General features: G+C 44.0%; 2 protein-coding genes across 3 annotated transcripts; both read left to right on the top strand.

Moving 5' to 3' along the window:
* Positions 1 to 19992: 19992 nt before the first annotated feature.
* RRS1 (ribosome biogenesis regulator 1 homolog) lies at positions 19993 to 22381 on the top strand. Its single transcript, XM_068234803.1, has one exon. The coding sequence runs from the start codon at positions 20035 to 20037 to the stop codon at positions 21076 to 21078; it is 1044 nt and encodes a 347-aa protein (XP_068090904.1). The 5' UTR covers positions 19993 to 20034; the 3' UTR covers positions 21079 to 22381.
* A 10538-nt stretch (positions 22382 to 32919) lies between these two features.
* On the top strand, positions 32920 to 111287 carry ADHFE1 (alcohol dehydrogenase iron containing 1). 2 transcript variants are annotated; one of them, XM_068234804.1, is made up of 15 exons: positions 32920 to 33014; positions 41079 to 41193; positions 43544 to 43581; positions 45737 to 45774; positions 50821 to 50874; positions 52832 to 52986; positions 66005 to 66201; positions 66456 to 66533; positions 70003 to 70108; positions 70187 to 70339; positions 71098 to 71196; positions 85568 to 85646; positions 92314 to 92410; positions 103367 to 103524; positions 111025 to 111287. In XM_068234804.1, the coding sequence occupies exons 2-15, from the start codon at positions 41138 to 41140 to the stop codon at positions 111106 to 111108; spliced, it is 1392 nt and encodes a 463-aa protein (XP_068090905.1). In that variant the 5' UTR covers positions 32920 to 33014; positions 41079 to 41137; the 3' UTR covers positions 111109 to 111287. The 2 variants fall into 2 exon arrangements, with proteins under 2 accessions (XP_068090905.1, XP_068090907.1); XM_068234806.1 differs by lacking the exons at positions 32920 to 33014; positions 45737 to 45774 and having other exon boundaries at positions 41146 to 41193.
* The last annotated feature ends 32892 nt before the right edge of the window (positions 111288 to 144179 follow it).

Below are 144179 nucleotides of genomic sequence, written 5' to 3' on the forward strand. Positions count from 1 at the left end.
GCTGGAACAAGACTGGGGACCCCTCAGACATTCCACCAGGTTCGCGAGCGTCACCTCGCTTTAAGAGGAGGAGGTGACGCTCGCGAACCTGGTGGAATGTCTGAGGGGTCCCCAGTCTTGTTCCAGCTGCCTGTATTCTAAATACCTGGGCTAAGTATCTTCACTTTACTGTTGTTTCTCACACTCTATGCACTTTATCCTTGGGCTGCTCCCATTATCAGTGTTCATTAATTTTCTTGCAGTTCTCCGTTTGCACAATATTGCTCAATTTTTGCACAAAGCACCTTGAATATATGTATATTTGTTTTCACATGTTATATGCACTTCAGGCAATACTGAACCCGGGTTCTACCACTGGTGGGCTCTATATTGTAGCCCACCAAGTTGGTGTATATTCAATTCATATTCAATTGATATTTATCTTTACATTTGTATGTTATTATGTACATGGTGGATATTAATTATTACAGCTGGAACTTTAAGACAATGTGGTCTTTTTTAAGTGTTTTTATACATTAAATTTCCAATGTGTCAATTATCAGATGTTAATTCTTGTTAATAAAATTTATATCTATTTAATACAATTCAGAGTGGTGCTGTATATATGGGCCTTCTTTTCTCTACATGTATAGCTTCTCTTTTGGGCCCAAGCACACTCATATTGTTTGCCAGTGTTTGCGGACAATTACTTTCCCTTGAAGCACAGAGAGCTTCACAGAGAGCTCCTTTTCACTTGTTACACTGTGTTTACACACATGCATCAACATTGGAATGCATACAAAGATACTGTTATCTCCACTTTGGATGTGGATTTGAAGCTGAATAGCAGGACAAAGTGTTTTGTTTAACCATTTCAGTGATGTTCTGCTAAAAAAAAATTCTGGGATAGTAGCTTTCAAGCTGTGAGGAATCTTTTAGAGCAAAATAGAAATGCTGGCTTTCTGACCACTTTAACTTGCATAAAATGGTCCAAAAATGTACAAAACCGACATATGAAGCTACCATTTATCTGCAGCATCTTTTTATTTTTGAGCCCAGGAGGACTCCACTGTTTGTTGAAGAAAAACACACACAAAAAAAACCCCTCATACTATTATTTGATTAAAAAAAAAGCATGCTGACAATCCACAATGCTTCTGTGAGAATATCCTTTGGACAAATGAGCCAAAATTGGAACCTTGTGGCAAGTCACATCAGTTCTATGTCAAAAGATGAGAAACATTGAAGCTTTGAGACCCCTTTCACCTTCCATCTTACACTTCCCGCTGCATCCTCGCCGCAAGGTCCATGCAAGTCTATGGAGACTTGCACACTTTACGAGGTGCGACTCAGTGCATACCCTGACGCAAAGTCTGCCTGCTGCATGAATTATGCAACAATGCATATCAATGGGGAATGCAGGCAGTGTGCACGACAGGAATGCTGTGCTTGCACCCCATCACACAGCTAATCTTAGGTATAAAACCGGCCTCAAAGAAAAGAACACCTACCCACCGTGAAGAATGGGTGAGTCTACTTTTCTGCATTTCCTGTAGAGTTACTTTAAGTCTCTGAAGTAAACAATTAAATCTCAGAGCCCTGAAGACATATTGGAGCAAAACATACTTCACATAGTCAGAAAACTCTGCCTCAGTTGCAGGTCAGGGATCCTCCCACACCATAATTTCCCAGAACCTAAAAGCACCCCAAAATAAAGAAGAAAACTTTGACCTATTCTGCAGCCTTCTGTGAATCTGATTTGAATTCTATCTCACATTTAAAGGACCACTATCATGAAAAAGTAGGCAGTTAAATTCTGACAGAACCAACAGGTTTTGGGCCAGTCCATCTCCTCATGAGGGAGATTTTCCGGGTTTTCTTTATTTTCAACAGCATTTCCTGATCAACAGTTGCAAAGTCTAACTGAAAAAATAGTGTGCAAGTGAGTAGGGAGGCTGGCTGGTATCTTACTATTTTGGCAGTTAAACTGCTGTTCAGAAAATGCTGTTGAAAACAAAGAAAACCCTGAGAATCCTCCATGAGTAGATGGACTGGCCCAAAACCTGTCAGTTCTGTCAGATTTTAACTGCCTACTTTTTTTGCGATAGTGGTCCTTTAAGGAAAACAATCAAAGCTTCTGACATTTGCTGGTTTGAACTTATAACGATAAAGACGGCCTCGGAAGAGAATCATAAGTCAATCCAGCATGTGAATAGCACAACGTCTGCACTGCCTGACATGTTAACAACGGCCGCACAACGTCTGCACTGCACGATCACATCGTTCTCTCCTCTCCCCCGTCAGTGAAGCATTCAGCTAGCAGGGCACAGGGCTGTGCTCATACCTGGCTCTGTGCTCTGTTAAGTTCCCCAGAGCTGCCCCATGCTCTGTACACACACTGCTGCTTCATGCTCTGTACACATGCTGCTGCTTCTTCCAAAGTCAACTGTAGCAGGGAAAGAAAGAGGGCAGTGCTGTGAGCTGCCAGATGCCTGCAGATATTCTGGTGTGTATTCAACTTGTGCCTGTCCCCAGACACGGCAACGGCCCTGGTCTGAGGGGGGATCCTGAGCAGCTGTAATCCCCCCTGCGTTTGCCTATGCGTGTCGCCCAAGGGATCATGTACCGATTCCATCTGGGTGACAGAAATCCACCAGTATGTACGGGGCTTAAAACGTGTAGCCAGGAGAAGAAACCACAATCTACCTGTTGACGGGTATAGAGGTCTCACTGAGAGCTACAGAAACTGCTTGTGTGCAGTGACTGCAATATCTGAATTGTGTTAAATAGGGAACAAGCAATGATGGGTGATGATTACTTTTGAAGTTATTTCAGAAATACCTGTGGATTCTTCTTTATGTATGGAGGGATACCAGCAAATTTGGTCATGGCTGTAAATCTGCCCCATTATTTTTTGTGGGTTTTTCTAATAGCAGTTTGTTTCACTAGAGTCACAATGCACAAAGCCTCTGATGATGTTCTGCATATAAATGACATACAATGTTCTTCATATCTCTGCTTATACCAGTAATTTACATCAAATGTATCCATTCCTGACATGTCTAAGAATACTTTATACAATTCTGACCACACTGCTGACAATATTTATAAAAATAACAGGAAACAGAGCAGTACTATACTATTATGTGGGAGATGGATACATTACAAGCACGTATAATGTAAGCACACAATACACATTGTCGAGAAACATTCTGAGAGCCTCTTGTAATCACTTCTATTTTCATCAGAGATTCCTTCTTAATACTTCAAGTCAGAGAAATCACCAGCCTATTCATGCTGCAGCGTGAGGTGGCAATGAGACAATGGCAGGCATTTCATCATCAGCCTCTCCTTCAGCACAGGAATTCTGCCGCTTCGGGAAAGACTTTGATGTGTTATATAAAGTGGAATAAAACTCTGACATAACATTCAATAAAAATGTGATTTCCTACTTTTTATTACCCATACAGTTATCATATTTGCTTTAGTGCACAAGTATTATTTTGTAATGATTGGTGTAGCACACAGACGTCTGATTATTGTGTGATCTGCAGAATCACCAATAATACAGACTCTATACCGGATTATGTGGTGATCTGCAGTATCACCAATAATGCAAATATAGACGGCTGAGAAACAGAGGTGTAAAGTGTTTGGAGCAACAGTAGATTAATGGATAGATCTCACCAGAGAAGCTGGTGAGTACTATCTGAAACAACAGTGCTAGACCTCACCAGGGGAGCTGGTGGGTACTAGCTGCAATAACAGTGCTAGCCCTCACCAGGGGAGCTGGTGGGTACTAGTTGCAACAACAGTAGTATAAATAATAGGTATTTACCAGAGGAGCTGGTAAAGTACTAATAACAGGAGTGACAACAAAGTTTGGCTAAACCTTACCAGGGGAGCTGGTAAGGTACTATCAGCACAAGCGACTGAATAGTTTAACTAGACCTTACCAGAGGAGCTGGTAAGGTACTATCAGTCACAGGAGCTGTATAACTTAAACTAAACCTCACCAGGTGGGTATTAAATCAAAAGAGCACCTCACCAGTGGCAAGGGCCCACTGGTGAGTAGAGAGGTCAGACAGGCAAGGTTTGGCAACTGAGAGGCGAATACAGTACAGAAACGTGAGGCAGAAGAATAGTGAGTTATCAGGCAGAGGTTCAGCAACTAAGGTCAGATAGGCAGAAGTACAGAATTGATGAGCAATAGCAAGGTCAGAGTATAGCCAGAATCATCAGAATCAGAATCAATTTATTTTCACCAAGTAAGTTTGCACCTACAAGGAATACACAGGTAATCAGTAATACAATATACAATAGTCCTAGTCTTGTGTGAAATCCCTGGTTTCCTCCCAGATCAAAGCACACCGGATACTAGTCTAAGGTCTGAGCGCTAACACTAATGTATTCGTCAACAGCAGACAAGTTGCTAATGACCAGTGAAGGCTTAAGAAGTCGAGGAGAGCTCACAGCCGCGCCCCTTCCCAATCAGCCAATCCGAGCGGCGTGAGTCACCTCTGACGTCAGCCGACCGGCAAGTCAGCTGACGCGCCTTCTTCCAGCATAAAAGTCCTGTCTCCGCACGCGCCCGTGCGATACAGCAACCCTATGAGCACGAGACAGTACCGTTCCCGGCGTGCTAGACGCCGACGGAACGGATGAGGCCTGAGAACAGGGAACAAAGGCGGCTGCGGGTATACCCTGCGTGTCCGCAGCCGCCATAGTTGTAGATGTTACATATTGCCTGTTTATAAATTACATGTTCCCAAAGTAGTTTATCTGCTCTGAAAGCTGCCATTGCATTTTATTCATAGATTATAATATATAAATACAGCAGCTATCTAGTGAAAATGTCTCATCTGTCTCTGCTTGTCAGCTCAGTACAATTCAGTTTCAGCACGTAGTTGGCTGTAACTAATTGCAGCAACGGAAGATATAAACAAAATATAATGTTATCTCCTCTTTCGATGCTGATCGTAAGCTGTGGAGCTTTCCACTGCAGAACAAAGTGCTGTGATCAACTGTTTGAATGCTGTTCTGCTACATTTTTTCTGGTAGTAGGTTTAAAGGGACTCAGAGCTCTTTGAAGCGCTGCAGAAGACTGAGGACGGGGGCGTGGGAGCAATCGGAGCGTATGGGACTGGAGGAAGCCCCAGGTATGTATAACTCTTTTTATTTAAACGAGTTCTGGTACACTTTAAGGCTATAAATAATATTTTAGAGCAAAGAAGAACGGCTGAGTTTCAGAACACTTTAACTACTCAATTCCTGAACCGGTACACAGAGAGTTAAATGCGTGCATTAAACACCAAGTGAACACCTGACATAACTGGCTAAGCAAATTTGGCCTAATTGGCTATTCATGAGGCAATGCTCATGCAAATATGCATTCGCTTTCGCATGCCGACTTATGCAGGGTCGAAAACCAATGCCGCAAAGCGGTTGCCCTGCGGGAATTAGTTCATGCTACAATAGCACTATCCAGGAGCGCCACGGGGAGGCTTCCCAATGCCCCCATACAACCGGGGGACCGCGGGGTCCCAGGCGCTCTCACTGCCTGGGAACCACAGCAGCACCCCGGAGGGGGAGGCTGGGTGGCGCAGGCGACCCCCCAACGCGTAACCAGCGCCGGGGAGGGCCGTCCGCACCCACCTCCCAATATTTAAAAACAGGCATTTACCTTAACGTCCATTGCGTTCTGCTACTGAGCATAGCTTGGGTGCAACCCATTTGAAAAGGTATTCGTTTTTGACCCTGCATAGTTTGGCATGCGAAAGCAAATGCATTTTTGCATGAGCAATGACTCATGATAAGCCAATTTAGCCAGATTTGCAAAGCCAGACTTGTAAGGGTTGAGCTTGGTGTTGAGCACACATAAATTTTCTTGTGGTTAGCATTTTGCAGTTTCTATCCTTTGGAGGCAGGTGGTGGATGGCTTGCTCTAGGTGGTGTGAGCCCTGGAGTGGGCTGTCTGTGCCTGTCCTCCCCCCCTTCTGGAGTGTTGTGTGTGAGCCAGCCCTGAGCCCTAAGCTTGGGGTGACCCACACTTCATTCCTTTCCCATGCAGTGCCCCCAAGTTAATGCGCAGTAGCAGAACGCAATGGACGTTAAGGTAAGTGCCCCTTTTTTAATTTTGGGAGGTGGGTGCGGATGGCCCTCCCCGGCGCTGGCCACGCTTGGGGGGGTCGTCTGCACCACCAAGCCTCCCCCTCCGGGGTGCCGCTGTGGTCCCTAGGCAGTGAGAGCGCTTGGGGCCCCGCGGTCCCCCGGTTGTATGGGGGCATTGGGAAGCCTCCCCGTGGTGCTCCTGGATAGTGCTAATGTAGCATGAACTAATTCCCGCAGGGCAACCGCTTTGCGGTATTCGTTTTTGACCCTGCATAGTTTGGCATGCGAAAGCAAATGCATTTTTGCATGAGCAATGCCTCATGATAAGCCAATTTAGCCAGATTTGCAAAGCCAGACTTGTAAGGGTTAAGCTTGGTGTTGAGCACGCATACATTTTCTTGTGGTTAGCATTTTGCAATTCCTGAACCGGGATGTTCCAGATCTGTTAAATAATAATTTACTGGTCTGCATTACAGATCCTGTCTGCTTATAAGATCAAATATATCTTACAGCAAATCTGAAGCAAAAGTAAACTTATGAGATAATGAATTGTATGTGTAGTATAGCAAATAAATAGAACATTAGTAGCAAAGAAAAGAGTCTTGTATTATTTTCCAGTACAGGAAGAGTTAAAAAAAAACATCAGTTATTATCAATGCAAAAGAGCTTCTCTGAGCTCTCCGACCCAACTTGGGTCGAATACAGTCCTGTTTTCTGAAGCTCTAAGGATGCGCGGTGGTACTTCCTGGTCAGCGGGAACGCTGACAAATCCCACGGCTATGGGATTCGCAGCCTCCCGCACGGAAACTGACGGCAATGTTGGCCGAATCGCGATTGGGCCGGCAGCGCCATTGTGTCCTATGCCTGCGGGGAAACTGCGGATTCGGCCCGGTTTCCGCACTAGTGGAAACGGGCCCTTAAACAGCTAAGAAACAGTGAGAGACAACTTGAGATAAGGTTTTACTGCAGGAAAGTTAAAGGGGTCATTATGTCTGCTTCGTTTAATAGCTTAAAAGACAGAATGTGGTTTTAAAACTGCAACTGTGACAGTATGATGCAATGCTATTAAAAAATAAAGCTATATATAACTGAAAATAAAAATGTGAGACTCTTTTTCTTTGCTGCGAATGTCCAATTAAGTATCTGTACTATGCATACATTTTAATATATAATACTTTTTTTGCTTGCTTTGGTTTGTTTGAAGTGCTACATCAAGCATTTAGTTGCCCTTCTTTGATTGGGTGGGTGGGGGGAGTTGAAATTAAGAATATAAATATAGCAAAATAGAAGACCATTAACTATCCTTGCTTCAGCACAATTCTGAGAAGCTTTTACTTATCTTATGAACTGTCGGTGGAGATGTAAGATCAGTTCCATTGTCTTTTAGTCCTCATAACTGCTAGACAGAACTGATTCATCAAATTCAGTGCAAGGAAAACTGGAGATAAACTGGAGCATATAGCGAAGCAGATGCGCAAACCAAGGATTCTGAATGGTCGCTTTGAGCAGCTGTTCCCCTTTTGCACCAGTTTTGCCGCATTTCCCTCTCCAGAGGACTGACATTTACCTTAGGCAGGGTTCACATTTGCGTTAGCAGTCAGGATTTTCCGGACCGGATCCGGAACGTATACTGTACAAACGGAACGGACGTTTGGCAATCCAATGATAGTCTATGGATGCATACATACTCATTTGTTCCATGCGGACCGGATCCGGACCGGATACGGACTCCAGACACTTTTCCAACTTGCTCTATTTTTCACGTACGTCGGATCCGGCCGCCGCACCCGGACCGGATCCTGACTGCACCATCCGCACAGCTGAAACCAACGAGAAACGGAAAGGAGGCAACACACTGGCTAGCAAATCTGGACGTTCTACCCACTTCCTATGCATTTTCTATGGTCATAGCGGCCATTTTGGATGGTACATGGGCCCAGCGTTTGAGGAGTGGAGCAGCAGTGACTTGTGGCTGGAGATATTTGGCAGCATGTCAGACGAAGAGGTGAGGCCCTACACACCTAAGGACCTGATTCTACAGGTGCAGCAGCGACCTGCCTGGTGCACCCACCATCTCCTGCGAGGAGCACGCCTTCTTCCCACATAGTAATAGGTAAAAATCAAAAAGGAGACAATTCCCAGGTAAAATGAGTACAAAAACACTGGATCCATGGTCCAAACTGCAGTCTCTATATCCAAGGATGGTCTCCACACGTCAGGCTGTCTCCAACAATGACCCCAGGGCTTCTGCAGACCTCCCAGACCCCAAGAATTTATATAGTCTGTATCTCTTTAAAAAACGGATCCGGATATCAACTGGATCACTGACTAATGAAAAAACGGATGCAAACAGAACGGAGTGCAACCGTACGCATCCGGTCCGTTTTTTGCAAAAACGCAAGTGTGAACGGGGCCTTAGGTGTGATTATGTAACATTAACCTACTCTTTTCCCTCTATCTGGATTCAATGACGGATAAAAAGTAAATAATGATTGCCTGCATACAGAGGAGAGACACAAACCTGAGGGCATGGCTGATCTCATATTCTGTTTCACTGCATGAATTTAGTAAACCTCTCTGTAACTAATAAACCTCGACTGAAAAAACAATAATGTCTTTTTTATTGGTTTATTTTTCAAAGAGTACTTAAGAACCCAGAATGGTTATAAAAAGCCAGAGACTGGCTGGAAAGTGAGGGAATTGCTCCAACAAGCCAGTTATTCATTTCTGTAATGTGTACCACAGAGAGGGCAATTTGTGATCTTTGAACCTTCATCTACTGTTCGGTTTATTTTGTACTTTTCTTTGTTATTTGTTTTTTTTTTGGGGGGGGGGGGGGGGGCAGTTTGGTCTGGAAGCTTTATCAAAGCTTCTAATGTAATGCTTTGATAAAAGGAGATTAAGCAGAGATTACGTAATGAGTGATGTAAGGTGCTGTACATGCAGTGTAATAAACAAAGACATTTGCAGGGTTAGTACATTTGACAAATTCTAATTATTTTGTAGTGACTAAGGTAAAAGGTGACAATTTCCTGCCTCACCTTTTGTGATGATGTTGTTTAATTTTGATATTATGTTTTTCGGTGGTGCCTCCATGTTGCTGCAGAGGATGATAAGCAGATCCACACACAGGAAACATTGGTTTCATCCTTCACTACAAGAAAGAGGGAAGAAGGGTCAGTATAAGATACTCTATGGAGAAATGTGAGTTTTTCTTTTTTTTTTTGTGTGTAAATATATTGTGCCATTTGAATACTATAACTATGTTACAAACTATGTTCTGCCATTTCCTACCTGCTGTTGGTGGCATTGACTTTGACTACCCTGGACTTCTATTATCCACCAGCAGGTGGTTGTATTCTGTTTCTGGCAGCCCTGAACTTCCACTATCCACCAGCTGGTGGCCTGTTACTATTGTTACAAAGACTTGCAGTTCCCTGTTTGAACCCAAGTTCCCAAGTGAACTCTCAATACGGTGTTGGGCTATGAATATGGACGCAAGTCCGAAACATGTTAGCCGTTTTATGCTTTACCTGATTGATCAATAAAACCTTTTGGACTTTTCTACTTACTGTATTGTGTGGACTTCCCATTACTACACGTCTTGCTAACTTGGTGATGCGAAGACAGCTGGCTTCATAGTGCGCATGCATGAGTGCGCTCTCTCGTGCACTCACTCTACAGGTGGAAGGTTTGAATGGGGGAGACAGCCCTGGAACAAGGGGTCCGTGAGAGGAACAGAAAGGCTCTATAGAATCCAAAGCCTTCCCCCTCTAGGTAAGTATCTTTTTTTTATTTGAAAGTGGACCTGAACTCTTGCAAAAGTGAGAAGGAAAACATTAAGAAATGCACCCTGTATGTATTAAGAGCATACATGTCAAACTCATGGCCGGATTTCTGGCAAGGCCACATAGGCCATGGCCTAGGGCACCAGATAAACAAGGGGCAGCCTGCAGACAGTGGGCATTATTTGCAGTGTATTATTTGCAAGTGTCCAAACAAATGAAAGGGGTCAGGATAACTGCACTATTAGTACCAACTGGCATCTGCCTGTGCAGTGCTACAGGCAGCTGCAGTCCGTTAATTAAATGTTTGTGAACAGTGTGTGACTAGCAAAAAACCAGACCTTGTCCAATGACATAGCAGCAGCTGCAGGCAGTTACAGAAGGCCGGGTCTCACGCACTTGGTGTGGGGGATGAAAGGACCAGGGGCAGCACCAGCAAATAGTACAGAATACAGAAGGCAGCCTCTCACAGTACCCATTTCTTAATTATTGATTGGCCAGCGCTGTTACCCTGGAGACAGCAGTAGGTACAGGACTCACTTTTACGTGTTGCTGACCCCACCCAATGTCCAATTGTGAGCCACTTTTGACAATGTGTGTGTGGTGGACGGCTCCCACCACGCCCATCACCTGTAGATCGCTTGATTGACCAGTTCCCCCGTGTGACGTGATTGATTCACTTCACGTTGCCATGGAGACCTCGGCACTAGCCACAATATTGGACACCAGCGGCCCAAAATGTTTTGGGTGTGTGTGTGTGTGGAGAGAGGCGGTAGGATACGGTTTCGGTTGGGGCGGCTGGTAATAGTCGGCCTTGGGCGGTAAGAAGTACAAATCCGGCCCTGGTCAAACTCCCGCCCGAGGGCATTTGGCCCTGAGAGCCATTAAATTTGGCACTCAAGGGGTTTCCCCACTTGGCATGATGTTTGGCCCACTCTAGACAACCAGTGAAGCTATATTGGAGGTGAAGCCCTAGAACACCAGGGAAGCCACATGGGGAGGTAGGGGGGTGGCTGGATAGTGTAATAGTTAAGGGCTCTGCCTCTGACACGGGAGATCAGGGTTTGAATCTCGGCTCTGCCTGTTCAGTAAGCCAGCACCTATTCAGCAGGAGACCTTAGGCAAGTCTCCCTAACACTGCTACTGCCTATAGAGCGCGTCCTAGTGGCTGCAGCTCTGGTGCTTTGAGTCTGCCAGGAGAAAAGCGCGATATAAGTGTTTGTCTTTGTCTTTTGTCTTCTTTTAAACACTAGGGAACTGTATGGGGAGGGTGGGGGTCACTAGACACTAGGGAACTGTATAGGGGAGGGAGGACCACCAGACACCAAGGAACTGTAAAGGAGAGGGAGGAGGACCACTAGACACCAGGGAACTGTATAGGAGTTGGGAAGGGGCAATTAGACACTTGGGAACTTTATAGGAGTTGGGAAGTGGCAATTAGACACCAGGGAACTTTATAAGGTGGCCAGTAGACATTGAGGCCCGCAGCTAAGTGTCAGTGTTCAAATTCGGCCCACTTTGTCTTTGAGTTCGACACCCCTGATTTAGAGAGTTTAGCCTGTTTAATTCCCTCTCGTTTGTATCTAATCACAAGTTGTAATTTGATCTCTCCCCTGTGTCACATGACTGCCACAGCAGATATAGCAGATAAGCTCATTTGAAAGCACAGTCTGTTAACAATATGTCTGCTTCCATGAATCAGGAACAGTGCAGATTTATTTTAAGATTTGTTTCAGCTGTAACAAAGAAATGTTTTTTTGTTTAAAGGTTGTTATGCTGTTGTGTGTCTTTTAGAGCAGAGAGGATGATCTGAGTTCAGGTCCACTTTAAATACACTTCAGGGTTGCGTTAAAGGAAGGCTTCTTCCCAACAGAGAAACTTCTGCTTACTGATGTAAGGTTTTTATTCTCACAAACTGGTTGGTGCTGGTTTCTCTTCTAAACTTCAGGAGGCACTGTAGTGACATAGTGAAATTCAGTAAATTATTGAGGATATCCACTTTACAGTAATTTCCTGGTTTCAGCATCAGAGACACTTCCTATATCTACAGTGGGTTGCAAAAATATTCGGCCCCCTTGAAGTTTTCCACATTTTGTCACATTACTGCCACAAACATGCATAAATTTTATTGGAATTCCACGTGAAAGACCAATACAAAGTGGTGTACATGTGAGAAGTGGATCGAAAATCATACATCATTCCAAACATTTTTTACAAATAAATAACTGCAAAGTTGGGTGTGCGTAATTATTCGGCCCCCTGAGTCAATACTTTGTAGAACCACCTTTTGCTGCAATTACAGCTGCCAGTCTTTTAGGGTATGTCTCTACTAGCTTTGCACATCTAGAGACTGAAATCTTTGCCCATTCTTCTTTGCAAAACAGCTCCAGCTCAGTCAGATTAGATGGATAGCGTTTGTGAACAGCAGTTTTCAGATCTTGCCACATATTCTCGATTGGATTTAGATCTGGACTTTGACTGGGCCATTCTAACACATAGATATGTTTTGTTTTAAACCATTCCATTGTTGCCCTTGCTTTATGTTTAGGGTCATTGTCCTGCTGGAAGGTGAACCTCCGCCCCAGTCTCAAGTCTTTTGCAGTCTCTAAGAGGTTTTCTTCCAAGTTTGCCCTGTATTTGGCTCCATCCATCTTCCCATCAACTCTGACCAGCTTCCCTGTCCCTGCTGAAGAGATGCACCCCCCAAGCATGATGCTGCCACCACCATATTTGACAGTGGGGATGGTGTGTTCAGAGTGATGTGCAGTGTTAGTTTTCCGCTACACATAGCCTCATCTGACCAGAGCACCTTCTTCCACATGGTTGCTGTGTCCCCCACATGGCTTGTGGCAAACTGCAAACGGGACTTCTTATGCTTTCTGTTAACAATACCTTTCTTCTTGCCACTCTTCCATAAAGGCCAACTTTGTACAGTGCATGACTAATAGTTGTCCTATGGACAGAGTCTCCCACCTGAGCTGTAGATCTCTGCAGCTCGTCCAGAGTCACCATGGGCCTCTTGACTGCATTTCTGATCAGCGCTCTCCTTGTTCGGCCTGTGAGTTTAGGTGGATGGCCTTGTCTTGGTAGGTTTACAGTTGTGCCATACTCCTTCCATTTCTGAATGATCGCTTGAACAGTGCTCCGTGGGATGTTCAAGGCTTTGGAAATCTTTTTGTAGCCTAAGCCTGCTTTAAATTTCTCAATAACTTGATCCCTGACCTGTCTTGTGTGTTCTTTGGACTTCACGGTGTTGTTGCTCCCAATATTCTCTTAGACAACCTCTGAGGCCCTAACAGAGCAGCTGTATTTGTACTGACATTACATTACACACAGGTGCACTCTATTTAGACATTAGCACTCATCTGGCAATGTCTATGGGCAACTGACTGCACTCAGATCAAAGGGGCCGAATAATTATGCACACACAACTTTGCAGTTATTTATTTGTAAAAAATGTTTGGAATCATGTATGATTTTCGTTCCACTTCTCATGTGTACACCACTTTGTGTTGGTCTTTCATGTGGAATTCCAATAAAATTGATTCATGTTTGTGGCAGTAATGTGACAAAATGTGGAAAACTTCAAGGGGGCCGAATACTTTTGCAACCCACGGTATATATTGCTGTAAATTGAATGTAGTCCTTCCCTCCCAGTGATGTCACAGCCTAGGCTTATTAGCTACATGGAATTCTCCCCCTCTTCTTCATTACATTATTTTCACTACAGTTCCTCTTAACAGCACTTGTCCCTCATCATGATTCAATCTCTGAAGTATGGAAATGTGTCTTCTTCAGAGTATTCTTCATTCGCAGAGACTAAAGCTTCGTACCCACAGTATAAATAATTGAGCAAAACGAACAAGGAATGACAGACCGTTCCAATATCGGTGGGGAGAAACGTAGCAAACTACGTGTTTCGACAAATGATCAACAACCATTCTCCTGCATTTTGCACAACCGCCATGAGGAATCACATCGGCAGATAGTCGTTCATAGTCAGCCAAAACCTCTGCAGTTCCTACAGATCACCAACCACCCCGTCAGGCACTACTTCAACCGCCTCCCCTCAGAGGTGTATCTGGGTAATATAGAGCCTATGGCAAAAACTGAAATTGGACCCCCCCCTTCCCCTATAAAAAACCCATGCTTTCTTGTGTACATGTTATGGTTGCCTGGGTTTTTTGACTCGGGATATTGCTGAAGTTACTTTTTTGGACGTATTTCACACATAAATGAAGTAGCCATTCATACATAAAGGAAGAAGTCATGTTCCCCAGATAAAAGAATTAATCTGATCTGAGGTCTGAGTGATGGGGAGGCATGGGGAAGGCATGGCACGGGTGCAGCACAGAGGCAGTCGGGGTGCAGCACAGGGCCAGCCATGCCTGCACCTTTCTAGATACGCCTCTGCCTCCCCTACCACTGCCTCAGAACCATATACACCAGAGCCACCAGGCACAGAAACTCCTTCATGCTTCAGGCGTCCCATCTCTTGAACTTTAGAACCTATCGTGCAAAATTCCATCGTTTTTCCATTCCTGCCTCCAAGTATCCTCTACGTCCCATCTCTGTCTTGTAAGTCTCCTCTCTGTCTGTAATGTATAAATGCTGTTCTTACATCTGTTAAAGGACATCCAAGGTGAAAATAAACGAATGAGATAAACAATTGTATCTGTCTTCTTCCTTATAAAAATGACTTTTTTGGTTATCCCACAATTTTATTTTATACTTAAATCTTCTTTTTAAGTTTTACTGTTTCATGGACTCTTCTCAATGACACATTCATTGGAGTTTGCCAGAGCTAAAATCTATGAACTGTTGATCCTTTTTATCTCTTTCCTGCACTCAGAAGCCATTTACTGCCAGGAAAATGTTTTATGGCTGCAATTCCTTATGAGTGAGGGTTATCTATAGTCCGACCCAGAAAGAAACTGTCACTCGCATACCTGATTTTTAACTCTTTCAGGCAGAGAAAGAAAAAAAGGAACACAGCCTAGTTATTTGTGTGCTTGGCACTGTACATACACATGTCTATCTCATCATGTCACATGCCACCTCGGTTGTCCTTTAACTGCTCTAATGTCCATGCCATGTGTACCATAAATAATTCTGGGTGCGACTTTGGTTGCACTTGGCGAATAAAGCCAATTCTGATTACCCTGTCTGCGCACTCTGCCACAGGGTTATATAAGTGACATTTTTTAAGTAGTGATGTGATGCGGCAGGAGCATTGCAATGCATCGCAAAGCAAAAACTAAGTGTAAAGCTGGCCTGAAGAAAAAGATGTTAAAATTACGTTGAAAGCCGTATAAAAGCTCTGTGAACTGCACTCTGTCTCACAGAACACTGAAGCAAGCTTGTCACTACACACTTCAGAAATAAAAATGAATATTGTAAAATGATACAATTGATGTGTAGGAATAAGGGCTCTTTCCAGCAACTCTAGACTAGATAAGGAACATTTAAGCTTCCTCAGTGCAGCTCTCCTCACAGCAGGTGTGCCCACAGAATATGAATCATCACTCTCTATCTCTGCTATTGAGATGTAATTCTTTAACGTTCCACACAAGGTACGGTAAGTGGAGCTTAAAAAGCCGAAGGTGAAATGGATTTGTATGTGTAATGCTGTATTTTATGTCTTCCACATGTAATGGCTCTGCAATTTCTTGGAAACAAGCTATTCGTGGCTACAGCTTACACAAATATATGGTATTTACAAATAGGACCCTCACGTGTGCTCTGACTTGCTTTATAGATATAAATCTACAGCTATTAACTCTTCAAGTGTTCCAGTGAGAGCATGTTACATAAACATGTATATATGAGGACAGTAATATGTGAGAAGCATCATGCACAGAACTGTCCAGTTCCAGACATATGTGATTATTACAGTGCAGGAGGTAGGCAGCTGCACCCTCACTGATGTGTACATTTTAAAATGCCGCGCGCTGATTTGGGTGCAGTAGAGATGGGAAGTTCGGATCTTTTCAATGATTCGGATGATTCGAATCGGATCATTGAAAAGATCCGGATCTTTGATCCGAATCTCAGATCATTTTACTAGGGAAGCATTCGGGGGGGGGGGGGGGGGGGGGCGGGTGGACAGATAGAGAAGGGGGGATGGTGGACAGAGAAGTGCAGGGAGTGAACAGAAGGGAGGAGGTGAACGAAGAGGGGTGAGCAGAGAGCAGAAATGTTTTTTTTGCACACAATACCCAATTGCAATCATATGCTTTACATATATTTCACCTATATGTTCATCTGTATACTCTGAATGTAAACGTCTCACAGTGAAAGAAAGCATTCCCCTTTTCTCACCTCGAACACATCATACATTTAGGGAGAAGATAAGTGCAGCTGTTTAGAGCAGTGCAGGAGGATCATATTGCACAGCAATCACAGTGCCTGTCCTGTCATTCATTCAGCCCAGCAGAGTTACTGAGCTGTGCGTCTCAGCCAAAAGTTTCCCATTTGTTCACAACTACAACAGACAGCCTATAATCAGCAGCACATTGCAGCCAGTAGTGTGCTCCACACATATCTGGCAGTGGCACCCATGTCCCCTCTCCCAACTACCTGTCCCTGCAAGGCTGGCTCCCCTCCAACTGAGCAATCCATCTCCGCTCTGCTTCCAGGACCCCGGTGCCCGCTGAGAGAGGGGGGCGTGCCCCTCCTGGCTCCACCCCTTTTGATCCGAATCTGTTTATTTTGATGATCCGGATGATTCGACTCACAAAAGAGATTCGGATCAAAGATCCGAATCGTTCATGATCCGGACAACACTAGGGTGCAGGAGTAATCATTAAAAAAACGGTTAATTGATACGAGGTAAACTTTTACTCATTGCATAATTGTATTCCTTACATATTGTTTATAGGGCATTCCTCAAGCCAAATACTTTTTTTTTGTTTTAATAACCTAATTCCCTATAAACTAAACAAGCCTCGCCCACAGCTCCTCCAGTGCCAAGGCACTCTGAGACTCATGTAGCAAGGGCTTATGGGAGTTTAGTCTGGGGAGGAGTAGGAGGTTACTAGCCAGAGATTTCAGAGGCAGAGGGTAGGGGAGGAGAGGGAAGTGAAGTTTTCACAGGCTGAGAGGTGGAGATACAGAGCAGCTTGCCTGTGTGTAATGATGACAAACAGAACATGGCCGCTCTCATTGTATCACAGGAAAAAGTAATCCTATACTGTTGAAGCTGTTTGCAGCTAGATCTAAACTTTAGATAAGATATATCGACAAGTTACTTGTTATAGTTTTTCATCTTGGATCCGCTTTAAGAGTGCATTTTATAGCAGTAGTAGAAGATTGGTAAATTTACTGAAATTCTACAACCTAAATGATATAGTGAAATATCTATATTATTTGCAGACATTTCACTATGACCTAACCTCTCCCTACTCTCACACAGAACCCTACTTCCCAGACAACATATAACCCCTCCTCCAACTAATAACCCTCCCTCTGGGCACCTAATAACCCCCGGCAACTGATAACCCCCCCGGCAACTAATAACTCCTCACCTAATCTTAACAACCCCCAACAAAAAAAACAGCCGCCTGCTATGGCACTGCGGCTACTAATAGTGGATTTAATCCGCTATTAGTAGCCAGAGTTATAGCCACAGTTCCTGCTATTTAGCGCACGCCCATTTTTGGTCATGCTACAATTAGCTGCTCCGTCACTAATGGCCTACTAAAAACACTCTGCCTTGTGTTCCATATTTTATGTCTCAGAAGTAATATGCTGCTTTTCATAAATCTCTGTAAATACTTCTCCAACCAAAGACATTATTATTATTTAGCATTAATATAGTACTGACATATTCCCAGGCCCGGATTTGCATCACAGGAGCCTAGAGGCACAGAAGTCCTGGAGCCCTCCATGAATCAACAAACCCCAATCGAACTAGTGTTGATCGAACAGTGCTCGACAATGTTCGTTATTCCGCGAACATTAGGGTGTTCGGGTCGAGCACAGCCAAGCACGGCATGGTGCTCGGCCGCGCTGTTCGGTCTCCTCCCCTTGCTTATTGGCGCCTTTCCAGAAAGCCAATAAGCGGCGTCGATGCTTTTTCCACAGCTATAGTCACACAGCCTAGCTGGCTGTCACCATAGCTGTGATTGGCCGAGCGGGTCACGTGTTCAGGTATATAAATACCCGAACGCGAGGCTGGCTCCGCCATTCGCATTGGGGTTTAGCTTGGGGTAGGTAGGAGACAGAGCTAGCGTAGTGGTTAGGTAGGTGCCAGCACTGCCAGCCACAGTGCCCCAGCCTCACCACCACTGCCAGCAGCAGCCACAGTGCCCCAGCCTCACCACTGCCAGCAGCAGCCACAGAGCCACTGCCTCACCACTGCCAGCAGCAGCCACAGAGCCCCTGCCTCACCACTGCCAGGCATTGGCAGCAGCCACAGTGCCCCAGCCTCACCACTGCCAGCAGCAGCCACAGAGCCCCTGCCTCACCACTGCCAGCAGCAGCCACAGAGCCCCTGTCTCACCACTGCCAGGCATTGGCAGCAGCCACAGTGCCCCAGCCTCACCACTGGCAGCAGCCACAGTGCCCCTGCCTCACCACTGCCAGCAGGCTCTGCCAGCCCACTGCCAGCAGGCTCTGTCAGCAGCCACTGTGCTTTCAGTACTTTCAGTGCCAGCTGGGAACAGTTGTGCCCATAAAATAAACACACTTTATTGCATTTTACTCTTGCTTATTGTTGAAAAAAAAACCAGTACTTTCAGTGCCAGCTGGGAACAGCTGTGCCCATAAAAAATCCATTTTGCATAAGTTTCCCTCATTTTGCAAGTTTTTTCAGGCCTGCACAGCAGGCATGCTCGGGTCCCCATTGACTTCAATTAGGCTCGGTGTTCGCCGAATATCCCGAACATCTGGACCATGTTCGGCCAAGCCGAAGTACCTGGGTGTTCAATCAACACTAAACCGAACCACACAGCAAGTGTGCTGGATACCCAAGCTGTCACTTCTCCCTTGTCCGTCACAGGTAGCTACAGGTGCCCCTTGGCATTTTGTAGCCTGAAGTACCCTCAGGTGGGTGAGTAACCTGTCAGTCATTTACACTCTCATCAGTACTCTGTATAGGGAAGGAAGGAGGGAGTCACTAGGGAATGCATATCAAACTCCGGCCCTCAGAGCCAATAAATTTGGCCCTCAAAGGGTTTCCCCACTTTGCATTATGTTTGGCCCACTCTAGACCCCCAGGGAAAGTATTGTGGAGGTGAAGCCCTAGAACACCAGGGAAGCCATATGGGGAGGTAGAGGAAAAGCACTAAACACCAGGGAACTGTATCCCCCAACACTAGACATCAGGGAACTGTATAGGGGAGGGAGGAGGACCACTAGACACCAGGGAACTGTATAGGAGTTGGGTGGAGGGCAATTAGACATCAGGGAACTTTATAAGGTGGCCAGTAGACATTGAGGTCTGTGGCTGAGTGTCAGTGTTCAAATTCGGCCCACTTTATCTTAGAGTTTGACAACTCTGCACTAGGGGAAAGGAGTGAGAGCCTTTCCATCATCAGGCGCCTGTAGGCACATGCCTTTTGGTAAACCTGGCCCTGCATATTCCATAGAGTGCATAAAAAAATTAAAATGGTCTTGTAGTGGGGGGGGGGGGGGGGAGGGGGGGGGATTTGACACTAGAAAATAATTGCAACTTTCTCAGAATGTACAACCTCTGACATTATTTATTATTATTATTATTTTTTATTTATATAGCGCCAACATATTCCGCAGCGCTTTACAAAGCACAATAAGACGACAAGAGGAACATAGATACAACTAACAAATGTACAGCAGAGTTCCAAGCAGCACAAATATTGTTACAAGAACAGTAAACATTAGGAGGATGACCCTGCCCTTGCGGGCTTACAATCTAATGGACATTCCTGCAAATTCTGACAGGTTGCAGAAAAATGCCGGGACACAGAGCCTGATCACGTCTAAACTTGTTTCTGAAAGACACTTTTTTTCCTATAACAAGCACCAGCATGCCAGCCACTTGCCATCCACAACATGTCGTCAGCTAGTCCAGCCTCCGGATAGCCCTTCCTAACCAATACAGAGCAGAGCGGAAGAAGATGCTGGTCAGTCACGTGCTCTTCCCTGTCGGCTACACGTGTTTCCTGTGAGCCCTGGGAAGATGGAGGCGCAGGCGATAGAACATGTGCTGGCCCAGGCAGAGAGAGATGAGGCGGAGAAGCTGAAGCTCATCACGGTGCACAAAGAGCTGGAGCTGCAGTTTGATCTGGGCAACCTGCTCGCTGTAGACCCCAATCCGCCGGACACCAAGACCTTCCGGCAGCAGAACCGGGCGGACTTCCTGCGCTCCCTAGCCCGGGACAACACGCAGCTCCTCGTCAACCAGCTCTGGACGCTGCCCACCCAGAGGATAGACGAGGCGGTGGTGGTGACCCTGCCGGATCCCGTCACCCGCCTGCCCCGGGAGAAGCCGGTCCCCAAGCCCCGGGCGCCCACCCGCTGGGAGGAGTTCGCCAAGCTAAAGGGCATCAAGAAGAAGAAGAAGACCAATCTGGTGTGGGATGAAAACAGCAAGGAGTGGCGGCGGCGCTGGGGCTACAAGCGTGCCAATGACAATACCAAGGACTGGCTCATCGAGGTGCCCCACACCGCCGATCCCAGCGACGATCAGTTCGCTAAGAGGCTGAAAGCCAAGAAAGAGCGAGTAGCCAAGAACGAGCTGAACCGCCTGAGGAATCTCGCCCGAGCCGACAAGGGGAAAGTGCCGGGAGTGGGGCTGACGCCGATCAGCCAGCCGGGCAAAGATGAGCTGACCTCGGCCATGCATGTGGCCAAGCGATCCACAGCTTCCATGGGCAGATTCCAGGACAAGCTGCCCAAGGAGAAGGAGCCCAAGAACAAAGGCAAGAAGAGGAAGTTCCAACCTCTGCTGGGAGACTTCGGGGCAGAGAAGAACAAGCAGCTGGAGATCCTGAAGCTTCTGGGCAATAATAAACCCGTGCTGAATGTCACCAAGGCTGTCAACAAGCAGATGAGGGAAGAGGATGCAGCAGAGGCAGCTGCCAAGAGGAGGAAAACCTTCAAAAAGGGCAGGGGAGGGAAACATCAAGGGGGCAAAAAGGGCAAAGGCAAGGGACCAGCAAGAGGAGGGGGAGGAGGAGGAAAGGGTCGGGGTGGTAAAGGATTTGGTGGCAAAAGAAAATAAAAACTTTAATCCGGTGGAACACATTTAGCTGATACTGCTAACCCTGATTTGACTGTTGTGAGAGTGATACAGTGACAATAAAGGTGACAAGCTGTCATCTATTTCTTTCCCCCAGGTGAATGGATATTTATTCTGTTTGCTGTCAAGATGTTCATAGAAAGCATATTTTTCTATTGTATGAGTTGTTTTTTTTTTCTGAAATGTCAATACAAGTGAATAAACTAAATGGTAACCCTGTCGGCATGTTTGAAGAATCTTGTATGACATTCTTTCAGCTGTATCTCGAAGCTGTTGATGTGAAGTGATTCTCATTTAATACGTTTTGTTACAGACAAAGCATTTTGTTTGATTTATGTCAGGTTATTTAATGCAGCTGCATTGAGGGTGCAGGAATGTGAGGAGCTGCAGTATAATATACAAGCTACTGAGGTTTTGTTTCTTATGAAGAGGAATAGTCTTAAACAAAATTTGAGTTGATGCAGGATTATGCAAGTATTTTCATAATCTTGCAACAACTCAGAATTATCAACAAAAAAGAAAGATGGGTCAGCACTACAATATGCAGCATGCACTGTGTGAGGTGAAAAGTACTTGGTATGGCTGCGTCCTGCTCTATGATGTGGTGGAACAATGATTAGCTGGCGGTGCTGCATGAATTTCACGTTTATTTCAACCAATCGCCATGTGAGTGTGACACAAATGGGGGCACTGTATGAAAAGTCACAGACCCAGTGTGCGGAGACTGGTCAGTTCAATGGGTGTGGCGTCACAGCCTCAGAAGAAGCGCCATTAGGTGCGAATCGGCCATTAGGGCTCCTTGTGACTTTTCCTACAATATACCCACTTGTGTCACACATTTGCATGGCAATTGGTTTGAAATACTTTACACAACTTGTAACTCATGCAGCAGTGCCAGTTGATCTTTCTTCTACCACATCACATGTAACTCAGTTATTAGCAACTTGTGAACATCCATACTTATTCAGTGCTTTACCATGAGGTGAAAGTATGTAACTACTTTTCCAATAGGAGGATGATGGCTCCTTAAAAAATGTAGGGACTTCACCACCCAGTACTAGCTTGGCTTCTAGCTCACCGGTGTGCAGCACTTGAGTTTTGAGCAAATTGTAAGAGTGGTTTCATACTACCAAAACTTTCCGAAGCGTTCCAGTGCTGAATCCGTGGAGGCGAGGGGGATAGATTATAAGAGGCTTCCCTCCACCGAGGTAACTACCCAGTCAGGGCACTTTTTTCCCTGCTGATACTCTTTAAAGAGTAACTGTTAGCCCCCAAATTGAAATTTAAAACACTATTGCAATGTTTTATTTATTATATAAGTGAGCCAAAAAGCCAATGTACAAGTTAAAAATCAATCTAATTTTGTTACTATCTAACCTTTTCCCCCAGCTCCGGACGCAAGCCGCATATCAGATACTGTAGCATGCAGAGCATGCCTATGTCTGGCCGACCCCCCTCTCCCCCCCAGGACCAGGTGCCAATGTATTCTCCCCACCGCAGCTGACCGCTCTGACACGGAGAGAGAGCGGCAGCACCGCAGAGCAGCCAGCGCCGTGCATCTCTCTCACATGTGACTCGGCGGCGGCTGCTCTGCGGTGCTGCTCTGGAAGTGCTGCCGCTCTCTCTCCGTGTCAGAGCGGTCAGCTGCGGTGGGGAGAATATATTGGCACCTGGTCCTGGGGGGGAGAGGGGGGTCGGCCAGACATAGGCATGCTCTTCATGCTACAGTATCTGATATGCGGCTTGCGTCCGGAGCTGGGGGAAAAGGTTAGATAGTGACAAAATTAGATTGATTTTTAACTTGTACATTGGCTTTTTGGCTCACTTATATAATAAATAAAACATTGCAATAGTGTTTTAAATTTCAATTTGGGGGCTAACAGTTACTCTTTAAAGCAGGGCTGTGGATTTGGAGTCGCAGCAATGTTTGGGTATGAGGAGTCGGGGAAAAAATGCTCCGACTCCTAATGAATTTAAACTGTAATTAAAACAGAAAATATAAAATGTTCTTTTTCTCAGATAATAGTCATCACTAATAATTTATATATACAGTAATAGCTCTGCTTACTCCACAAAAATGAAATAAACCAATCAAAAAATAGTTACTTGTGCATCTTCAATAAAGCAGTCCCCGTATTTTTAAAGTCAGATATACATATGATTGTGACTGTATATATGATGTGTACACAGGAATCTCTTATATATACTAAATAACATCTATGCTGTAAGAATAAAGCCTGATGTGTAGCTGTGTCACTAATAGAGATGGTCAATGAGATGGAAATAATTCTGCGTTGATGCTGATTTATGCAAATGTACGCACTCTTTGCTCATGAAATCAAATAATTTGATATGTTAAAATTTGGTTTGGTGACTACGAATTAAAGGGTACCTGAGACGGATGAAAATAAGTTTTATACATACACGGGGCTTGCTCCAGCACCCTTCAGGCTAATCCAGTCGCTGTCCTCCTCCGCCACCTGGATCTTCTGCTATGAGTCCCGGTAATTCAGCCAGTCAGTGCAGTCTGGCCACGTGCCGCTCTTACAGCCAGGAACATTCTGCTCCTGTGCAATAGTGCTGTGCAGGTGTAGTACGCTCCCAACGTCGGAGTGTATGCATGCGCACTACGCCCGACTGGCTCAAGTACCTGGTCCTATAGCAGAAGATCCAGGTGGCGGAGGTGGACAGCAAGGGACTGATTAACCTGAAGGGGCTGGAGGGAGCCCCATGTACTGTATGTATAAAACTTTAATTTCATCTGTCTCCGGTTTACTTTGTTACACAGTAGTACTGTACTCTACATATGCACTCTCCACAGAGCTGCAGGGAATCCACTGAGAATGTTGTGCACATTGAACACAGAGGTGTTGCCTATCACCCATAAACCTGGTTCAGATTGTACAGGAAGAATGTGTAATAGAGGAAGAATAGCCTCATTCTCCTGCAGATTAACTGCACATCACTCTTACATGTACCCACAGTCACATTGCCTAGGGCCTGATGTTCTTTGCTCCTGTCTTCAAGTACTCTTACCAAGGTCTAGTTTTAGTGTATGACTAAAAGTATTAGAGGCAGAAGATCATCTGGCTAGCCAGGTAACTGGTATTGTTTAAAAAGGAATAAATATGGCAGCCTCCATATACCTCTCACTTCAGTTGTATTTTAAAATTCCTAAACGTTAGCAATTAAGAGATGCATTTCATGTTACATACTTTTAATCAACAAAATTGTAATATGCAAATTAGAGGAGTCAGGAGAATCCTATCCTGAGGTGTTGGTGGATTTTTGTACTGAATCCACAGCCCTGAAAAGCGCTATCGCTAATCGCTAGCATTTTTAATGAGCATATTGTAAGCGATTTCATGAGCGTTTTCTAGTGATTTTAAAAAGTGTAAGTGTTTTGCCAGCGATTGTGTAGCGATTAGTGGTTTTAATTCTGATTGGTCCTTTCAATTAATTTTTTTTTTTTACACTGTGCAGTAATTTAAAAACTAGCAAAATTGCTCTGTGTTAAAGAGAATCTGTACTCTTAAATTTTTACAGCAAAAAGCATACCATTCTATTCATTATGTTCTTCTGGGCCCCTCTGTGCTGTTTCTGCCACTGCTGCAATCCTGGCTTGTAATTAACAGTTTTAGGCAGTGTTTACAAACAAACTAACCAGCTTGTGATAGGCTCACTAAAGCAGAGTGTGTGAGTCATACAGAGTGTGCAGCAGGCCTGCAGAGGGTGTTTATCGCTTCTATCCAATCACAAGCAGCCCTGCACATTCCACACATTCAAGCCTTCGCTTAGGAAACATTAGATCATATAAAAGAGATAACACAGCCACTGTGCAATTAGGAAAGGCTGCAGTAAGCCAGAGCACATTAGAACAGGCATAGGAACTTATAGGATAGAAGAACTAAGGCTGAAAATTTTGTTAGTCTCTTTAACGCTAAAAATGCTGCATGTCCTGCGTCTGCGATTTTGGTGATCGCAATTGCTCCATTGGAATTTGGCCCATCCATTAACATTAGCTGAGCGTTTAGGGAAATCACTAGCGTTTTGAAAATCTCCCTAAACGCTCACAAAATCATTCTAGTGGGTTCCAGCCCTCAAAGTTCACCTGAACTGGGAAGAATATGGAGGTATTTACAATACAAATGGACTTGGCTGCCTTACTGATCCTCTGTCTCTTAATACTTTTAGCCATAGACCCTAAACGAGTATGCAGATTGGTTACTCAGACTGAAAGGACAACTGAAGAGAGAGGTATATGGAGGCTGCCATGTTTATTTCTTTTTAAGCAATACCAGTTGCCTGGCAGCCCTGCTGATCCTCTGCCTCTAATACTATTAGCCATAGCCCCTGAACAAGCATGCAGCAGATCAGGTGTTTCAGACTTTAAAGTCAGATCTGACAAGACTAGCTGCATGCTTGTTTCTGGTGTTATTCAGATACTACTGCAGAGAAATAGACCAGCAGGACTGCCAGGCAATTGGTATTGATTAAAAGGAAATAAATATGACAGCCTCCGTATAGCTCTTACTTCAGTTCCCCTTGAAGTCTTATTGGATTAGCCACATGCTTGAATCAGGTGTGTGATTCAGACACTATTGCAGCCAAGGAGATCAGTAGAATTGCCAGGCTGGTATTGTTTAAAGTCCTTGAACTGCTTTATAAAAAAAAATAAACCAGATACTTAAAGGGAACCTGTACTGAGTAAACTTATTTAAAATAAACACATGAGGTAACTTCAAATGAACATTACATGGTTACTGTGCCATCAGTTCCTCTCAGAAGCGCATTATTTTCTTCTGACAATGATCTCTTCCAGTTCTGACAAAATTTTGTCAGAACTGAAATATATCAGTTGCTGTCAGTTATTTATCAGTTGCTGTCAGTTATAGCTGATAGGACAACTGATGTGCCAAGTAATGTCTATGTTTCCCTATGGCTCAAGTGGGCGATGTTACAGTTTAACAGTGTGCTGACCAGAAAGCTGTTATGGGGTAATGGCCATTTTCAAAATGGAGGATGGAAAATTCCCTTGATCACAGTGAACAAACAGGATGCGGGACAGGAGAAAGACACTGAGGAGTAGACTACATGGAAGGTAAGTATGACTTGTGTATGCTTATTTTTACTTTTAATTTTCAGTTCAGGTTTTCTTTAAGGAGAGGGAAGGCTCTGGGTCCTAATGAGCCTTTACTCTCCCGGTGCCCACGGTGCGGCGCTGTCCCCGGGATTCGTATTTGACTAAATTGGTCAAATACTGCTCCTTCCACCAGCAAACGTGACTTTGGAAAGTCTTCAGGAGCCTGAGTATTCCCGAAGACGGGCCGCTTCATACTGCACATGCGCGAGCGCCCTCTATCGCCCATGCGCAGTATGGAGCTGCCTCCGCAGCGGGGGATTTGAACGGGGGAGCCAGCGCCTGCACGGAGGGCACCGGCAGAGGAGAGGGAAGGCTCATTAGGACCCAGAGCCTTGCCTCTCCTTTGGTAAATAACTGGTTTCTTTTTTTATAAAGCGGTTCCCAATGACTTTTAAAGGGAAATAAATATGGCAGCTTCCATATCCCTTTCCGTTTAGGTGTACTTTAACTTGGCTGTGAACAAGAGTTTCGGAACCTGTGCATGACCAGTAAAAGAAAGTAGTTCTGCACGTATTCTTTCTTGCATCATTCCTTTTACTGGGCATGTGTGGTTCAGGAGTCACGCATGTCCAGTTAAATTGAGCTCGTGCATGGCCATGGTGCTTCCTGGAAAGAGAATATGAATTAAAAGGGCCGTCGGCCAGTTGAATATTAAAAAATGGGAATGGGAGGGACCCTAAAGACCAAGAGCAGCAGGAATGGTTTCAGGAGTAAGTGGTTTAACCCATCGTGTACTTGAGAGGAAAGGAGGGAAATGTTTTATACATACCTGGGGCTTCCTCTAGCCCCCTTCATGCAGATCGCTCCCTCGCAGCCGTCCAAAGCCTCCTGGATCCTCCGGTAGATGCTCTGTTATCTTCGGCACAGTCAGCCCACGCGCATTCCCGTGGCTGGGAGTGTTCTGCGCCTGCGTAGTAGTACTGCGCAGAACGCTGACAGGGCAGCCAAGCTGAAGAAAACGGGACTCCTACCGGAAGATTTAGGAGGCTTTGGACGGCTGCGAGGGAGCAGTCTGTGTGGAGGGGGCTGGAGGAAGCCCCAGGTATGTATAAAACTTTTCCCTCCTTTCATTTCAGGTCTACTTTAATTTAAAAAAATTAGGTTTTACTTCAGATGTATTTAATGCTTGCATGAGTAGTACAGCTTTTTTTATGTTCTTCTTGAAAGCATTACTAAAAATCAATGCTTAAACGTTCATTAAAACAACATTTGTGTCAAATTTGTTTGTTTTGCACGGATGTACTGCAAAATAATGGCGACCCGTCTGTTATCCAGATGTTTTCTGCTTGCAAATATTAATCTAAGTGGCAGTTCAGTGTGGACCCTAAGACCAAGAGTAAAGCTCTGCACGTCAGGACTAAAAACTCATACTGCATTTAGAAAAGGGTTACAGTGCACTTGAAGACAGGAAAAAAAGTAACATACCTCAGCAGATTGTCCTACAGCTCAATGTTCCAGCACAGGATCCCTCTAAAATTGTTCAGCAAAAGATTGTCTATTATATTTCTTTTGGCTATGCTCCCAGCCGTGGACTGGGCATGTGTGAGTAGGGTTTTTGTGACTGTCCAGTAGAACAACGCTGTGCTCAAAGGGCTGCATTCCACTGGGCATGCCCAATCTGGGTGTGCTTGTCCATGTCTGGGAGCTCATTCATACATAACATGAAGAGGGATCCTCTGTTGCAACAGCAGGCTCTATTGGAAGCCTCTGGACTACATAGGAAATATTCACAGTGGTCCCTGTAACAGCAAGAATGTAATCGACTGGGATAGCTGCACCTCATCGCATACAGTCAATGAAAACTGCGTCACTGTTAAGGTGTGCGTCTTGCAGTTATACTGCAACCTACCTGCCGCACTGTCAACATTGCATAGGTGGTGCATTGCAGTGCTGTAAACCACGTCACAAGGCTGTTATGATGCAATGCACCACTGTAAATGTAGCCTGCAGGAAAGTACACCTACACTAAACACGTTTACTTTAAATTGGATGAATCCAGAATGACAAAGAATCTGGGTGCCCTGGTAAATTGTTGATGACATAATGGATACGACCCATGAGATGCAAATAAATCTGACTTGCATGCAGACTGGATTTGGACCATTTGAAGTTGGTAGGTAGTACATTTCATTGGCCCAATTTTGAACTGCATACAATCTGCATCTTATTGAGTATCTGTACTTAAAGAGAACCTGAGGCAGAAGATTTATATCTTAATAGGACACAGAGGCATGTCGTGCACAATAACATGCCTCTGTGTCTCTCTATTGCCACTGCTAGCCCCCCCCCCCCTGTCTGCTGTGCCCTCCTGAAAATATTGCCATGGTTGCGACAACCTGCTTGTTGCTAGCCATCTGTTTACCTGAGGCTTGTCAACCGACCTCCGTATTGCCGCCTCCATGACAGGCTCCCCCCGCCTCTGCTAGCTTCCTCCAATCGGAAGCCAAGCCGTGACCCATGAAGTACTCCTCCGCATTTCTGCCTCCATGACAGGCTCCCCGCATCTGCTAGCTTCCTCCTATCGGAAGCCAAGCCGCGACCCAGGGGAACTTTCCTGGGTCATGGCTTGGCTTCCAATTGGAGGAATCTAGCAGCAGTGGGGGGAACCTGTCATGGAGGAGGCTGATTGACAAGCCTCAGGTAAACAGACGGCTAGCGACAAGCAGATTGTCAATAGCCTGGCGATATTTTCAGGGGGCACAACAGACCCGGGGGGACTGGCGGCGGCAATAGAAAGATAGAGGTATGTCATTGTGCAGATGACATGCCTCTGGGTCCTATTGAGATTTAAATATTCCCCCTCTGGTAGCAGATATTGAGAGTCTGTAGCTTCTAAAGCTAGCGTGATCATCTTGATTTCCCAACAGATAATGGGTTAACTTGGGTCTCTGGGCAGATTTGAGTGCCACTTGTTGACAGAGTTTGGGGTGAGTGGTTGTTGTAGATGACTGTTGGGGTCGGTGGTGCCTGCTTATGGAGATCTTGGGCCTGCAGTGGCTGTTGTCAGAGATGGGGACCCAAGCTGCTTGCTGACAGTAATATGGGGCCAGCTACTGATTGCCTGTATGCTTAAAGTGTGTCCCAAACGGTGTTTTGATCTTGCTGGTAGAGATGGAGGGTACAGTGACTGCTGGCAGAAGTAGGTCAGTTGGGGGTCCTGATGGAGATGAGTTTAAAGCGGTTTTAAACTCTTGGCAAAATATTCAATAAAAATGTGTTTTCCTACTTTTTATAACCCATACAATTATCATATTTGCATTTGTGCACAAGTATTATTATTCATTTAGAAATTATAAGTTCCCAAAGTTCTGTTTATTTGCACTGAAAGCTGCTGGTGCATTGTATTCATAACTGTTGTTTCTATTGTAAATGTACCCAGTAATGATTTCTGAGCAATGTTTCAGTTCAGGACTCATTAGCAAAAGTTTCTGCACGGTCAGAGAATGTTTACTTAATTGTATCAAGTGAAGAATGTATATGTTACGGCCAGAACCCGAAGTCCGGACACTTTTTGTTCTGGCCGGTCAAAACGCAAAGTGGCCGTGCACCTGCGGGCAATGTTAGAAATAAAAAGATTCCTAGCCGCATAAATGCATTTGGTGGCCGTCTCGCTGCAGCCAAATGTATCCGATGGGGGTAATTGAATTAATTCCTTTGGTGGCAATGTGAGATGAAGCCACCGGTACGAAAGACTCTGGTGACACCCGTGTCCCCGGCTGCCAGAGGGGCAGGGGAGGAGGCAGAGCCAAATAGGCAGCTTCCTCTGATCACATTGCCGCCAGAGGGAATTAATTATAACATAAATATGACATATGAGACTAATCATTTATGTTGAAAGCCTGGAAAGGCCATAACACTGCATGCCCCATTGTGCTGGATTTAAAACTTTTGATATGTTGTGCGTTTGCATCTTTTATCTTTTCCTAAAGTATATCTAAATCATGTGCATAAAGTTGTGGTAGACAAAAACCCCAATCCCCTCTGAGCATTGAAGTATAACAGATACAAATGAGATACCCTTCTTGATCAGGGCTGGGTTACCGACCAAGCAATTGAGTCCACCGGTGTATAGCCCCTGCGGTCGTGCTGGGGGGGTGGGGGAGCGGGGGAATAGGTGAGGGGCTGGGAGCTGGGGGGGGGGGGGGGGGTGGCAGTACTATATACAATTAATGCAGAGCAGCGGAGCATTACACATACCTGCTCCCCGGGTGATACATGTCTCCTTCACTTGCTGTTCAGTTTGCAAGTACCATGCAGCCAGCCAATCACCTTGCGGCTTCGGTTCCTTCATGGTGATTGGCTGGCTGCACAGCACTTACGTACTAAACAGGAAGTGGAGTAGACGTGTATCATACCAGGAGCAGGTATGTATAATGCTCTGCTGCACTGTATGCTCTGCATGAACCATTTCAGCCCACGGGTTGTTTTCACCTTATGGACGAGAGGAATTTTCACATTTCAGCGCTCCTCCCCTTCATTCCCCAATAACTTTATAACTACTTATCACAACAAAATGATCTATACCTTGTTTTTTCCGCCAACAATTAGGCTTTCTTTGGGTGGTACATTATGCTAAGAATTATTTTATTTTAAATGCATTTTTACAGGAATAAGGAGAAAAAAATGGAAAAAAAATCATTTCCAGTTTTCGGCCATTATAGTTTTAAAATTAAACTTTCTTCTATGGATAAAAGCCACACATTTTATTTGCCCATTTGTCCCAGTTATTGCAACATTTAAATTATATCTCTATTATAATGTATGTTGACAATATTTTATTTGGAAATGAAGATGCATTTTTTCACTTTTACATCCATCCCTATTTACAAGCCCATAATTAAAACATTATATGCCCTCTTGACATGCATATTACAATAAAATTCAGTCCCTAATGCCTGTAGGTGTAATTTTACTATTTGGCCACACGATGTCCTCGCGCATTATTTTCTATTAGCGTGCAATAAGTATGCTACATAGGAAATAATGAGTTACTATGTCACTAAGGAAGTGACGCAGGCATCCAATGATCACGGTGGCCTGGAGGGGAAATGAATGAATGGGAACTTTGTTCCCATTCATTAATCTAACGATCACTGCGGAAGCGGTGGAAATGAGTGGGAGGCATTGCGGCGGCACCAATTGAGAATGATCACCAAAATGGTGATTATTCTTGGCGAACATGTTTGGATTGGCTCAGGGGACTTTTGGTTGGATATGAATTGCAGGAATGTGACTATCGCATGCCTGTGGCTGTAGCAGCTGCCGCTACGGACGTGAGGCTCTCGTCCCAGCAGCAGAATTGGTTAATTAATTACAGGATTGCAATAAGCCCTAGTTTTATCACTCGAGTTAGGCAAAAAATATCTAAAGCTGGTCATACACGCATTGATTTTGATCACTGATTGAATCTGCCAGTAATCTATTGCTAATTCATATCCAAGCAATTGACTTTCCATTGATTTTGTGCTGTTTATTGATTGAAAGTCTGACATTGGACAAAATCGGACATGTTGGAAAATCTCTGTGGAATAGGGACAGGGGAGGTGGGGGATAAATGGCCCATAGCTTTGTGCTACATCAAGCTTGCAGTTTGATTCAGGCTGAATAGATTTATGGTGAAACCTAGTAGTACAAAACTATGGAGCCTCAAACTCCAACATCCCCTGATCTCACAGAGAACAGTCTTCAATGCAATGTTCAGCTGACAAGATTGATTGGGGGTGCCTTAGGGCCGGTTCAAACGGGTGTTAAACGACGGCCATTGCGATTGTCGTTAAAATGCTGCCCATTCAAGCGAACACTGCGTTCCGATCCCGATTTTTCCCCTGGTTTCAGCCAACCCTGGAAGCTGTTTCCAGGGTAGCTTACTGTCACATCTCCAAATCCCCCTGCGGGGGTGAAAAGGCTGTAAGCCGCCGGAAGATGTCAAATGCTTTGTGGGAAAGCATCTGAACAATGCGGCGTCAGAAGCCCATATGAACTGGCCCTTAATAGAAATCTAAAGGCAAAGGAAAAAAACCCAGTTTAACTTATTTTGTTTCGTGCAGCCCCCCGCAGTCATTCTGTGCCCACGCCGTCCTACCGAGACCCTCCAGCCAAAGCTGGTCGCCACACGCCTCCTCACCGCCTCCCTTTTGCTGGGATGCGTAGTACATGAAAATCGCTGCTGCGCATGCAATCACGGTGTGCGTGCGGCTGGGGGCTGCACATGCATAGTAGCCTGCGACTGTCCAGCTTTGAGGAGGGTCGACGCTGCTGGCTGAAGGGTCTCGGGAGGGCGGCGTGGCCAAAGGATGACTCCGGGGAGGGCTACAAGAAACCCCAGGTTAGATGAACTGATTTGTATTATTTTTTTATTTTTTTTTGCCTTTAGTAACCCTTTTATTCCTAATAGCTTTGACATTTATATTGAATCAAATCTCCAGTCTGTGAAAATGTCTATGGGAAGATTACACAAGGTATTCTGGTAAATATAAACTGTTTCTGTATGAGGGCTAAACTCAAGTTTAAAGGTCTCTGCACTTAGTTTTACATTTTAGTTTTGCAACTATGATTCCTTGAGAGCTTATTATATAAGCAGCTGCTTACAGAGAGAGGGAGATGGGAGGGGCTTTTTCCTTCAGTCTTGGAGTGATCGCTTTACCGCCTATCAGAACGCTCCACTGAATGCTGGGAAAGTACATTCCTAAGCAGACCTGCAGTGGCTGACCCAGAGAAGTGACAAACAGGATTTCAGCATTCTGACTCAACTGTGCACATTATAACTTACTTCCAGGTATTCTATGTTCTATCAGCTCTCTGCCTGCTTTCTGATTGACAACATGCACTGTATAGTGTGGAGGCACAGCAGTACACTACTAGCAGATGGCAGGGACAGTTCTGATTGAATGAGGGTGTTTACAGACCACAAAATGTTGTACAGTATATGTATGTCATAGGTTACAAACACAAGGATCTCGCTACGTATGTTGAAGCTGAGATTGCAGAGATCCCTTCTTTTAAAAAATAACATAAGTGTTTTCTGTAAAGATGGCAAACTACATATTGTTATGCAATTTCTCTGTTCATATGCAATATATCGCACATAGAAAGCAGTTTTTGGTATAGTAGAATCTCGTTATAGTAAACCTCTGGATATAGTAAACTCAGTCCTCAGGTCCCAGCAACTGCGTCTGTAAAAATATACAATGTATGACCAATTCTGATATAGTAAACTACTTTTCCTGGTCCCTTGGAGTTTACTATAAAGGGATTATACTGTATAATTAATCTCATTAAATTAATTAAAACCCAAGCAAGAGGTAGACATTGTCGCTGGATACTAATTCTGCCCTTATGACTGGTCAAGAAGTGATTGGAAAATCAATCAGAAAAACGATCAGATCGGATTTGTTGGAAATAATCAATTCCACCTGTCTATCTGACAGGAAATTGCATGGTGTATACAGTACCAGGCATTAAACATAAAATAATCACTGCATTGCTTTGAATACATGGAAGAAGTTTTGAATCAGGATGATATCGTTTATTGGCCATTTAGCAAATAAATGGTATCATCCAGATTCAAAACTTCTTGCTTTTGATCATAGCTAACACGGTACAATACCATACTGCTACTGCTTGATTAAATGGGCCATTGAGTTGCCACAAACTAGTCACAGCAACCAGTCACTGATCATAATCCATAAGGTGTACCTACTTATTCACATGCCGGTATTGTGGTATTTCAGTTCCCCCTACCCTAACCGTATTTATATGAACTTGTCGTTATTGAGGTAAGCAGGGCCGGATTTCTGGCAAGGCCATAAAGACCATGGCCTAGGGCGATAAAAATCAGCAGGGGGGCAGGACTTGGAGAGGTAAGAGGTCACATGTCACAGTAAATCCTCTCTCCTGCTTTGCTCTGGTCTGCCTGAATTCCAGAGATCCCTGCATCTCTCTCACTTGTGTAGAGTGTGTGTGATGACAGTCAGCATCTGCTGTCACCTGATGATCATGTCCTCTTTATGATGAGAGGGGACAAACAAGCTGCTTTGAGAAGAAAAATATATGGGCTCAAGTAGCAGAACTTTTGAGTTTGGATTAGTTTCTTCATGCAAGCATTCATGGACAGGAATTATTAGTTCTCCTCTCCCCAGACTAATTTCAGATTTATTACTGAGACTTGTTAAATATATGGTTTGTTTGTTTTTTCCCTATGGAATGACAGCAACATTCCTTGTGCTAAAGTTTAACTCTTTCCTGACTTTTTTTTGTAGCAGCAAAACATTGTACTGTGTTAGCCATCAGTGAAAGCAGGATGTTTTGAAACAGAATGACAACTTTATTACATTTACAGTATTTATATTTACAAAACAATCTATTCATCTCCTGCTGACTATATATAGCTGTGTGGTCTAACATCTTGTATACAGAAACAAAGTCTGTAGACGGCTCAAAAGCCAAAGGCTCACTGTTTTACTTTTTGGTTATCCAATAAATAGTATCATTCTGTTACAACACCTCAAATTTCCTGCTGACTGATTTTAAGATCTGTCTTAGCTTACCCTAAGTGCTAAATTGTTACTGTGTAAATGTGTAAATTACACCTGAGCTTATACTAGGTACACACAATGCAATTTTCTAACAGATTTACTGTCAGATCGACTATTTCCAACATGTCTGATCTGCTTTCCAATCGATTTTCTAAATGATTACTTAATTGTATCAAGTGAGGAATGTAAACATTCTCTGACTGTGCAGACACTCCAGAAAACAGACAGATACACAGAAAGCCTTTCTGCTTACACTACAATATGAATAAACCAGTTATGAATAAAATGCAACGGCAGCCCTGAGAGCAAAAAAAATTGTACTTTGGGAACTTGTAATTTCTAAATGAATAATAGTACTTATGCACAAAAGCAAATATGATAACTGTATGGGATATAAAAAGTAGGAAAGCATGTTTTCTTGAATATTATGTCAGGGTTTTATACCGCTTTAAAAGGCATTTTATGACAGGGTCCCATATGCAATTATCTTTCTCTCCTGACTTTTAGCTAGGAGATCATTTTTCATCGTCTATTTAGAATAATTTTTCAGCACTTAACAATTGAGAAAGTACCAAAATGTAGGTGGAAAAGTACTATCAAAACTATTTTAAGTATTTTATTGCTTTCTGTTAAGGTAAAAGGCATTTTATTGACAAATTTTAAAATATCACGCGGGAGAAAACTCAGGAGAAAAAGTAAATTGCATATGGGCCATAGTGTGAAAGAGCCATTAAATTGGTGCATGCTTTCTGCACACGGCAACTTTACTGAATTTTGTGAATATGGCCCTTTGACAGTGTAAAAGGAACTAGTGTACCCTGCCACCTTTAGGGCCCGTTCACACCTATAATCGCAAACCGTTTTGCGGGAGTGATTTTCCCGCGATTAACGCGGAAAAATCACTGGACACTGCGGCAGTTTTGGAGAGATCGCGATTAGCGTGCTTTGCACGCTAATCACGATCGCAAATCGCCGCCAAACCACTGCATGACTCTCACCTTAGGTTCACTTTAAATCACAGTCGCGCGATTCCCGCTCATGGCAAACCGGTAGTGGTTTTGCAAAAACTGCTACACATTGTAGCAAGTGGCAGTGTTCTCACTGCCGCGTTTGCGGTTAGCGATAACCGCAAATTTGGCAGTGAGAACACTGCCACTTGCTACAATGTGTAGCAGTTTTTGCAAAACCGCTAGCGGTTTGCCATGGAAGGAGGACCGGCACCGCTCTAATGTATCAATAGCTCTTTATTGAAATTTAAAAAGGCAGCAGGACAGACCGCTGTTTTGGGATAAACCCTTCTTCAACTGCTCAATGCCAGCAGTTGAAGAAGGGTTTATCCCGAAACAGCGGTCTGTCCTGCTGCCTTTTTAAATTTCAATAAAGAGCTATTGATACATTAGAGCGGTGCCGGTCCTCCTTCCTGTGTTTCTACTTGGCACTCCCCAGGAGGCACTGGGGTGTTTTGGACCAGGGCACGCTCCGACTGTTGGCATATCGGTGCTGCCTTCCTTCTACAAGCGGTTTGCCATGAGCGGGAATCGCGCGACTGTGATTTAAAGTGAACCTAAGGTGAGAGTCATATGGAAACTACCATATTTATTTCCTTTTAAACACTACCAGTTGCCTGGCAGCCCTGCCGATCTATTTGGCTGCAGTAGTGTCTGAATCACACCAGAAACAAGCATGCAGCTAATCTTGTCAGTTCTGCAAATATATTCAGAAACACCTGATCTGCTGCATGCTTGTTCAGGGTCTATGGCTGAAAGTATTAGATGCAGAGGATCAGCAGGCTAGCCAGGTTCACTTTTACTTCAAAAAGTTGTTAGGACTTTTTAAAGTCAGTAAACAGCACTCAGGCCTAGTGCACACCGGGCGGATCCGCCGGCCGAATCTGCCTGAAAATCCGCGTGGCTAATGTATCTCTATGGGCTGGTGCACACCGGCGGTTTGAGGTTTTTAGCAAGCCGCAAACGTGCCTCCTGCTGCACGTTTGCGGTTTGCTTAAAACCTCAAACCGCCGGTGTGCACCAGCCCATAGAGATACATTAGCCACGCTGATGCGGATGCGGCCGGTGGATCACATACAAAATCTGCTCGATGTGCACCCAGCAAATATCGGCTCTCTGCTCCCAAAACTGCTAGCGTTTTGACGATCTGCTAGCGGTTTTGGTGTGCACTGGGCCTCACTTAGCAGGTTGGCAAGCATGTACACTGTGAAAGACATGGAATGTCAGCATCACCGTAACAAAAGTAATCGATCGAAAAATTGATTGGAAATCAGATCAGACATGATGGAAATAATCGATCTGACAGTAAATCTGTCAGAAAATTGCATCATGTGTACCTAGCATTACACTACATCTATGCAGGGGTCGAGTGGGGCGTGGACGCGGGGGGACGGCGTCCACTTACTATTTCCCGAGGGTGGACGCCGTCCCCCCTGGCATTTGTGGAGGGGAGCAGCGGAGTGGAAGGAGAGCTGTGAGCAGCGGTGGGGAAGTGCGAACATCCCCCCCCCCCCCTCCTTCCCTCACCTTGGGGCTCTCCTTCCCTCGCTCTCCCCTCCAGAAGTAATGTGCGGGCAGCCGGCAGCGGGCGGGACTTACCTCTCCTCGTTCCAGCGCCGGATCTGCGTTCCGCTGCTCTGGTCTGGACCAGACCAGACTTGCGGCACGCGGATCCGGTGTTCCGACGAGGAGGAGGTGAGTCCCGCCGGCTGCCGGCTGCCCGCACATTACTTCTGGAGGGGAGAGCGAGGGAAGGAGAGCCCCAAGGTGAGGGGGGGGGGAGATGTCCGCCCTTCCCCACCGCTGCTCACAGCTCTCCTTCCACTCCGCTGCTCCCCTCATGCTGGGGGGGGACACATGATTACTTATTCTGGGGACATATACCCCCTGGCTACATATACGGGGCACATATACCCCCTGGCTACATATACTGGGCACATATACCCCCTGACTACATATACAGGGAGTGCAGAATTATTAGGCAAGTGGTATTTTTGAGGAATCATTTTATTATTGAACAACAACCATGTTCTCAATGAACCCAAAAAACTCATTAATATCAAAGCTGAATATTTTTGAAAGTAGTTTTTAGTTTGTTTTTAGTTTTAGCTATTTTATGGGGATATCTGTGTGTGCAGGTGACTATTACTGTGCATAATTATTAGGCAACTTAACAAAAAACAAATATATACCCATTTCAATTATTTATTTTTACCAGTGAAACCAATATAACATCTCAACATTCACAAATATACATTTCTGACATTCAAAAACAAAACAAAAACAAATCAGTGACCAATATAGCCACCTTTCTTTGCAAGGACACTCAAAAGCCCGCCATCCATGGATTCTGTCAGTGTTTTGATCTGTTCACCATCAACATTGCGTGCAGCAGCAACCACAGCCTCCCAGACACTGTTCAGAGAGGTGTACTGTTTTCCCTCCTTGTAAATCTCACATTTTATGATGGACCACAGGTTCTCAATGGGGTTCAGATCAGGTGAACAAGGAGGCCATGTCATTAGTTTTTCTTCTTTTACACCCTTTTTTGCCAGCCACGCTGTGGAGTACTTGGACGCGTGTGATGGAGCATTGTCCTGCATGAAAATCATGTTTTTCTTGAAGGATGCAGACTTCTTCCTGTACCACTGCTTGAAGAAGGTGTCTTCCAGAAACTGGCAGTAGGACTGGGAGTTGAGCTTGACTCCATCCTCAACCCGAAAAGGCCCCACAAGCTCATCTTTGATGATACCAGCCCAAACCAGTACTCCACCTCCACCTTGCTGGCGTCTGAGTCGGACTGGAGCTCTCTTCCCTTTACCAATCCAGCCACGGGCCCATCCATCTGGCCCATCAAGACTCACTCTCATTTCATCAGTCCATAAAACCTTAGAAAAATCAGTCTTGAGATATCTCTTGGCCCAGTCTTGACGTTGCATAAAGAAGATGATGTGGTCAAAATACTCATTTGCCTAATAATTCTGCACTCCCTGTACTGGGCACATATACCCCCTGGCTACATATACTGGGCACATATACCCCCTGACTACATATACTGGGCACATATACCCCCTGGCTACATATACTGGGCACATGTACCCCCTGGCTACATATACTGGGCACATATACCCCCTGGCTACATATACTGGGCACATATACCCCCTGGCTACATATACTGGGCACATATACCCCCTGGCTACATATACTGGGCACAAATACCCCCTGGCTACATATACTGGGCACGAATACCCCCTGGCTACATATACTGGGCACATATACCCCCTGGCTACATATACTGGGCACATATACCCCCTGGCTACATATACTGGGCACATATACCCCCTGACTACATATACTAGGCACATATACCCCTGGCTACATATACTGGGGACATATACCCCTGCCTACATATACTGGGGACATATACACCTGCCCTGCCTACATATACTGGGCACATATACTGGGCACATATACCCCTGACTACATATACTGGGCACATATACCCCCTGACTACATAAACTGGGCACATATACATCTGCCTACATATACTGGGGCACATATACCCTTGGCTACATATACTGGGGCACATATACCCCTGGCTACATATACTGGGGACACATACCCCCTGGCTACATATACTGGGGACACATTCCCCTGGCTACATATACTGGGCACATATACCCCTGGCTACATATACTGGGACATATACCCCTGACTACATATACTGGCACATATACCCCTGGCTACATATACTGGGCACGTATACCCCTGGCTACATATACTGGGGACATATCCCTTTGGCTACATATACTAGGCACATATACCTCTGGCTACATATACTGGGACTACTATACTCATGGCTACTTATACTGGGGACACCTATAGACCTGGCTACCTATGCTGGGGGTACCTATTTTGGGGGAACTGCTGTCAGATTATCTGCATTTTTGTGGAACCACTGTTATGTATTTTGGGGAACAGCTGCCAGATTATGTGTATGTTAGGGAACGTCTGCTGCCAGATTACGCATATTTTGGGGAACTGCTGCCAGATTGTGTATGTTTGGGGGACCACTGCTGCCAGATTATATGTATGTTGGGTGTTACGTGTATTTTGGGTGATCCGCTGCCAGGTTTCACGTATTTTGGGGAACTGCTTCCAAATTATGTGTATGTTGGGGGAACTGCTGCTGCCACATTGTCTATTTTGGGGGAACCACTGCCATATTATCTGTATTTTGGAGGAACTTCTACCAGATTTTGTGTCTTTTTGGTGAAATGCTGTCAGATTGCATCTATTTTGGGGGAATACACTACGGCAGAGCTAAAACTTCCCTGGCAGACCTTTTACATCACTGCTAAGGTCATGTATATTTGGCCCCACCCGTGACCACGCCCACATTGTGCTTGACCGCGCCTATTTTTGGCGCAGGGTTTTTTGAGGTGAGTCCACTCACTTCTTTTCCCAGGACTAGACCCCTGCATCTATGCCAGCATGTGTAGTTTAGGATCCTTCTACTTACCTATTCTCTGTTTTGGATGGGCTTCTCTCCATTGCGCTGCACTGTCCCCTGTTTGTGGCTCTGACTGCAGCAAGTCGCACAGAGGTCAAAGAAGCAGCACTGTCTACTCGGGCTCCTTGTAATTTGGCGCTCCTGTATGGATGTACTGGGAGTGTTGTGGGTATGCGTACTTGACAAGTGCTACTCATACATGAGCATCATTTCTGAAGTACGCAAGCTGCTGTGCATCCAGGCAGCAGTGCAAAATTACATGGAGTGGACAGAGCATGCACTGCTTCTTTGTTGAACAGGGGGCAAAGCAGCATTTCAAATTAATGATCACTAGTCAGAGTTGGACAGAATTGGGGGGGGGGGCAGTTGGTGACAGCAGGCCTAGGGGGCTGTAAAGTACATATCCGTCCTTTTTTTTAATTCTTAGTTATTTTTAACCCAGTTTTATCTAATATTAGGCGCCTCTTAATACCTTTTGTGCTTATCGTCCTCCTTTCGAGGGGTGGAACTTGGTACCTAGTGATGTGCTGCCAATGGGACCTTTGTTGCCACATAAAACCACCACCTAATCATACCAGTTTCATTTATGTGTGCAGTTGTAGGGGAGGCCGGGTGATATCATCTGGCAAAAAAAGATTTCTATTTTCTTCAAAAAAAAAGCAGCACAAGTGTAGCTCCAACCAAACGTGATGGAATTTTTATTTGTGCTGATTGGGGAGGGGGGGGGGGGGGTCTTCACAGACCACATTATCTATCCATATTAACCATTGTATTATTATTCACAGCTCAATATCTTCAGACTCAAGTTGAGAGTTACTTGTTCTAATATTTCCTGTTACGTCAGATGGCTGCTGGACGGGATAAAGTGATCCACCTCCTGCGGCAGCTGCAGAAAGCATCGTAAGGTTTTTATTATTTTCTTAAAGGGAGCCTGAGATGGGCTCATAAAAAATAAAAAAAATATGCTACCTGATCCGGAGGGCTGGGCGGATCAGGTAACCACCAAAAACACGCTCTCTGCCACTCGCGTTGGCCGCACTGGCCCACTTTCACTTACGTGACCTCTGAGTCACGACACTGGAAGAAGAGAGATCTCTCTCTCACAGCAGCATGCAGGGAGGCGTAGGAGCGGCAGGGGGCGCGGCCAGGAAGAGAGAGCTGCCCTGGTGGTTCTGGAAAGCCTGCAGGAATGCCCCTAGTGGGTGTTTGAGCAGGGAATCCCTCTCCTCTATTTACCCACTGAGATAGTGAAAAATATTGTCACTAATTTCGGGGGCTATAGCTCAGCGGTGAAGGGGGGGGGGGGGCAGAGAGCGGAGGTGAGGGACACAGAGGCATGTCAAGAGGCAGAAAACATCATGCCCCGTGTCCCATCTGCCAATCCTCCCCCCCCCCCCCCCCAAGGAACTGCTTCGGGTTCTCTTTGAGTGTCCTCCTTCCCATTGTACACATTCTCCTTGGTAGTGAGCTCATCCATTCTAACATAAAACTTCCTGCTGGCTGCACCACCACATTTTATTTTACCCGTATTGGAGAGGGGATGAGTGGTAAGGCATCCTTTTCGAGAGGCCGTTTGGCAACACCTCCCTCCCCCAAGCGAAAAGGGCAAACAAGAATTTGAAATGTGCAGCGTTCAGAGGTGATCATGAGACTGTCACTGGACATATCTCAGCTAAGGTAATTATAGTATTGTTAAAAAATTATATTACATTACCAATACCAAAGTGGGAGGGGGAGGAAGGCATAGGGGTTTTAAAATGTTTCACTTTATTAATTTCTTTTATAATAGAAATTGGAGAAATTTCAGTTCACCCACCTTTTATGGATATAAAATTAATTTAATTTTGTACTGATATATGTTAATGGAATTTACAGGGGTATTTTTATACCACTATGGCGGTCCAAAGCTGCCCCTTTGCTGTGATAATCTTTAGTGACCCAGCCTCACTAATAGTTGCCGGCCGGTTCAGATTGAAGGCTGCCCGCAACCGTCCATGGCAGGGGCGTAACTAGACTTAATAGGGCCCCCCTACAATAATGACAGCATGGGGCCCTTTTGCTCCCTGAACCCCATAAGGGTCACATGATTGGGAGCCAGCGAATGGCAGCAGAGAGTGTTCTGCTGTGAAACAGTGTCTGGAAGCAGGAAAAACACTACACCCATGGTCCCTGGCGTTTTTTGCTTAAGATCCATCGTGTCACATATTGAGATGAATGGGACTGTTCATCTTACATTGTTTATGGTCGATTGCCATAGTTTAGTTAAACATGAGGAATCAATCGCAAATGAAGTAAAAACACTTTTCTGCACGGTAGCCATGGGGAAACGAGTAAACAGACCCTTGAAAAGTTAGTGACACTGATTTAAAGTGGCAGGAAGAGCGGGAGAGGGCTTAGAGACTTTCAACACTGGATTTTATCTACGTCAGTAAACACTACCGTAGTACTATTGAAACTTATTTCGTTAGCCAATAAAAGTGTCATTTTTAAATGTAGGGGTTTTTTTTTTTCCTGATACCTGTAAGAGGACACATATTTACTCTTCACACTGTTGACAGTGAGAAGCAAGAGCATCCGATGTCTGCAGCAGTGAATAGCTTTAGTTTTTAGCTGTAGTAAGGAAGATGTACTTAATCACTTAATGTTATGGAGTGATTTGTAGCGGGCATATGACGTGAATTTAAAGAGACGCTGAAGCGAAAAAAAAATTACGATATAATGAATTTGTTGTGTAATACAGCTAAGAAATAAAGCATTAGGAGCAGAGACATAAGTCTAATATTTGTTTCCAGTACAGGAAGAGTTAAGAAACTCAAGTTGTTATCTTTGCAAAAGAGCCACTGAGCTCTGCGACTTTGAAAGTTGCAGAGAGCTCTGACTTCTGATTAGGTTATCCCAGCTGTATTGTGTTTTTCTTTTGCAGAGAACAGTTCAGGACAGGTCAAAAGTTCACTGCCTGTTCTGTAAAAACTTTTAGGGCGTGTTGAATGCTGAGTAATGTGTAAACTGCAAATATTAGAGAATGATGCAATGTTATTTAAAAAAAAAGCTGTATAACTGAAAATAAAAATATGAGAATATTTTTTTTACTACCAATGTTCTAGTAATTACCCCTACTACACAACCAATTCATGATATTATAATTTTTTTTTCGCTTCAGTGTCTCTTTAAGTGATGCATTTTATGTGTTTACCTTTCCTTCAACCTGGCCAGTGTAATGCAACAATCTAACTTTTTCCTTTCTTTTTAGATGCAGATGCCCAGCTCATTCCCACACATATTGCCAAGGTAGGAATTACTGTTAAGCGCGAATGAATGATGAGAAATTACCTAAACATTTGTTCTTCCAGAAGTTAGCGTGATCTGGCAGACCTCAATATTTACAGTTTAATTTTAGTGAGCAGCAGGGTGGTGTAATGGATAGCACTCCCCGTGTCTGCGTGGGTTTCCTCCGGGCACTCCGGTTTCCTCCCACATCCCAAAAACATATAGATAAGCTAATTGGCTTCCTACTAAAATTGGCCCTAGACTATGACAGACACATGAATATTGTAGGGATTACATTAGGAAGCCCCCTGAGGGACAGACTAGACTATATACTCTGTACAGCACTGCAGAAGATGACTGTGTTATATAAATATTAAATAATAATAGTTTCATTATTTACAGAAGTTTTCAGGTTAGCACCCTTCCCCCACCTCCCCAACACCCCTCCCTCTTCTTTCCTCTATGGCACTTATAAAGTCTTGTATGTGTTGTGTGTATTGGTTGTATTACCCTTTTGAAGCACATACATTATACTGCCAAAAGTATTAGGACGCCTGCCTTTACATACACATTCACATCAACTAGCAATGCCTGAATGACCCCAGCTCATGCAACTGGAAAAAGAAGTATCTGTGGAAAGATCCACACAGTACATGGCCTGGCTAATGGTAGGCAGTACAATGGATTGTATTTGACCTCAAATATACCTGTAGTACACAAGATTTAATTTAAAGGTGAACAGAGTTGCCAAAAGGATAAACGATTATAAAAAAGTTTAAAACATGGAAGTGGTGGAGGTGGACTCTTACCCACTCCAAAGGATACGACAAAAGGAACGTGTTAACGTATAACAAAAGTTTTATTCATATGTGTGGCTTGATCGTGTAATGTGTGGCTGGATGGTGTAATGGTTAAGGGCTCTGCCTCTGACACAGGAGACCAGGGTTCGAATCTCGGCTCTGCCTGTTCAGTAAGCCAGCACCTATTCAGTAGGAGACCTTAGGCAAGTCTCCCTAACACTGCTACTGCCTATAGAGCGCGTCCTAGTGGCTGCAGCTCTGGCGCTTTGAGTCCGCCAGGAGAAAAGCGCAATATAAATGTTATTTGTCTTGTCTTGTCTTGTCTTCATATACTTCAGGCGCTTAGTATAGACCTGGACAGCATTATCTGTATACTCCTGTCTGACTGCCTGATGAAACGCCCATAAAACGCGTTGCAAAAATTGTGGAGTGTATGAATAAAACTTTTGTTATACGTTAACACGTTCCTTTTGTCGTGTCCTTTCGAGTGGGTAAGAGTCCACCTCCACCACTTCCATGTTTTAAACTTTTTATAATCTTTTATCCTTTTGGCGCCTCTGTTCACCTTTATTTGATACCAGTCCACTCTTGGTGGAAGGGCGGAAATCTTCACGTTTCTTCCTATCTACAGAGAGCGACTTCTTAATCCTGAGTGGGGACAGGTTTGTTTTCCCCACCTGCCATTACAGTGGTTGCCTATGAGGTAACCCTGGTTTGTGAGTATTACTATACTTACTTTTATACTTTCCCTAATTTCCAATACATAGTACACCATATTGGGCTCTCGGTGTCCTTGTGTTTCTTTGTTTCTACAAGATTACATTTATACTTTTCGCCCTGGGGTTAGCTTTCTATTTGCTCCCTTTCCATGTGCAGCCGCCTCTTCTATGTGTAACATCTGTGTACATCAGTTCTCCTCTTTCATGTACAGCTTCCTCGAGCAGTAGCTGTCCTCTTTCATGTCCTGCTTGCATTGGCAGCCTTCTGTTCCATATGCATCAGTTCCTCTTCCTTGTCCAGTCACACCGTTGTGCAGCAACCATCCTAGGTCTGGGCCTTTGTGGCCTTCTAAGAAATCTGGGCCTGGTACTAGTGTACCAACATCATTTCCAAACAGCACACAGTTTCTTCCAGGAAGCTTAAGTTTTACTAATAGAAAATCATATAAAAACAAAGTCTGGACAAAGTTCTTTATCTGAATGGCTGGAGGATTGGTATACTGGTAGCATTCAGAACGTACTATACATAGAATGGTGGGACAAAAACAAGTTATTTCAGTAGCTGGCATTGTCATTTTAATACATAACCTCTACAAGCAGACAGCAACATTTTTTTTATAAATGTTATAAATTGATCTGTCCTTAAATCTTTTTCAGCTCCATTATCTCAGATTACTACAGATTATGCATTTGAGGTAAATGTGTGAATAATATAACTTTTGAAATAAAGATACATTTTATTTAACACACGCCCGAAGTGAGAGGGATATGGAGGGTGCCATATCCATTTAATTAATTAAAACAATTCAAATTGCCTGGCTGTCCTGCTGATCCTCTGCTTCTAATACTTGTAGCCATAGACCCTGAACAGGTATGCAGGTCAGATGTTTAGTGCGACTGCATTTGCCGCATGTTTGTTTCAGACATGTGATTTAGACATTACTAATGCATGAAAGATCAGCAGGATGCCAAGCATGGGCGTCCGCAGAAAATTTTCCAGGGGGGGCAAAAAGGGGGGAGCAAAAAGAGGGGCGGCGCGCGTAGCAAATCTGGGGTGGTGATGTGTGGCGAGCGTGTAGCGCGCCAAAAAATGGGGCTACGTCATGCCCAAAAATGGGTGTGGTCATGAACCAGAATGTGGGTGTGGTCGTGGGTGGAGACAAGTTTACATGAACTAAGCAATGGTGGGACATTAGATTAGGACAGTGGTGGCGAACCTTTTGGAGGTCGGGTGTCCAAACTGCAAAGTCACTTTAAGCCTCATCTACACGGGTAGATGAGGCTGCGATCCGGCGGCTCGATTAGCCGCCGGATCGCCTCTTCCGCGTCCCCCGCTTGCCGCGCGTGAGCCGCATTCGATTCCCCGCTCGTCCCCGCCGGCGCCGCTTATCTTCCGCTCGATTCCCTGCCATTGTCCCCTCGCGGGGAGCAAGCAGGGAATCGGCAGAAACAAGATCCGTCCTGTCGGATCTTATCAATCGAGCCGCATCAGCGGCTCGATTGATAAGGAACATCACGGCCGCATCTACGCGTGTAGGTGCGGCTTTACTATCACAAAGTGCCAACAGCAATTTAAACTAAATACAAACATTTTAACTCATACATGAACATTATGTAAAATCCAAGTTGAAAATAAACTGTGAAGATAAACAATTTCATCCATCCTACTCCTGAAAAATGTATTCATTTTTTTTTAGAACCTCCCAGTTTCATTTTCTGTTTTAAAAAGCGGAAAAAGTAGGTTTAATGCTATTGTCTCATATTATGATGATTCAGCTTTTTCCATAGTCTCGCAGTTAGCAATCATGTGACCCCCAACAAGACAAATTCAGCAATCATGAGGCCCCCCCATCAAGACAAATTCAGCAATCATGAGGCCCCCAACATGACCAACTCAGCAATCATGAGGCCCCCAACAAGACAAATTCAGCAATCATGAGGCCCCCAACAAGACAAATTCAGCAATCATGAGGCCCCCAACAAGACAAATTCAGCAATCTTGAGGCCCCCAACAAATCATGAGGCCCCCAACAAGACAAAGTCAGTAACCATGAGGCCCGCAACAAGACAAATTCAGCAGTCATGAGGCACATAAATAGACAGCTTTTCACATGAATAGGCAGAATGCCCCCTTAATATGTAGACACCTCTCACCTGGCAGCAGTTCCCCAAAATACACTCAATCTGACAGCAGTGGTTCCCCAAAAATAGGTAGCCCCAGGTCTATAGGTGTCCCCAGAATAGGTGGCCAGCGGTATAGATGTCCCCAGAACTGGTAGCCAGGGGTAGAGATGTCCCCAGAACAGGTAGCCAGGGGTATATGTGCCCAGTATATGTAGTCAGGGGTATATGTGCCCAGTATATGTAGCCAGGGGTATATGTGCCCAGTATATGTAGGCAGGGGTATATGTGCCCAGTATATGTAGGCAGCGGTATATGTGCCCAGTATATGTAGGCAGGGGTATATGTGCCCAGTATATGTAGGCAGGGGTATATGTGCCCAGTATATATAGCCAGGGGTATATGTGCCCAGTATATATAGCCAGGGGTATGTGTGCCCAGTATATGTAGGCAGGGATATATGTCCCCAGAAAAAGTAGCCAGGGGGATATGTCCCAGTATATGTAGGCAGGGGTATATGTCCCCAGAAAAAGTAGCCAGGGGGATATGTCCCAGTATATGTAGGCAGGGGTATATGTCCCAGTATATGTAGCCAGGGGTATATGTCCCAGTATATGTAGGCAGGGGTATATGTCCCAGTATATGTAGGCAGGGGTATATGTCCCAGTATATGTAGCCAGGGGGATATGTCCCAGTATATGTAGGCAGGGGTATATGTCCCAGTATATGTAGCCAGGGGTATATGTCCCAGTATATGTAGGCAGGGGTATATGTCCCAGTATATGTAGCCAGGGGTATATGTCCCAGTATATGTAGCCAGGGGTATATGTCCCAGTATATGTAGGCAGGGGTATATGTCCCAGTATATATAGCCAGGGGGATATGTGCCCAGTATATATAGCCAGGGGTATATGTGCCCACTGCCCAGTATATGTAGGCAGGGGTATATGTCCCCAGAAAAAGTGGCCAGGTGTGCCCCAGCAGGAGGGGAGCAGCGCAGAGAAGAGGGAGAGCTATGGGCACTCACCTTAGGGGGCTCTCCCTCCCTCGCCCCATTCAGAACGAAGTGTGCAGCGGCTGGGCAGCGGGCGGAACTTACCACGTCTCGTCGCGCGCGCCGGATGGATTAGCCGCTACTCTGGTCTGATCCAGACCAGAGTGCGGCACCAGAACTTCCGGCGCAGGAGCGAGACGAGGTAAGTTCCGCCCGCTGCCCAGCCGCTGCACACTTCGTTCCGGAGGGGACAGCGAGGGAGAGAGAGCCCCCTAAGGTGAGGGAAGGGGGGGGAGACGTCCGCCCTTCCCCACTGTGCCCATAGCTCTCTCTCTTCTCTGCGCTGCTCCCCTCCTGCTGGCCGCACGGGCACGCGGCCAGGGGGGGGGGGGGGGGCAGCGGGCGGCCAGGGTCGGGCAGATGCCCGGTTTTGCCGCATGTGTGGACGCCCATGATGCCAAGCAACGTGTATTGCTTAACCACCTGCCGACCACGTCATGCCGATGGGCGTGGACGCGGCGGCGGCCCCAGGACCGCCTAACGCAGATCGGCTTAAGGTCCTTGGGGAGTGGTTTGCAGGAGATCACGCGCGCGCATCTCTGCTTGGATGGCGGAGCTCTGCTCCGCCTTCAGTCTCCCAGCGGCGATCGCAGCTAGGAGACTGTTAGATGGCAAAACCGCTGTCTATTTACTAGGTACAGCGCGTGTCACTTGGCTGTCCGCACCAGAGTCACAAAAGTGATCCGCTGTGATAGGCTGAAGCTTATCACAGTCGATCGTGCTGATACGCTGACGGGGGGGAGGGAGGGGGATAAAAATTTTAAAAATAATTTTAAAAATAAATAAGAAAATGTTTGTAAAAAAATAAATAAATAAACATTGGGGCAGCGATCAGACCCCACCAACAGAAGGCTCTGTTGGTGGGGAGAAAAAGGGGGTAGGAATCATTTGTGTGCGGAGTTGTGCGGCCCTGCAGCAAGGCCTTAAAGCTGCAGTGGCCAATTTAGTGAAAAATGGCCTGGTCTTTAGGGGGGCTTAACACTGCGGTCCTCAAGAGGTTAAAAGCCTTAATATGTCTTTCACTTCATGTGTCCAATAATGTGTTGTCAGAACAGGTACAGTATATCTACACCCCTTGATACCTCATCTTAGCTCCAGGGGTGTAAATATATCTACCTTGATGGGATCACCCGCCGCACGCCCTTGTGTGCTCTCGCGTGTGTGTTCTCGTCGCCACCCTTTAGTTCACTGATCGGTGAATGGGCACAAATGTTCCCATTCACCGATCAAAGTGCATGTGGTCAATGACCACCAGTATCAGTGAGATGCCGGTGGTCATTGACAAAGTGAAAGTAAAAACATACACACAACATTTTCCGTGTGCTGTTCTCAGTACACAGGAATAAAGTGGGGGAACATCTAGTGGGCAAACAGTAAAATTACACCTGTATACATAAAATTAGATAAAATAAATAAAATCCCCCATTAATTAACCCCTTACCTCTCCCCTGCAATAGTTACCTAAATAAAACACTTGTATTAAAAAAAAGTAAAATTTCAAAAAAATACAGAAATAGTTACCTTAGGGACTTTCATTTAATATATATGTCATGAGGGTATACTACTGTTATTTTTAATAAGGCTTGTAATTAGTGATATCATTTAAACAGATGCAAAAATGAAAAAAATGCACCTTTATTTCCAAATAAAATAAAAATGATAGATAAAATAAAATAAAAAAAAATAAAATGTGTGGGCTTTATCCACAGAAGCACATTTTATTTTAAAACTATAATGGCTGAAAACTGAGAAATAATGATTTTTTTTTCTATCTTATTTTTATTATTCGCATTAAAATGTATTTAGTATAGAGTAATTCTTAGCAAAAAGTGCCACCCAAAGTAAGCCTAATTGGTGGTGGCAAAAACAAGATATAGATAATTTCTGTGTGATAAGTAATGATAAAGTTATTGGCAAATTAATGGGAGGAGCGCTGAAAGGTGAAAATTGCTCTGGTCCATAAGGGGAACACAACCTGTAGTGGTCAAGTGGTTAAAGGCCATCATCATACACTATGCAATTTTCTTGAAATGAAAATCCATTTAAAAAAGCCCACTGAATCAATCCTTAGTGTTCAGTTGATAAAATGATTTAGTATTATTTTTATTGCTTTATACAGTGTCATCTTCTGTGGCACTGTACATACAGAGTAGAAACAAAAAAGGGAGGGAGAATCCTGTCCCTGTGAGCTTACAATCTAGATTGGGAAAGGTGCTTATTGTTTACCGGATCTAATGGTGCATGATGGCCTTCAGTATTACCAGATTGTGTTCCTATTGGCCTCAGCCACAGGTTTTCTACTGTAATGCAAGGAAATGTAGTTTGGGACAGTTATGCGGCATGCATTGCGCAAATAGTGCAACCTGTTTTACTTGGCTAAAGTGTTTTGCCAGCATAAAAAAAAATGTATTCTGCCCACTATTCTGCAATATATAGCAGTATGTTGGGATATAGTACAGCATAGTATAGTATAGCATACCACTTTCTGCTCTAGTCTCTAATAATACTGATGCACTGACAATATCTATTTATAATCAACTGTACTAAACTATTATTTCCTTTTTAGATGGCAATGTCAACCATAAGATATGGTGAGGGTGTTACTAAGGAAGTGGGCATGGTAAGAAGGACAAAAGCAAATGCAGACTTAGTAGATCTGTACTGAAAATAATATAATAAAATCATTTTTTTTATTCATTTATAAAATATTAGTCAGTGTTTACCTATTGTAAATCTTAGATGGCGACATCTTTACTGATGGCTGCACAATGTTTGTTTATTCAGTGTCCTGAAGTCAGTGGAAATAATACCTGGTCTCCCAGAATGCCCTGGAAAGAGAACTCTGCATATCTTAACAGCCTAGACTGTGACATCACTGGGAGGCAGGGCTACATACCAATATAGACCTTTTATAGACTTACTAGCCGACCCGCAGCGTAGTATACGCCGCATAAGGGGGTAGCGGGCAGGAAGAGGGTATTGGGCACAGTGGTGGGGAGTGGGGTCGGGCCCCCCCCCCCCCCCCCCGCCTCACCTGGGTCCCCCATGTGCGCTCCTCCTCTAGCTTAAGCTCAGCAGCAGCCGCCTCTGATAGTAAGAGGCAGCGGGCGGGGATGACTCACCTCTTCCGCGTTCCAGCGTGCGTTCCACTGTCGTCACTTCCTGCAATGCCGCCCACTGTATTGTAAGTGGATGGCATTGCAGGAAGTGACGACAGTGGAACGCACGCTGGAACGCGGAAGAGGTGAGTCATCCCCGTCCACTGCCTCCTACTAATAGCGGTGGCTGCTGCTGAACTTAAGCTAGAGGGGGAGCGCAGATGGGGGACCCAGGTGAGGGAGGGGGGGGTGTCCGACCCCCCTCCCTGCCGCTGTGCCCAATACCTCCTTCCTGCCTGCTACCCCCTCCAGCTCGGCAGCAAGTCTAGGACCGCCCCTGGGGGCAGGGCGCTACGTCTTCTTCTTGCTTGGACCAGCCCCTTCTTCTTGCTTGGACCGGCCCTGGGGGCAGGGCGCTACTTCTTTTTCTTGCTTGAAGGTTGAGGCACTTACTCTATTATATATATAGATAGATATAGGAAGTGTTTCTGATGCTGAAACCAGGGTAGTTAATGTTCTACCATTTGTCAATACGGTTTCTCTTTACAGCATAGCTGAACTAACATGTGACATGATGAAATAATGTGTACATGTAGTGCTGGTTGTACTTTTAGCTTGTTTAAGGTTACTTTTACACATGTGTAGCAGGAGAGCCGGGGGCAGGATGATTGCACCGCACCATGTTGTCTTGCATGTTACACTGCAGCAGACTGTGCCAAAAGGGATATTATATATGTAGCTCAGCCCCCCACTCAATGATGTACTCCCTGCTGGACAGGAAGCGCAACACTGAAATGTCATCTCTGTGCTCTGTACCACAATCACTCATCTTCACTTACCCTGTCGCATAGACTTGTATTGCTGCATAGGCACAGATTATGTGGCAATGCACTGCAGAGTTTGCAGCAGCCTTTTGGCGATTTCGCTACTTCTGTCACATCGCCATAGTTTGTAAGTCTCCATAAACTTACATTTCCCTTATGACAAGCTGTGGGAAGGGGGGGGGAGTCCCGCAAACTAAAAGTAGCATGAAAGTAGCCTTGAGCACACCTTGGGCTTGATTCACTAAACGGTGATAACTGATACCACGGTCGCGCTAACGATCTGCGTGCGTAATGTTTATCGCGGGCAATCGCAAATTTCCACAAGCAAACACAAATTTTCACAAAAATGTGCGATTGCGCACATAAACCATTACGCACGTTATAAAGCGCGCAAAGCGCTAGTGCGACCGTGATATCAGTTATCACGGTTTAGTGAATCAAGCCCCTTAAGTGAGATGACTATGAAGGCTGACATATTTACTTGTTTCAAGTGTGTGATTTAGAAACTACTAATGCCAAAGAGATCAGCGGGACTGCCAGGAAACTAGTATTGTTTAAATCGAAATAAATATGGCAGCCGCCGTGTGTGTGTGTGTGTGTGTGTGTTCATCGAAGATAGGTGCGTTATGTAATTTCTCTTTTTTTTTCCATTCAGGATTTGAATAATATGGGAGCAAAAAATGTGTGTGTGGTAACAGACCAGAATCTTGCTCAGCTTCCTCCAGTCAAATCTGTGCTGAATTCCTTGACAAAGAGTAATATCACCTTCTGCTTATATGACAATGTCAGAGTGGAGCCCACAGATAAGAGGTAGCTGCCTGTCTTCGGATACTTTGATCATTTCTAGTATTTCCCTGAGCCTTCAACTGTGCTTCATAACTGTTGCCATTCCAACAATAAAGTTGTAGACAGGTTGAACAATTGTAAACCTAACTTCTGTATACGGTACTCAGTACACTTAAGGTGCCTGCTTTGTGCATTTGAGTATTCTCAGTCTCCCCCTATGCTGTTTTGTATTGGGGTATGTCACTAAGACGTTGATTTCAATAGGCTACGTTTCCCCATCCAAATTTGCATGCGGGGAAATGCAGGGAGTTTCCCCTAGTGGAAGCGAGCCCGAAGGGTTTCAGGATTTTACTTTTTCACACTTAAGCCTAGAAAGCGCATTGTAGTTTAACAGTTAGTTACACAGTCAAGGTAGCATGTGATGCGCAATTAGAGCAACCCACATGCATTGCTAAGGATAATGTGCATCGCACTACTTGCATAGCATGCGTTTCTCTAAAAATGTGCACCACCTTGTCAGCATAAGAAACAGTAAAATTCCTATGTTCTCTCTGCGGACAGAAGCTTTACCAAACTTTTTTGACTATGGCGCTGTGTTTTATAAAGTGTTAGAGGGAGCCAGCTAGTCTACAGCAGGGATGGGCAGATATTTTCCGTGATCACGAATTAGCCGTGATTCACGAGCATTTTTCCACTATTCGGCTTCGCTATTCGACGCCGTGATCAATCCTGGATCACCAAAATAGGCCACGGAAATTTCATCATTTCAAATATTCGGAATGCAATCACGGTCGTGATCGCAGGATCATGGTAAAAATTTATTTGTGATTATCTCCCGCCGACTTTAGCAAATGATTTCAAAAAAGACCTTATAGTTTTTGAGAAAATCGATTTTAAAATTTCAAGGGAAAAAAGTATACATTTAAATGCTGCAAATGACAGTTCTTAGTGAAACAATCTCCGCCGACTTTAGCAGTTAATAGCAAAGGCCCCTTACATCCTAGCAACACCAAATTTGAAGGATATGTTAAAAAGATAGTGGGAAACAATATTTAAAAAAAAACAAAAACATTTTTATTTATTTTTTTGTGTTCAGATAGTGGGAAATTAAAAAAAACAAAATGACGTGAGGTCCCCCCTTCCCAAGCCTCTGTAGCCCCTTGTCCCCCATGCAGGCTGGGATAGCCAGAATGCGGAGCCCCGGCCGCGCAACTGCCGCCACACACCGCCGGTCTCTGCGTGCGCACAGCTCTAGCTATGCTTAGCATTAACCCTTTATGTTTTAAATAATTTCTCCTAGAAGGGGGGCGGGCATCTGGGATCCCCTTCTTAAAGGAGATTCCCAGATGCCACCATGAACCCCCCAGGGATTCGTCGCCCCCACCTCCTACTGGTGCACCGGAGGTGGGGAAGAGCCCCTTGTCCATGGATTGGACAAGGGCTCCGGGGGAGACAGGAATGCCTGGCCGCCTCTCTCCCCAGGACAGGAACCCTCCCATACCATGGACCATGCAGGCTGGAATAGCTTAGGGTGCGAAGCCCCAGTCGGCCAGGGCTCTGCATTCTGGCTATCCCAGCCTGCATAGGGGACAAGGGGCTACAGAGGCTCGGGAAAGGGGGACCCCACGCCATTTTTAAAAAAAATTTCCCACTATCTGAACATAAAAAAAATAAAAATGTTTTATTTTCCCATTATCTTTTTAACATATCCTGCAAATTTGATGTTGCTAGGATGTAAGGGGCCTTTGCTATTAACTGCTAAAGTCGGGGGGAATTGTTTCACTAAGAACTGTCATTTGCTGCATTTAAGGCATGTTCACATTATTCCTCATTTTTCCCAGGCTGCTTATTTGTACAGTACTGTATATCCAGCGCTGGTGCCATTCTTCTTGTCTTACAAATGTTATCAGGCATCAACTCACCTGCAACCAGCCTGAAGAGAGAAACCGACCATGGGATTCACACTGACATATGATGCATGCACCACCCACTATTTACTATATCCAGAGTCAGCATAACGTAGGGACCAAAAACATGTTTACTATAACAGAAGTTTTATTATATCAGAGTTTACTATACCAGGCATTGCTCCCATAGACTTATAATGGAGATTGGCCGGGACTCTGAGAGGTAGTTTACTGTACCCAAATGTTTACTATATCAGTTTATTATAACCAGATTATACTGTACTAGCAACGCACTCATTGTGTATATAATGCATGTTGCGCAATGTGCGCTATGGAACTTGCTTTCTGTGCATGGTATTGTACCTCAGCTTTGTGAATATTCCCTTTTGTTAGGTTTTCAGGTATACGTTAAAAAAAAATTAAGGCCAAAACTTCTCTTATTCCACATTATAATAACGGCTAACTATTTATTTAAGTACTACCGGTACTTAGTATTTAGTACTTAGTAGTACTATAGTAGTAGTTAGTACTTATTATAGTAAGTGCTACTTACTATTTAAGTACTATTTAAGTGGTACCTAAAGTAAATGTCAGGATTTAAAATGGCCATGTAGCATGATTAAGTAATCACAGCAGACGTTTACCTTAGTGTCTGCTTTTTTCTAATCTCCCCCTGTGTCCTCTAATCTAGACCGTTAGCTCTGGCGACTGGCCGAGGCAGACCCGGAAGCTGTATTGTCTGCCGTTCTTGTTTTCCCCATGTCCTAGCGCCGACCGTGCTGCACATCAATATTGCGCACGCATCAACTTCTCGTGTGCTTGCATAGCCACGCAAACAATCAGTGCACAAGCACAGGAAGGAAAACTGAGGTTACGGATGGCCGGATGACCCAAAAGTAATAGAGATGCCATCGCCATTTTTGGTGACATTTTGAAAATAACATGTGTTCTGACCGATGCAGCCACAGCGGAGTGGCAAAAATACGAGGCACACAAAGGATAAGCTTCGCAGTGATATATTTCTTTTCTGAGCTATCTGTCACTTTAGGTTCCATTTAAATAGTTACTAAAATATATGTTCACTTTCTGCTGGAGTCTTATGATTCAGTTGAAAACAAGCTGCACCACACACAGGTTTCCTTACTGCAAGGAGATTTTCTTTTATCATATTAGTTATACAGGGAGAAGGAATACGCTTTTGTTTGGTGAGCAAACAAAGCAGGAATCTTCTGTGTAACAGCTTCACTGATTATAAGCAGCAGACTGATTTTCTTTTTCTCTCGTGCACTGCACTCTCTGAGGACCTGTCTCCACTCAACTGTTTTTCTGTGCATCAGTTTTTCTGTGCATCAGTTGTTCTGCATGAGTTGTCTGACAAGTTTTGCATTGCTGTCAATTGTTTTTCTGCATGTGAAAAATACATGCAAGTGCGATTGATTAACATTGGTTGCAGAAAATGCACAGAAAAACTGATGAGTGGAGGCCCTGTGGAGGCCCTGACTAGAATTTGACATTGCCATGCAATATGGCTTTTTACAATACTAACTGTTGGTGGGAAAGATGATCAGATTGTGATTTTTATGTATGATAGATGTATGAACAGTAAGGAGTTGAGGCAGATATTTGTTTTGATTTTTGATTTTATTAATTTTATGCCATACTGTAATTCTGTTTTACTTTTTGTTTTGTTTTGGGTTTTTTTTTCTTCTTTTGTGAAGAGTGAGAGCTGCTGAATGCAGGGCTCTGTCTGCACATGCGTACGCTATGTATTGAACTGGAAAAGTACCTTATAAACTTACGTATAAGCTTACATTGGAGCAAGGAATCTCTCTTCTTAACAGCATGGGCCTGCCGGTGACTCTTGATCAGCTGGAAGCACACCGCAAACAACCTTTGAATAGGCTCCCCCGCACCTGGTGCACTAACTCCTGAAGAGGCTGGGATATAGCTCCCTGCCTAGGTGTTTTCTTTCTGTTCTTTCCCGTAGTGAATTTAACTTTACGGGTATTACCCCCCTCTCAGTGAGGTCCTAATTAAGCCACTGAGAGTATCTGGGCCTTTTTGTTGTGGGACAGTGAGGAGGTTTTTTGCCCAGACAAAATGTTGACATTGATGTCTTTTTCTTCTATTCTTTTTGGTACTATGCACAGTTTTGTTTGTTTGTGTTATTTGCTTTTTTTATTTTTCTCAAGAGTCCTGAATGGTCAAGATCGTGATTCACTGGTATATCTCGAAGTTTTGCTGATTAAGTCCATATTCTTATCATTTTACTCAGGTGGCAAGTGCGCTCCTCGTGCAGCAAGTCCTATATATACAGGATAAGGAAGGGTAAAACAATGCACACCCTACTCAGAGTGAGCAATGACCTCGGGACTGGATCGCTATATGAAAGGTCGATAGCCCAATAACATATAATTTTACACACAAGCGATCAACAGTTATTGCACATACAATGAATCTTATTGACAAATCCAATAAAAATCTCCCACTTCATACAATAAACACCTAACATGAAAGTGGAAGCAACATAAGATTAGGGCATGAGAAGAAACGCTATGGCATGTGATGCAGTCCTGCTGTGTACTCTTTCAACACTATAAAGTTCTGTGCAACTTCCTTGTAGGCGTTATCACTGCACATCAAAGCAACTCCTCCACCGGCTTAGTATAAACAAATGCGCTCACCAAAGTTATTTGCTGACCAACTACAGACAGCAAAAAACGCTCACTTCCATCCACGATCATGGGACATCCTCTTCAACTGTCTCGTATCTCCCAGCGTCCCTTGCCGGTATGTGTAAGGGTAAAAGATATAAACAGCATATAGTGTGATACCGTCAGGGTTCAACACATGAATCACCACTGTGCAACACACCAATACTGTAATCCACCACTGCTGTGCAGATCCCCTTTAATCCCAACAAAGACACACAGTTGCGCTCACCAAATAAAATTGCTGACCCCTCACAGACCAGCCAATGTAGCTTGTATATCCCGTAGGGCTTGGGCTGCCTTGAACAGATGAACCTTAAATAAACTCAGAACAGGGCCCACATAGCGTAAAACCGTTTAATAACTCCAATAGGTAAAAAGTATTGCACTTACAATTATCTTTAAAACATGCGCATGTATCATAAAACTCGTGTTTTAAAGCTCCTGGCGTCTCATCCCTCTCCGGCCGTAGCTCCGCCCTACCGGTTTCGTCATTAATGACTCATCAGGGGCTGTGGCTACAGAGTCAGGGAGACGCCTTAAATACTGTCTTCTAACCTAGCTTGCATAAAACAATAATAGCACAATTCAGATTCCAGATGGGGGTCTGTCAGCTTGTATTATATATCCCCCTGTTACCATGGATCATGTCATCTGCAACTTACAAATGAAAATGCAAGATAAAAACTCACAAGTTAAAAATCACTGCAGATTTCCATATTGCTCACAGTCTCATCCTGTTTATCATAGATTGCAAACTGCGTATACTTACATAAATAAGGTAATATTCCCTCAGGATTCCTCCATTAGATTTCTACATTCATAAGCTCCCAAAAGAGTATTTAATTTCTCCTATAAATCAACCGTAAATCGCATAATCTCTTGTGTACTACATTACCCATAATCCCTGGGGGTTCAACTCTCTAGTGGGCAGGGCTTCCTCCCGTATGAATGAGCTATGTAGCCCGTACATTCTGAGCCTACATATACCACTAAACATCCGAGCAGGAGCGGGCACCACCCCCTTATCCCCACCAGCCAATAGGACACAAGTATATGTCGGCAATGCCACGGACTACATTTCCCACAATGCCTGGACTTACATGTGACATATTCTAACCAATAGGGTACATGTAAATGTCTTTACAACCTGTGGTGAAGTCTCTTCCATATTTATTACAGGATACTAAGCACCTCTTACAAACAATTGATGGATTGAAACTTAATGACGGTAGTATTATGGTTACAGCAGATGTTTCAGCTTTATATACCATCATCCCTCACAGTGAGGCACTGTCATCGGTAAAATCCGCTCTGATGAAAGAAAATAGACTACCACCAGAACAGATCGATTTTTTGATAGAACACAAGAGATTATGGGTAATGTAGTACACAAGAGATTATGCGATTTACGGTTGATTTATAGGAGAAATTAAATACTCTTTTGGGAGCTTATGAATGTAGAAATCTAATGGAGGAATCCTGAGGGAATATTACCTTATTTATGTAAGTATACGCAGTTTGCAATCTATGATAAACAGGATGAGACTGTGAGCAATATGGAAATCTGCAGTGATTTTTAACTTGTGAGTTTTTATCTTGCATTTTCATTTGTAAGTTGCAGATGACATGATCCATGGTAACAGGGGGATATATAATACAAGCTGACAGACCCCCCATCTGGAATCTGAATTGTGCTATTATTGTTTTATGCAAGCTAGGTTAGAAGACAGTATTTAAGGCGTCTCCCTGACTCTGTAGCCACAGCCCCTGATGAGTCATTAATGACGAAACCGGTAGGGCGGAGCTACGGCCGGAGAGGGATGAGACGCCAGGAGCTTTGAAACACGAGTTTTATGATACATGCGCATGTTTTAAAGACAATTGTAAGTGCAATACTTTTACCTATTGGAGTTATTAAACGGTTTTACGCTATGTGGGCCCTGTTCTGAGTTTATTTAAGGTTCATCTGTTCAAGGCAGCCCAAGCCCTACAGGATATACAAGCTACATTGGCTGGTCTGTGAGGGGTCAGCAATTTTATTTGGTGAGCGCAAATGTGTGTCTTTGTTGGGATTAAAGGGGATCTGCACAGCAGTGGTGGATTACAGTATTGGTGTGTTGCACAGTGGTGATTCATGTGTTGAACCCTGACGGTATCACACTATATGCTGTTTATATCTTTTACCCTTACACATACCGGCAAGGGACGCTGGGAGATACGAGACAGTTGAAGAGGATGTCCCATGATCGTGGATGGAAGTGAGCGTTTTTTGCTGTCTGTAGTTGGTCAGCAAATAACTTTGGTGAGCGCATTTGTTTATACTAAGCCGGTGGAGGAGTTGCTTTGATGTGCAGTGATAACGCCTACAAGGAAGTTGCATAGAACTTTATAGTTTTGAAAGAGTACACAGCAGGACTGCATCACATGCCATAGCGTTTCTTCTCATGCCATATTCTTATCATGCCTAGACAGTTTAATTTGATTACGCACAATGTCCAGGGGTTGAATGAACCAGTCAAACGTAGAAAAGCCTTCCAACATTATCAGAGCTTAAAAGCATCAGTTCTGTTTCTACAAGAGACCCATTTTATACAGTCCAAATCACCCACCTTTCTACATAGATCGTATAGCAGGTCCTATTATGCCTCATTCACCAAAAAATCCAGGGGAGTGGCCATAGTATTTCATAACTCTATTTCGTTCTCACTTATAGATTCTTATGCAGACCCCGATGGTAGAATTCTGATCCTTAAGGGTATCCTGGAGGGTAAATCTGTTACGTTGGTCAATTTTTACGCACCCAATGCCTCTAAGACAGCTTTTTTGCAATTATTGGCCTTTCAATTGGAAAGACTATCTTCTACGCATTTGATTATAGCAGGTGACTTCAATGCTGTAGCTAACCCCAGCTTAGATAGATCAGTTCAGTCCCCCTTTGCTCAGACTTTCCCGAGAAGACTCACTAGCCTTTTATCAAGACTTAAGGTTATCGATATATGGAGATCATATAATATTGGCTGCAGACAGTACACCTTCTTTTCTCATCCCCGTCAATCTTATGCCCGCTTGGACTATATTTATTTATCTCCTATAATCGCATCCAACTCCTCCACTTCAGACATTATCACCTGTAGTTGGTCAGACCATCACATGGTTTTATCATCCTTGGTAGGCTTCGGCTTGCCCTTTAGTCCTGGTAATTGGAGGCTTAATGACTCCCTCCTAGCGGAGGAATCAGATAGAATTTTAGTAAGGGGTGAGATGGAGGAATACTTTTTTTTTAATAGTGAAGATAATACTTCTCCCATTCTAAGATGGGCGGCTCATAAGCCAGTCATGAGAGGCATTTTTATTGCAAAGGCTGCTAAGGCTAAAAAACTGAGATCGCAAAAAATTCTTACACTATCGGCTGAGCTGGATCTATAATATAAGCGCCACTTCGGGACTACTTCTAGAGAGATTTTACATGAGATTAATTTGAAACGAACTGAACTGAATTCTACTCTTGATAATTCGCATGCTAGAGCATTGAAGTTTTCTAAAGCTAGATTTTTATTACGTGGAAATAATCCTTCTACCCAGTTTGCTCGCAAGCTTAATCAATATTATAAGCCCCCACATGTTTATAAATTGAAAAGCACTAGAGGCATTGAGGAAGTGTTACCTCCCAAAGTTTTAAAAATCTTTGAGGAATATTATCAAAACCTTCTAGGGACCGAGATAACATCTAATACTACTGAGCTTAAATCATGGTTAGATTCCCTCCAGTTGCCCACATTGACTTCAAAACAACTACAATCCCTCAATGCTCCAATTTCCTCCACAGAAGTAATAGCAACAATAAAATCTCTTAAATCTTCCACTGCCCCCGGCCCAGATGGGTTTTCCCCGCTATACTATAAAAAATTTGCTGACACATTGTCACTCCCCTTGACCTCTATGTTTAACGCTATTCTACAGGGTGAGAAACTTCCTTCGGAAATGCTCCTGGCGAACATGACCCTACTCCCTAAACCAGATGCCGACCACTCTTCCCCTGCGGGTTTTAGACCAATTTCAATTCTGAATAATGATATCAAACTCTTTGCTAAAATTTTGGCATCGCGATTAGGTACCCTGGTGGGTGATTTGGTTACTCCTTCCCAGACTGGTTTTATCCCTGGTAGGCAAGGCTCTGATAATGTGAGATTGGCAATTAATATTTTACAAGATGCAGAGATTAAGAAATCAAAGTTTCTGATGTTGGGTCTTGATATCAGTAAAGCATTTGATTCTGTGGGTTGGCAATATTTGATCACTGCCCTGGAGAGCTTTGGCCTAACCGGTCCCATCATTACAGCAGTCTTAGCCTTGTATGATTCTCCATCTACTATGATTCGCATCCCTGGGGCAACTTCCGCTCCCATTCATCTTAAACGAGGCACCCGTCAGGGGTGTCCTCTCTCCCCATTGCTGTTCGCCCTTGCGTTAGAGCCCTTGGCGGTGGCGATTAGACGACATCCCAATATCTATGGATATGGTATTGATAATATCAAGATTTCTTTGTATGCTGACGATGCTCTCCTATACCTGACTAGACAATTAACCTCTTTACCTAATCTTTTCCAATTATTAGAGACTTTTGCACATTTTTCGGGGCTTAAAGTTAATTCGTCCAAATCCACAGCCCTCCCGATCAATCTATATCCACATACGATTAGATGGTTAGATTCCACTTACAGTTTTAAATGGAGTCACACTAAATTTAAATATTTGGGAATCTTTCTTACACCTTGCTTTGGGGCCCTATATGGAGCCAATTTTTTACATACAACTATTCAAATTACACAACTTTTGAAGATTTGGTCTACATATAAGGTGTCATGGCTGGGCAGAAATGTTGCTTGTAAGATGATTCTCCTTCCCAAATGATTATATCTGTTTCGTATGCTTCCTATAACTATAACCAAAAAATCCATATCCATTATTCAATCACAAATCAATAAATTTATTTGGGACGGTAAGCCAGCTAGAGTCCGGGCACAGATTCTTTATAGATCCCCCATGCAAGGAGGAATTGGCTTGCCGAGCCTATGGCACTATTACCTAGCCTCCAAACTTAGTCAAATGTTAGATTGGAACATAGATTCAAAGCCTCCGGCATGGTATCAGCTGGAATCTACCTCAGTTTTTCCTTTCCACCTAAATTCATTAGCCACGATAGTTTCCAAGAAGGATTTGACAGTCCTTGCTGGCAGGAATAGGATTGTATCGTCATTGGCCAAACTTTGGATTTCTATAGCTTCCACATATAAACTTTTGACTTTTCCCTCCTCCAGGATCTCTATCTTCGGTAATCCTCGGTTTGTTCCTGCTTTTAGGAACCCGCAGGTTTTCTCCTGGTGGAGGGATAAAGATCTCCACACAGCAAATAGGTTTTGGATAAGTGATGTTCCGATTACTTTTAACATGCTCAGATTTAGTAGAGACGCCCCTATGGAAGAAGCATATCGATTTTGCCAAATTAAACACTACTTCTCTTCAATCTTTTCCTCATCTCCAGTATATGACCCTACTATGTTTGAATCATTATTTTTTGGTTTTTCTCGTAGAAAAGGGTTAATTTCAATACTTTATGCTCTACTGCTAGGACGTGATCATGATGATAAAATGTCATATATGAGAGCTTGGGAGCGGGATTTAGGTATCCAATATGATCGCACTGATTGGTCTTATGTCTGGACTGCTGTCTCTGGGGTGATCAAATCAAACATGGTGAAAGACACAGCTTACAAGATCTTGTTTCGTTGGTATTATACACCGTCTAAATTACATAAAATCTATCCTTCGGTCCCATCGGCCTGTTTTCGGGCCTGTGGTATGGAAGGCACATTGTTGCATGTTTTTTGGGATTGCCCCGTTGCACAGCAGTTCTGGGACGCATGGAAATCTATGACTAAGGAGGTGTTTGGCTTTCCGATGTCCTTAACCGCTCCCCAGGCCCTATTGTATACACAGAATAATGATGTCCCAGGTAAATTTAGGCCATTATACAGATACATGTTATTGGCTGCTCAATGGTCCATTGCTTATAAATGGAAATCCACTGACCTTGATTTAGCATTGGTTACCCAACGTCTAGACCTTATGATGTTGATGGATCGAGTGTATTATCATAGTACTGAGAACATGACCAAATTTGATCTTATTTGGGAACTTTGGAGGGCTCATAGACATCTTTAGTCGCCCCTGGACATGTGCGTATACTGCATTTAACTAGTCATACAGGTAACTTATACTTCAGGACTCCTGTTTCTAGAAGATGTATACAGTGGATATATTGTTAAGCTGAGGTTTTTGTTCTGTTCCTTTTCTATGTGCGGTGCTGGAGAGCAATTTAACCACTTAAGCCCGAAGGGTTGAAATTTTTTTACATCCGAACAACTTTCACCCCCCATTCATTTGCCAATAACTTTATCACTACTCATCACAATTAATTGATCTATATCTTGTTTTTTCCGCCACCAATTAGGCTTTCTGTGGGTGGTATATTTTGCTAAGAGCCACTTTACTGTAAATGCATTTTAACAGGGAGAATAAGAAAAAAATGGAAAAAATTCATTATTTCTCAGTTTTCAGCCATTATAGTTTTAAAATAATACACGCCTCCATAATTAAAACTCACGTATTGTATTTGCCCATATGCCCCGGGTATTTCACCGTTAAAATTATGTCCCTATCACAATGTATGGCAACAATATTTTATTTGGAAATAAAGGTGCATTTTTTCCGTTTTGCGTCCATCACTGTTTAGAAGCCCATAATTTATTTAATCATATTGATATACTCCTTTGACATGCATATTTAAAAAGTTCAGACCCTTAGGTAACTATTTATGTTTTTTTGTTTTTTTTTATTATTGTAATTTTTTTTTTTTTTTTTTTAATTTAAACTTGTATGTGGGTATTTTTGGTGTGGGAGGTAAACAGGGTTTTTTTAAATATATTTATATGTTTAATTTGAAATTTTTTTTTTTCAGGTGCAATTTGCTATTTGGCCACAAGATGGCCAGAATCAAAAAGTCCTGGGAGCGATCGATCTCGCTCCCAGGCAGAAGAAAGGAGCCCAGAGCTCAGAAAAGCCGCAGCATCTGAAGAGATGCTGTCGGCTTTTCTCCGGGGGGGTCCGATCAGCGAAAGGGATTGATAATCCCTTTCACTGATCGGTGGGCTAGCGGGCAGCAGCGGGGGCGCGCACGGGGGGGCCCGCGGGCGCGCGCGCGACCCGCGGGAGTGCGCGCAGCCCAACTGGACGAGAAATCTCGTCCAGTTGGGCTTAAGTGGTTAATTGTGTTTGGAGATCTTCGAGAAGGACCGATCCCTGGGATCTCAGCTGGAGGTACCCTGTGCCCCATTTCCCAGGTTGAATGGTCCATTCTTACGGGCCAAGCTCCCCGGCCGCATTTTTATTCTTTCTTTTTGTGTTTGTTTTTTTTATTTTTTTTATTTTTAGTTTATGTTAATTAGACTCTGTATGCAAATCACTTGTATAATTGATGTGCTATTTGACTGGCGTCGGATGTTGTTATAATTGATAATCTGTTCAATAAAGCCTTTAATATTAAAAAAAAAAAACTTACGTATAAGCTAATTTTTCAGCTAAAAAATGTGCTGAAAAGTTACCCCCTCGGCTTATATGCGAGCTAGTGGAGCAGAACAGATGGTGGAGTGGTTTTGTTACTGGCAGAGGAGCGTAAGGATCGTGCACTAGAGATCCTGCTCTTGCCAGCTGGTTCCCTGCTGTGTCTGTGCCCCCCATCCCCTGCAACATGGTGTGCTGGCCAGGTGAGCTACTCAATACTACTGGTGTCTCCAGGCTTGTGGAGCGGTGCGAGCCAACAACCTGTTAGTGCAATGATCAGGGATTCTTCCTGTGTAGCAATTGCTGTGTCTCATATGTATGACACCATCTAGTGGCATCTTGAGATACAGCTGTATCATCCTTGGGGCACATCTGGCTATGGGGAGTGTGGCTGACTTGTACTAGGGGCACATCTGGCTACTGTGAGGCGGGTTATATTGGGGGGGGGGGGGGGGCTTATACGCGAGTCAATCACTTTTTCCTGGTTTCTGAGGGAAAAGTGGGTACATTTGCTTATACACGGGTCAACCTATATGCAAGTATATACGGTAGCTGTTTAAATTCAAAACTGAATGAAAGGTACATACATTTACCAATATTGAATATCATTATTAGGACATAACACATATCAGTAAGAATGGTACCTGAAATAATCAAAACGGTTTCTGTATACAAATGTCTATATTATTTTCTTATGATTACTACTGTGCTATTGTTTTTACTATTGTTATTTTATTATGATTATAATCATTTAGCTCTGATTATGATAATGTTGAATAATGATTTGTTTTATATATTTAGTTTTATGGATGCCATTCAGTTTGCCAGAAGAGGGACATTTGATGCTTATGTTGCTGTTGGCGGAGGCTCTGTGATAGACACCTGTAAGGTTGCCAACCTCTATGCGTCCAGCCCTGATGCTGACTTCCTGGACTTTGTCAATGCTCCCATCGGGAAAGGAAAGCCAGTGACTGTAACGCTTAAGCCACTCATAGCAGGTAACAGAGAACAATTATTAATAATTAAATTCATCAGTTATTAAACCATACTACTGAATTTATCTATCTGTAATATAAATGATCTGCACGTTTGCCCATTCCCTGCAGCTGAACTTGTAATTCTAGGAAGCGTTTTGGGGTGAAGATCAATGCACTTGAAGATGACTAGTTTTTTTTCCATGAACTTATTCTAAATTCAGCACAATTCATGTAATGATTTGCTCATGACTTGCTATGTCCTTGTTTTATAATAGTCCCTACTACATCCGGAACTGGAAGTGAGACCACTGGAATTGCAATATTTGACTATGAAGAAATGAAGGCCAAAACAGGTATTTTCCATGCCCTTTTAAATATCTTGATCACCAAGCATTTTTTACCTGCTTCTCATATTTTCATTTCCTTGCATTGCTTTCCTATGGATCCATTTAGGGATGAGTACCGCCTCACTGAAGTACTAGAAGTCTCATTTTGATAACACAAGAGTTGATATTTTTCAAGTTTTTCCCCTTATGCTCTTATGTTTTTTTATTTTTCCCAAATTGAATGTATTTATTTTCTGGCAGTATTTCTCACCATTTCCATTCTGTTCCATGCTTCAGATTAAAAGTGACTGTTTATGGCAGTTTTGATAAGCTACTAAAAAAAAAAGCAAGTACAAATTTTCCTTCCTAAAACAAGATATTTGGAAATATTTAGCTTCACTCGAGCAAAACATTACTCCCACAATGCAATGATGCCAGACAGTATGGAAATGAGTAAGGTTAGGTTGTCAGTAGTAACATATGGGAAAAGGTAGAGGTCATTTTGGGCAACTTTGCCTATACAAAGCATGCTTCATATCAATAGCACAACAAATGTGAGCAGTAATATAGTTGTCATATTTATATTGTCTGCATAGTTACTCCCATAATGCTTTTGTTCAATCCGATTGCGATCCAATTTTAACTGATCACAAACGTCCTGGATGCTGCATTTCCTCTGCATTTCTCCTTGTGTTCCCTGCTCTACGAATAATCACAAAAAAATATATAAAATTGCATTATAAAATCACATTGCGTTTGTTATTTGCAGTGTAAAACAGCCCTATAAGTATTCCGACTCAATGCTCTCTATCTTTTGATTTACGAAGGGTGCCCATTAACAGTACAATCAGCAGTACAATTTTGAGTGAACAATCATATATTCAATAATTTTATTCAGAGAACAGAGAAGTTGTAACTAGGCTGTGTTCCTTTTTTTCTTTCTCTGCCTGAAAAAGTTAAACATCAGGTATGCAAGTGACAGTTTCTGTCTGGGTCGGGACTGGGTCAGACTATAGCATAATTGCTGTAATTACAGCCACACAATTTTTTCCTGTCATTAAATGGCTTCTGAGAGCAGGAAAGAGATAAAAAGGGTCAATAATTCATAGAATTGAGCTCTGGCATATTTCAATTAAGGTGTCATTGAGCAGAGACAATGAAACAGTAATAACTTAAAAACTAGATTTAAAGAGAACCAGAGACAAAGGACCCTCATGTATTTTACTACATTTATCAGTGGGAACATGACAGTAAACACCTACCCTGCTTTTAGTTTCATTCTTATCTGCTTAATTAGTCTATCAGCTGTGATAAGAATCCCCGACTGAGCCTTCAGTCTAGGTTTGACCTGGAATCATTATAGCTGAGTCACTCTTCTGTGGAGTCTTTTCAAGCCCAAGCCTGCCCCCTCCTGGCTCAGCTTTCCTGCTTTGCATACTGAGAGCTCTGATGACATGGAAGGGGCTGCTGCTGCTGAGAGAGAAGCTCTGAAACAGACAAGTGTGGCTGCAATATGATCTGTGTGCTCTGTGTGCACTCTGCATAGATAATGATGATGACTGCAGTTTTATTCCTATGAGAGAGACTTCCTACAGGCAGCTGCACATCATATCAATATGAAAGCACACAGATGAAAGGCTGCAGCAGCCTTTCTCATATAGCCTAGACAGCACATCCAGAACAACTCATAACCAGGAAGCAGAAGGGATATGAGCCGGCGGCCATATTGGATTTTTCCTGGAGCAATAATGTTATCCACACACCAGAGTGGCAAAATTATCCGGTAGAGCATTTATTCTTTACAAGCTATCGACTGATATGTTTATTTTGTGTGAAATGTTCATCTCTGGTTCCCTTTAAATATAAAATAAAACGGTGGGATATCTAAAGAAGTCATTTTTTGGATAAGGAGGAGGATAGAGACAATTGTTTTTCTCATCAGTTTATTTTCACCTTGGATGTCCTTTAAAGAAATGCTTGATCAGCGGGGCATTTTTTTCATAGATATGATCACAATTGGTTTAGATCTGATTGCAAGTTGGATGCTTTAGTGCTGTTGATCGTTAAATATGATCTTTTCTGTTGAACAAAATAATTACTACTTACTGCACTCGTGGCAGTATTTCTACCCCTGCTGAGACTTCATCTAAAGTCCACAAGCCCATTAGCGCTTCTGCCCCCTCCCACGCCATATACTGTAGATACTACAATAAAACACTTGTTAGGGAAAAAAAAGAGCTAAAGTGACAGAATTTAAAAGAGAATACGTAAATTGTTACCTTAGGAACTTAGCTTTTTATGTATGCCATGAGGGTATATTATTGTTATTTTTGCAAATAAGGGCTTGTAATTGTTTTAGAGTACGATGAGAAAACCAAAAACTATATAAAAATATGCATTTATTTCTAAATAACATATTGTTCCCATACATTGCACTAGAAGCATAATTTCAATGTTGTGATAATCAGGAAAAAAGGCAAATACAATGTGTGGGTTTTTTTCTACAGTAGCATTGTTTATTTTAAAACTATAGTGGTGGAAAATTGAGAAATAGTGTATTTTCCATTTTTTTCTACCAAAAAAAAATCACCTACAAAAAGTCTATTTTTTGACCCACAAAAATGATGTATAGATCATTTAGGTGAGGTCAAGTTATTGTCAAATTAATGGGAGGAGCACTGAAATGTGGAAATTGCTCTGGTCCATAAGGGGGAAACAACCTGTAGTGGTCAAGTTAGTTAGTGCAATATCTATGAAAAGAATCTGCCATGCCAACTATTTCTTTAAGGTGCCCACTAACGACACAATCTTACGAAATCTTCTAGTAGAAGAGTAAACTGAGTGAATATACTTTGCATGGATACGTTTTCCCTCATATTACATAGGAGTGGTAAGACTGTTCAAGATTAGACTGTCTGTATGTAATTCAGTAATCATCTGTTGTAGTTTTTGTCCCATCCAGTGATATTCCAGATTAGACCAGAAATTATGAAACCATAGTACTTTAAGTGTACCTGTAAGGAAAAATATGGCCCGAAGGAGTACTCTGCTCGGGAAGGGAAGACTTTGGATCCTCCAGAAGCTTCCCCAGTCTTCTTTCATCTAGCCCTTTCCAGCGCTGGGACATGCGCACTAGTGCACACACACACACGCTCGGGCTTTGGCAGAAAAAGGTTACAGTAGCACAGATCCAATATTGCTCTGCTTTTTCCACCAAAGCCCGAGCAGGTCTGTGCTACTGTGTGCTACTATTGTGAATGTCATGGTGGAGGAAGACGGGGAATCCAGAGACTACCCACTCTCGAGGTAAGTATCTGTTTATTCTCCCACCATAACTCACAGGTTTACATTAAATGTTGTGTACTGTTAAGATGTCCTGAATATTATACAAAGTAACCCGGATATGCACAATTTGTACAAATACCTACAAGAGTCTCTTTTTTTCAGACTTGCAAATGGCCTTCACAACCTAAACCTAACTTTTGGATATTTCTAGGCATTGCTTCTAGAGCCATTAAGCCAACTCTAGGAATGGTTGATCCAGAACACACATTACACATGCCAGCAAGAGTTGTGGCTAACAGTGGCTTTGATGTTCTGTGGTGGGTAAATATGCCTTGCTGCCATCGTCTCTGTGCACTGTTCAGAGCAGCATAATAATATAATACTCTTTATTACAGTCATTCTTTGGAATCCTACACTGCACTACCGTATAACATGCGAAGCCCCTGCCCACCAAACCCAATCGACCGCCCAGCGTACCAGGGCAGCAACCCCATCAGTGATGTGTGGGCCAAACATGCCCTGGGAATTGTTGCTAAGTATTTAAAACGGTAAGGATTACCTATAAGTTTTCAAAATTATGACTGGTTGATAATTCTGAATAACTATAAAACGATCACCCAAACTTACATAATTGCTTGATTGGTTGGTAAAAGTATTGAGGTACTAGCTTTCTTGCAGGATCTGCAGAAGGGAAATAGATCAAATTCTGTACCTATAAAAAAGCAGCTGCCGGGACCCTCTTCCTCTTTGCAGCTGCAATCTACCCTATGTACGAGCACAGCCACACTGTGCAGGCTCAAAAAATGATTTGTGCCTGTGCAGTAGCACATAGCCACTTGTGCATGTAGAAAAAGGCACGCATAAGTGTCTCTGTGGTACTGTGCATGCGTGGGCTGTACTTTGCACTTGCACGGTGCAGTCACGCTCGTACAAGAAGGAGAACATGGCCGTGAGCAATCCTCGACATTAATGCCTAACAGTTCTTAGAGGGTCCCAATGTATCGCAGAAGGGGCATAGGAAGATCGAGGGGGACTTCAGTACTCTTCAAGTCGCAAACCTGGATCCTATATCGTCCATTTTTTAACTTATTTCATTAGATAATTTCTGTAACAAGCTTGGGAGTTATACTTATGGAGATTATCTCTCCTCCCGGTTTCCTTCAGGTGCAAAAAAACAGTAAGTTGGCTCCTCATAAATTTGCCATTTTTGTTCATGGTACATATCACTGCTAACTATCATGCATGAAGTTACAGAAGGTCCACATGTTGATCATTGTATTTCATACGTGTTTGTGAATATTAACAGAGCTGTGAGGAACCCTGATGATCGCGAGGCTCGTTTCTCTATGCACTTAGCAAGTACATTTGCTGGAATCGGATTTGGAAATGCTGGTGTACATCTCTGGTGAGTTCTGGCATAAACTGTGCTATCTTATCATAGGTAATAGATGTCTAGCCCTATAGCAAAGACCTCAATCTCGAAAATAAAGCAGATTTGTTCTTGGTTCAAAGCCGTCCATGTTTGTGGGTTTTTAGTATCTTTTGTCTAGAATAGTGTTTCTCAGCATTTTATTGGTATGTACCGCTTTTAAAACCCTGTACTCAATAAGTACCCCCAGCATAGTAAACATTATCACAAGTACCCCTTGTTATACATGATAAATGGTTCTAAGCAATGTACAAGCAGTTACTATTGCTTTTAATTAGCTAAATCACTAATTTGGTGTTGTTTAACCACTTCACCCCAAAGCATTTTTTACCCTAACGGACAAGAGTGATTTTCACCTTTCAGTGCTCATCCCTTTCATTTGCCAATAGCTTAATCACTACTTATCACCATGAAATGATCTATATCTTGTTTTTTTTTCACCACCAGTTAGGCTTTTTGGGGTTGATATTTGTTTTCAGTAATTACTTTTATAATTACTTGTTTTGCATTTTAAAGGGAAAAACAAGGAAAAAATGAAAAAAATACACTATTTCTCCAATTTTATCCCCTACTGTACATAAAACCCATACATTTTATCTGCCTATTTGTCCTGGTTATCACAAGATTTTAATTATGTCCCTAGTACAAAGTATAGTGACAATATATTATTTGGAAATAAAGGTGTATTTTTTGTATGTTTTTTTTTCTCACTAATCTCACGTGCACACCCACAGGAACGCACGCGCACAGCGGCAGCAACACTGTTTGACTTATGAAAACGTCCTGGAGCCATTAAGAGGCTCTAGAAGGACGTTTTTATAAGTCTGGTTGCCATTAAGTGGTTAAATAAGATTTATCATTTTCTAAATGTGTAATTCTTGATTAAGTATATCAAGCCCAAGTACCCCCTGGAACCATCAGAAGTACCCCCTGGGGTATGCATACCACACATTGAGAACCTAGGGTCTAAATAATTTGTCTGTATTTCGTTTTTTTTTTCACTAGATCGTTTTATGGATTTGAAAAACTGTCACCACATGCAGCTTGGTTAGACTGAATAGCAGTTTGTGAATTGTCTAAACTCCTGCCCATATCCCATCATCCCCCGCATGAGGTAGTCATGGAGGATCTGGGGCACCAGCTAGCTTTTCAAACCTAAATACCAACAATCAAAAGTGACCGAACCCAATAGTAAATAATGCATAGTTCCCAACTGTCCTGTTTTTGGAGGAAGAGCCCCTGTTTGGGCATACATATGAAATTGCCTCCGGGAGATTTGGGTGCAGGATACAGCCGGTATATGGCTTATCCTGTTGCTGCACAAGTCCCGGCGTTTATTACTATTCCCCCTCTAGGTCCACGTGGATGGTGGGGAATGATGTAATTCGGCTTCCAGCTATTGCTGGAGGCCGAATTACAGCGTTTTAAAAGTAACTTCAGCTCCGTCTTCTGTTGGCGCTGAAGTTACTCACTGTGTGCCGCTATAGCCGTAATTCCTAATTACGGTCTGTGGTGGCGCTAGCTGCACCCAAATCTCCTGCGCTGTTATTGCAGTGATCCCTGCCCCTCTTTCTTCTTCATTTGTCCCTCTTTCATTCTTTTTTATTGAATTGACTCTAAACTGGACATGACTAGGGGTGTGGCAGGGCATGACTAGGGGTGTGGCAGGGCATGACTAGGGGTGTGGCAGTGCATGACTAGGGGTGTGGCAGGGCATGACTAGGGGTGTGGTAGGACGTGACTAGGGGTGTGACAAGGCATGACTAGGGGTGTGGCAGGGCATGACTAGGGGTGTGGCAGGGCATGACTAGGGGTGTGGCAGGGCATGACTAGGGGTGTGGCAGGGCATGACTAGGGGTGTGACAAGGCATGACTAGGGGTGTGGCAGGGCATGACTAGGGGTGTGGCAGGGCATGACTAGGGGTGTGGCAGGGCATGACTAGGGTTGTGACAGGACATGACTAGGGGTGTGGCAGGGCATGACTAGGGGTGTGGCAGAGCATGATTTGAGGTGTGGCTGGGGTGTGTCTTAAAGTGTTCCTCTTTCTTAACTCAAAAAATTGGGATATACAGATCATGACCTATATCCTATTCACTTCCGATTTCCTTTCTTTATTTTATTGATTTTATAGATTTAGCAGATAACAAACACATATGCCAGATTAAAGTATAATGTGTCTTTCACTTGCTGCTTTTCCACTGGCTCATATTCTTGTTACATAATACAATGAACATATTCCATATAGAAGTTGCTCGCTTGTACAGATGAAAAATAAAACATCCGTAGCTTAAAGGGGCACTATGGCGAAACATTGTAAAATTTAAAATATGCGTAAACATAGACAAATTAGAAGTACCTTTTTTCCAGAGTAAAATGAGCTGTAAATTACTTTTCTCCTACGTTGCTGTCACTTACAGTAGGTAGTAGAAAACTGACAGAAGTGACAGGTTTTGGACTAGTCCATCTTCATGGGGGATTCTCAGGGATTTATTTAGTTTCAAAAGCACTTAGTGAATAGCAGTTGCTCTGTCCAACTGCCAAAAAACAGTGTAGCGAGCAGAGAAGCTGGCCAGCATCATTGTTTAGGGAATATCTTTATAAAGAATAAAAACTTGCTGAGAATCCCCTATGAAGAGATGGACTAGTCCAAAACCTGTCGCTTCTGTCAGATTTCTACGACCTACTGTAAGTGACATAGGAGACAAGTAATTTATTTTACTCTGAAAAAAACATACTTCTTATTTGTCTATGTTTGCACGTATTTTACATTTTAATTTTTTTGCCATAGTGCCCCTTTAACTGTTTTCTGTTGTGATTAACAAATTGATTATAATGACAATTACCCCAATGCCCCTCCCCCTTCCAAACAGCACATTTAAAAAAAAAATGTTCCAGGTTGTGTTTAATTTTACATATTCAAAGGATGTGATGACTTATTTTAAAGAATACAATCAGAGCAGACTAAAGATGATCTGCAAATTAGGTAGGCAGATCATGTTCCATCTGTAAATATTTGGCTAATAATGATATTATATCCAATCAATTAATAAATGATGAAAATTTAGATATTATCACCCCTCAATCAGAAAGAGGAATATAGACAATTACCTCCTTCAAAAAGAATTGAGATGTGTCTTAGTACTGAATGCCTACCCCCTGCAAGTTTATATGAAAGCTGCGGTTTGGGACATTACTGAAGAAATGATAATGCATGTCTAAAAATATTTTTTTTCCTTTAAGGCTGGTTTCACAGTAGGACGTTGCGTTTTAGGAGACGTTATGGTCGCATAGCGTGCCCCTAACGCAACGCCTGGTGCTTTCTGATGTGGACGTCAGAGTGAGCCGCGTTGTGCAGCTCACTCTGGCGTCCGTGATGCGTACTCTTGGACGCATGCGGCATCACGTGGTCCCTAGGGATGCTCGGAAAATTCCGCGGAATTATGAATTCCGTGATTCCGGCCGGAATTAGGTTAATTCCGATTCCGGTACTCAAATCGGAATTCCTATACCTCTCAAACGGAATTCCGCGGAAATGTTATAATTCCGCTGGAATTTTCCGGAATAGCACAAAAAAAATCTCTCTCTCTCCTCCTCCTCCTCCTCCTCCTCCTCCCATCTATCATGCAGTGGGGAATTGCAGATTTTCAAAACAGCTTATATACCATAGCTGGGATTTGAACCCAGAACCTAGTGTGTAGTAGGTATGTGTCTTAACCTCTAGACCATGACCCACACTACATGCTAAAGCTGGCGGTAGCATAAACCATACTTCCATTATGATCAATTCAATAGAAAAAGTAGCATGATTAAGGATTTGTACTTTTTGAAAAGCATGCCTATATACCATAGCTGGGATTTGAACCAAGGACCTAGTGTATAGTAGGTATCTGTCTTAACCTCTAGACCATGACCCACACTACATGCTAAAGCTGGCGGTAGCATAAACCATACTTCCATTATGATCAATTCGATAGAAAAAGTAGCATGATTAAGGATTTGTACTTTTTGAAAAGCATGCCTATATACCATAGCTGGGATTTGAACCAAGGACCTAGTGTATAGTAGGTATCTGTCTTAACCTCTAGACCATGACCCACACTACATGCTAAAGCTGGCGGTAGCATAAACCATACTTCCATTATGATCAATTCGATAGAAAAAGTAGCATGATTAAGGATTTGTACTTTCTGGCTTCCATGTGGATGGGGGGTGCTGCACTGCTATTCCATATGTGGACCACCAATATTTAAAGATGTAGCTGACTGCATTTATAAGCAATACATTTTCTGTGTGGGGGGCCGGTAAGAAAGCCTTAGGGGGCCACTTTCGGCCTGCGGGCCTTAGTTTGAGGACCACTGCTCTAGACCATCAACCACACTCAGGGCCAGGCTTTAGCATGTAGTGTGGTCAGAGGTGGGACAAGGTCCTTCAGCACCCAAGGCTGAGACAGCAAAGTGCGCCCCCCCATCCCAGCTGTCACACACTGATTGCTATTACACTAAGAGGTGCCCCAGGGCCCCCCCCCCCCCACCCCCAACACCTTAATCTCTACTTATCTGGCTTGCAGTCGCTGCCATGTATCACCTTTTCTTATTTCTTTCTGCTTCAAACACAATTGGGAATGACAGCTGAATGAATTGTGCACCCCCTCCTACACTGCGCCCTGAGGCTGCAGCCTCTCCCTTACTAGTGGGTAAGACAGGTACCTACTACTATGCAGTGTGGGTCATGGTCTAGAGGTTAAGACAGATACCTACTACACACTAGGTCCTGGGTTCAAATCCCAGCTATGGTATATAAGCATGCTTTTCAAAAAGTACAAATCCTTAATCATGCTACTTTTTCTATCGAATTGATCATAATGGAAGTATGGTTTATGCTACCGCCAGCTTTAGCATGTAGTGTGGGTCATGGTCTAGAGGTTAAGACACATACCTACTACACACTAGGTTCTGGGTTCAAATCCCAGCTATGGTATATAAGCTGTTTTGAAAATCTGCAATTCCCTACTGCATGGGATGCATGGGATGGATGGATGGATGGATGGATGGATGGAGGAGGAGGAGGAGGAGGAGGAGGAGGAGGAGGAGAGAGAGAATGAGAGAATTTTAAATTTTTTCTGGCGGAATTCCGACTTAAACGGAATTCCGCGGAATTACCCCGGTATACCGTCGGAATGGAACGGTAACGGAATTTCTATATGACGGAATGCGGAATTGTGCCGGAAACGGAAATGGGCTATTCCGACCATGCCTGGTGGTCCCGCCCGGCCAATCGCCGCACAGAGCGGCCGCTCCAGGAAGTAATATTAATTAGCCATGTGCCTGGCCGCTCTCCGCTCCTCCCCAACATTACTGAGCATGTGCAAGCAGTCTAACGCGGCTCTGCCGCTTATATAGTACTGCACAGTGGCGTCTCTATAATAGGGCGCAGGGGGGGCGTGGCGCACCGGGTGTCAGACACCCAGGGGGGTGTCGCCACGACCGCCCACAGCAGCACAGCAGGAGGGAGAAGCAGGGCTAGATGGAGGGGCTGTGGAGGCAGCGGTGGGGAGGGGGGAAATATCCCCCCCTCCCTCACCTGGGACTCCTCCTTCTGCCTCTCTCTTCCCCCTCCAGAATAGCGGCGACAAGTGCGGGGCGGCCGGAGGCGCATGGACAATTACTTACCTGATTTCCGCGTTCCAAGCGTGGAGCGCAGCGTCATGACGTTACAGGTCTCCGCCTCCAATGCCGCCTACTGTGCTTCCTGATTAGCGGAAGCACAGTGGGCGGCATTGGAGGCGGAAATCAGGTAAGTAATTGTCCATGCGCCTCCGGCCGCCCCGCACTTGTCGCCGCTATTCTGGAGGGGGAAGAGAGAGGCAGAAGGAGGGGTCCCAGGTGAGGGAGGGGGGGGGATATTTCCCCCCTCCCCACCGCTGCCTCCACAGCCCCTCCATCTAGCCCTGCTTCTCCCTCCTGGGGCACCTACACTGGGGGCAACTATACTAGCCATACTGGGGGCAACTATACTAGCCATACTGGGGGCAACTATACTAGCCATACTGGGGGCAACTATACTAGCCATACTGGGGGCAACTATACTAGCCATACTGGGGGCAACTATACTAGCCATACTGGGGGCAACTATACTAGCCATACTGGGGGCAACTATACTAGCCGGCAACTATACTAGCCATACTGAGGGCAACTATACTAGCCATACTGGGGCAACTATACTAGCTTACTGGGGGCAACTATACCAGCCATACTGGGGGCAACTATACTAGCCATACTGGGGGCAACTATACTAACCATACTGGGGGCAACTATACTAGCTTACTGGGGGCAACTATACTAGCCATACTGGGGGCAACTATACTAGCCATACTGGGGGCAACTATACTAGCTTACTGGGGGCAACTATACCAGCCATACTGGGGGCAACTATACCAGCCATACTGGGGGCAACTATACTAGCCATACTGGGGGCAACTATACTAGCTTACTGGGGGCAACTATACTAGCCATATTGGGGGCAACTATACTAGCCATACTGGGGGCAACTATACTAGCTTACTGGGGGCAACTATACTAGCCTACTGGGGGCAACTATATTAGCTATACTGGGGGCAACTAAACTATACTAGCTATACTGGGGGCAACTATACTGGCTGGGGCAACTATACTAGCTATACTGGCTGGGGCAACTATACCAGCTATACTGGGGGCTGCTATCCTGGCTGGGGGCAACTATACTAGCTATACTGGCTGGGGCAACTATACTAGCTGTACTGGCTGGGGGCAACTATACTAGCTATACTGTCTGGGGGCAACTATACTAGCTATACTGGCTGGGGCGACCATACTAGCTATACTGGGGCAACTATACTAACTATACTGGGGCAACTATACTAACTTCATTGGGGCAACTAGCTTCACTGGGGGCAACTATACTAGCTACACTGGGGGCAACTGTACTAGCTATACTGGGGGCAACTATATTACCTACACTAAGGGCAACTATACTAGCTATATTGGGGGCAACTATACTAGCTATACTGGGGCCGCTATTCTGGAGGGGGAAGAGAGAGGCAGAAGGAGGGGTCCCAGGTGAGGGAGGGGGGGGGGATATGTCCCCCCTCCCCACCGCTGCCTCCACAGCCCCTCCATCTAGCCCTGCTTCCCCCTCCTGGGGGTACAGCCTCCATATCACTCTCATCCCGGGTTCACTTTAAATTAGTTAGCTCCGCCCTCATCTGGTCATGGCCATGCCCATGCCCATTTTTCGCCGCAGGTTATAGCCACGCCCATTTTTTTAATTTATTTATTTTTTTTATTTTTTTTTGGGGGGGGGTCTTTTAATACCCAGCACCGGGTGTCAAATGCCCTAGGTACGCCACTGGTACTGCATGCAGTACGTTGTCTTATGGCGCAGCGTTACTAAGTAACGCAACGTGGGCACTGTGAACAGCCCATTGATTTTTCATTGCTGTTCGGTGGGGTGCGTTACAGGCTGCTCTAACGTGCGCCTGTAACGTCCCACTGTGAAACCAGCCTTAGAGTTCATATTATATTACAACATATGGGTGGATGTTGTTTCAATTCATTAACACAGTAAATTGTTGTTTTGAATCTTATAAATTATGTTTATGTTAAAGCAACCCTGAAGCGAAAAAAACTTATGAGATAATTAATTGTATAGTACGAATAATAATAGAACATTAGTAGCAAAGAAAAGATTCTCTTATGTTTATTGCATCATTCTGTCATATTTTCAGCTTACAAACCTGGCACTGTATTTTAAACTAAATACAGTGGTTTGCAAAAGTATTCACCCCCCTTGAAGTTTTCCACATTTTGTCATATTACAGCCACAAACATGAAGCAATTTTATTGGAATTCCACATGAAAGACCAATACAAAGTGGAGTACACGTGAGAAGTGGAACGAAAATCATACATGATACCAAACATTTTTTACAAATAACTGCAAAGTGGGGTGTGCGTAATTATTCAGCCCCCTTTGGTCTGAGTGCAGTCAGTTGCCCATAGACATTGCCTGATGAGTGCTAATGACTAAATAGAGTGCACCTGTGTGTAATCTTATGTCAGTACAAATACAGCTGCTCTGTGATGGCCTCAGAGGTTGTCTAAGAGAATATTGGGAGCAACAACACCATGAAGTCCAAAGAACACACCAGACAGGTCAGGGATAAAGTTATTGAGAAATTTAAAGCAGGCTTAGACTACAAAAAGATTTCCAAAGCCTTGAACATCCCACAGAGCACTGTTCAAGCGATCATTCAGAAATGAAAGGAGTGTGGCACAACTGTAAACCTACCAAGACAAGGCCATCCACCTAAACTCACAGGCCGAACAAGCAGAGCGCTGATTAGAAATACAGTCAAGAGGCCCATCTTGACTCTGGACAAGCTGCAGAGATCTACAGCTCAGGTAGGGGAATCTGTCCATAGGACAACTATTAGTCGTGCACTGCACAAAGTTGGCATTTATGGAAGAGTGACAAGAAGAACGCCATTGTTAACAGAAAGCATAAGCAGTCCCGTTTGCAGTTTGCCACAAGCCATGTGGGGGACACAGCAAACGTGGAAGAAGGTGCTCTGGTCAGATGAGACCAAAATGGAACTTTTTGGCCAAAATGCAAAATGCTATGTGTGGGGGAAACTAACACTGCACATCACTCTAAACACACCATCCCTACTGTCAAATATGGTAGTTGCAGCATCATGCTCTGGGGGTGCATCTCTTTAGTAGGGACAGGGAAGCTGGTCAGAGTTGATGGGAAGATGGATGGAGCCAAATACAGGGCAATCTTGGAAGAAAACCTCTTGGAGTCTGCAAAAAACTTGAGACTGGGCGGAGGTTCACCTTCTAGCAGAACAATGACCCTAAACATAAAGCCAGGGCAACAATGGAATGGTTTAACCTCCCTGGCGGTAAGCCTGTGCTGAGCACGGGCTATGCCGCGCAGGAGGATTTATTAGGCCCTGCTGGGCCGATTTGCATAATTTTTTTTTGTACACGCAGCTAGCACTTTCCTAGCTGCGTGTGCTTCCCGATCACCGCCGCTCCGCACCGATTCGCCGCTACTCGCCGCGCCGCCCCTCCCCCCCCCCCCCCAGACCCCTTGCGCAGCCTGGCCCATCAGCGTTAGGCAGCGCTAAGGGGTGGATCGGGACTCCCGATGACATCATGGCGACGGGGAAGTCAAACAGGAAATCCCGTTCTGAACGGGATTTCCTGTTTGCGCTGATCGCCGGAGGCGATCGGAGGGGGTGGGGGGATGGCGTTGCACAGCGGCTATCATGTAGCTAGCGCTAGGCTAGCTACATGATTAAAAAAAAAAATTAAAGTGCTGCGCTGCCCCCTGGCGGTTTTAATAGGCCGACAGGGAAGTTAAAACAAAACATATCCATGTGTTAGAATGGCCCAGTCAAAGTCCAGATCTAAATCCAATCGAGAATCTGTGGCAAGATCTGAAAACTGCTGTTCGCAAACGCCGTCCATCTAATCTGACTGAGCTGGAGATGTTTTGCAAAGAATAATGGGCAAGGATTTCAGTCTCTAGATGTGCAAAGCTGGTAGAGACATACCCTAAAAGACTGGCAGCTGTAATTACAATGTATTGACTCAGGGGGCTGAATAATTACACACACGCCACTTTGCAGTTATTTTTCTTTAAAAAATGTTTGGAATCATGTATGATTTTCATTTCACTTCTCACGTGTACACCACTTTGTATTGGTCTTTCACGTGGAATTCCAATACAATTGATTCATGTTTGTGGCAGTAATGTGACAAAATGTGGAAGACTTCAAGGGGGCTGAATACTTTTGCAAGCCACTGTATAAAGCAGAGCAGAGCTAATGATCCTTTGAACTTTCCTGCAGTAAAACCTTATCTCAACCTCTCTCTCATTGTTTCTAGGTTGTTTAAGTGCTTCAGAAAACAGCACTGTCTTCAACCCAGGTTGGGTCAAAAAGTTGAGAGAAGCTCTTTTGCATATATAACAACTGAAGTTTCTTAACTCTTCCTGTACTGGAAAACCATATGAGATTCTTTTATTTGCTACTAATGTTCTATTTCTTAGCTGTGCCACACATACAATTCATTATCTCCAAAGTTTATTTTCACTTCAGGTTTGCTTTAAAATTTCCTCTTCCTTCTGGTAAAAGGCCCCGTTTACACCTAGAATCGCAAAACGCTAGCGATTACCAATAGCGTTTTGTGGGAGTGATTTTTCCGCGTTAAACGCGAAAAAATCACTGGATGAAGTAACGTTTTGGGAACGATCGTGATTAGCAGTTCTATACAATATAATCGCTCCGGAATCACTGGCAAAACGCTGCATGTAACGCATTTGCGGTTAATGCTAACCACAAAATGCAGCAATCGCGGCAGTGAGAACACTGCCATAGGATTACATGGGCTAGCGGTCTGCGGTGAGCGGGAATCGCACGTTTCCTGCTCAAGTGTGAACGAGCCCTAACAGATATTATGGTTCCCAATATTTTTATCCTTGTACATCCGGTGGCGTAGCAATAGGGGTTGCAGAGGTAGCGACCACATCGGGGCCCTTGCGCCAGAGGGGCCCCATGGGTCCCTCCCTCAACCACAGTATTAGCTGTTTATTCGTCCTGTGGTGGTAATAATCACTTCTATAGATGCTTTGAATAGTAGTAATCATTAACAAGCTGTTCCCCATCCCCTTCTTGCACCTCTGATACTGTGGTTGTTTTTGGCAGGTTTTGGTGCGCCGTATCAATTGTTATGTATAGAGTGCTTGGGGGGCCCAATGTAAAACTCACACCGGGGCCCATAGCTCCTTAGCTACGCCACTGTTCGTACCCCTTTAGGGAATTCCCTTTCTTTTCCTGCCACTTACCTCCGGTTGCAATAAATAATGCTCATTGAGCTTTTTTGATGTCTTTTTTATTTAGACTACAGAGTTGTTTGCTATGTCACATACCTATGGGTGGATATTTTTATTGTAGCACTTGTGTAGACCCAAACTTGATATTACGGTCAACATCATGAGAACCCACATTGCAGTTCTCATAATGCTGATCGCAGGTCGATCATAATGTTGATCGCGATGCTGATTGAAAACCTAGTTGCATTGTGTATGGTCAGCTTAAGTTTAGACCAGGGATCCCCAAACATTTTGGGTCGAGGGCCGGGTCAACATAGTTCAGACTGCTGGGGGGGGCAGAGTATACATAGAATGATGTAGAAGTCTTTGCGGGCCAGACAGTGAAGCATACCCAGGTGACAACCTGCAGTCCAGTTGGACAGCAGTGTCACCTGATGTAGAATTTGATTGGAAATTAGCAAATGACTGCTTTCTGGCTTCCATGTGGATGGATGGTGCCAGCACTGCTATTCTATATGCGGACCACCAATATTTAAAGATGGAGCTGACCACATCTATAAGTAATACATTTTGTGTGTGGGTGGCCGGTAAAAAAGCCTCAGGGGGGGCCACATTCGCCCGCAGGCCTTAGTTTGAGGACCACTGGTTTAGACATAGGAAGCATCCATCCTGCTCTGTATTTCATACTGGAATGCAAAAAAGAAAGATACAGATTGAGGCATAGAACGGGGAGTCCTTTGAAAACAAGTTTCGCTGATGAATTCTAACAGTCAATAATGATTCTAAAGCAGTAATAAGAAATGATCAACACGAAGTGTAATGTAATGTTTCCATACTACCTTAACAATATTTTGCATTGTGAAATGTAGGTGGTTCTAATGCAGTTTTGATTTTTACAAGCAAGGTTCTGTTTTGTATGTCACTATTAGTTACACTGGTAGAATTAGCAAGTTGGAAGACTACAGAGGGTCAAGTTTAGGTGTCTGTGCAGGGAGAGGAAGGGTTATGTGATGGGCATACATAGGCTGTGCAGGCAGAGGAAGGGTTATGTGATGGGCATACATAGGCTGTGCAGGCAGATGAAGGGTTATGTGATGGGCATACATAGGCTGTGCAGGCAGAGGAAGGGTTATGTGATGGGCATACATAGGCTGTGCAGGCAGAGGAATGGTTATGTGATGGGCATACATAGGCTGCGCAGGCAGAGGAAGGGTTATGTGATGGGCATACATAGGCTGTGCAGGCAGAGGAAGGGTTATGTGATGGGCATACATAGGCTGTGCAGGCAGAGGAAGGGTTATGTGATGGGAGTACATATGACAGTGAAAAGGCAGAATTGTGGGAATGTGTGTGGCAGTGGCGTACCTAGGGAATGTGACACCCGGTGCTGATTATTTACAGACAACTAATGTCTAGACTGCTAATGTCCCAGCTGCAGCACAGCAATCATTCTCTCTACTCACCCTGCTGCTCTGCACATTGCTCACTGCAGGCTGTGCGTAGAGAGTGAGGAGACACATTGCCCACAGGACAGGAAGTGTGAGAGGTGCTACATCTAGTGCAGGAAGTAGTACAGTCCTATGCGCTGCCTGCTGCTATTTTCCTGAATGTTGCCCAAACTATGAAAAAAGGTCCCAGGTGGAAAAAACAGTGACTGAGCACCACAGTGGCACCCCTAGCCATGGCTACACCCGGTGCTGTGAGCACCTGCAGCCCTATGGTAGGTCCGCCACTGGTGTGTGGACAAATGAATGATTAGTAGCTCTACTTATGTCATTTATACAGTCCTTATCCAATTCACTTTTCCATCTGAGTTTTCTCCTAGGAGATAATTGTCAATCTTCTGTTTAAAATAACTTTTGAGCACTCTGGAATTGATAAAGTAACAAAAAGTAGGTGAAAAGTCATTGTCAGAATTATTCAGAGTATTTCCTTGCTCGCTGGTGGCTTAAAGAGACACTGAAGCGAAAAAAAACCTATGATATTATGATTTGTATGTGTAGTACAGCTAAGAAATAAAACATTAAGATCAGATACATCAGTCTAATTGTTTCCAGTACAGGAAGAGTTGAGAAACTCCAGTTGTTATCTCTATGCAAACAAGCCATTAAGCTCTCCGACTAAAGGTGCCCATACACTCGTCAGATTGGCAGCAGATAGATAAGAAATGCATCTGATGATCTATCTGATGCGTTTTTAGAACATTTTTTACCAGGATAGAATTCCAATAGATTTCAGTTTGAAATCTATTGAAATTCGATCTGATGGCATTTTTTTGCCATCAGATTTCCATTAAGGCCAATGCAAAATGATAAGCAATCTCATCAGATCGACCTAAATTTTCCATCCTGCCAGTTCGATGGAAATCCATCGAAATCGATCGAAATCGGCCATCGATCGGTCGATTGGCCAACCGATTTTCAATCGATCTGGATCGATCGGTCGGCCAGAAAATCGGCTGAGTGTATGGGCCCCTTAAGTTAGTCGTGGAGAGGGCTGTTATCTGACTTTTATTATCTCTACTGTTCCTGGACTATTTACTTTTCCTCTGCCAGAGGAGAGGTCATTACTTCACAGACTGCTCTGAAAGAATAATTTTGAGTGCAGAGTGTTGTGTAATCTGCTCATATTATAGAATGATGCAATGTTAGAAAAAACACTATATACCTGAAAATAAAAATATGAGAATATTTTCTTTGCTGCTAATCTTTAAAAGGCATTTTATTGATAAGATGTGAAAATATCACCTAGGAGAGAACTTGGGAGAAACAGTGAATTGAATTGGGCTGCAAGAATGTAATGTGAACAATTTTATGTGAGAATTTGGGGTGTTTGCACTAAACTGCGTTAAAGGTTCACTATCGCAAAAATTGCATACAAATAAGAAATACATTTCTTCCAGAGTAAAATGAGCCATACATTAATTTTCGCCTATGTTGCTGTCACTTGCAGTTGGTAGTAAAAGTCTGACAGAACTGACAGGTTTTGGACTAGCCCATCTCCCCATGGGTGATTCTCTAGGTTTAATTTATTTTCAAAAGCACTTACTGAATGGCGGTTGCACCAACCAATTGCCAAAAAAAACTGTGCAGCAGACAGGAAGGCTGGCCAGCATCTTTGTATAAATGCTTTTCAGGGAGTGTCTTTATAAAGAATAAAGGCCATGCTGAAAATCCCCCATGAAGAGAAGGACTAATCAAAACCTGTCGCTTCTGTCAGATTTCTACTAACTACTGTAAGTAACAGCAACATAGGAGAAAAGTAATTGCAATAGTGGTCCTGTAAGCAGAATTAGGTGCATAAAGTCTTACCGCCCAATGAATAGAGCGCAATGCATTGCATGTATTGCAATCTGCCCTACTCATTGTGCTGTAAGACTTTATGCACTGTATTCTGCTTAACGCAGTTTAGTGCATATACCTCATTATGTCCAAACCTTTGTGTGAAGCTTGTCTTTTCCTGCTTGTAGCCATGGCATGTCATACCCTATTGCAGGCCTGGTGAAGAAGTACAGAGCAAAGGACTACAATGTCAATCACCCATTGGTGGTAAGTGCCTATAATGGAATGTTACATCATGGCATTACAACTGGCTAAACACTTCATTAGGGTCATATGTTTCCTACGTAACCACAAGGCCAGAGTCAGCAGCATCTCTGTCACCAGCATTGTAGCACAAAGCTCCAACATATGCCAGAGCAGCACTCTGACCTTTACCTCCCACGCCTAAGCAAATAAGGTGGGTCCTGGTGTATATATATATATATATACAAATAATTAAATGTATCCATGTTTTTTATTGAACACACCATGTAAACATTCACAGGGCAGGTGGAAAAGGTATGTGAACCCTTGGATTTAATAACTGGTTGAACCTCCTTTAGCAGCAATAACTTCAACCAAACGTTTCCTGTAGTTGCAGATCAGACATGCACAACGGTCAGGAGTCACTAGACTGGACTGGGCCACTCCAGAAGGCGTATTTTCTTCTGTTTAAGCCATTCTGTTTTTGATTTACTTCTATGCTTTGGGCCGTTGTCCTATTGCAACATCCATCTTCTGTTGAGCTTCTGTTGGTGGACCGATGGTCTTAAGTTCTCCTTCAAAATGTCTTTATAAACTTGGAAATTCATTTTTCCTTTGATTAATCCATCCAGTCCCCGATGCAGCAAAGCAGCCCCAAACCATGATGCCCCCACCACCAAACTTCACAGTTGGGATGAGGTTTTGATGTTGGTGTGCTGTGCCTCGTTTTCTCCATACACAGTGTTGTGTGTTTTTTCCAAACAACTCAACTTTGGTTTCATCTGTCCACAGAATATTTAAACGTGCAGCAATGTTTTTTTTTTTTTGGAAAGCAGTGGCTTCCTTTGTTGTGTCCTCCCATGATCTCCATTCTTGTTTAGTGTTTTACATATCATAGATTCACTAACAGGGATAGGGATGTTAGCATATGCCAGAGACTTTTGTAAGTCTTTAGCTGACACTCTAGGATTCTTCTTCACCTCACTGAGCAATCTGCACTGTGCTCTTGCAGTCATCTTTACATGACTTTTGTGGTAGTGTTCTGTGGACTGATGAAACAAAATTAGAACTGTTTGGGCCCATGGATCAACGCTATGTTTGAAGGAGGAAGAACAAGGCCTATGAAGAAAAGAACACCTTGCCTACTGTGAAGCATGAAAGGGGGTCAATCATGCTTCGCGGCTGTTTTGCTTCTGCAGGTACAGGGAAGATTCAGCGTGTGCAACAGTGCAAGGTACCATGAATTCTCTTCAGTACCAGGAGATATTGGATGAAAATGTGATGCAGTCCGTCACAAACCTGAGGCTTGGGAGACGTTGGACCTTTCAACAGGACAATGATCCCAAGCATACCTCCAAGTCCACTAGAGCGTGGTTGCAGATTAAAGGCTGGAACATTTTGGAGTGGCCATCGCAGTCACCAGACTTAAATCCAATTGAGAACCTCTGGTGGGACTTAAAGAAAGCAGTTGCAGCGTGCAAGGCTAAGAATGTGACTGAACTGGAGGCTTTTGCCCATGATGAATGAGCTAAGATACCCGTAGATCGCTACAAGACACTTGTGTCAAGCTATGCTTCACGTTTAAAAGCTGTTATAACTGGAAAAGGATGTTGTACTAAGTACTAAGAATGAATGTCACTTGGGGGTTGAATAAAACTGATAATGATGTGAGAACAGAAAATACATTTGTGGTTATTTCATTATAAATGTTATGTTATATTTGTCTGACTTACAAGTGCCTCTTTGATTTAATTGTAAACAAGATGACTGAAATGATCAAAATGAATGTCAAACTGGCCAAAACACTCAATTTCAGTGGGGGTTGAATAATTTTGAACACAACTGTGCATGTGTGTGTGTATATATATATATATCATGTTACAGTATACTACAAGTTTTTATTACAAAGTGAATTATCTGCACTCCAGTCAGGGATTCTCACACTTTCTCAGCATGTGACTGGCAGCTCACTCCACCCTCAGCCTCACAAACTGCATCAGCACACAGAGCCTGGAGGGGGCGTGCATAACGTGTATTCATAACAACAGATGCAGCCCATTCCTCTCTGGGTCGACAAAGCTTGACAAAGAAAGGAATATTAGATATATTACAGAGACAGCGCAAGAAAAGACACTTCTAGAAAAGGCTGCAGTAATCCAGACTACATTAGAACAGGTATAGGAACTTATAGGATAGAAGAAATAAGGCTGAAAATTTTGTTACAGAGTCTCTTTAAAGGACTTACGAGGTGAATTGCTTAAAAAAAGGTATGTACCTCATTGCTTAAGCAGAACAGCACCTTCCTTTTCACTATCAGGTGCTTTATCAGCCTAATCCACGTTTCATTGCATCTCCCGACCCTCCACAGGGTCGCCTTATCAGAATCGTCGCTTTAAAAATCTACCTCCTGCGCAGCTCGCATCGCCGTGGCTGCACAGGATTACAGCCCTGCCCGTGGCCGCCCTCACTCCATTCGCTCTGTTATACGTCATGTGGGCGGCTCTACATGACCACCCATGTGACTAACTACACTGCCAGCCAGCCGCGCCCCCTCAGCAGAGAATACATTCGCTGATCGAGTGAGGACTTGCTTGCTGTGGAGGGTCGGGAGCTACAGTGAAACATGGATTAGGCTGATAAAGCACCTGATAGTGAAAAGGAAGGTGCTGTTCGTCTGCCCTGAGGTCTGCTTTAGCAATGAGGTACATAACTTTTTTTAAAGAGACACTGAAGCGGAAAAAAAATTATGATATTATGATTTGTATGTGTAGTACAGCTAAGAAATAAAACATTAAGATCAGATACATCAGTCTAATTGTTTCCAGTACAGGAAGAGTTGAGAAACTCCAGTTGTTATCTCTATGCAAAAAAGCTATTAAGCTCTCCGACTAAGTTAGTCGTGGAGAGGGCTGTTATCTGACTTTTATTATCTCAACTGTAATTGAACTGTTTACTTTTCCTCTGCCAGAGGAGAGGTCATTACTTCACAGACTGCTCTGAAAGACTCATTTTGAATGCTGAGTGTTGTGTAATCTGCTCATAGTATAGAATGATGCAATGTTAGAAAAAACACTATATACCTGAAAATAAAAGTATGAGAATATTTTCTTTGCTGCTAATCTTCTAGTAATTATTCATAGTACACAACCAATTCATTATATCATTTTTTTTTCCGCTTCAGTGTCTCTTTAAGCAATTCACCTCGTAAGTCCTTTAAGCAGACTGGTTTTCTATTGTTGTGACTTGAAGATCACATTTTATGACCAGTTTGTGCAGAAATCTCAGAAATCCATATAATTCCAAAGGGTTCACATACTGTTTACTGCTACTATATACACACACACACACACACACACCACACTGTATATATATTATGAGCGAGAAACAGCCTGTATATGCCATCCAGAAAGTAACTTCCATTTGCTTTTATCTGCCACACAAGGTATTCTTTCAATGTCATTTAATTTGCATCTGTTTCTACTCTCCTTGTGCCACTATTCAGGTGGCTGCAGAACGCTAGTAATTGTTTTCTCAGCAGCATTAACATGACCCTCCCCCATCCCCAGTCCCTCCAACCCATAGGCGAGAAATGTGATGCTACTACAGAAAAAGGATTAAAACTTTGTAAAAGCATATAATAAATGCTTACGGTAAATAAAGGAGGAGATTATATAAAAAAATAATCAAGATACAGTGGACCATATGCAATTCACTTATTCACTATTTCTCCTAGGTGGCATTTTCACACTTTATCAGTAAAATGCCTTTTAAGCCACCAGCAAACTAGAAAATACTCTGAGTAATATTTACATCTTCTTTTTAGTACTCTTTCAATTGCAGAATGCTAAAAAGTTATTTGAAACGGAAGACGTAAAATTATCTCCTAGGAGCAAAAGTGAATTGAATAAGGGCCAGCGTGTCTAAAATAGATAAAATGGTTCCTTATCTGAGCAAGACTCCCTAATGCTGTGGTAGCCTACTGAGTGTGCCCTTAGTGGCTGCAGTGCTCAAACACTATACAAATGTTAACATTATATTTTTATTACTATATTATAAAGTATGCTGTACTATAAGCAGAAGTTCAGACGCTCTTAGTTATTACAACACTTAAAGGGGCACTATGGCGAAAAATTTTAAAATTTAAAATATGTGCAAATAAGTGCATAAACAAATAAGAAGTACGTTTTTTCCATAGTAAAATGAGCCATAAATTACTTTACTCCTATGTTGCTGTCACTTACAGTAGGTAGTAGAAATCTGACAGGTTTTGGACTATTCCATCTCTTCATATGGGATTCTCAGCAAGGCTTTTATTCTTTATAAAGATATCCCCTAAAAAGGATTTAAACAATGATGCTGGCCAGCTTCCCTGCTCGCTACACAGTTTTTTGTCAGTTGGACAGAGCAACTGCCATTCACTAAGTGCTTTTGAAAATAAATACATCCCTGAGAATCTCCTCTGAAGAGATGGACTAGTTCAAAACCTGTTGCTTCTGTGTTTATTTCTACTACCTACTGTAAGTGACAGCAACATAGGAGAAAAGTAATTTATGGCTCATTTTATTCTGGAAAAAATGTACTTACAGTGGCTTGCAAAAGTATTCGCCCCCCTTGAAGTTTTCCACATTTTGTCACATTACTGCCACAAACATGAATCAATTTTATTGGAATTCCACATTAAAGACCAATTCAAAGTGGTGTACATGTGAGAAGTGGAATGAAAATCATACATGATTCCAAACATTTTTTACAAATAAATAACTGCAAAGTGGGGTGTGGGTAATTATTTGGCCCCCTGAGTCAATACTTTGTAGAACCACCTTTTGCTGCAATTACAGCTGCCAGTCTTTTAGGGTATGTCTCTACCAGCTTTGCACATCTAGAGTCTGAAATCCTTGCCCATTCTTCTTTGCAAAACAGCTCCAGCTCAGTCAGATTAGATGGACAGCATTTGTGAACAGCAGTTTTCAGATCTTGCCACAGATTCTCGATTGGATTTAGATCTGGACTTTGACTGGGCCATTCTAACACATGGATATGTTTTGTTTTAAACCATTCCATTGTTGTCCTGACTTTATGCTTAGGGTCGTTGTCCTGTTGGAAGGTGAACCCCGGCCCCAGTCTCAAGTCTTTTGCAGACTCCAAGAGGTTTTCTTCCAAGATTGCCCTGTATTTGGCTCCATCCATCTTCCCGTCAACTCTGACCAGCTTCCCTGTCCCTGCTGAAGAGAAGCACCCCCAGAGCATGATGCTGCCACCACCATATTTGACAGTGGGGATGGTGTGTTCAGAGTGATGTGCAGTGTTAGTTTTCCGTCACACATAGCGTTTTGCATTTTGGCCAAAAAGTTCCATTTTGGTCTCATCTGACCAGAGTACCTTTTTCCACATGTTTGCTGTGTCCCCCACATGGCTTGTGGCAAACTGCAAAGGGGATTTCCTATGCTTTTCTGTTCACAATTGCTTTCTTCCTGCCACTTTTCCATAAAGGCCAACTTTGTGCAGTGCACGACTAATAGTTGTCCTATGGACAGAGTCTCCCACCCGAGCTGTAGATCTCTGCAGCTCATCCAGAGTCACCATGGGCCTCTTGACTGCATTTCTGATCAGCGCTCTCCTTGTTCGGCCTGTGAGTTTAGGTGGACGGCCTTGTCTTGGTAGGTTTACAGTTGTGCCACACTCCTTTCATTTCTGAATGATCGCTTGAACAGTGCTCTGTGGGATTTTCAAGGCTTTGGAAATCTTTTTGTAGCCTAAGCCTGCTTTAAATTTCTCAATAACTTTATCCCTGACTTGTCTGGTGTGTTCTTTGGACTTCATGGTGTTGTTGCTCTCAATATTCTCTTAGACAACCTTTGAGGCCGTCACAGAGTAGCTGTATTTGTACTGACATTAGATTACACACAGGTGCATTCTATTTAGTCATTAGCACTCATCAGGCAATGTCTATGGGCAACTGACTGCACTCAGACCAAAGGGGGCTGAATAATTACGCATGCCCCACTTTGCAGTTATTTATTTGTAAAAAATGTTTGGAATCGTGTATGATTTTCGTTCCACTTCTCACGTGTACACCACTTTGTATTGGTCTTTCATGTGAAATTCCAATAAAATTGACTCATGTTTGTGGCAGTAATATGACAAAATGTGGAAAACTTCATAGGGGCCGAATACTTTTGCAAGCCACTGTATTTCTATATGTTTGCACATATTTAAAAATGTTTGCCATAGTGCCCCTTCAATAATAGGAAAAAAAAAACCTCAGTAACAGATTATGTGAATGTCTGAGTTGCTGCACATGGGCTGGTCTTGATCAACTGCCTACCAGCACAGAATACAGAAAAGTGACCGGACACATCTCTGAATTTTGCTGAAAAATCAGATCAGATCTGGTACCAAAGTAAATGAATGTTGTTATTATAATGCATCAAATCATGGCAATGACTGTAACAATATCAAATATTAAAACCGATGGTGTGATCTCAGCAGTTTCTTAAAGCTTACCCATAAGGCTGTAGCAATCACAAATGTGATTTTTGGGGATATCACACATGCTCTGTTGTGATCCTGTGTTAAACTACTTAAAACTGGGGACAATATTTATTCCACATTAATTTTAAGTGAAGATTGTTACACATGATAAAATGTTTAGGGCTGGCTGAATTCTAACAGCTTATCTTTCTTCTCTCAGCCCCATGGACTGTCAGTAGTGCTTACCTCTCCAGCAGTGTTCTCCTTCACTGCAACCATGTGTCCGGAGCGCCATCTGGAGGCTGCTGAGATACTTGGTAAGAGCTTCTTCTCAAACATATTCAGTAAAGGACTCACCTAAGCAACGATTGTTATTTTGACTAAAAGTACATTTTCAAATCATTCTCACAACTTACTCACCTCACTTGCTCTCAGTCATACATTATTTCAAGTTGCCTTTTGGAGTTGCTTATCGTATTTTTTGGAATATAAGATGTTCTGGACTATAAGACTATAAGTTTATTGGCTTTCCCCTAAATTGGCCCTAGACTATGATACATACACTACATGACACATACATAGACATATAACTATGTTTGTTAGCCGTAAACCAAGGTTTAGAGGACAAAAACCAGGGGAAGAAAATATATTCTAAACTTGGTGCGTCCAGGGGCATGTTGTAGATGTTCTCCCCCCAATTATTTTGTCCCCCTTGTACCTTTCTTGTCCCCAAGTGTCCTCCTGTGTCCCTCAGTTTCCCCCAAAGTTTATGTCCTCTGTCCTCCTTGTGTTCTCTGCCTCCTTGTGTCCTTCGCTCCCCCATGTCCTCCTTCACTCCCCCATGTGTAGATAAAAGCAGTGGCAGCGCGTCTCTCACCTCATCCATTGGCAATCAGAGACATCTCTTTTCCCTTACTGTTCCCCTAGTGCTGGTCGAGTGTAATGATGCAATCAGCAGAAGCCAGCACTAGGGGAGAAGTGAGGGAGAGGAGAGGTCGCTGATCGCTGCGGGCTCCGATGGATGAGGTGAGAAACGCCCTGCCGCTGCTTTTATCTATACACAGGGGAGCCTATCCAATATATTGGTTAAAGTTTGAGAAATAAGATGGGGATCACCTTTAAAAGGCACACAGAGACAAAAGGAGCCCAAATATTGTAATATTGTAGTAAACCATGGAGATGAAACGTGTGGATGATATTCACAAGAGAAGATTGCTTGTCTGGGCAACCAACCAATATCAGCGTGTGAAGACATTTTTTTTTCTCCAATCGTATATCGCAGATTTTTCACAGCTTCATGGTTGCTCTCTCATAAAAAGTAGGGAAGAACAGCCCAATATCACAGACTTGGGCCGCACTCCTCCCGGCAGGACGGTATACAATGCAAGAGGGGTAGAGATGCCCAAATGTGATTAAAAGAATTTAAAACCATAAAAATAAGGGTGAGAGGTGGCTTCCCTCAGAGAAGAAATGATCATTTGATCTGCAAAAACTTTCAACTGTAGAAGACTAGTGACGTGTTTTGTGCGACTGAACGCCCACTTCCTCAGGCCAATAACCGTGCCAATTACTGAAAACAGACGAGTATTTATCGCCTCTCTATACTTGGCTGTTTTCTGTACTTGGCAAGGTTACTGACCTGAGAAAGTGGTAATTCAGTCCCACGAAACGCGACGCCAGCCTTTTACAATTGAAAGTTTTTGCAGATCATATGATAGTGTCTTCTTTGAGGTACAGCACCTTTTATGTTTTTTTTATTCACATCTTGGTGCCTCTTCACCCGTCTTGCAATATATTGGTTAGTCTATTAACTTACCCCCTAAAATACCCTCAACATTTATAACATTAATCTGTGCTCCTCTTATGTACAATGCCATGAGTTATTCAGTGTATTCTGTAAAGTCCAGCAAAAAGTCTGTTAACTCTATGCAGTATAAACTCAATCATTTTTAAAATGATGCACAAGTTTTATTTACTTAGCAGTGTTCCAATAACCACATTCGAATCGCATGATCATATTTTACATCTCTAGAGCCCTATAGGCACAGAAGTTCTGGTGCCCTAATCTCCACCCCTCACCAAGGCCACACCCCAAAGACACACACCCTTTCCTATTCTGAGATAAAACCACACATTTTCAAAGCAGTTCTCAGACCACAGCTACTTGGTGTCAACGAGGAGGACACAAAGCTGCATGGTTCAATAAAGTAGAGTAGCTTGTTTAATGCCCTGTTATGGTGCACATCACTGACACCAGTGCCACTCACAATACTTTATTTCTCCCTTGACCATGGGAGGTCCCCTCAGAAGCCTCCTGTGATAACCCACATGGACAGAGCGGGGGAGGGGGGTGAAGAAAAGGGGGGTTGGAGACTAGAATGGCCACAGACAATCTCCTTTGCAGGGGTCCGGGTTGAAGCAGGAAACAGCAGGGACTGAGAACAGATAGTGACAGCCAGGGAGGTGGGATCTCAGTCTCTCTTCTTGAATTGGCTACTGTAAGTAGTAAAGGTCTGGGGAGGGATGGTGAAGAACTATGGAGCAGCATTATTCCCCCCGCCGCTCCCCCACCCCACCCCTTCAGGGAAACTAGCCAGATCAAACGCAATGCAGGAAGGATGGAGGCGCTATTGCTGTGAATCGTTTCACCAGTTCACCCTAATGTTACGCTCATGTCACACCCTGAATTACCAGCCAATGATATGCCGTTAGAGAATGCCGTCATCGGACCCAACAGTTGTCCACCTCACAGTGCACTGGCTCCTCTAAGCTCGAGCCTAGAGTGCCTAGTGCTAAATTGGGGCCTGCTACAAGTGATTATTGCTTGCAACAAATTATCACTCACAAAACTACTTTGTTGCCTGGTGGCCACCAGGTCATGACCCCAGGACTGCCCTACCAGTGACGGTAAGAAAAGGAGGGCAAACCCCACTATGGGATGACAGATAGTGATTCGTAATTTGATATTTATGATTACGCACGATTTTGCGTAGATGTTCGCAATTCTGGCCATACGTAATTTTGATTTGGACGTTCAATTGATTTTGTGTAATCGATTCATAATTTCGCATAATTTGTGTGTCATTTTGTGCTGAGTTTCGCGGTGAATAGCAAAGCCCTGATACATGCTATTGTCATCAAAATTGCTACATATGTTAAGGAGAATAGTGGGAACGATTAACCTCCTGAGCGTTACGCCGCTCAGGAGGTTTTGTTACTTTTTGCCCGATTTTTAAATAAATGTGCTAAATGGCTATAAACCCTCTAGCTAGCACTAGGCTAGCTAGAAGAAGTCTCCGGCACCCCCCGATCCCCGCCGCTCCCCCGTTTATACATTACCCAGCCTGGATCCAGCGATCGGCGCAGCCTCCCCGGACAGCTCCGGTCTCTCTATGGGGGAGGATCGCAGATGACGTCATGACGTCGCCGACGTCATGCGCAAACCCGATCCCCCCCCATAGAGAGACCGGAGCTGTGCCAGGTGGCTGCGCAATCGCTGGACCCAGGGGGGGGGGGGTAATGTATAAATGGGGGGATCGCGGGGGGTCCAGGGGTGCCGGATACTCTTACTAGCTAGCCTAGTGCTAGCTAGAGGATTTACAGCCATTTGGCACATTTATTTATTTATGGGGGACTCCTGGGGCCACAGAGCGGTATGCCCGACACAGTGCCAGGCATACCGCTAGGGAGGTTAAAAAAAAATAATTTTCAAAAAGACTTTGAAGTTTTTGAGACAATCGATTTTAAAAATGCAAAGGAAAGAAGTTTTAAAAAACATTTTTCTTTTACGTTTTTAAAATCTATTTTCTCAAAAAATAAAAGGTCTTTTAAAAAATAAATAAATAAACATTTGACATGTTCCCACTCTTTTCCTTAATATACGTAGCAAATTTGGTGACAATGTCATGTATGGGGGCTTTGCTATTATCCTGCTAAAATTACGCAAAAACTATGCAAAATGACAGTTCCTGAATACGTTTACAAATAAAATTAATTTAGATTTTTCCCAAAATTTCACATTAGAATTTTGCATCATAGTTGTGAATTGCGATGCAAAATTAGAATTAAGGGAAATTTGCACTCATTACTAACTACAGAAGGGGGTAGGGTTTGGGAAAATGGACAGGAGGTTAGGACTGGCGGGAGAGACGGGTAGATAGGAACGGAGTGATTGGACTGTCAGGAACGGAGTGACTGGACTGTACTAACTAGACTGGAATGGTATAAATGGAGTTGCTGGACTGGCAGAAACAGAGTGACTGTACTGTACTAACAGCACTATACTGACTGGACTGGACTTTCCTCTGAATAAAGGCGCAGTGAGGCTGGAGAGGTTGAACTTGATGGACATGTGTTGTGTTGTTTAATCACATTTTTAGTAGGGAGATACATTTATTTACGCAGATCTTAATAAGTGAAATCTCTAACAGTTGTCCAGCTTTTGGAAGAGAACCCCATCCCCATTTCTGCTTATTATGTTCCCTTTTGCCCTGATTTGACTTTGTGTGAATGTTTTACAGTGACACTGAAGTGAAAAAAAAACTTATGATATGACGAATTGTATGTGTAGTACAGATAATTAATAGAACATCAGTAGCAAAGAAAAGAGTTTCATACTTTTATTTTCAGTTATATGGCTTTTTTTATATATTATTGCTTCATTCTGCCATATTTGCAATTACAAACCACACACTGTATTTTACAGCACCACTAGCGCGAAAAAAGTTGGCAGTTAAAATCTGACAGAACCAACAGGTTTTGGTCCAGTCCATCTCCTCATAGGGGATTCTTAGGGCCTGTTTCCACTAGGAGCGGCGCGATGTGGCTACATAGCCGCATCGCACCGCAGGTGTGCTGAAACACATGCACGGAAATGGAAGGGTTTCTACTGTGTGCATGTTGTGCGGTGCGGAGCATTCCGAAAATCTGCAGCATGCTGCAAATTCTCGCACGGCCGCATGCGCCCGCAGCCGCGTCCCATCTCCTCCATTGACTTCCGCATCAGGAGATGCGGAAGTGATGCGGCTGGCAGCGGAAGCGATGCGGCTAAGTAGCCGCATTCGCATCATTTAGTAGTGGAAACCGGCTCTTAGGGCCCATTTACACTTAATCAGTTGCTCTCAGTTATAACTGAAAGAAAACTGATTTTCAAAGTAATGCCCATGTTTTCCTATGGCACCTTTTACACTTAACGCGTTTTAACTGAAATCTTCTTCCTAATGCACTGCTATGGAAAAAACGTGCACTAACGCATACCAACTGATTAAGTGTAAAAGGGGCCTTAGGGTTTCCTTTGTTTTCAACAGCATTTCCTGAACTGCAGTTTAACTGCCAAAATAGATATCAGCCAGCCTCCTTAATCACTTGCACACTATTATGTCAGTTAGACTTTGCAGCTGCTGTTCAGGAAATGCTGTTAAAAACAAAGAAAACCCTGAGAATCCCCCATGAAGAGATGGACTGGCCCAAAACATGTCGGTTCTGTCAGATTTTAACTGCCTACTTTTCTCAAGCTAGTGGTCCATTAACCACTTGCCGACCGCCCACAGGCGATGGGCGGCGGCAAAGTGGACGCCGAAAGGACTGCAATACGCCCAAGGGCGTTGCGTCCTTTCGGCATGCCGGGGGAGCGATCGCGTCATTGATAACGCGCGCTTCCCCCAGCGACTGGCTCCGCCCACCCGCGACGACAACCCGCCAGCCGTTCGGAAGCGCCGGCGGGTTGTTAACCCCGCGATCGCCGCTACAAAGTGTATAATACACTTTGTTGTATAATACACTTTGTAATGTTTACAAAGTGTATTATACAGGCTGCCTCCTGCCCTGGTGGTCCCAGTGTCCGAGGGACCACCAGGGCAGGCTGCAGCCACCCTAGTCTGCACCCAAACACACTGATCTGCCCCCCCCCCGCCCCCTGATCGCCCACAGCACCCCTCAGACCCCCCCCCTGCCCACCCCCCAGACCACTGTTTGCACCCAATCACCCCCCTAATAACCCATCAATCACTCCCTGTCACTATCTGTCAACGCTATTTTTTTTTTAAATTCCCTAAACTTCCCCCTGGGGACTCCAGATCACCCCCCCACCCCTCAGATTCTCCCCAGACCCCCCCCCCCCAGACCCCACCCCCTGTGTACTGTATGCATCTATCCCCCCTGATCACCTGTCAATCACCTGTCAATCACCCATCAATCACCCCCTGTCACTGCCACCCATCAATCAGCCCCTAACCTGCCCCTTACGGGCGATCTGATCACCCACCCACACCAATAGATCGCCCGCAGATCCGACATCAGATCACCTCCCAAGTGCAGTGTTTACATCTGTTCTCTACTCTAAACACGCACTAATTACCCATCAATCACCCATCAATCACCCCCTATCACCACCTGTCACTGTTACCTATCAGATCAGACCCTAATCTGCCCCTTGCGGGCACCCAATCACCCGCCCACACGCTCAGATTGCCCTCAGACCCCCCCTTATCAATTCGCCAGTGCATTAATTACATCTGTTCTTCCCTGTAATAACCCACTGATCACCTGTCAATCACCTGCCAATCACCTATCACCCATCAATCACCCCCTGTCACCCTCTGTCACTGCCACCCATCAATCAGCCCCTAACCTGCCCCTTGTGGGCAATCTGATCACCCACCCACACCAATAGATCGCCCGCAGATCCGACATCAGATCACCTCCCAAGTGCAGTGTTTACATCTGTTCTCTACTCTAAACACCCACTAATTACCCATCAATCACCCATCAATCACCCCCTATCACCACCTGTCACTGTTACCTGTCAGATCAGACCCTAATCTGCCCCTTGCGGGCACCCAATCACCCGCCCACACGCTCAGATTGCCCTCAGACCCCCCCCCCTTATCAATTCACCAGTGCATTAATTACATCTGTTCTTCCCTGTAATAACCCACTGATCACCTATCAATCACCTGCCAATCACCTATCACCCATCAATCACCCCCTGTCACCCCCTGTCACTGCCACCCATCAATCAGCCCCTAACCTGCCCCTTGCGGGCAATCTGATCACCCACCCACACCAATAGATCGCCCGCAGATCCGACATCAGATCACCTCCCAAGTGCAGTGTTTACATCTGTTCTCTACTCTAAACACCCACTAATTACCCATCAATCACCCATCAATCACCCCCTATCACCACCTGTCACTGTTACCTATCAGATCAGACCCTAATCTGCCCCTTGCGGGCACCCAATCCCCCGCCCACACGCTCAGATTGCCCTCAGACCCCCCCCCCCCTTATCAATTCGCCAGTGCATTAATTACATCTGTTCTTCCCTGTAATAACCCACTGATCACCTGCCAATCACCTGCCAATAACCTATCACCCATCAATCACCCCCTGTCACCCCCTGTCACCCCCTGTCACTGCCACCCATCAATCAGCCCCTAACCTGCCCCTTGCGGGCAATCTGATCACCCACCCACACCATTAGATCGCCCGCAAACCCGCCGTCAGATCACCTCCCAAGTGTATTGTTTACATCTGTTCTCTCCTCTAAACACCCACTAATTACCCATCAATCACCCCCTGTCACCACCTGTCACTGCTACCCATCAGATTAGACCCCTATCTGCCCCTAGGGCACCCAATCACCCGCCCACACCCTCAGACCCCAGCCCTGATCACCTCGCCAGTGCATTGCTTGCATCTATTCCCCCCACTAATCACACCTTGAGACACCCATCAATCACCTCCTGTCACCACCTGTCACCCCCTAGCACACCTACCCATCAGATCAGGCCCTAATTTGCCCCGTGTGGGCTCCTGATCACTCAGCCAAACCCTCAGATCCCCCTCAGACCCCCTTCCGATCACCTCCCCAGTGCATTGATTGCATCTATTTTCCCCTCTAACCACCCCCTGAGACACCCATCAATCACCTCCTGTCACCCCCCTAGCACTCCTATCCATCAGATCAGGCCCAATAAAACCTGTCCTCTAAAAGGCCACCCTGTTTATGACCGGTTCCACAAAATTCGTCCCCTCATAGACCACCTGTCATCAAAATTTGCAGATGCTTATACCCCTGAACAGTCATTTTGAGACATTTGGTTTCCAGACTACTCACGGTTTTGGGCCCGTAAAATGCCAGGGCAGTATAGGAACCCCACAAGTGACCCCTTTTTAGAAAAAATACACCCCAAGGTAGAATACCTTGTTAGGTGTATGACGAGTTCATAGAAGATTTTATTTTTTGTCACAAGTTAGCGGAAATTGATTTTTATTGTTTTTTCACAAAGTGTCATTTTTTACTAACTTGTGACAAAAAATAAAATCTTCTATGAACTCACCATACACCTAACGGAATACCTTGTGGTGTCTTCTTTCTAAAATGGGGTCACTTGTGGGGTTCCTATATTGCCCTGGCATTTTAGGGGCCCTAAACCGTGAGGAGTAGTCTAGAAAACAAATGCTTAAAAATGACCTGTGAATAGGACGTTGGGCCCCTTAGCGCACCTAGGCTGCAAAAAAGTGTCACACATGTGGTATCGCCGTACTCAGGAGAAGTAGTATAATGTGTTTGGGGTGTATTTTTACACATACCCATGCTGGGTGGGAGAAATCTCTCTGTAAATGGACAATTGTGTGTAAAAAAAAATCAAAAATTTGTCATTTACAGAGATATTTCTCCCACCCAGCATGGGTATGTGTAAAAATACACCACAAAACACATTATACTACTTCTCCTGAGTACAGCGGTACCACACGTGTGGCACTTTTTTGCACCCTAAGTGCGCTAAGGGGCCCAAAGTCCAATGAGTACCTTTAGGATTTCACAGGTCATTTTGCGACATTTGGTTTCATGACTACTCCTCACGGTTTAGGGCCCCTAAAATGCCAGGGCAGTATAGGAACCCCACAAATGACCCCATTTTAGAAAGAAGACACCCCAAGGTATTCTGTTAGGAGTATGGTGAGTTCATAGAAGATATTATTTTTTGTCACAAGTTAGCGGAAAATTACACTTTGTGAAAAAAAAAAACAATTAAAATCAATTTCCGCTTACTTGTGACAAAAAATAAAATCTTCTATGAACTCACCATGCTCCTAACGGAATACCTTGGGGTGTCTTCTTTCTAAAATGGGGTCATTTGTGGGGTATCCATGCACCCTTCTATACTTCTATTGTTAAGGTACCACCATCACAATGTTTTTTATATTTTATTTACACTTCACATGTGTAAAAATACACCCCAAAACACATTATACTACTTCTCCTGAGTACGGCAATACCACATGTGTGGCACTTTTTTGCAGCCTAACTGCGCTAAGGGGCCCAAAGTCCAATGAGCATCTTTAGGCTTTACAGGGGTGCTAACAATTTAGCACCCCCCAAAATGCCAGGACAGTAAACACACCCCACAAATGACCCCATTTTAGAAAGTAGACCCTTCAAGGTATTCAGAGAGGAGCATAGTGAGTCCGTGGCAGATTTCATTTTTTTTTGTCGCAAGTTAGAAGAAATGGAAACTTTGTTTTTTGGGGGGGTTTTTTGTCACAAAGTGTCATTTTCCGCTAACTTGTGACAAAAAATAAAATCTTCTATGAACTCACCATGCCTCTCAGTGAATACTTTGGGATGTCTTCTTTCCAAAATGGGGTCATTTGGGGGGTATTTATACTATCCAGGAATTTTAGCACCTCATGAAACATGACAGGTGGTCAGAAAATTCAAAGATACTTCAAAATGGGAAAATTCACTTTTGGCATCATAGTTTGTAAACGCTATAACTTTTACCCAATCCAATAAATATACACTGAATGTTGTTTTTTTTAATCAAAGACATGTAGCAGAATAACTTTCACGCTCAAATGTATAGGAAATTTTACTTTATTTGAAAAATGTCAGCACAGAAAGTTTAAAAAGTAATTTTTTTGACAAAATTCATGTCTTTTTTGATGAATATAATAAAAACTAAAACTCGCAGCAGCAATCAAATAGCACCAAAAGAAAGCTGTATTAGTGACAAGAAAAGGAGGTAAAATTAATTTAGGTGGTAGGTTGTATGACCGAGCAATAAACCGTGAAAGCTGCAGTAGTCTGAATGGAGAAAAAGGCTCTGGTCCTTAAAGCGGAATATAACCCTGCATTTCAACTTTGCTCTAAAACATTATTTACAGCATATTATATGCAAAAAGCATTTTTTTTTTACTAGACCAGCATTGGAAGGGTTAAACACAGAGGTTTTAAGTTCGTGCAGACGTTCAGATAGTTACATTCTACTTAGTTATATGTATATATTTAGAAAATGTTACACACTCTTTGGCTGTCCTCCAACTGAGAGAGATGAGTCACAATAAACACTTAGATACATATTTGTAAACAAAAAGTATCTAACTCAAGTTCGGATGCGTCTGCAGAAATCTCTAGGGACTTTAAAGCCCTGTGTAACCCTTCCAATGCTGGTCTAGTAAAAAAAAAAATGCTGGTTGCATATAATATACTGTAAATAATGTTTTAGAGCAAAGTTGAAATGCAGGGTTATATTCCGCTTTAAGGGGTAGTAAGACTGTATTCCTCAAGTGGTTAAACTATGAAACTGAACAGAGCTAATGACCCTTTGAACTCCACTGCAGGAAAACCTTATCTGAAGCTGCCTCTCACTGTTTCTTTGATGTATAAGTGCTTTAGAAAATAGGACTATCTGTGACCCAAGATGGATCGGAGAGCTCAGAGAAGCTCTTTTGCATAGTTGGGTCGGAGAGCTCAGAGAAGCTCTTTTGCATGACGTTTCTTAATTCTTCCTGTACTGGAAACAATATAAGACTCTTTTCTTTGCTACTAATACTCTATTTCTTAGCTGTACTACAAATACAACTCATTATATCATAATTTTATTTTCGCTTCAGATTCCCTTTAAAAGTTGCTTTCTGCTACTATCGTCTGAAGTCTGCTTTCACCACTAGATGGCAGCATCTACTCATGTTCTTGAGGTACATGAAGACGTTTTTAACCCAGCGATACCTCATGGAAAGAAATCTGATCTCTGACAAAGAATATTCCCTGTGTGCTTTTTATTCAGACTTTCACTTGTGCCTGTTAATACTGTAAATAATAAGCTATGTATTTTACCCTATCAAAAGTAGAAACACCATCTATAAGCAAAGTCTTAATACTTTCATGATGTAACTGTGGTTTGGTATGATGTACACATTGTATATATTATCCAGTTACCTCTCTGCAGCTGACAGTGGTAGCCTTGTGTCCTTTATGTCTTATTCAGGGGCAGATATCCAGAATGCAAAGCTCAAAGACGCAGGAGTTATCTTGGCAGACACTTTACGGAAATTTCTCTTTGACCTGAATGTGGATGATGGTCTGAGTGCGGTGGGATACAGTGCAGCGGATATCCCGGCTTTAGTGAAAGGAACTTTGCCTCAGGTCAGTTTCTCTGTAGAATGTAACAAGTACTATCTTCTCTCTTTTGCAGTACTTGGCCTGCATCCCTCCCTTGTCTTGTGAGCAGCTTAGTGCTGCCTACAGTGTTCTTCACAAGTACTTCATCACCTTACAAACATTACATAAATTTGTTTTAACGTTTTGCGCCTTTTTCTACTGGCCGCGTTTTGAGCTCCTCTGTCCTCTTAAGGGATTAACTAGTGTATATATTACACAATTTTGTATTTCCTAAGCAAAATGGGTAAAAAGGCTGTACGACTAACAGTAAAAAAGCAGGCCCTGGGGCCACCTACTATGCAAACTGCAGCTACAAATAGCAGGCGCAAAGGGTTAGGCATTATACTTACCCGGGGCTTCCTCCAGCCTCTTGCAGCCGACATGTCCCACGCCGCATCTCCGCTGGCAGCCACTGGCTCAGGGTCCCCGCCGGTGCAGAGGCCGACCTCGAGGTATTCCTTACAGCGCCTGTGCGAGTGCCACTGTCAGAACTACTACATCTGCCCTGTACACGGCGGACAACGTGGGCTTGATTGACAGTGGCACTGGTGCAGGCGCACTAGAGGAGGTCGGCCTCTGCAACGGCGTTTACCTCGGGCCGGCGACTGCGAGCGGAGATGCGGCGTGGGACATGTTGACTGCAAGGGGTTGGAGGAAGCCCCAGGTAAGTATATCAGGAGGCAGCATTTTATGGCTGCCAACTCCTTTAAGATTAAAGCGGATCCGAGATGAAAAACTAACTATAACAAGTAACCTGTCTTTATATATATATATTATCTAAAGTTTAGATAGTTAACACAGCAAATCTATCTGCAAACAGCTTCAACAGTGTATGAATATTTATTCCTGTGATACAATGAGGGCAGCCATGTTCTGTTAGTGACATTGTCACAGGCTGGGAGCTGGAGATGCCACAGAGATGCAGCGTTTTAGTTAGGGCGATCATGTTAAAGAGATTTTTAGTATAAAAACATGATTTTTATGAGACTTCAGAGTCTCTTTAAATGATCACAGTGAAGAATTTACAGCCAGGCAAATACATTTTCCTTCAATATTTACATTCCTTGCTCAATTGAGATATGAGAGTAAAGGTGACCATACACTAATCGATTTTTCCATTCGATCACTCTGATCAAATGTGCTAGAATTCTATGCCGCGGGTAACCCAATTGATTGTGCCATTCATTCTTGGATGAAAATTATCGAGTTGGTTGATCGTGCCAGATGGATGATATAGATCCAACGGTGGAGGGTCAGGAGTGGTGGACGATAGATAGCACATAGCTTAGCATGCATCGAATTCTGTAATGCTGCAGTTACATAGATTGTTAGTAGATTTTATGATGAAATCTATGAACAATCTATGTGGTATTAATAGATCTCTCTCAGTTCAGATTTGATCTGACAGGGATCTATCAGATGGTCGATTCTGATGGCCATCTATAAATGTATGGTCACTTTTCGCTCCAAGAGCGGCATATGAGAAAATGTGTTATCAATGTGTTATCTGAGGTCGTCAATGATATCACATCCTTATCAAACTCCCATATATAAAAGGAAGTAGTCTGGAATACATTGAAATAAAACTAAAGGCTTTAAACAAATACAAATAAAAAATTAAGTAGGGGTAGTGCTGAAAGCAACGCTTGATGCACCTTCATTATTTCCATTAAGTAGTGATCTTTTTAGGCTCCTCCCTTCTGACAGGCACCGCCCCCACTCCCCCCTCCCCAGCTAGGACTATGGTTCGACTTACTGTTATTGTTAGGGGGATCGGGTGGGGGGAGGTTAGATTAAATAATCAGTTAGAAGTTTAGGGCTAGGTCTCAGGAAGGGCTGTACATTGTGGAGGGTGGTTAGGATTAGGTATCAGGAGAGTTTTACCTTAAAGCGGTATAAAACCCTGACATAATATTAAATAAAAACATGTTTTTCCACTTTTTATATGCCATACGGTTATCATAGTATTATTATTCATTTAGAAATTGCACGTTCCCAAAGTACATTTTTTTGCTCTGAGAGCTGCCTTTGCATTTTATGCATAACTGGTTTTATTCATCTTGTATTGAAGGCAGAAATGTTTTCTGAGTGTCTGTCTGTGTTCAGGAGAGTCTGCACAGTCAGAGAATGTGTTACATTCCTCACTTGATACAATTAAGTAAACACAAGATAGCATTATCTCCAGTTCGGAAGTGTCCAGCTTTCTCTGCACTGAGCCTGTAAGTCCTGTGTTTAACTAATTGAATATTGTTCTAGTAAAAAAAAATGATGGTAGTATATAATATGCTGTAAATAATCTTTTAGAGCAAAGAAGAAATGCTGGGTTTCATTCCTCTTTAAAGTGGAGTTAACATTGGGCATCAGGACATTCATTACATTGTGGGGAGGTAAGGCATTTGGAAGGAGAAAAGGATCATTAAGGGCCTGAGCCCACTAATGCAGTTGTGCGCATTTGTACGCAGTTGTGTCCGCTTTTCAGCATCTGTAACATTGATGTGTTTCTGAAAAGCAGACACAACTGCGCAAAACTGTATTAGTGGGCTCTGGCCTTAACAGACAGTCGATCCATAGGGAGTAGCAAGGGGAGTAACAATAGTCCCCATGACTCCCACTGTCAGGGGGGCGGGGGAGTTTGGTGGGAACGGGAGCTGGGGTTGTGGTCCTGTAGAATGCAGGATGACGACAGAACTGCGCAAAACTGCATTACTGGGCCTTGGCCCTAAGAGAAAGTCGATCCATAGGGAATAGCAAGGGGAGTAACAATAGTCCCCACGACTCCCACTGTCAAGGGGGTGGGGGAGTTTGGTGGGAACAGGAACTGGGGGTGTGGTCCTGTAGAATGCAGGATGACAGTCACATGACATGGGATTGAAGCCACACGGTGATTGGCTAGCTGCACTGCACAGCACTTGTAAACTGAGGTGGAAGTGAAGATGACCTTTATCGACACCAGAAATATGTTCCGTAGTGGCAAAAACCTGAAGGAAGCAAACAATTAGCCCTTGCTAGTTTAATGTTGGGCAATATGTCTAAACTATGGCTTTAGGAGGCAGAAACAGTCATGTGACCATAACCCAGGAAGAGGGAGTTCAGCTTTGTTAACATAACAGATAAACTGAACCAAAATTAGCTTAGATGGTTGAGTGTTAATAGACATAATTGCACTCAGGTTCATTGGTACACTGACCAGATGTCCCGTTTTACCTGGGACATGTCCCAGGTTCAGGGTCCCTGTCCCAGGCTGCAATGTGTCTCAGGTTGTGTCACACTTTTGGCCGCTGGGTGTCCCAGGCGGGAGACTCTGTGGCCCCATGAGGTAATGTTTGCCTCATTTACCATTTGCGAAGTCGGAGAAATTGTTTTGTGCTGCATTTCATGTGTCAGAGGTAACGGTAGTTGTATTTCATTTGTCGGAGGTAGCGGTTATTGCAATTTATGTGTATTAGAGGTAACGGTTGCTGCAGTTATTATTTGATGAGACTGCATTTGAAACTTTGGGGTTATTGTTGCAACATTTGGCATTTTGGGGGCTCATGATTATTAAATGATTATTAAATGGTATGCTAATACTGTGGCATCTGCAAATTTCGCAGACAATCTAATCCCACCATAGTCATAGTCTAATGCCCTACGAAATTATTACGGTATGTATTTCTATAGCACTGACATCTCCTGCAGCACTTTACAGAAAATGTAGTCATGTCCTTGGCGGGCTTCACAATCTAATCACGGCTATAGTCAAAGTCTAATGTCCCGCCATATCATTATGTATTTATGTAGCACTTGCATATTCTGCAGCACTTTACAGAGTACATAGTCATGTCACTGACTGTCCTCAGAGGAGCTCACACTTTATTCCTACCATAGTCATAGTCTAATGTCCTACCATATTATTAAGTTTTCCGATGGGGCCCCTCAAGCACTCTATACATAACAATTTATACGGTGCACCAAAACCTGCCAATGGCCACTACAGTGTCAGAGGTGCAAGAAGGGGATGGGGAACAGTTTGTTAATGATTACCACTATTCAAAGTATCTATAGAAGTGATTATTATGAGCACAGGGCCAATAGAGTGCTAATACTGTAGTTGAGGGATGGACCTTTGGGCCCCTCTGGCCCAAGGGCCCCGTTGCGGTCACTACCTCTGCACTACCCTATTGCTATGCCCCTGATTATTATTATGTATTTATGTAGCACTTGCATCTTCTGCAGCACTTTACCGAGTACATAGTCATGTCATGGACTGACATTTATGATGCAAATCTCCCATTTCACCACATCATTGTGGGAATACTGCTTTTTTGTGTTTCGGGAACATTGCCTAATTACCTTTAGGGTTACATTGCCTATCTGTGTTTTGGGAGGAAACTCTGGCCCACTGCCTCAGAGTTACATTACAGTTTGCTCCGCCCACACCATGCCATGGACATGCCCCTTTTTCCCACCATGGTCATGTGCACACCCATTTTTTGGTGAGGACCCCCCCCCCCCCCCCCCCCTCCTCCGTCCCAGGTTGAGCCAAGAAAAATCTGGTCACTGTATCATTGGTTCACTTTAACAAAAGAATGAGAAGCAAACATATTCATTTGGCATACAACACAGCAATAGATTGCTGAATACAGTATAATAGTTGGGTGGTCTATACAAAGAAGCAGCATAATAAGTAGCCATTAACACAGCGTATCTACAAGAAATGGATGGTGTAGTGCCTGCCCTGTACATTCTCATAAAAGTAGTATATCCTCATTCAGACCATGAAATCTTTAGACCCCAGCAGGAGGGTTGTGGCAGAACCAGCAAATGCTTTGTATGAACTAGTGTTTCCCTGGGAAGGAAACAGCTGGCTTGTGCTTGTCTGTAGTTCTAATTAGACACACTGTAATTTGCATGTATTAAAGTATGGACAAGCTTTGCAGCACATCTGTTCTAAGCACCTGATTTATGCTGGTTTCCTTTAGCTGCCTGCCTATTACAGTCTGTGGCTAGTGCTGTATGTGCAATACTATTACACATAGGGCACTAACCACAGACTGATATGTAGAAATAAGAATAGATACACAAACAGTACAGCTAGAATGCAAGCCTTTGTTCCTTCAGATGGCTTTAACATCAGAGACTTATGCTGGTAAACAAGTTAAAGGGAGCCTGAAGTGAGTTTTTAAAATAAAAAAAACTGATACTCACCTAGGGGAAGGTGGGCCTGTCGGTCTCCTTGTTCCCCCACAGGCTGCTCCGTTCGAATTTCCCGCTGTGGGTGACTTCGGCAGTCTTCGTAAGCACTCTGGCTCCTGAAGACCGGCGGCTCTGTACTCTGTGAGTACGCCTGAGAGCACGAGCGCTTCCAAAGACTGCCGAAGTCTTCCCAACCCGGAAGAGACGGAGGAGCCTGCGGGAATGCGGAGACCGGCAGGAGAATGGGAAGGCTCTACAGGACCCAGAGCCTTCCCTCTCCTTAGGTGAGTATCTGTTTTCTATTTTAAAATTCACTTCAGTGTCACTTTAAAGTAAGCTGCAGTGAGATGAGTATGGGGGTTGACACTGTTATTGCCTATGAGGCTGTGTTCCTACTTAAGCAGAGAACAAACATTTTATGTCCATTCTCTGCTCATCATAAAACTGACAGTGAATGGCTCCTATTTTATAAATAGGAGACATTCACATTTACCACTCTGCAATGGATCCGTGGGAGCGGTAATCCCGGGCCAGCAGATGTCTTCCCCCATATACAGTGGTGTATTGGGGGAGCGCATCTGCCACGGAAAGACCACAGCGGGCTACAGCCCATGTGTCCCGCTGTGGATCGCTGTGGAAGATGCCTTGGAGGGTGGGTTAGAATGCGAAATAACGGGCCTGATCATTCATGCCAAATACTTCTGTTATTGATTAGACCCAGTCATATCCCCTGCATTATGTACAATATAGGCTGGTACTCTGTGCATATATCGATAAGAAACTAACTAGGGCACATTTCCACTAGTAGCGATTTGGTGCGATTTGCCCCACGTAAATTCGGACAGGGAATCTTAGTCTTCTGAAATCAATAGGCTGCTTCTGAATACGTAAACAACGCTTAGTGACGCACGGCAATAACGACTGTCACAGCGGATCAGATCTTTAAGATCCCTTACAATTCCTGTACAAAGTACCGCAAACGCTTGAAGTCTCCTCTGCGCCCGTCGTATGACGTTGTGCATACCCGCCAACAGGTAGGTGGATCGGGGAGCGCTTGTCATAGTGGGACACCACTGGGATCCATCTTAGTTCCCGGGTCGCGAGGTGAGTATGTAGCTTTAGTGACAAATAGTGATGGTCATGTCTAGGAGACGTGATTTGTTTGATCAGCTGATAGATTTGCAAAGCTCTGATTTGCTGTGATCACATCCTGCTTAAGCACATGATCATGGCTGGCAAACCAGAGACTTGTGTATCCATCACCTGACCAAACTGATCACATCCTTCTACATGAGCTCTCCTACGAATGACCATCACTAGTGGCACTGGCTTGCCAGAATCTTTAACCTTCCTGGCGGTAACTTCCTGGCGGTAACTTTGCTAGCTGCGTGAGCACACCGATCGCCGCCACTCCGCGCTCGATCGCCACTATCCGCCGCGCCGCCACCCCCCCAGACCCCGTGCGCTGCCTGGCCAATCAGTGCCAGACAGCGCTGAGGGGTGGATAGGGACTCCCAATGACGTCACGACGTCGATGACGTCATCCCGCCGGTCGCCATGGCGACGGGGGAAGCCCTCCAGGAAATCCCGTTCTTTGAACGGGATTTCCTGATCGGAGATCGCCGGAGGCGATCGAAGAGGGCGGGGGGATGACGCTGCACAGCGCCTATCATGTAGCGAGCCCTGGGCTCACTACATGATTTAAAAAATTTTTTTTTTAAAAAGACTGCTGTGCTGCCCCCTGACGGATTTTAATAGACCGCCAGGAGGGTTAAACAAGACTAAAATAAGTAACATTGCATTTTAAGTATCAGTATTTGAGATGGTCAATCAGATGCCAATAGGTTCGCCTAAAAATCTAATTTTGTGTGACTTATATAGGCAGCTTAAAATTGGACCAATCAGAAAAAAATTCCTGCCAAATCTTTATTGGTCCAATTTCAAACTGCATATAATTTACATGAAATTTGAATTTTAGAGGAACCTGTTTGAATCTCATTGACCATCTTTAATCAGTATATTTTCACCTCTCCTTTCTGGTACCTACCACAGATAACACACAGAAGCTCCACAGTGGCCACACAGAAAAAAAACGTTTATTTTATTGTACTACTTGCATTCCATTTGTGCATTGAAGTGCCACCTCTGGCAGCATATAAATACATGTATTCATTTTTATTTTTGGGGTGTGACTAAACTACTGGAATATTGTCTCATTTCCTTTCCTGTCTCTGTTTTCTGCCTTTTGCCGCCACGTAACACCAGACACAAATACAGCCCTCAAATCTCCTCAATTCTTGTATATTTCAGGAGCGAGTGACAAAGCTGTCCCCTCGATCACACTCAGAAGATGACTTGGCAGGACTGTTTGAGGCTTCTATGAAGCTGTATTAACTGAATGGATGTGGAAATTATTACTGGCAAATTCGTAATGGATCATCTCTGAATTACACTCATTTCATTGTGTCTTGGGTGGAAAGATATTTACCTTCTCCTGTTTAGTCAATCAGTGGCTGAGCTTGTTTTTATTTCTGTCTTGATTAACCGAGATCAATTATAAAAATGTTAAAATACCTACCTTGTCAGGACCTCTTTCTTCAGCTATCCTGTCTCTTTATGCAGCCACAGTCTTTTTCCTTGTATCCTTGCAAGTCTGAATACCATGATGGTGCCAAGGCAACCAGTAGCCTCAGTATTGATCCTGCCATTGACTCATTCAGCTAGGCTGTTTCAGGTCTCAAACACATTTTTAAATGGAAACTTTATTTACAATAGCCTGGAGTTTGCACTTTCAGCTAATCTGAGTGTATACAACAGCATAGTTATGTTTGTGATAATACAACGATGTACAAGAGGCATTATTGTGGGGGAAAAAAACAGTTCTCAGCTTTTATTTACATTTGAGCAAAACATGTCCAGTCCAAAATTATTCTTACCCTTCACAATAATCAATAGAAAAGCTTTTATTGGCTATTACAGCAATCAAATGCTTCCTATAATTACAGACCAGCTTTGCATGTCTCCACAAGTATTTTTGTCCATTCATCTTTTGCAATGAGCTCCAAATCTTTCAGGTTGGAGGGTCTTCTTACCATCACCCTGATCTTTAGCTCCCTCCGCAGATTCTCAATTGGATTCAAGTCAGGACTCTGACTGGGCCACTCCAAAATGTTAATAATGTTGTCTGCTAACCATTCCTTCACCACTTATGCTGTGTTTTGCAGGGGCGTAACTAGAAATCACTGGGACCCCTGCAAAACTTTGGATGGGGCCCTCCCAGCTGTCGTTGCTGGAGGGGGAAGCGCTGATGGTAGCCCGAGGTGAGGGAGGGGGAATCAGGCCCCCTCCCCACTCCTGTTTGTGCCTGTTGCTCCCCCATCCTGCACGGCATCCCCTCCTTCCCCTAAATATAGCCCCTGAGGGCCACAGAGCCAGGGCCCCCTTCAGGCTTCTCCCCCTAAGGGCCCCCTGTGGCTACATCGCTTGCAGGCACTATTGTTACGCCCCTGGCGTTTTGGGTATTTGTCATGCTGAAATGTCCACTGGTGGCCAAGGCCAGGTTTCTCTGCAGACTGCCTGATGCTGTCGTTGAGAATCCTCATGTATTGCTCTTTTTTCATGGTACTGTTTACTGTGATTAGGCTCCCTGATCCATTGGCTGAAAAACACCCCCAAAGCATTAGGTTCCCACCACTAGGTTTCTCTGCAGACTGCCACCAGGTTTCCCACCACCAGGTTTCTCTGCAGACTGCCTGATGCTGTCGTTGAGAATCCTCATGTATTGCTCTTTTTTCATGGTACTGTTTACTGTGATTAGGCTCCCTGATCCATTGGCTGAAAAACACCCCCAAAGCATTAGGTTCCCACCACCATGTTTGAGAGTGGGGATGGTGTTCTTTGGGTTGAAGGTTTCTCCTTCTTTACGCCAAATGAAGGAAACATCATTGTGACAAAACAATTAAATATTTGTTTCATCTGACCATATCACAGAAGACCACAAGTCTTCTTTTATGTCCAGATGATCATTTGCAAAGGCAAAATGAGCTTTTCTGTGCCTTACCTGGAGAAGTGGCGTCCTCCTTGGTCTGCATCCGTGGAACCCAGCAGTGTGCAGTCTCTGTTGGATTGTCTGCCTTGAGACATTGCCCCCAGCTGAGCCTAGATTCACCAGGATGGCCTTGGTGGTGATCCTTGGATTCTTTTTCACCTCTCTCACTATCCTCCTGGCCAGCACAGGTGTCACGTTTGGCTTCTGACCACATCCTCTGAAATTTACACAGTGTGGAACATCTTGTATTTTTTAATAATACTTTGCACTGAAGCCACTGGAACTTGAAAACATTTAGAAATGGCCTTGTACTGTGTAACTCTCATTTATAACAGATCATAAAACTCTTCTGTGGCTGGGAAAAGCCCTTGTGAGAGGAGGAGATATCTGAAAGGTCTAATTGTTTATATGGAAGCTGAATAAACATTCTCGTATTTGTCATCCACCTAAGGTAGTCAAAACTTCAAGGAAAGTTTTATTCAGAACTAGGAGTACTGATACAATTGTTTAGCTCTTCAGCTTATTTTATAACTTTTTGGTACAAAGGCACTTTTCACACTTTGGGCTTGATTCACTAAGACGCCTTATCAAAGTTAGCACGCCTTATCAAAGTAGCATAGCGAACTTATGCCTGCTAATTGGCAATGACGAGAGCTTCTCTCGTCCTGCCCTGAGCCCATATGGGTTCGTAGTGCTCGCTATGCTACTCTGATAAGGTGTGTTAACTTTGATAAGGCGTGCTAACTTTGATAAGGCATGCTAACTTTGATAAGGCATGCTTTGTGTCTTAGTGAATCAAGCCCTTTGGGGTTGATTTGCTAAAAACCAGTAAAGTGCATTGAGTGGTTAATGCCAGCATTACTACGGTAATGATGCTACTTGCTTCATACGAGTTACAGTGACAACACTGATATGATCACACTACACAGGTAGCGCAGGTTGTGCTATTTGCACAATGCACACTACTCTGCTGCTGTACTGGTAAAATTTCACTGGCTTTTGATGAATCAACCTGTTTGTCCAGGGAATTGCGGTGTAACTAAATGGACATCGGATAAATGTCGTCTGCAGGTCTGCCACTGTACTTTTCCAGACACTGGAGTGCGTTGCCATTATCAAATGACTGGCATGACTTTGCATCAGGCCACAATGGATTGTGCACTGGACACTGGTATGCACTGTGCTGTACACAAGCATGGCTGTCTTTACTACTTTTACTACTTAGTGGGGAGGGGTTGTTGTCACACAAGAAGCACATGGAAAAGGGCTTGTGCACAGTATGGGCTTCATTCACTAAACCGTGATAACTCATATCACTGCTGCGCCAGCGTTTTAGCTCACATTTTTGCGCGCAATCGTGAATTTTCATGCGCACGAATTGCACACAAAAATTCGAAACACAAAAATGCACGCAAAAACGCTAGCGTGGCCATGATATGAGTTATCACAGTTTAGTGAATCAAGCCCTATGTGTGGTGTTGTCAGTTCTGATGCAGCGCACATGGTGTGTGATCTGCATGATAACATGAAATTCCATAGACTTGTACAGTGCACATTTCTATGTGTTGCGATGTAACGAGTCTGGGAACATTTTAGCGGATGAAGCACAGTGTTTCCCATTGACCTGTATTGTATTCTGGCTGCTAACCTCCAGATCACACGGATCTGTTGGAAACACCGTGTGCGAAATCCCATTCATGCACACCTCACGTAGGGGTTGATTCATGAAAGATTTCCACGCTGAGCAGCACAGGTTTAACTAGCAAGCGCACACTACTGTCAGCATAGCGCGCGCTCTTGAGCTACACGTGCTCCTTGAAGCTATGTGCGCTCCTTTGAAGTGTCACGTGATGGTATTGCTAGCGAGGCCGCTACTACAATAATTAACGTACTAGTGGCAGCGCTAGTAAAATATCGCAGTCACACTACATACCATTGCGTGGCATTTCAAAAGAGCGCGCGTAGCTTCAAGGATCATGCGTAGCTTAAGAGCGCACGCTACGCTGACAGTAGCATGCACTCGCTGGTTTGACTTGCGCTGCTTAGTATCTTTTATGAATCAACCCCACAGTGTGAACCGGCCCAAAGATTGTTAACACAACCAGTCATATGCAGAGACATTAATGTTTAGCTTTCTTGAACACAGATTCTTTACTGTACTTTCCATGGAGTAAATGTACACTTAATGGAAGGATGTCTTTTTTTTCCTTTCAACCAGAACTGTGTTACTATGTACATCACCCCTAGTGACCAGTGACCCCAGACAAAGGGGCAGCCAGTGAAGCCTGACAGTCTTGACCTACATGCTTCAAACACGGCAGGCTGGATATGTGTACCACAGCTTTCAGTCAGTGTCTCCCTTATGCCCTGAGGATGCTTTCCATGCCTTTTGTGTGGGACAATGCACCAAATCTGCACTATGTATTGTAGATTTCCTATGCAGAGATAGTTGCTAAGATAATCCTGAGTAAGCACATGCATACATGACGTATTTGTAAAGATGAGGATAACAGTAAACCATAGTCTTAAGTTCAAGTTAGACATGGATGACTGATCTTAGAATGAAGAATTCCAGGAAGCATTGCTTACAAAAATAAATCTTCCAAATGATACCATAGATGAGTGTGGCAATCTTTTGTCTCCTGATGGCAGGTAACTTTATAAAAATGCATTCAAGGATTTGCTGGATCACCTAAGTACACCGGAGTTCATCTCTATTCTTTAACTCAGAAGAATCTTAAAGGGGTTCTGTGGCATGTGTAAAAGAGCATAAACTGACACTTACCTTGGGCTTCTATCGCCCCCCTGCAGCTGTCATGTTCCACGCCGTCCTCCTACGATCCTCCATTCCCCGCCGCCAGTCTAATTTTCGCTGTAACAACACTGCGGCTGCGTGCTCGCTCCCCCGCGTGTCATCGGGAGCTTACTGCGCAGACGCGGTACAAGAAAACTTCGTACTGTGCCTGCGCAGTAAGCTCCCGCGCGTTAAGCTCCCGATGACACGCGCGGGAGCGAGCATTATTTGTCTATTTAGAAGAATATTAGACCGGGACCGGCGGCGTGGAACTGAGGATCGTAGGAGGACGGGCATGGCACATTACAGCTGCAGGGGGCCCATAGAAGCCCCAGGTAAGTGTCAGTTTATGTTCTTTTACACGTGCCACAGAACCCCTTTAAATCAAGAACCACTGACTCATATGCAATTCACTTTTTCACCTGAGTTTTCTCCTGGGAGATAATTTTTCATCTTCAATTTAAAGTAACTTTCCAGCACTTTTCAACTAAAATTGTACAAAAAAAGAGGTGAAAACTAATATCAAAATTATTTTGAGTATTTTCTGGCTTTCTGGTGGCTTAAAAGGCATTTTATTGACAAGTTAAAAATACCACCTAGGTGATACGTCAAGAGAAAAAATGAATTGCATATGGGCCACTGTCTCTTATGTTCTGGGCTCTCAGCCCAGCTACATGTACCTCGGGGGGTTCTTGCAGCGGGGCTTAGGGGGCACGTGAACTTTTCACAGTTAATTTATTATAGTTGAGAGATTTATAAAAGTAATAAATTATATGTAAACAAACAGAAGATTTAAGGCCACTGGATGGGGGGAATGGGGCGGATCATTTCAAATGGGCGCTACAATCGGTGGGCGAATGATAGATGCCTGTGTTCATTTTCGGTAATTAGGTGCCCAGGCGGTCATTTGGACACACGTTCGACACACGTAAAACTATTGTATAAACGCAGTGTTTCTGGGTTAGTTTTAGGCTCTTACTGGGGAACAAGGTTAGGCAATAATTTGAGGGATTAAGGTTAGGCAGTTATGGGGGGAGTTAGGCATTAGGTAGGGGGGGGGGGGGGTCTTCCTTTCAGGCACTTACCAAGAGTGAAATTAGCAATAGGTGGGGGAATTAGGGATAGGCACCTACATGGGCAGTTATGGTGCACAAACATGGTACCATTTTTTCATTTTTTTTTCGATTAGATAATTTTGTTCAATTATTCCGTTAGATCAAATATAAAGATTTTTCCAACATCTCCGATCGGATTTTTATTGAAAAAAAAATGGGATAATCGATTATTTTTTTCTTGATCAAAAAAAAAAAAAGATTATTTTAAACTTTCATTCGATTTGATCATTTTGGTCCAATAAACAGAAAAATTGAACATTTTTACTGTCCCATGTATGGGCACCTTTACGGCTAGGCATGAGGTGGGGGATTAACATTAGGCACAGTGGAGGTTAAGGTTAGAATAAGTGCTGGGTAGTGCATAGTAAAATATTAGTCATTTCAATTACTGATATTTTACTATCACATATATATATATAATTCTTGTGGCGATTGGGGTCTCCACTGCTGCGTGCATGCTTTGCCAAAAAATTGCATTAAAAGTTGGTTTGTGCTGCTCACCCCTTGATATTTGATTATAACTTTCCCCTGTGAGCCTGCATAACCACGCCCACCTCTAGCACAGTTAAGCATATAAATGAGTGCATTGCACATGTCCAGAGCCGGATCATCAACCAGGCACCTCAAGCACCAGCTTGGGGCCCCATCCTGGCAGCAGGTAACTTTTAACTGTACTGAAACTATAAAGCTTCAGTATAGTTTCCCCCACACGCACAGATTTCTATTGCCAAGTACCAGCAGGCAGGTGAGGGGGGACTATTTTGTCACCAGTCTGCTGCTGGCGCAAGAACACTCCCTGGCCAGCCCGACAATTAATCTTTAGTTCCGGCCAGGGAGGAAGAGCAGGAGGTGGCGCTGCTGAGCACAGAGACTCGAGTCTCCTGATGTGAGGACCACAAGAGAAGACGGGAATGCTGCTGCTCAGAGTTAAGTAGAGGGGGGGTTGAAGGGGTTGGGGGGTCCGCTGCTACTGCCATAGTAGAGGGATTGATGAAATAAAGCCCCGACCATGGTCGCTGGAAGCCCTGCCCACAACCTCCGCCTCCCAGGACACCTTGCAACTCCCTCCACTAGCACCAACACTGACCTCTTCCTCTCCCCGCAACTCACACTGACCTCTCCTTCCCCCCCCAACCCACACTGACCTCTCCCTAACCCCCTGCAACCCACACTGACCTCTCCCTGCAACCCACACTGACCTCTCCTTCCCCCCAACCCACACTGACCTCTCCTTCCCCCCAACCCACACTGACCTCTCCCTAACCCCCTGCAACACATACTGATCTCTCCCTAACCCCCTGCAACCCACACTGACCTCTCCCTAACCCCCCTGCAACCCACACTGACCTCTACCTCACCCCCCTGCAACCCACTCTGACCTCTCCCTCACCCCCCTGCAGCCCACACTGACCTCTCCCTCACCCCCCTGCAACCCACACTGACCTCACCCCCCTGCAACCCACACTGACCTCTACCTCACCCCCCTGAAACCCACTCTGACCTCTCCCTCACCCCCCTGCAACCCACTCTGACCTCTCCCTCAACCCCCTGCAACCCACACTGACCTCAACCCCCTGCAACCCACACTGACCTCTCTTCTCCCCCTGCAACCCACACTGTCCTCTCCTTCCCCCAGCAGAGTCCACACTGGTCTCTCCCACAGCAGCGTCCACACTGACCTCTCCCTCCCCCAGCACCGCCCACACTGACCTCCCCCAGCACCGCCCACACTGACCTCCCCCAGCAGCATCCACACTGACCTCCCCCTCCCTCAGCAGCGTCCACCCTGACCTCTCCCTCCCTCAGCAGCATCCATACTGACCTCTCCCTCCCCAGCAGTGCCCACACTGACCTCTCCCTCCCCAGCAGTGCCCATACTGACCTCTCCCTCCCTCAGCAGCATCCACACTGACCTCTCTCTCCCCAGAAGTGCCCACACTGACCTCTCCCTCCATCAGCAGCATCCACACTGACCTCTCCCTCCCCAGCAATGCCCATACTGACCTCTCCCTCCCCAGCAGTGCCCATACTGACCTCTCCCTCCCCAGCAGTGCCCATACTGACCTTTCCCACCCCCATCAGCATCTACACTGACCTCTCCCTCCCCAGCAGCATCCACACTGACCTCTCCCTCCCCTGCAGTGCCCATACTGACCTCTCCCTCCCCAGCAGCATCCACACTGACTTCTCCCTCCCCAGCAGTGCCCATACTGACCTCTCCCTCCCCAGCAGTGCCCATACTGACCTCTCCCTCCCCAGCAGTGCCCATACTGACCTCTCCCTCCCCAGCAGTGCCCATACTGACCTTTCCCTCCCCCAGCAGCATCTACACTGACCTCTCCCTCCCCAGCAGTGCCCATACTGACCTCTCCCTCCCCAGCAGTGCCCATACTGACCTCTCCCTCCCCAGCAGTGCCCATACTGACCTTTCCCTCCCCCAGAAGCATCTACACTGACCTCTCCCTCCCCAGCAGTGCCCATACTGACCTTTCCCTCCCCCAGCAGCATCTACACTGACCTCTCCCTCCCTCAGCAGCATCCATACTGACCTCTTCCTCCCCAGCAGTGCCCCTCCCTACCCCGGTCACCGCTGTCTATTTTAAAATTAATTTCCTACGAGTACATAGCTACTCGGTAAGAGCATAGAAAGCATAGAAATTCATATGGGTGCCAGAAGCCTAAGGTACCCTCAGTTCGTTTATGACATTACTAGTCTACCTAAGCCCATTTAAAAACGGGCTCTAGGTAGTGATACCGCACCACCGCTGCACCCACATGGCCACCCTGCTCCCTGGCCCCTCCTCCTGTCCCAGCGGTTGACTGTACTGCGCATATGCGCAGTACAAAAAAAACAGGGGCACACAACCATTCAGTTGACACAGGGACACTTGCGTTTTATTGTATAGGATGCAGGGGGAGGCAGGGAGGGGGGCCCAAATCTGCTACTTTGCTTGGGGCCCCATTTGGCCTTAATCCGGCTCTGCACATGTCCAGAGAGTTCGTTTGGTAGCTAGTGGAAGGTGAGGTGTTTTTAATTTCCTTTTCTCCCATTTAGTTGACTCTTGAGTTTTTGGATTAGTTCCCACTAGACTGCTGATAAAAACTAGCATTGTATGGTTAGAGTAGGACTCACCAGATCGGGGACACTTTGGAGCAGTTGGTGAGCTTAAGCGCGTTAAAGCGTAACCAAGAGCCCCTGTCACTGTTTTCCTGTTGTGTGCTGCAGCCCCTCTGTATGTTATATATATTTCTTGTGGGGATTGGGGTCTCCACTGCTGCGTGCATGCTTTGCAAAAAAAACTGCATTAAAAGTTTGTTTGTGCTGCTCACCCCTTGATATTTGATATTTTACTATCAGCCATGACACCCAGCCCCCAAGTGATGTGGTACCACAATAGGGTTGATTCATAAAGCATTACCACATTCGGTAATGCATAAAACAGCTGACTTTACTGAGCACTTGGGAAAGTGTCAATTCATAAAAGCTGTTACCGCATGAAAAGCTGAAATTCCCAAGCAGTGAGATAAATTACCGAATTGTGCGGTGAATACCTCAACACATATCAGTAATGTCAATTAAAAAAAAACTAGAACATGCGGTAAAGCATAGGAAAGTTACAGTCAGGTTTGATGTGGTGAAATCAGAGCGAAGTCTGTGCGAGACTGGGCTGGGAGCCGTGACTCTAAAGCAGAAGCTTCAGTGAGCTATGATTGACAGGAGCAAGGAGCCAATAGAAAGAGCCCCTGTCTCCTGCAAGAACACTGTGATCATATCTGATTGGACCCGCAGGCTTCTCTGCCGGGACCAGCATTCCTACCCCCTAGGCAGCGAGCAGAGCTTACGGAACAAGACGTTGCCTCTGCCTCCCTTGGCATTTAACCCCTTACGTTCTGTTTGAAAATGCGGATATGCTACTGGGGAAAACATCTAAGCAGGGCATGTGTAACATCTCCTGGAAGTTCATCTAAGCTGTGGCAACTACATAAATGTTAAGAAAAACTAATGGACAGATTCAGAGCAAGCAGCGGCAGTATAACAAAACACAAATCTAACACACATCACATCTGTAATGCTGTCTCTGCACGGAGTACAGCATATGTAACAACACCGACAACTCACACTCTTCTGCTGTTGCTTCGGTATATTACCGAACTTCTTCCACAACGGTGAATTTTTTTTATGAATTAACACATTAAACTCTAAATTACCGAATGCTGTATTTACCCGGCCAGATTTTTTTCCGTGCAGCCTTTTATGAATCGACTCCAATATGTACTTGAGCAAGGGACACTGGAGGCCAATGACACCCATGGAAAGACGCTTTAAGGTAAATGAATCTACCTCTATGTATGTAACATTTTTTTGCTTCAGGCACCGTATTTAATTCTGACCTTATTTGACTAAACTCTGGATTTATTTTTCCTCATCTACCATAAAGTGCAACACTCTGCTCTAAAAGATTAGCCACAACATGATAACCTTTGTGGGAAGAAACATCTTCATTATAATTTATGGAAATCCTAAAGAAAAAACGAAGATTTATCTTAGATTCACTTTCCAGGGAGCACTCAAATAGTTAGACCTCAGTGTTTACTTATGAGCAGAGAGCTGAGCTGAGGCTCAACTGTAAGGGATATGGAGGCTTCCACGTTCTATTTCCTTATAAGCAATACCAGTTGCCTGGCCATCCTGCTGATCCTGTTCCTCTAATACTTTTAGCCATAGACCCTGAACAAGCATGCAGCAGATCAGGTGTTTCTGACATTTTTGTCAGATCTGACAAGATTAGCTGCATGCTTGTTTCTGGTGTTATTCAGACACTACTGCAGCCAAATAGACCAGCAGGGCTGCCAGGCAACTGGTATTGTCTAAGAGGAAATAAACATGGCAGCCTCCATATTCTTCTCAGTACAGTTATCCTTGAAGGCAGAACTTCTATGCAGTCTGTTCACAGCTACTGATAAGACAGTTTGATCGGGCGAAACATACAAAGAAACACAAGCAGCAATTACATGTGAAATAAAGACTTTTCATTGTGTTCTGTGCAAGAGTTTGGGTCCGCTTTAACTCATGATTTATCTCTCCTTCGGCCATATCAATAAAGTTCCCTGCACTCAGCAATTTTATGATTGTTTACGCTGACAATGTAGCGTGCACAGCAAGTACTGTAATGTTACCGACTACTTAGCATGCATTTAGCATCCTTATGTGGATGCTAAATGCATGCTAAGTAGTCGGTGTAAGTAAGAGTACAATTGCCTGGCGCTGAACCAATATTTAGTGAATACAGCGTTAGCTCTCCTTTCGAATGATTCACTAAACCACGGTAAAATTGCCATGGGCAGGTGGCACACGTCAAGTTTACCAGTACATGTGCATGTAGCAAATAGTGCAACTGGCATTAGGTACACAATGCGTGCATTTCTTGCGTAACACTTGTCACACATAAACATATGCATTGTACACGACACAAGTTGTGCTATGTGCGCAACACGTACTACACTACTTGCATAAATACCAGTATAAGTTTTACTGGGGTTTAGTGAATCAACCCCCATGTTTATCTCAGGAATTAGCACTCCCTATATTGGAGGTGAAAATAACTAAGGTGAGATAATTGAAGAGACGAGCTTTGTTAATCAACCCCTATGATTACAATATATGTATTGTATTTCCTATATGCAGTTGCTGCTATATGTATTGTATTTCCTATACGTAGTTGCTGCTATGTTGCCTTTCGTTCTTCCTTAACTGCTTCCGGACGTTGGTAATTGAAATCAACGCCGTGTTTGGGACCTGTTATCCCTGCCAGGGTGTGGATTTCAATTACCGTACTGCATGCTACCGCCGATCGCGTCACTCTCCCGTCGTTGCAGCCCACTCGCTCTGCCGTTGCTACTACAGCAGAGCTCCGTGATCCAGTCAGGAGCCAATTCTATTGGCTCCTGACCCTGTGATCACTGTGAGCCAATCACATTGGCTCACAGAGTCAGGAGCCAATGAAATCAGCGCCTGATCGGCTAATGAAGGGACGGCAGAGCGAGTGGGCTTTAGTGATGGGAGAGCAGTATGAATTGCAAGAAAGTCAGATCCATGCAGCATGATGCCGTTGAGCCCCGTTTTTATACCAGAAAGATCAGAGATTGCTGCTACTTAAAGAGAAACTCCAGTGAAAATAATAAAAAAAATGCTTAATTTTTACAATAATTATGTATAAATGATTTAGTCAGTGTTTGTCCATTGTAAAAGCGTTCCTCTCCCTAATTTACATTCTGACATTTATCACATGGTGACATTTTTACTGCTGTCAGGTGATGTCAGTGGAAGTAGCTGCTGCTTGCTTTTTTGGCAGTTGGAAACAGCTGTAAAAAGCTATTTCCCACAATGCAACAAGGTTCACAGACAGGAAACTGCCAGGACCATGGTCTTCACAGTTTCCTGTGGGAGGGGTTTCACCGCAATATCAGCCATACAGAGCCCCCTGATGATCCGTTTGTGAAAAGGAATAGATTTATCATGTAAAAGGGGGTATCGGCTACTGAATGGGATGAAGTTCAATTCTTGGTTACTTTTTCTCTTTAAGTGGTTAAAGTGAACCCGAGATGAGAGTGATATGAAGGCTGCCATGCTTATTTTCTTTTAAACAATACCAGTTGCCTGGCAGTCCTGCTGATGTATTTGGCTGCAGGAGTATCTGAATTACACTAGAAACAAGCATGCAGCTATTCTTGTCAATTCTGACAATATTGTCAGAAACACCTGATGATCTGCTGCATGCTTGTTTAGGGCCTTTGGCTGAAAGTATTAGAGGCAGGCGATTAGCAGGACAGCCAGGCAACTGGTATTGCTTAAAGAGAATCTGTACTCTAACATTTTTACATCAAAAAGCATACCATTCTCTTCATTATGTTCTTCTGGGCCCCTCTGTGCTGTTTCTGCCACTCTCTGATGAAATCCTGGCTTGTAATTAACAGTTTTAGGCAGTGTTTACAAACAAACTAACCAGCTTGTGATAGGCTCACATAAGCAGAGTGTGTGAGTCATACAGAGTGTGCAGGGGCAAAAACAGGTAGGAAGGAAAGAAAACGGTGAATGGTACACACCAATAAAGCAATTTACACAAAAATGTTTTGTAAAAGTAATATAAATCTTTATTATATCAAAAAACATTATCTCTTAAAACGTCTAGCCTTGTACCCCAACCTCCACCCTTATAGACCCCGGTAGCTCATACAATAGACTCAACACTCATCCCCATACACACTGCAATGCAAATGGAGCTCCAAATGCAACGACACGTTATTATATCTCTCTAGGTTGCAACCTCATTGATCACATATACAGATCTGGAACGCCAATAGGTAGCAAGATGGTGATTGTGGCCGGCAAACAGAGTAATGTATTGTATATGCAGTCTCTTATGCGGTCTCTCAATTAGGATTCCAAACAACAACAGACAGTCTGTTTATCACAGTACAGGACACAGCTGTAAGCGATGCGTAACTAAGCAGGAATCAATGTAGCATCAGAAGCATTGGTAGCAGTAACATGCAGGAATCAATGTAGCATCAGAAGTATTAGTAGCAGTGGCATACAGCCAAAGTCAGCAGCATGGATTAATAAGCAATAACTCCGCATGTAAGCTTTTCGTCATGATAAGCATAGCATATTAGGGCATCAAAGCAGTGTTCATCAGTGAGAGCCCAGATGAGCAAAACAGTTCAGAAAGACGAGTTTGTACACCTGTAATTCCAGTGTTTGCTGGCAGAAAATGGAATAGGCCGCTCACCATGTTTGTTGTAAATGTCCCTTTGCAAGCTGCCAAATGGACCAAGTGCTTCCTTCTATGCCTGAGAGCAGAGACATGCTCGAAAGGTGCCGGGTCCAGTGAGGTAGGGTGGTCGGGAGGCCAGGTAGACAGACGATGATGCCTTTCATAGCCCCGACATGTTTCACGAGCTACTGCTCGTTTCCTCAGGAGGCGTGGCTCACCGTGATCAGCTGTCAGCTGTTTTTAACAGCTGACCTGCCCTATCAGAAATAACCTGCTGCGGACTCCGCCCCTCCATACATCGCCAGCCTAACGCCGGCCAATGCGAGCCCCCCCACCATGCATCACTTCCGCCCACAGCACTACGGCGGACGGAGGGAGCACCAGGAAGCGCGCATGGCCAAACGTTCCACGCCGGACAAGGCGAGCCGCCCATCGCACGCCACATATCCGCCCACAAACCGCGGCCAGCGGGAGGGAGGGCGACAGGAGCCCCGCGTTATCGGCGTCAGAGGCAACCACGCCCCCAGATCTCCACGGCAACCAAATGCCCAAATGGAGTCAGACAGGGCGGATGCCTCAACGGACGAGCGACAGGAGGTAACAGAGCCACAGCCTCAATTTAAACACATATAGCAGCACACATGCATACATACAAAAAACGGTTCAACAACTTACTATAGTCTTATTTTATAGATTCTGCAATTATAACCCCAAGTAAAAACAAACTTGTTAACAGAGAAAAGCTATCAAAACAGTAGCTCATCAAAAATCGGCACAAATGCCAAACATTCCCAATATTAGTGTGGGATGTTTGGAGGTGAAGCCGTGCAATCAGACACAGCGGGAGGTCAGCATAGCCAGAGACAAGGAGAAGTGAACCCCGCACACAGTGAGAGCAGGCAGGTGTCCACCTGCCCGATCACAAGGTTACCTACAATCCATCTATAGTGGAAGAAAGGGGGCAAAGCCCTCCATTTCATTCAACCCTGGTGGGGAGGTAGCCTTTAGGTTAAATATCCATCGGCATTCCCTTTGGCAAAGCAGTCTATCAAGATTGCCTCCTCTTATTGAACCGTGAATGCGGTCAATGCCCACAAATTTAAGTCCCCTAGGGTCGCCACTGTGGCACTGTCTGAAGTGCACCCCGACGGGTGCAGTGGAGTTCACATTCTTTATACTTTGCACGTGCTCCGAGATACGCTCTCTAAGCTCACGTGTTGTTTTTCCAACGTAAAACGCCCCACAGGGGCATAAGAGTAAATAAACCACAAATTTAGTGGTACAATTCACAAAATGCGAAAGTCTCCACTGCCTACCGTCCGGGAGCACCACAGATGCCCCCACATGCATAAATCTACAGAAACTACACCCTCCACAGGTATAAGTGCCAAAGACCCGACAATGTGGTCTCGAGGTGTCCCAAAAGTGGCCATTAACCAGCATGTCCCTCAAAGAAGGGGCCCTCCCGAATGTAATATTGGGTCGTGGTGGAACAAAAGGAGACAACCGCGAATCATTACATAACATGTACCAGTATTTGTCCAAAATCCGTGTGATTTCCCCATGTTGCATACAAAAGCGGGTGCAGAATCTGGTCTGCTGTTGTCCAGACCCCGCCACCCTATTTGAATTAAGTAATTTATCTCTGTCGCTGCTCAGTGCTCTTTGATAGGCCCTTTTAAGGGTTCCATCTTCATAGCCCCGTGCCTGGAAACGCGCCCGCAACCGACCAGCCTCTTGTTTGAAGGATTCAACACTAGTACAGTTGCGTCGAACCCTTAGGTATTGGCCCACAGGGATACCCTTAATTGTATGTTTAGGGTGGCAACTATCTGCCTTTAACAAGGCGTTTGTGGATGTCTCCTTCCTGTACAACTCTGTACTAATTAAGCCCGACCCATCGCAGTTAACGCGAAGGTCCAGGAACGGGATTGTGCAATGATCACAATTCATTGTGAATCTAAGATTGCGACAATTCACATTTATACATTCCACGAACTTGATCAAATCCGTCCGGTTACCGGTCCACAGTACGAAGATATCATCAATGTACCTGTGCCAGACCAAAATCCGGCACAGGTACATTGAGAGGGCCTCGTCTGCGAACAACTCCCGTTCCCACTCCCCCAGGTACAGGTTAGCATACGAGGGGGCACAGGTCGTCCCCATCGCAGCACCCTGCACCTGGAGGTAGTGGTCGCCATCAAAAACGAAAATGTTGTTTGTTAATAAAAATTTAAGTAACGTCAAAAGAAATCGGTTATGTATTGCCGATTCCAGGCCCAACTCGGCGAGGAAACCACCGACTGCCCGAAGGCCAAGTTCGTGTGGTATACACGAGTATAGGGCCTCGACATCTAAAGCGGCGAGCAGAGTGCCAGGTGGGACCTGCACGCCATCTATAGTTTTCAAAAAATGGGAAGTGTCCCTTATATAAGATGGGAGGGACTGCACGTGAGGTTGTAAATGCTTGTCTATGTAAACACTAATTTGTGCAGTTAAAGAACCACAGCCCGATACGATTGGACGTCCAGGTGGATTCGATAATCTCTTATGCACTTTAGGGAGAGCATAAAAGGTAGGGGTTATTGGATGGATAACTTTCAAGAAATCGTAAGTTTCATTAGTTATCACCTCATTGTGCAATGCCTCATCAAGGATGGCATGCAGTCTCCCCCGGCAACGCTCAACCGAGGACGCCGGTACCCTAACGTAGCATTCACGTTGTGAAAGAATTTGTATACACATATCCCTGTAGGCCAATTTAGACATCACCACCACATTGCCGCCTTTATCTGACGGTTTGATGACCCAGTCATCGCGTTTCTGTAAGGCTTCCAAGGCCTTCTTTTCATCCTCTGTGAGGTTTGCAGGGCCAGCATAGCTGCATATCTGCAGTAATTCCCTCTCAACAGAGGCCACAAAAGTCTGCAAACTAGGATTCAAAGACAAAGGGGGATATTTTTGAGACTTCCTGCTGAAGAAATCACTGTTAATCTGGGGCGTGAGGAGATGGGGGGCGGCAGCCGCAGAAGCCATCGCCCCCACGCCCAATTCATCCACCTCCGGCAATTCTCCTGCTAGATCTAAAAGATCATGCAGATCCTGTAAAGCCTGATGATCCTGCTCGGACAAACCGGGCAGGGCAGACTGTGGTGCACGTCGGCGGCGCCCATCAATCGTCTGTGCGCATAGCGATCGCAACAGTATTTTTCTCCCAAACAAGTGGAGATCCTTTATAACCTCAAATTTGTCGATGCTGTTGGTGGGACAAAAGCCCAAACCTCGAGCAAGGACATCATTCATGACTTTGGGGATAACTTCCCCTGTCAGATTGATCACCTGTAAATCAGGTGAGTGGGCGTCACCGAGAGAATCACCAACAGATGACTGTTGTGATGTTATTCTAAAAAAGTGCCAGAAGAAGAAGATGGCGCAGAGGCGCAGGCACCGCGGACCCCACCCTCCATCCGCCCCCCATCGGTCCCTCCCACATCCACGTCCTCCAGACATTGTACAATAGATGTAGGTTTTTTCCCTCTGTTATTACGTTTATTAACTTTGTCTGTCCCAATTGGTATACTCTTGTCTGGACGAGAGCGAGTGTTATAGGCCTTGGACTGGTCCCTGGTGGACCCGGAGCTAACGGAAACAGAGCTAGCCGAGCTAAGGCTAACCACAGATCCCTGTGATCCCTCGGACTCCTCCCCTGCACTAGATGCCGGGGGTTGTCCTGGTCTTTTTAGCTGGTGGGGCCTCTTCCCAGATTGTATTGGTTTGAAGCCCCATCTATATGCAGTTCCAAGTTTATAGGCCAATCTATCCCTCAGAATTTTTTGGTCCCTCTTAATCACCAACTCCTGATTAAAGTGTTTAATATGGCTGGTAAGTTCACTATTGCGCTTCTCATACAGGGGGTCGTCACTGCACAAGCACAGAGAATCAGTAACTTTAATAATGTCTTTTTCGATGTTTTTTAATTCCTCCTCATCTAATTCATTCATAAGCGTCAGACAAACACTGGCACAATTCTCAAGATTCGTCTCCCATTTCTTTTTAAACTCTGCTGACAGATTCTTCCTATGCGGGAAGATCTGAAAGCGTAACCATAAAGGTGCAAAATGATCACCCAAATATTCGCGATTGTACCTGATGTTCCACCATAAACGTGATTTCTGTTCATATAGTCGATTCAATTTCCTAAAACCCCCATTGATCAGTTGTCGAGCATTCCTGCTCTCCTGTGTGCGGGAACACTCCTGCTCAACCTGGGTAACCAACTTGTCCCACTGCAACATACTCACACAGCAACACCTCCAAACCTAAGCAGAATATCTGTCAAACTGTGTCTGCAGGATATTACAATCCAAATTTAACCCAATTAAACCGGGTATACCTCCTAAAATCAGACTACAGTTAACAGACCAATGAGTTGAATATAAATTGGTTATGTCCATTCACCACATAAAGTGACAAAAACAGGTAGGAAGGAAAGAAAACGGTGAATGGTACACACCAATAAAGCAATTTACACAAAAATGTTTTGTAAAAGTAATATAAATCTTTATTATATCAAAAAACATTATCTCTTAAAACGTCTAGCCTTGTACCCCAACCTCCACCCTTATAGACCCCGGTAGCTCATACAATAGACTCAACACTCATCCCCATACACACTGCAATGCAAATGGAGCTCCAAATGCAACGACACGTTATTATATCTCTCTAGGTTGCAACCTCATTGATCACATATACAGATCTGGAACGCCAATAGGTAGCAAGATGGTGATTGTGGCCGGCAAACAGAGTAATGTATTGTATATGCAGTCTCTTATGCGGTCTCTCAATTAGGATTCCAAACAACAACAGACAGTCTGTTTATCACAGTACAGGACACAGCTGTAAGCGATGCGTAACTAAGCAGGAATCAATGTAGCATCAGAAGCATTGGTAGCAGTAACATGCAGGAATCAATGTAGCATCAGAAGTATTAGTAGCAGTGGCATACAGCCAAAGTCAGCAGCATGGATTAATAAGCAATAACTCCGCATGTAAGCTTTTCGTCATGATAAGCATAGCATATTAGGGCATCAAAGCAGTGTTCATCAGTGAGAGCCCAGATGAGCAAAACAGTTCAGAAAGACGAGTTTGTACACCTGTAATTCCAGTGTTTGCTGGCAGAAAATGGAATAGGCCGCTCACCATGTTTGTTGTAAATGTCCCTTTGCAAGCTGCCAAATGGACCAAGTGCTTCCTTCTATGCCTGAGAGCAGAGACATGCTCGAAAGGTGCCGGGTCCAGTGAGGTAGGGTGGTCGGGAGGCCAGGTAGACAGACGATGATGCCTTTCATAGCCCCGACATGTTTCACGAGCTACTGCTCGTTTCCTCAGGAGGCGTGGCTCACCGTGATCAGCTGTCAGCTGTTTTTAACAGCTGACCTGCCCTATCAGAAATAACCTGCTGCGGACTCCGCCCCTCCATACATCGCCAGCCTAACGCCGGCCAATGCGAGCCCCCCCACCATGCATCACTTCCGCCCACAGCACTACGGCGGACGGAGGGAGCACCAGGAAGCGCGCATGGCCAAACGTTCCACGCCGGACAAGGCGAGCCGCCCATCGCACGCCACATATCCGCCCACAAACCGCGGCCAGCGGGAGGGAGGGCGACAGGAGCCCCGCGTTATCGGCGTCAGAGGCAACCACGCCCCCAGATCTCCACGGCAACCAAATGCCCAAATGGAGTCAGACAGGGCGGATGCCTCAACGGACGAGCGACAGGAGGTAACAGAGCCACAGCCTCAATTTAAACACATATAGCAGCACACATGCATACATACAAAAAACGGTTCAACAACTTACTATAGTCTTATTTTATAGATTCTGCAATTATAACCCCAAGTAAAAACAAACTTGTTAACAGAGAAAAGCTATCAAAACAGTAGCTCATCAAAAATCGGCACAAATGCCAAACATTCCCAATATTGGTGTGGGATGTTTGGAGGTGAAGCCGTGCAATCAGACACAGCGGGAGGTCAGCATAGCCAGAGACAAGGAGAAGTGAACCCCGCACACAGTGAGAGCAGGCAGGTGTCCACCTGCCCGATCACAAGGTTACCTACAATCCATCTATAGTGGAAGAAAGGGGGCAAAGCCCTCCATTTCATTCAACCCTGGTGGGGAGGTAGCCTTTAGGTTAAATATCCATCGGCATTCCCTTTGGCAAAGCAGTCTATCAAGATTGCCTCCTCTTATTGAACCGTGAATGCGGTCAATGCCCACAAATTTAAGTCCCCTAGGGTCGCCACTGTGGCACTGTCTGAAGTGCACCCCGACGGGTGCAGTGGAGTTCACATTCTTTATACTTTGCACGTGCTCCGAGATACGCTCTCTAAGCTCACGTGTTGTTTTTCCAACGTAAAACGCCCCACAGGGGCATAAGAGTAAATAAACCACAAATTTAGTGGTACAATTCACAAAATGCGAAAGTCTCCACTGCCTACCGTCCGGGAGCACCACAGATGCCCCCACATGCATAAATCTACAGAAACTACACCCTCCACAGGTATAAGTGCCAAAGACCCGACAATGTGGTCTCGAGGTGTCCCAAAAGTGGCCATTAACCAGCATGTCCCTCAAAGAAGGGGCCCTCCCGAATGTAATATTGGGTCGTGGTGGAACAAAAGGAGACAACCGCGAATCATTACATAACATGTACCAGTATTTGTCCAAAATCCGTGTGATTTCCCCATGTTGCATACAAAAGCGGGTGCAGAATCTGGTCTGCTGTTGTCCAGACCCCGCCACCCTATTTGAATTAAGTAATTTATCTCTGTCGCTGCTCAGTGCTCTTTGATAGGCCCTTTTAAGGGTTCCATCTTCATAGCCCCGTGCCTGGAAACGCGCCCGCAACCGACCAGCCTCTTGTTTGAAGGATTCAACACTAGTACAGTTGCGTCGAACCCTTAGGTATTGGCCCACAGGGATACCCTTAATTGTATGTTTAGGGTGGCAACTATCTGCCTTTAACAAGGCGTTTGTGGATGTCTCCTTCCTGTACAACTCTGTACTAATTAAGCCCGACCCATCGCAGTTAACGCGAAGGTCCAGGAACGGGATTGTGCAATGATCACAATTCATTGTGAATCTAAGATTGCAGGGGGCCTGCAGAGGGTGTGTATCGCTTCTATCCAATCACAAGCAGCCTTGCATATTCCACACATTCAAGCCTTAGCCCGTCAGAGCCGACAGAAGAAAACAGATTAGATCATATAACAGAGATAACACAGCCACTGTGCAATTAGGAAAGGCTGCAGTAAGCCAGAGCACATTAGAACAGGCAAAGGAACTTATAGGATAGAAGAACTAAGGCTGAAAATTTTGTTACAGAGTCTCTTTAACCACTTCCCGACCGCCGTATATACAATTGGCGGCCGGGAAGTGCACCCCGCAAGGACCGCCGTATAGACAAATGGCGGCGGTCCTTGTAGGGGCATGGGCGGAGCGATCGCGTCATCCGTGACGCGATCCTCCGCCTGTCGCCGCTCACCCGCCGCAACATCCCGCCGGCCATACGGAAGCGCCGGCGGGATGTTAACCCGACGATCGCCGCATACAAAGTGTATAATACACTTTGTAATGTTTACAAAGTGTATTATACAGGCTGCCTCCTGCCCTGGTGGTCCCAGTGTCCGAGGGACCACCAGGGCAGGCTGCAGCCACCCTAGTCTGCACCAAGCACACTGATTTCCCCCCCCCTGCCCCAGATCGCCCACAGCATCCATCAGACCCCCCCCTGCCCACCCCCCAGACCCCTGTTTGCACCCAATCACCCCCCTAATCACCCATCAATCACTCCCTGTCACTATCTGTCAACGCTATTTTTTTTTATCCCCCCCCCGCCCCCTGCTCCCTCCTGATAACCCCCCCACCCCTCAGATTCTCCCCAGACCCTCCCCCCACAGACCCCCCCCCCCCATGTACTGTATGCATCTATCCCCCCTGATCACCTGTCAATCACCTGTCAATCACCTGTCAATCACCCATCAATCACCCCCTGTCACTGCCAACCATCAATCAGCCCCTAACCTGCCCCTTGCGGGCAATCTGATCACCCCCCCACACCAATAGATCGCCCGCAGATCCGACATCAGATCACCTCCCAAATCCATTGTTTACATCTATTCTCTCCTCTAAACACCCACTAATTACCCATCAATCACCCATCAATCACCCCCTATCACCACCTGTCACTTTTACCTATCAGATCAGACCCTAATCTGCCCCTTGCGGGCACCCAATCACCAGCCTACACGCTCAGATTGCCCTCAGACCCCCCCTTTTCAATTCGCCAGGGCATTATTTACATCTGTCCTTCCCTGTAATAACCCACTGATCACCTGTCAATCACCTGTCAATCACCCATCAATCACCCCCTGTCACTGCCACCCATCAATCACCCCCTGTCACTGCCACCCATCAATCAGCCCCTAACCTGCCCCTTGCGGGCAAACTGATCACCCACCCACACCAATAGATCGCCCGCAGATCCGACATCAGATCACCTCCCAAGTGCAGTGTTTACATCTATTCTCTCCTCTAAACACCCACTAATTACCCATCAATCACCCATCAATCACCCCCTATCACCACCTGTCACTGTTACCTATCAGATCAGACCCTAATCTGCCCCTTGCGGGCACCCAATCACCCGCCCACACGCTCAGATTGCCCTCAGACCCCCCCCCCCCTTATCAATTCGCCAGTACATTAATTACATCTGTCCTTCCCTGTAATAACCCACTGATCACCTGTCAATCACCTGCCAATCACCTATCACCCATCAATCACCCCCTGTCACCACCACCCAACAATCAGCCCCTAACCTGCCCCTTGCGGGCAATCTGATCACCCACCCACACCAATAGATCGCCCGCAGATCCGACATCAGATCACCACCCAAGCGCAGTGTTTACATCTATTCTCTCCTCTAAACACCCACTAATTACCCATCAATCACCCATCAATCACCCCCTATCACCACCTGTCACTGTTACCCATCAGATCAGACCCTAATCTGCCCCTTGCGGGCACCCAATCACCCGCCTACACGCTCAGATTGCCCTCAGACCCCCCCTTATCAATTCGCCAGTGCAATATTTACATCTGTTCTCCCCTGTAATAACCCACTGATTACCTGTCAATCACCTGTCAATCACCTATAAATCACCCATCAATCACCCCCTGTCACTGCCACCCATCAATCACCCCCTGTCACTGCCACCCATCAATCACCCGCTGTCACTGCCACCCATCAATCAGCCCCTAACCTGCCCCTTGCGGGCAATCTGATCACCCACCCACACCAATAGATCACCCGCAGATCCGACGTCCGATCACCTCCCAAGTGCAGTGTTTACATCTGTTCTCTACCCTAAACACCCACTAATTACCCATCAATCACCCCCTGTCACTGCTACCTATCAGATTAGACCCCTATCTGCCCCTAGGGCACTCAATCACCCGCCCACACCCTCAGAATGCCCTCAGACCCCAGCCCTGATCACCTTGCCAGTGCATTGCTTGCATCTATTCCCCCCTATAATCACACCTTGAGACACCCATCAATCACCTCCTGTCACCCCCTAGCACACCTACCCATCAGATCAGGTCCTAATTTGCCCCGTGTGGGCTCCTGATCACTCGGCCAAACCCTCAGATCCCCCTCAGACCCCCTTCCGATCACCTCCCCAGTGCATTGATGGCATCTATTTTCCCCTCTAACCACCCCCTGAGATACCCATCAATCACCTCCTGTCACCCCCCTAGCACTCCTATCCATCAGATCAGGCCCAATACAACCTGTCATCTAAAAGGCCACCCTGCTTATGACCGGTTCCACAAAATTCGCCCCCTCATAGACCACCTGTCATCAAAATTTGCAGATGCTTATACCCCTGAACAGTCATTTTGAGACATTTGGTTTCCAGACTACTCACGGTTTTGGGCCCGTAAAATGCCAGGGCGGTATAGGAACCCCACAAGTGACCCCATTTTAGAAAAAAAGACACCCCAAAATATTCTGTTAGGTGTATGACGAGTTCATAGAAGATTTTATTTTTTGTCAAAAGTTAGCGGAAATTGATTTTTATTGTTTTTTTTTTCACAAAGTGTCATTTTTCACTAACTTGTGACAAAAAATAAAATCTTCTATGAACTCGCCATACACCTAACGGAATACCTTGGGGTGTCTTCTTTCTAAAATGGGGTCACTTGTGGGGTTCCTATACTGCCCTGGCATTTTAGGGGCCCTAAACTGCGAGGAGTAGTCTAGAAAACAAATGCCTCAAAATGACCTGTGAATAGGACGTTGGGCTTCTTAGCGCACCTAGGCTGCAAAAAAGTGTCACACATGTGGTACCGCCGTACTCAGGAAAAGTAGTATAATGTGTTTTGGGGTGTATTTTTACACATACCCATGCTGGGTGGGAGAAATTTCTATGTAAATGGACAATTGTGTGTAAAAAAAATCAAACAATTGTCATTTACAGAGATATTTCTCCCACTTAGCATGGGTATGTGTAAAAATACACCCCAAAACACATTATACTACTTCTCCCGAGTACGGCGATACCACATGTGTGGCACTTTTTTGCACCCTAACTGCGCTAAGGGGCCCAAAGTCCAATGAGTACCTTTAGGATTTCACAGGTCATTTTGCGACATTTGGTTTCAAGACTACTCCTCACGGTTTAGGGCCCCTAAAATGCCAGGGCAGTATAGGAACCCCACAAATGACCCCATTCTAGAAAGAAGACACCCAAAGGTATTCCGTTAGGAGTATGGTGAGTTCATAGAAGATTTTATTTTTTGTCACAAGTTAGCGGAAAATGACACTTTGTGAAAAAAAAACAATTAAAATCAATTTCCGCTAACTTGTGACAAAAAAATAAAAACTTCTATGAACTCACCATACTCCTAACTGAATACCTTGGGGTGTCTTCTTTCTAAAATGGGGTCATTAGTGGGGTTCCTATACTGCCCTGGCATTTTAGGGGCCCTAAACCGTGAGGAGTAGTCTTGAAACAAAAATGACCTGTGAAATCCTAAAGGTACTCATTGGACTTTGGGCCCCTTAGCGCAGTTAGGGTGCAAAAAAGTGCCACACATGTGGTATCGCCGTACTCGGGAGAAGTAGTACAATGTGTTTTGGGGTGTATTTTTACACATACCCATGCTGGGTGGGAGAAATACCTCTGTAAATGACAATCTCCTCACGGTTTAGGACCCCTAAACTGACAGTATAGGAACCCCACAAATGACTCCATTTTAGAAAGAAGACACCCCAAGGTATTCTGTTAGTAGTACGGCGAGTTCATAGAAGATTTTATTTTTTGTCACAAGTTAGCGGAAATTGATTTTTATTGGGTTTTTTTCACAAAGTGTCATTTTCCGCTAACTTGTGACAAAAAATAAAATCTTCTATGAACTCACCGTACTACTAAGGGAATACCTTGGGGTGTCTTCTTTCTAAAATGGGGTCATTTGTGGGGTTCCTATACTGTCCTGGCATTTTAGGGGCCCTAAACCGTGAGGAGTAGTCATGAAACCAAATGTCGCAAAATGACCTGTGAAATCCTAAAGGTACTCATTGGACTTTGGGCCCCTTAGCGCAGTTAGGGTGCAAAAAAGTGCCACACATGTGGTATCGCCGTACTCGGGAGAAGTAGTACAATGTGTTTTGGGGTGTATTTGTACACATACCCATGCTGAGTGGGAGAAAGATCTCTGTAAATGGACAATTGTGTGTAAAAAAAATTTAAAAAATTGTCATTTACAGAGATATTTCTCCCACCCAGCATGGGTATGTGTAAAAATACACCCCAAAACACATTATACTACTTCTCCTGAGTACGGCAATACCACATGTGTGGCACTTTTTTGCAGCCTAACTGCGCTAAGGGGCCCAAAGTCCAATGAGCACCTTTAGGCTTTACAGGGGTGCTTACAAATTAGCACCCCCCAAAATGCGAGGACAGTAAACACACCCCACAAATGACCCCATTTTGGAAAGTAGACACTTCAAGGTATTCAGAGAGGGGCATGGTGAGTCCGTGGCAGATTTCATTTTTTTTTTGTAGCAAGTTAGAAGAAATGGAAACTTTTTTTTTTTTTTTTTTTGTGTCACAAAGTGTCATTTTCCGCTTACTTGTGACAAAAATTAATATCTTCTATGAACTCACTATGCCTCTCAGTGAATACTTTGGGATGTCTTCTTTCCAAAATGGGGTCATTTGGGGGGTATTTATACTATCCTGGAATTCTAGCCCCTCATGAAACATGTCAGGTGGTCAGAAAAGTCATAGATGCTTGAAAATGGGAAAATTCACTTTTTGCTCCATAGTTTGTAAACGCTATAACTTTTACCCAAACCAATAAATATACACTGAATGGTTTTTTTTAATCAAAAACATGTTTGTCCACATTTTTCGCGCTGCATGTATACAGAAATTTTACTTTATTTGAAAAATGTCAGCACAGAAAGTTAAAAAAATCATTTTTTTGCCAAAATTCATGTCTTTTTTGATGAATATAATAAAAAGTAAAAATCGCAGGAGCAATCAAATAGCACCAAAAGAAAGCTTTATTAGTGACAAGAAATGTAGCCAAAATTCATTTAGGTGGTAGGTTGTATGAGCGAGCAATAAACCGTGAAAGCTGCAGTGGTCTGAATGGAAAAAAAGTGGCCGGTCCTTAAGGGGTAGAAAGCCCTAGGTCCTCAAGTGGTTAAGGCCCATACACACCTACCAACAATCTGTCCAACTATCTTCAAAGCTTGACTGTTGGAAGATAAATTGGGTGTGTGTACACTGGCAAACAACCAGATGACCAACTGATAACAGGTTGTTTGCCAGATCCAACCAGAGGATCGATCTGATCAACTATCATGCAGGTTGGAACATGTGTACAAGTCTTTTGAACAACTTTGTTGTTTGTGAATGAGGACATGTTGTGCCATTTGTCATTTAGCTGGCACGCATAGTATTTAAGTGAGTTGGTTGTTTAGTTGGTTGGTGTGTGTGTATGTTCTATTAAGGTAAACAACTTGTTGTGTGGTTGGTCATGTTGTGTGGTTGGTTGTGCATTAAATTGGATGTGTGTATGAGCCTTTAAAAGGAAATAAATATGTCAGCCTCCATATAACTCTCACCTCGGGTTCACTTTAAGATTGTTCATAAAGGTTGGAAAAATATAAATGCCCACGAGTAAGTGTTTTTCCTGCACTTGCACTCTGTCACTTCCCCCATTTATATTACATCATGATCTCATCCTGTTGGACAGTGCAAATGTAAAGGCTGGAAGCCGGCTAGAGACTGTTTCTTGTATGTCACTCAGTATACAGTGAGATGTCAACCTGCTCAATGCTATGTCACATGTTATAATATTATTAGTAAAGCTTTACATATAATGGACTGCTGCCAACATTATATCATTATAAGAAGCTCAGTGAAGATCTGTTGATGTGTTTTGTTTTGTTTTGAATTCAGTTCAAAGATTTATCACTTGGTTGCCTATGACTATTTTCTGACATTCTATTTTGCGTAAGGTGTGACAACAGAGCATCATTACTTGGAAGTTTAGTTTACATAGCAACAACATTACTAGAAAACACTGGCCCCACCCCCTGACACATTTCCAGTCTGTTGCTATAAATGTCAGCTAGACTTATCTAAACGAAACCGGTCTAGATAAAATCCAGTAAGTCTGCATGAATGTGTGTGAAGGCTCTCGTATACCTAGCTTATGGTATATACAAAGAAATAAATAAAAAGGTAGTTTTAATAGGATACCTTGGCCCATATGCAATTCATTTTTTTCTCCTGAGTATTCTCCTAGGAGATAATTTTTCATCTTTGATTAAAAATAATTTTTCAGCACTTTGCAATGGAAAAAGTACCAAAAAGTAGGTAAAAAAGTACTGTCAAAATTATATTACCGGTAAGTATTCTTTTGCTTGCTGGTGTTTTAAAAGGCACTTTATTGACAAGTTTGAATATATCACCTAGGAGAAAACTTGGGAGAAAAAAAGTGAATTGCATATGGGCCCTTGGTTTGGAAGATGAATAGGGTTATTTTATGTCCCCTTACCTTTTTCTAAGGACTAAAAAGTACAAGTGAGAGGACAGCAGTCAGTAGTCCTGTAATCGAGGAATTGTAGCACACAGAGAATACAATGATTTATAGAATAATAATAGAACACAGAGGAATAAAAGAAGATGAAGTTTGTTTGTTTGTTTTGGGGGGGGAGGGGGGGGTGCTGGTGGTTACAACACTGGATTTTTTAATAGTGTATATAAAACTAAGTATATGCTGTGTTTTTTTTTGTTTGTTTTTTTAATCATTAAAAATTTTGGGGAAATTTTTTTTACCCACTTTTACTCTTTCTGAAGAACTTATTCATGGGGTTGGGGTGCACTGTGAAGCAAACTGCAGGAAAATGTCAGTGGTGTATATGTACAGTGGCTTGCAAAAGTATTCGGCCCCCTTGAAGTTTTCCACATTTTGTCACATTACTGCAACAAACATGAATCAATTTTATTGGAATTTCACATGAAAGACCAACACAAAGTGGTATACACGTGAGAAGTGGAACGAAAATCATACATGATTCCAAACATTTTTTACAAATCAATAACTGCAAAGTGGGGTGTGCGTAATTATTCAGCCCCCTTTGGTCTGAGTGCAGTCAGTTGCCCATAGACATTGCCTGATGAGTGCTAATGACTAAATAGAGTGCACCTGTGTGTAATTTAATGTCAGTACAAATACAGCTTCTCTGTGACAGCCTCAGAGGTTGTCTAAGAGAATATTGGGAGCAACAACACCATAAAGTCCAAAGAACACACCAGACAGGTCAGGGATAAAGTTATTGAGAAATTTAAAGCAGGCTTAGGCTACAAAACAATTTCCAAAGCCTTGAACATCCCACGGAGCACTGTTCAAGTGATCATTCAGAAATGGAAGGAGTGTGGCACAACTGTAAACCTACCAAGACAAGGCTGTCCACCTAAACTCACAGGCCGAACAAGGAGAGCGCTGATCAGAAATGCAGTCAAGAGGCCCATGGTGACTCTGGACGAGCTGCAGAGATCTACAGCTCAGGTGGGGGAATCTGTCCATAGGACAACTATAAGTCGTGCACTGCACAAAGTTGGCCTTTATGGAAGAGTGGCAAGAATAAAGCCATTGTTAACAGAAAAGCATAAGAAGTCCCGTTTGCAGTTTGTCACAAGCCATGTGGGGGACACAGCAAACATGTGGAAGAAGGCTCTCTGGTCAGATGAGACCAAAATGGAACTTTTTGGCCAAAATGCAAAACGCTATGTGTGGCGGAAAACTAACACTGCACATCACTCTGAACACACCATCCCCACTGTCAAATATGGTGGTGGCAGCATCATGATCTGGGGGTGCTTCTCTTCAGCAGGGACAGGAAAGGTGGTCAGAGTTGATGGGAAGATGGATGGAGCCAAATACAGGGCAATCTTGGAAGAAAACCTCTTGGAGTCTGCAAAAGACTTGAGACTGGGGCGGAGGTTCACCTTCCAGCAGGACAATGACCCTAAACATAAAGCCAGGGCAACAATGGAATGGTTTAAAACAAAACATATCCATGTGTTAGAATGGCCCAGCCAAAGTCCAGATCTAAATCCAGTCGAGAATCTGTGGCAAGATCTGAAAACTGCTGTCCACAAACGCTGTCCATCTAATCTGACGGAGCTGGAGCTGTTTTGCACATAAGAATAGGCAAGGATTTCAGTCTCTAGATGTGCAAAGCTGGTAGAGACGTACCCTAAAAGACTGGCAGCTGTAATTGCAGCAAAAGGTGGTTCTACAAAGTATTGACTCAGGGGGCCGAATAATTACGCACACCCCACTTTGCAGTTATTTATTTGTAAAAAATGTTTGGAATGATGTATGATTTTCGTTCCACTTCTCACATGTACACCACTTTGTATTGGTCTTTCATGTGGAATTCCAATAAAATTGATGCATGTTTGTGGCAGTAATATGACAAAATGTGGAAAACTTCAAGGGGGCCGAATACTTTTGCAAGCCACTGTACATCATAAAAATGTACAGCAGTCGCAGTATGTATACGGAGCATAATCTATGCCACATTAAATCGGAACAACACGATTGGGGTATCCTGCCACAGTGCTGTACACTTTGCAGTACAGGTGTGATTGATACTGGGTTTTACCTGGAGAGGGATGTTTTAGACCTCACTACGGAGATTATTTTGGAAATGATACTGGCAGCTATACACAGCTGAAATATTCAAACCTGGTGATGTTTTTAATGTATGTTATGGGTTAGGGTGATCATTTTTTACTAATTTAGTAATTTCTTTTTTTTCTCCAACACAATTTCAAATTCATTCAGATATGATTCTTGGGTGGAAAACAATGAACTTGTTAAACCGAGAGTGCCTCTTGATTGACAGCTAGGTGAAAGGACGTCAGTGGTGTTTAAGTGTTCTACCCAAGAATACAGCTTATTGAGTCATACCCCATGTGCATCTCAATGGAAGGATAGAATGCGCTTAGAGACCGCAGGCACAGAACACAATAACCAGACACATGGAGCTGAATTTTACACTATATTGTGTTTCATACAGAATTAATGCAGCCTTCTGCACACAGCATATTAAGGGTACATATTGCCACCTGGATTTAGTGACATCCTAAACCACAAGAGTGGAACAGCGGGACCCTGATTAGACCACTTATTACCAGATGTCATGTTCCTTGCAAACTGAAAAAAAACTTAGTAATGCTGTTAATATTATGTATTTGTGAATCTTTATTTTAATATTCTGGCATTTTATTCCTGAAATGTTTAATGCTATACATTAGATGATTCTTCATTGGAATGTATTAATTGTTCCAAGGTGGAGTTACTGCATTGTAACTTAGTATGGCTGACTTATGAAGATAATTAAACCAAAACTGAAGCAAAACCGGAGTGGTTGCCCAAAGCAACCAGTTGAAATACGAACTCTGATTGGCTGCTGCAAGCAGCTGCTTCACTCCATACATCAAATTTTGTTTTCTGCCACCTAGATACAGCTGAGTGCCCACATGACTAGGGTGAGTGTCATGTGAGCACTCAGCACCCACATGACACCCAATACCCACCCATAGCTTGCACCAAATACCCACACCTAGATTCCACATGATGTCTACCACCCGCACCCTGAACACACATAGCACTGAGAACCTGCACTCATTCACTAAGTGCATTTTGAAAATAAATAAATCCCTGAGAATCCCCTATGAAGAGATGGACTAGTCCAAAACCTGTCACTTCTGTCAGATTTCTACTACCTACTGTAAGTGACAGCAACATAGGAGAAAAGTAATTTGTGGCTCATTTTACACTGGAAAAAATTTACTTCTTATTTGTATATGTTTATTTGTATACATATTTTAAATGTTAAAATTTTTCGCTATAGTGCCCCTTTAATTATGTAGGAGAATTTGAGCTATATTTGCACACTTCTAGAAGAAAATTAGTTTTTAAATTAGTGCTGTTTTTTTCTTTAAACACAGTATAAAATAAAAATCTTAATGGAATAGTTTATTCGTATTTATAATTGACTTAAAACATTATTATTTATTAGTGTAGAATACTTGTTTACTAATTATTTACTTATTCTTTATAAAGCCTATTTACCAACAATATGTCATTGTATGTCTTAAGACAGTTCTTTATGCCCATTTATTATGTTCTTCATTCTAGTATTTTTAATCATTTTGTATTTACTCTATATGGTGAAGGACAAATAATTATCCTAATTAATTATGGCAGAGAACAATGCTTTCTATTATTGATAAAATTAATGATAAGAGAAAGATGTCATCCTACTGCAGTATCTGCTGCTGTAAAATTGGACAACGTATCAACCAATTAAGGCCCAGGGCAAACCCAAATAATTTGTGCTGCATGTATCCATTTTTGTTTTCTTTTATAGTATCTTATGCTATGAAACTACAGTATTTGTTTAACAATAACTCTAATCTTTTAACAAAGCCAAGCACTTCCCTCAATATTTCTCATGCCCTTTCATTAATCTTCTTACTTTAAGACATTAGACTGCCTTACCTGCATAATAATATTGGTGCCTCAACATATCATCTATTTTTATCAGATAGCTAAACGTTCCCAATCAAATTATAGCAAAGAGCAGGATGTTGTATAGTTATATATAATTTGGTGATTAGAGAGGAATGGCAGCCCATTGCAGCACATATTATTATTATTACTTGGTCTTTATATAGCGCCAACATCTTCCGCTGCGCTGTACAGAGTATATTATCTTGTCACTTAAAGTGAACCCGAGGTGAAAATAATCTGATGAGATAAACAATTAAATCTGTCCTTCAACTCCTAAAAATTACATTTTTATGTATCTCAAGGGTTTCTTTTATGCATAAACATTAACAAAGTCGTTTCATGATTTGTATTTGTCTCTGCTCAATTGCAGTATCTCAAGAATCCCAGATCGAAAATACAGGGACTATTGTCCTTTTTATCTATTCCTAGCACTAAGAAGCCCAGTTATCTGCTTAGGAAAGTGTTTTATTGTCGTCATTTTTTTTATCAGTGAAGGACTGTATCCCGGCTGGGTCCCAACTGGAGGAAAACTGTCAGTTGCATAGCTAAATATTAACTCTTTTGGGCAGGGGGAAATGAAAAGGAGCACAGCATACGTGTCTCTATGCATGCCACTGTATATAGGCATCTATCTCATCATGTCACGTCATCTCGGGTACACTTTAACTGTCCCTCTGGGGGGTCCACAATCTAACCCCTACCATAGTCACATGTTCATCATAGTCTAGGACCAATTCAGGGTGAAGCCAAATAACTGATCTGTATGTTTTTGGTATGTGAAAGGAAACCGGAGTACCCAGCGGAAACCCATTCAGACACAAACTAATCCCCATGCTGCCTATATCGGCCAACATATTACTCTTTAATAGGACAAAGAGTTTTGTAAACTAATCAATGCTTATTGCGTACTGTCTATAGGCTGCCTTAAAAAAATCACCAAAGAGCATCTTCTTCATCAATTCCTTCTGAATTATTAGAGTGATAATTGAAGAAAAGCTACAATCCTCAGTCACCAACTTTTTTTTTTTTTTACTATTCACTTTTACCAATATTTTGCTTTTACCAATACTAATTAATCTTTACCAATAATCATCAAGCTTTTCTAACTGTTCCCCAATGATATAGGATTATGGTATAAATTTGCCATCATTTTCTTCTTGATGGAATATTGCACATCCCCTTCTATTCCTTTGCTTTGATTGATAGTTGTAGTTTAACAGGCAGTTTCCTTTGTTCAGAGATAAACTTTATGGACGTATGCCACTAGTCATCCCTGCAACATAAAATACCTTCATTTGTGCTATATTTCAGTGCCAGGGCAAATTACGTTTATGACTATTAAAGCATTAAATCCCTGCTGTACTACACAAGTCCCATTCAGGGCTGGATGGATGGGCCACTGATCTTTTTATGCTTGGGTAATGGATTTGTTGTGATCACTTGAGTGAACATCAATGGAAGGATAAACAATTCCTTTCTGGAACATGCAAGTGCCCATCTGCTGAGAGGCTTTAGCAGTGGGGAGAGGCAAGCCTGGAGCAGATGAGCAAGCT

The sequence above is a fragment of the Hyperolius riggenbachi genome, chromosome 5 (assembly GCF_040937935.1).
Source record: "Hyperolius riggenbachi isolate aHypRig1 chromosome 5, aHypRig1.pri, whole genome shotgun sequence".
Taxonomy (NCBI): Eukaryota; Metazoa; Chordata; class Amphibia; order Anura; family Hyperoliidae; genus Hyperolius; species Hyperolius riggenbachi.

Coding starts and splice junctions, on each gene's coding strand:
- RRS1 (XM_068234803.1), top strand. CDS start 20,035: ATGGAGGCGCAGGCGATAGAACATGTGCTGGCCCAGGCAGAGAGAGAT.
- ADHFE1 (XM_068234804.1), top strand. CDS start 41,138: ATGGCTGCTGGACGGGATAAAGTGATCCACCTCCTGCGGCAGCTGCAG. Junction 70,109..70,186: donor AGTGGCTTTGATGTTCTGTG/GTGGGTAAATAT, acceptor TCTTTATTACAG/TCATTCTTTGGAATCCTACA. Junction 70,340..71,097: donor GTTGCTAAGTATTTAAAACG/GTAAGGATTACC, acceptor GAATATTAACAG/AGCTGTGAGGAACCCTGATG.